The sequence below is a fragment of the Hypomesus nipponensis genome, chromosome 7 (assembly GCF_054491055.1).
Source record: "Hypomesus nipponensis isolate SF chromosome 7, ASM5449105v1, whole genome shotgun sequence".
Classification (NCBI taxonomy): Eukaryota; Metazoa; Chordata; class Actinopteri; order Osmeriformes; family Osmeridae; genus Hypomesus; species Hypomesus nipponensis.
This window is the reverse complement of record NC_140367.1, coordinates 8188176-8330291: the sequence shown is the minus strand read 5'-3', so window position 1 is coordinate 8330291 and position 142116 is coordinate 8188176. Positions and strand designations below refer to the sequence as shown.

The 142116-nt window shown below is 47.7% G+C and overlaps 6 protein-coding genes across 14 annotated transcripts; 1 reads left to right on the top strand and 5 right to left on the bottom strand.

Moving 5' to 3' along the window:
- Positions 1-5326: 5326 nt before the first annotated feature.
- phlda1 (pleckstrin homology-like domain, family A, member 1) lies at positions 5327-7622 on the bottom strand. The gene is made up of 2 exons (XM_084701571.1): positions 6927-7622; positions 5327-6246 (listed from the first exon to the last, which is right to left on the bottom strand). The coding sequence occupies exon 1, from the start codon at positions 7411-7413 to the stop codon at positions 6955-6957; it is 459 nt and encodes a 152-aa protein (XP_084557697.1). The 5' UTR covers positions 7414-7622; the 3' UTR covers positions 5327-6246; positions 6927-6954.
- Positions 7623-8230: 608 nt separating this feature from the next.
- Positions 8231-23266, bottom strand: nap1l1 (nucleosome assembly protein 1-like 1). 4 transcript variants are annotated; one of them, XM_084701314.1, is made up of 16 exons: positions 23126-23144; positions 20544-20583; positions 20254-20292; positions 18568-18656; positions 17040-17142; positions 15293-15434; positions 14435-14527; positions 14015-14143; positions 13577-13648; positions 13316-13455; positions 13038-13183; positions 12918-12937; positions 12543-12665; positions 12083-12115; positions 11922-11972; positions 8231-10203 (listed from the first exon to the last, which is right to left on the bottom strand). In XM_084701314.1, the coding sequence occupies exons 3-16, from the start codon at positions 20268-20270 to the stop codon at positions 10165-10167; spliced, it is 1197 nt and encodes a 398-aa protein (XP_084557440.1). In that variant the 5' UTR covers positions 20271-20292; positions 20544-20583; positions 23126-23144; the 3' UTR covers positions 8231-10164. The 4 variants fall into 4 exon arrangements, with proteins under 4 accessions (XP_084557440.1, XP_084557437.1, XP_084557438.1 ...); XM_084701311.1 differs by lacking the exon at positions 20544-20583 and having other exon boundaries at positions 23126-23264; XM_084701312.1 differs by lacking the exon at positions 20544-20583 and having other exon boundaries at positions 14447-14527; positions 23126-23263.
- A 15656-nt stretch (positions 23267-38922) lies between these two features.
- osbpl8 (oxysterol binding protein-like 8) lies at positions 38923-98530 on the bottom strand. Of its 4 annotated transcripts, none has more exons than XM_084701661.1 (26): positions 98357-98530; positions 98187-98220; positions 90993-91046; positions 84731-84828; positions 70124-70160; positions 68172-68342; positions 54033-54106; positions 51786-51866; positions 51008-51109; positions 50573-50776; positions 49457-49541; positions 49048-49207; positions 48160-48385; positions 46951-47135; positions 46660-46741; positions 46419-46517; positions 46147-46243; positions 45873-45971; positions 45536-45633; positions 45303-45392; positions 44321-44457; positions 43397-43582; positions 42781-42934; positions 41867-41972; positions 41357-41462; positions 38923-41250 (listed from the first exon to the last, which is right to left on the bottom strand). In XM_084701661.1, exons 4-26 carry the CDS (start codon positions 84776-84778, stop codon positions 41118-41120), a joined length of 2760 nt encoding a protein of 919 aa, XP_084557787.1. In that variant the 5' UTR covers positions 84779-84828; positions 90993-91046; positions 98187-98220; positions 98357-98530; the 3' UTR covers positions 38923-41117. The 4 variants fall into 4 exon arrangements, with proteins under 4 accessions (XP_084557787.1, XP_084557789.1, XP_084557788.1 ...); XM_084701663.1 differs by having other exon boundaries at positions 42847-42934; XM_084701662.1 differs by lacking the exon at positions 98187-98220.
- A 635-nt stretch (positions 98531-99165) lies between these two features.
- Positions 99166-117384, top strand: zdhhc17 (zDHHC palmitoyltransferase 17). Of its 2 annotated transcripts, XM_084701216.1 has the most exons (17): positions 99166-99293; positions 105022-105125; positions 105329-105451; positions 106121-106198; positions 107004-107148; positions 107361-107425; positions 107905-108067; positions 108170-108295; positions 109422-109564; positions 110652-110754; positions 111406-111528; positions 112303-112365; positions 112509-112602; positions 113567-113650; positions 113763-113920; positions 114249-114343; positions 114537-117384. In XM_084701216.1, exons 1-17 carry the CDS (start codon positions 99231-99233, stop codon positions 114673-114675), a joined length of 1869 nt encoding a protein of 622 aa, XP_084557342.1. In that variant the 5' UTR covers positions 99166-99230; the 3' UTR covers positions 114676-117384. The 2 variants fall into 2 exon arrangements, with proteins under 2 accessions (XP_084557342.1, XP_084557343.1); XM_084701217.1 differs by lacking the exons at positions 99166-99293; positions 105022-105125 and having other exon boundaries at positions 105332-105451; positions 105633-106198.
- Positions 117385-117538: 154 nt separating this feature from the next.
- On the bottom strand, positions 117539-123076 carry csrp2 (cysteine and glycine-rich protein 2). 2 transcript variants are annotated; one of them, XM_084701218.1, is made up of 6 exons: positions 122928-123076; positions 121439-121560; positions 120173-120341; positions 119299-119428; positions 118688-118781; positions 117539-117749 (listed from the first exon to the last, which is right to left on the bottom strand). In XM_084701218.1, the coding sequence occupies exons 2-6, from the start codon at positions 121548-121550 to the stop codon at positions 117673-117675; spliced, it is 582 nt and encodes a 193-aa protein (XP_084557344.1). In that variant the 5' UTR covers positions 121551-121560; positions 122928-123076; the 3' UTR covers positions 117539-117672. The 2 variants fall into 2 exon arrangements, with proteins under 2 accessions (XP_084557344.1, XP_084557345.1); XM_084701219.1 differs by having other exon boundaries at positions 123035-123068.
- Positions 123077-127055: 3979 nt separating this feature from the next.
- Positions 127056-138100, bottom strand: e2f7 (E2F transcription factor 7). The gene is made up of 13 exons (XM_084702102.1): positions 137874-138100; positions 137239-137331; positions 136732-137049; positions 136233-136398; positions 135614-135859; positions 134196-134354; positions 133919-134056; positions 133379-133552; positions 133199-133283; positions 131702-132026; positions 130295-130484; positions 129480-129823; positions 127056-128645 (listed from the first exon to the last, which is right to left on the bottom strand). Exons 2-13 carry the CDS (start codon positions 137329-137331, stop codon positions 128499-128501), a joined length of 2385 nt encoding a protein of 794 aa, XP_084558228.1. The 5' UTR covers positions 137874-138100; the 3' UTR covers positions 127056-128498.
- Positions 138101-142116: the final 4016 nt, after the last annotated feature.

The following is a 142116-nucleotide window of genomic DNA, read 5'->3' as shown; positions in this document are numbered from 1 at the left end:
TTCTGCCTCTCATTACTTCTCAAATGTCAGCTGCTCAGCAGGAATGAAGCTTTTCTCTCTTGTTTCAGTAGTCCAAATAATCTTTCAGAAGAAACAACCTCAACAACCATTTATATTTTCAATATCTGTTTTGTATAGGACAGCCTTGAATGTATTCCGACACTGACCCAAGGGTGTTCCATGAGTCATTCAACACAGCATATGATATCACAACTTGTATTTTCAAATCCTCATTTACTTGAGCTGAACAGAAATAGGAGCAACCCTCTTCCTGGTGTAACGACTCTGTTATCTGAGGCAAAACAGGAAGTGAGTGGTTGCAGAGACAGATCAGGGCTTAACTCCCAGGTGCAGCTCTCATATCACTGACCTTGGGGCAGTCTGGAGGAGGTGGAGTTTACTTTGGCACTGTGGCTGAGCCAGCCTGGTCCGACTGCTGGAATCTGAGGTCGAACACAAACACCTAGCCTACTCTGTGACTGTGTGTGGGTGTGTGTTCGTGTGTGTGTGTGTGTGTGTGTGTGTGTGAAACAGAATGTTTTTGCGTGTGGAAATGTTTGCATCCCTGTGTGTGTGCAGGTGTGTGTACATGTGTGTTGGTATGTCTGTATGTGACTGTTTGCTTGCTTTTGCACACAAAAGATATAACCAAGGCAGCTCTAGCTGAAGGAGAAAGGACAGTATACCTTTATATAACCTCTATTTTGTCCCTGGGTTTGCTGACTCAGCTTTATCCTAACTGCTGACAACAATGGAAATCTAAGGAGCAAATTAATTTTCTATTTTTCCCTACCGGAGTTTGGTCACTGTACACTCCCATAACATCCTCGTGCTCAAAAAAACACAATGTATATGCAGGACCTGTAGTTCATGTTTTTGTTCTAATATGGTTTCTCTCTTCATGCAAACACCATGACACCATTCTGTACAAAATAAATCTATTGATAACTGCAGTATTGTGCAAGTAATTAAGGACCAAAAAGCATAGTCAATATAGCACTGTGACTTTTATTGACAAGTAAATAATAAAACGATTGTATGAAGGTAATGACTGACATGTGGTCAAATATCCAGTCACAGACTGGTCTCCTGGCAGAGCTCTGTTTGTGTTTCATAGCCTTCAGTTCTATGGAGTTATCAAAGCATCGTTTAGGAAAGGTGACATTTCCTGTCCTAATCCTTGACTGGAGGCAACAGCTGAGCTAATTGACCTGTGTTGTTCTGCTTCTCCTGGGTGGTCTGACCGGGAACAGGTGCAAAAGGGGTTGGGGGCTGGAGGCTGAGTGCTGGGGGGAGGGTTGTGCAGGAGGCTGAGGGCTGGGGGGAGGGTGGTGCAGGAGGCTGAGGGCTGGGGTAGGGTGGTGCAGGAAGGCTGAGGGCTGGGGGAGGGTGGTGCAGGAGGCTGAGGGCTGGGGGAGGGTGGTGCAGGAGGCTGAGGGCTGGGGGAGGGTGGTGCAGGAGGCTGAGGGCTGGGGGGAGGGTGGTGCAGGAGGCTGAGGGCTGGGGGAGGGTGGTGCAGGAGGCTGAGGGCTGGGGGAGGGTGGTGCAGGAGGCTGAGGGCTGGGGGGAGGGTGGTGCAGGAGGCTGAGGGCTGGGGGAGGGTGGTGCAAGAGGCTGAGGGCTGGGGGAGGGTGGTGCAGGAGGCTGAGGGCTGGGGGAGGGTGGTGCAAGAGGCTGAGGGCTGGGGGGAGGGTGGTGCAGGAGGCTGAGGGCTGGGGGAGGGTGGTGCAGGAGGCTGAGGGCTGGGGGGAGGGTGCTGCAGGAGGCTGAGGGCTGGGGGAGGGTGGTGCAGGAGGCTGAGGGCTGGGGGGACTGGAGGTTGAGGTGATGAAGTTAAATTCAACGTACTAAAGTCCTTGGATCAAAAATTCTCTAAGTTTGAAACAGCACAGGAAATCCGAAAGAGTTTTGATGCAAAGAGTTTTATTAGAATCCTAGAGAGCAGGGTGATTCCAAAAAAACGTGAGTGTGATTCTGTAGAACCTGACTGAAGAAATCCTCTTCGAATACTCTCCTTTATATCAAAACCTTATCAGTTCTGTAAGTTTACTATTGGTACAATATTTGTTTTGTCACAATTCATTTTACTTCTTATTGGTCTCTCTCTCTGAGAGATTCAGATTGCAGGTGCATAGAGAATTCATCTATTTTTTGTAGTCCTACTCTGACCTTGGCTCCGGCTTCATTACTGCTGGGTCTTGTAGTTTTTCTTATGATATGAACTTGCTCACATAGATTTATCTCACACCCATCCACAATCATCCAGATTAACACTTTGGGCTTAATTTTCCTTCTATATCTTAGGGGAAATACTAAACAGTCAACAACTTTGGATCAGGCTTTTTTCAATAGTGTAACATAAAAGTATAAAGTATAACATATACAAGTATAAAGTATAAAAGTGATTAAATGGCATTCTTCTTCATATAATCCATACTCATTCTTCATCTTCATAATTACAACAGTATGGTATTATTCCACTTCAGAGGGCTGGGGGGGGTGGAGAGGCTGGAGGGCCTTGTGTCTGGAGTCTGAGGTGCCGGAAGTAGGGAACTTGAAGGTTAGGAGAGCTGAAGGCTAGGAGGTTAAGAGACTAGAGAGCAGGGCCCGGGTGGCTGGGATACTGGAGAGCTAGAAGCTGGGGACTGGAGGGGCTGGGGGCTGGGGCACTAGAGGCTGGGGACTGGAGGGGCTGGGATGTTGGAGAGCTAGAGGCTGGGGACTGGAGGGGCTGGGGGCTGGGATGGGGCACTAGAGGCTGGGGACTGGAGGGGCTGGGATGTTGGAGAGCTAGAGGCTGGGGACTGGAGGGGCTGGGGGCTGGGATGGGGCACTAGAGGCTGGGGACTGGAGGGGCTGGGGGCAGGGATGGGGAGCTAGAGGCTGGGGACTGGAGGGGCTGGGGGGGTCTAGGATGGAGCGCTAGAGGCTGGGGACTGGAGGGGCTGGGGCAGGAGAGCAGGACTGCGAGGCACATACAGTGGCGGTGAAGCAAATTTAGTCAGCTAGAACCCTGAGCTAAAAGAACTCTCTGTTCACCCTCCATTCCTGAAATAACATTCTTTATGAGGTGGGGGAAGGGAAGTGTTGAAGTGTTTTAACAAGTTTTTTTTTACTTTCCCTGCTTACATCCTTTTTAAAATATTGCTTCTAATGTTACAGTACTGTGTTAATTCTGTGTGGATCATGGAAGGATTCATAAAAATCATTATATAATCAGTCATAGAAACATAGGTCACAGACTAGGTGTAAGTATAGTGTACCATGGATGACTGTAACAATTATTTTCATGACCCAAACATAAACACCCTAGCAAGGCCAGTAGCTTTAACAGACAACCTGACAAACGCGATGCCTTTTTTTGAGAGTTCAGACCAATGGTCCAGATGGAATAGTTTTTCCTTGCTGTTGTACATCTCACACACTAAAACACCACAGGTAAAACACAGCACTGTCTCGTTATTTGGCTTTCTTTCTCTCACTTTGTCCCTTTCTCTCTCATTGTCTCTCTGTCTCTGTCTCTCTCATTGTCTCTCTCTGCATCCCCCTGCCCTCTCCTTGCCACCCCCTCTCCCAACAGCTTGCAGGTGGGTTATAACATGATGATGTTGTATCAAGGCTAGACGACCGTGTAATAAACGCAGAGTAACCACTTTATGTTCTGTTTATTCACCCCCCGTGTTCCTTGTTGCACACCTGTCAGAAAAGTTTGTTTTGCTTTCACGCAGCGCAACAATTTTTCTCCTACACCCCATCTGTATCCGACTCTACAGGAACACAAGACGGATAAGAAACAAAGCCCTTGAGCGTTATCTTCCCTTCAGGCTGGGAGAATGCAGCTGATGTTCAGTAGCTGGACCTATTGTACACCTACGCAGTGTTTCAAAGGGAAAAACAACGTGTGTGAGAGCGAGCTGGTTTCCATTCACCAGACGGTCGAGCTGCTTCGCCGTGTCAGCGGGCCATAGGTCATTTTGGGAAGAGCTGACTGTGGGAATGTCATGACAACTTGTCTTCACGTCCCATCATGCTGTCCTTCAAGCACTCCTGCTTCTGCTCTGTTCCCATACAACAGTTACACGTACAATCCGAGCCAAACATTAGACAGGCATTGACCTGTTATGTGTCTATTGTATGTGAACAAATCAGTTGCGGTCCAATGCAAGGCTCCCTGCAGTGTCGTTGGTTTTAATGTACTGTTAACACAACAGTGGCGTGTGACGCATGAGCACACAGCTGTAGCCCCTCCACAATAAAGCCTTATCTCAGAACCCGGTCATGTGAATGCCATTCCAGCCTTAGGAAGTCAATGAATCTGCAGAAGGGGGAGGGGAGAGGAAAGGGGGAGGGGAGAGGGGAGAGGAGGGGGGGGGGGAGAGGAGGGGGGGAGAGGAGAGGGGAGAGGGGGGGGGGGGGAGGAGGGGAGGAGAGGAGGGGGGAGGGGAGAGGGGAGAGGAGGGGGGGGGGAGGAGGGGGGGGAGAGGAGGGGGGAGAGGTGAGGAGAGTATTGAATATTGGTGAGACAAAATGTGTAATGGTCTCTCTTCTGACCCAGGAAGAGGGAATGAGAGAGAGAGGAATACAGTGAGGAGGCAGATGGAAATAGACAGAAAAAGAGAGACAGAGAGGGAAGGAGAATTGTGTAGATGGAGGAGTGCATTGCAGAATCCTAGTTCTTCTCACTGATTGATTGGTCCAGAGCCAGGGCCAATAGGGTCCAAGAGGCCCATCGGCACATACTAGTCTGTCAACATGACTTCATCAATGGTGAGCTCCAGGTGTCAACTCCCTGGTGATGTAGCCTAGCAGGCTAACACAGTTTGGGACAACTGGAAGAGGTCAAAGAAGGGGAGGAGATGGTGGGGGTGGGTGGGGGGGCTGTCAGCCCCCACCAGACCTCTGGCCTGGCACCAAACAGGTCTGAGGGGACAGATAAGTAAGAGATGCTGTTCGAAAATGGCCTCTCTTTTTGACAGGGCACACTCTGACAGGGCCCCCCCCCCCCCCCCCGGATATTTAACTTCATTGAGAAGACCCGGACACACGCGTGTGGCCGTCTGTCAGGTGAACCGGCGTCCCAGGGACTGACAGCAGAGATGTTATTTTTGGCTTCAAGACTTCTACTTTTCTACTTTTAGACCAGGAAACAGGGTGAGAAGTTCACAGGTTGTATTTGTGAGAGGGGTGAGACAGACAGCTTGCAACACAGAACCTGCACACACCCCTGCTAGTTTGATTGATTCCTAAAATGGTTAAATCAGGTTAATCTGCCCACAGGCTGTCAGATCCTGGGATCCACAAATGAAAGAATTCACAAGCGGCGGTGTTCACTTTGAAATGGAATGTATATTTCAGAGGTATGAAAATAGCTCTCACACACACATGAAGATAAAACCCAGACTGAATACAGCAAAACTGTGTTTTAAAAGGCGCACAGCTACTACTTTGTATGCCATGACAACACACGTTCAGAGAATAGATACCTTGAGATGTTTTTGAACAGTTGTCAACAAAACAAAAAAAACACATCCATAGAAAAATGTAAGGAGTGAACACATTCTATCCATCATGTATGATTTAGTTAACTGGTTAATGTGACAATAATACCATGTAACTCACATCAAGAGAAAACTGAAAAAAGGAAGATCATTCTTCATCGCTGGACAAACTGCGGAAGATGATTTTACATCAGAACATATCAAAGGAAAATAAACGTCTACGAAATTAGTCTTTGGTTCAATCAAAGAATGTGAACATGTGCATCATGGCAAGCCTCTTTTTTTTGTACAGCAGTACATGTTACTTACTTTAACATAATTGATAAAACTCAAAACACAAGGCCTCTCCTAAAAATGTAACAAAAGCTACCATCCAAGATGACAAAATACTGATGCTTATACTGAAATTGAGACACATCTCCTAGTGTGAACATTCCCTAATTTCAACTCCAGTAACAACCATACTGAACATTCATCAACAGACATTATTCAGATAAAAAAATATATACATCTAATAAATAAGACGAGTAGACACAACATAGCACATTGGAATACCGTTGGTTTCTCCCATGCTATAGGCCTCTTTTGTCTTTTCAATAAGTCTCTAATGGCAATAAGACTTTGAATGACGGATGCTGGTCTTTGGAACCCAATATTGAATGAGGGGCTTCCTGGGAAGTGGCGCGGCGGGGGAGATGCAGCTGGCTCCGGGGTCTAGATTGATCTTTCAGCTGAATGTCCAATTGACCTGCGGGTACAATATATTTGGGTCAGCGCAGTAGGACACCTTACACAAATGATTGTGCTAACAAAATACGCAATTCACACACAATTAGCAATTAGCATAGGATCATCTTTAAAGAGTAATGAGTTGGGCGAAGAGGTGTGAAGTCAGTAGCTAGTTCCTAACCCTAGGGTATACATGCTTTTGCATTATCACCTGATACCACCAGACTACAGAGAATAGGCTTTAACGTTTTCAGGAAAATCGGGGAATTGCCCCAAAGCCAATTTTCTTATGTTATTTTGAATTTAGGGGTAACTGTGTTATTAAGTAGCCTAAGGTCAATGGACTAAAATAGGCACAAGCCGCACAACATTTGGTGCTTTGTGCGTAAAACGTTGTCATTTAGCCTGCTGCCTACTAGGTGTCGTCTAATTTATTGTGGAATTGTGTAATATGAGCATACTATAATCTAGAACAATGAAACCAATACACGGTTCATAAATGCATCAAAGTCTATCCCTGCAGTCATCCTCGCGCGTAAAATCCATGTTAGGATACGGGGTAACGTGATCTCGTATCCTGAGCCTTGTCAAATATCAAACGAGGCCGAAGAATGTGTATCCAAGCAATTTTCGCGCGGAGGATTTCCACCTCTAAAGAGGCCATGTAATTAAGCCACCAAGACCTCTCATATGTCTTACCTCAAATGTCGAATGTCCAAGGCGCAGGTCACGCAACGTTTGGCGAGCTCCGAACCATTTTCTGTCCGGGTAGCTGAACTACAAGCAGCTGCTGTTTCTGTCTCGTCGACTTCACGGCCAGTATCGCCTGCCTGTTCTTATATTGCACCATTTGCAAAGTTATCTCGGCATTCCAGCCTTCGTCTTGTGGACACCTGAAATCTATCTCCTTGCCCTCCGTCATGACAACTGTGAAGTAGATATATTTTCCTTTCCTTTCGACGCAGTCCACTGTTTTCATGTTGGCAAAGTGCAGCTCCTTGATTTTGCCGGTATCTCCGCCGCCGTGGTGCTGATGATGCGGATGGTCGTGCTGCTTCGGCGGGAGAAGCAGAACCCCATCCTCTGTTAAGACGCAATGCTTTTTCTTCCACAGCTGCAGCAAACCATCGCTCCGCTTCTCCAGAAGACCCTCTTTCAGTATCTTTCCGCCGTTCTCCAACATCATGACTAAACGCTCAAATTCTTCGTAGGAATAGCAAACGTTTCTTCGTCCTCTGCCGGAGAGTTAAACGGCATCGAAATATGAAGTGGTCACTGCATTAAGCGGGGGTTGAGACTGTAACCTAATGCCTATTCTGCACAATGTGCCGTGGTAGCCTAGCCTTTATCCGTCGGCAGCCGATCGCTAGAGTGGCTGATATTCTCGGTGTGGCTGAGGCTCTCTCTTGCATGTGGACCGCCCACCAAGTGACTTCAAGCGGAAAGAGAACTCGTAGGCAGAGACTGCCCCTCCTGCAGTGTGCAATGGCCTATCAATGTCACAGTGGTCAATCTCCAAAGGTGTCCCAGGCCAATTTCAACTCCGACTACAAAATACAGAAAATGTTCAGCAGTAGAATACCAAAGTGAGGCAGGGGATTATTGAAATCCAATCCTCTTTTAAAGATCAACTATGGACATGGTGTGGGCACCAATTTTGGTTTCCCCAAATCCTGTCTGCGGCTTTGGAAGTAGGCCTTTTGATGGCTAGTGACCTTTTTTGAACTTAATTCGTTTGTAGGCCTTTACCCATCTAAAATGTTAGTGTTGCAGGCCATTTGTCAAATGACAAGTCCACACCATTACAGCATGATTAACCTGAGTTAGCATTTGACCTGTGAGTGTCAACACCCAAATGGCCAATACACACAGTATTCTCCCATGAATCAGAAAGCTTCATTAAAACATTTAAGTTTCAGGTTTTACTTGCACAGCTTAATCTGAATAGTTTGAATCATTTGATTTGTGTGAAACCGAACTTGTCACAAATAAAAACACAGCGGCACGTTTAACCAATTTATTCATGAATATACATACACGTACAATTATTGAGTACATTAGTTTTTTGTAGCATAGCATTTTGCTTTGACAACAGCTGCTCAAAAGGATCCCAACAGAATCCAGTCAGGTCCCCACAGCAACAATCACTGATCTCGCCTGTCTGTCCCCACCACTGTGCGTTCCTCTGAAACTCCACTACAGAAGGCAGCAAAAAGGGGATGGGGGCTTCCACCTGGACATACATCTACAACCACACAAATGGCTGCACTTGGCTTAACTTTGGGAACACATTGGGTCCAATTACTAAATTGTCCATCCCCCCCTTACTATGTATTGCTCTATCATGCTTCCATGTGGCCTACTGGGTAAGGGGACAGGCTACAGATTTGGGGGGGGGGGGGGGGGGGGGGGGGATGTGGAGGATGAAGGTGCCAATAGAAGACCTCAGTCTTCCCTCTCCCAGGAAGCCTTACTCCCTTCTTCCCTTCACAGTGATAATCAGGAGCATGCACTCAGGGACCCGTCTGAGACAGCAATGTCACACATAGCTTCTTCAGGACCCCAGAGAGCCAGTCAAAAACCCCAGAGCACAAAACAGACTTGATTTGGTTGACTAAATTGGGTTTGCCCTACATCTTAAATACACCTCATCCAGGATTTACACTGCCCAGAGCTTACACTAGCCCAATGTGATTCCCAAGTTAAGGGTAATGCACTTTAGACTGCTGTGATTAATTGAGGCTATATGTTTGGTATATCACAAGAGCAAATCACACAAGTGCTGCTCACTTCAGAATGTTCTAGAAGGAAAATTCAGCCCAGCTCACAGAGGACACCACTGGTACATGACAAAGTAGTACAAAGTGCTATAGAAAAGACAACAGTCAAGCAACCGTGGGCTTATGAGCCACATGTAGATGTGTGGGAGCCACCTGATGGCGACAGGGGGAACTGCAAGTCCACTTTAAGGATCTGTCGCTAAGGGGAAGTGAGACTGGGCTACATCAAGCCATGTGCTCTTAAAAAAAAAAAAAAAATCCCTTCAAACCGCTGTAAATCTAAAACCTAACATTAGGGAAGTGAAAAATAGAATACACATTAGATAAATTGCAGACTTCATTTCCTGTAACATAGCAGCACCAATACATGCCCTGTTCATTTAACAAATAGGTCCATCAAGTCAAAGAAATGTAGCGCACTACCAGTGCTTAACCAGTCTGCCTACACAGGAATGTTCAGATTGTACGAGGTTAACTCTGGTGGCCTGGGAAGGCCCTGCAAGCAGCCCAGCCTGATCAAGGGGCCTGCCAGCTGAGCACCCACACGACTCAGCTACCTGATGACATCACTTCTATTCCTTCACGACCACAAAAGGAACACAGCATTGCCATGACTGTGCTAAGAGCCCTGCTATACGTCAACCCTCTAAAACGGGTTTCCTCTGAAAACCCAGTGGCCTAAACAAATGGTGGCAAAAAAAAGGTCAAGAGGGAGAGAGGGGGGAGAATTCAAATGAAGAGGAAACAGGTTGGCATTTTGATGTCGTCTGGATACAGTCTCACCACAGCTGTTGTCTAAGAGCAATACAACAAAAGACTTCACAAGAACCCAAACTAGATTAGCAGTGAGACACATGTTCATGCTGTTCAAGGGAAGGTTTTTTTCTTTTTTTTTCCTGCATTCTAACTATCAGTACAGAAGAGGGGAGAAAAAAAAACAGGTCTAGTAAAATACTATGCATATTGAGCCACAGCTCCCATTATTTAATCATGAGTTGTTTTTGTAGGTTTTTTTCCCCCGTAACAAAAATCTTGAAACCCTTTTCTTATTATTTCTACCAAGAAAAATACAAAACATTATAAGGCGGTAAGTATCTATGTTTTATTTGAGAAGCTGTTACAGTGCAGTTGATCCTCAAGGCCTCCAGAGACGGACTTCACTGCTGCTTGCACTCTGCTGGAGGGTTTGCGTCCTTCTGCACAGAACCACAAGGAGACAGGACAATGTTGGACTGCACCTCAGTTACGTTCAACACTGACAAACCCACAACACCATCAATGTTTTTGTTGTACAATTGAAGCAATAGGTTTCATTAATGTCGGTGTTTAACTTCCCCCCAGAAAACCCAAATATAAAAAGTCCATTGCTAGAATTGTTCTCCGACTAAGAGTGACAGTAGTGATGGACGGTTCTAGTCAAATGGTACACAGAGCACAACTAGGAGCAGTCATAACAGCTGCATGTCTCCTTCAGAAGGACAGGACTACGGGCTGTCTGAAGGGAATGCAGGCCTTATGAGCAGCTCTGACGAGTGGGCCGAGGAGGCCAGCTGGCCTCGTGACCTGGGACCTCAAAGCCCTTCTGGCCTCGTGACCTGGGACCTCAAAGCCCTTCTGGCCTCGTGACCTGGGACCTCAAAGCCCTTCTGGCCTCGTGACCTGGCACCTCAAAGCCCTTCTGTGACAAGGGACTTGACTGGTCTGCAGGTCACGATGCCGTCAGGAGGAGGCCCGTCTGAACGCCAGCGAGGTGTCCTCCTAGACCCACAGGTCGAACGACTGAAAGCAAATACATGGTCGCCATGACGCCGGCTACACCCTCCCCTGATGTGTCACAACCAAGAGGGGGAGGAGCGCTGACGGATGGAGCGCTGACGGATGGAGCGCTGACGGATGGAGCGCTGACTCACAGTGACATAAGAACATCCAAACGTCACAAAACTTGATGGCATACACCCAACATTCTTTTCCCAGACAAGAACCAAACTAATAAATATAATAATATAAAAATATTTGGGTGTCGGAAAGAGACTTTTAGCAAGACGGGACGAATTTGGTCTGGTTGGAAAATGGGGGGGAAAGGGGGTTGGACTAACTTCAACATACAGAAATACAGACGCTTAAAGCGGGGCTCTAGGGTTAAAGGAAATTGTAAAAAAAAAAACAACAACAACCCACTATGTTAGTTGTAAGTGCATGAGGGATGAAGAAATGGGAGGGTGAATAGAGATGGATGTAAAGGAGGGGTGGGGGGGGGGTGCAGTAAGCTGACAATTCACAAGCTGTACCTACCAGGATGGGGTTATTTCTACAGATCACTTAAACCTAGTGAGGAGAAACGTATAGAGAGGAGCTGACAGGGTGCCCAGTGATCGCAAATAAGAACATGAATGACTCCTTAAAAAGCTAAGTAGCAGGAATACAGAATTTGAGGCTTGTCAACAGGCTGGCAGACGCAAGAGTACAGCATCCATTTCACCCAAAAGGAAACGTTTGATAAATAAATAGAACAAAACCTGCACCACAAATGCTCTGGAAAATTAGTATTTAGTTGCCTATTTACATGCAGTTTCAACAAAGCAAGATTGAGAGCCAGCATGCTTCCCTAGCTATCACAGGAAGAGTAGAGGACCATTTAGTCTACCGCTACACAGAGGAACTATCACTAGGACTGAATGTGGAGGCCCTGTAGCCTGTCAGAGGATCTGAATCCGTCATTGGACCTGGAATCGCCTGAGAGAAGCCAGTAGGGCAGCCACAACAAAAACAACATGTGGAAAAGCTGGTGTGTGATGGGATGCATTTGGACAGTATGTATTCTGTATGTTGAAATCTTTGAGCTGTGGTCGCACTAGGAGTCAAGAGTTGTGACCGAGCAGCCTTGTCTTAGCGAGACCAGTCAGTCGTTACCCACCTTGGGATCATAGTCTGGGTCGTTCTCTTCATCCGCCTCCTCCTCCCCCTCCTGCAGACAGACAGGCAGACAGGATGTTAGCAGTGTTAGCACCCCAGAATGTTTGAGGATGTTTTGTAGGAGCTGCAGCACCAGTGTGGCAGAGACCCTGGGTTACGTACCTCATCATCAGCCTCCTCTCCTTCCTCATCATACTGGAATATACAGAACACCAGGGTTAGAGACATGTCAAGGGCACACAGACAAGCTACACACACAGAGCTGCTGTCTTCACAGTTGCTAGCTCCTTCTGGCACAAGCTGTACGCTATGGAGGATTATAGGGGCCCAAACTAAATTAATTAATTGGTTAAATACTTTCATAAATAAACAATATAATTGAATGCCTAATTGACATACAAAATGTGTACATTTCGAACAAATGAAAACGTAAATGTATAAATAAATAAATAAATATCACAAGTACATGTAACATTTATGTATTTAGTGTCTCATTTTATTTTATTATTTTAATGTATTCAAGTATTTAGCCATTCAATTATTGAATAATTTGGTTAGTTTTGGCCCCTGTAAACCTCCATTGTACGCTAGGGCACACACACACACGTCACAAACTACCCACATCGTCATCGTCATCCTCGATGGCCTCTCCCGTGAAGTAGAGCACAGCCCGGGGGACGATGCGCTCGCGGATGAAGTGTCCGATCTCAAAGTCTGCAGCCAGCACTGCCTCTGAGTCCTCATCCTGGAGCAGACACACACAATGAGACCATGCCACATTCCTGCACAACCTAAACCCTGTTGATCTACAGGCAAGGGCTCTGCCACTGAGCTCCACCCATCACCCGATCAGCTAGTATTACCTAGTGACTGGGTATAGCTCAGTGGGAGAGTGTTACTGCAGATCAACAGGTTGCAATTTTGAAGTCCTCTATGCTGGCTTGGATCAAGTCATCTGGTAAATAAGACGTATTGTCAAACAGGGGGCTCTACTTACCAGTTCTCCACTTTCTGGAACTGTGGATTGGAAAACATTTAAATGATCAATACGACAAGTTGAAAAGTAGTGTTATTTTGAACTCGCAAAATGCGTCCAACAGATGTTGAGCGTTCTTACCCTCTGGCGGAGTGAAAAAGTTGAAGAAGGAGTCGTTGGGGACGGTCTTGGTGACGGTCCTGACTGTGCCACGCCCCTTGTGTTTCTGCTTCTTCTTGATGGTCTTGAACGTGACGTTCTTGCCCTTCGTCCAGTCAATCGTACAACTGTGGGACAGAGGAGGATTCAAGTTAAGGTTCAGACTGGTAACCGATTGGCTTTGAGGCTCAGGGTATGGGGTTATAAGACAGGTGATTGGTCCCCAAGCTCAGGCTGTGAGGAAGCTGATTGGTCCGTACCCCGTGCAGCCCATGATCTCTGGCCCGTCAAAGGAGAAGGGGTCGCTCTCATCCGGCTCTGACCTCATCTTGTAGGTTTTGGTCAAAATTGTGTTTGTGAAGAACTCGTTGGGCTCAAAGTAGAATTCTAATGAGAAGCTCTGGAGACAGGAGAGCGCAACGAGAAGAGACGGGTTTGAGCATGAATAATATGCGAAGGACAAAATGGTATAAAATACTGTCAACAAATACTTTTCAATCACAGCATGATCTGGAACTCACCATTGGCTGGCCTGGATCTGAGAATTTGACTTTGATGTCTTGTAAATGTTTGAGGATGGGCTCATCATGCTCCTAAAAACAATGTTAGATATTAGTCTTCGACTTCCACCCCCCCCCCCTCCACCCCACCCCACCCCCTAGTGGGACAATGACCCATCACAAGAATTACGCAAGATTGTAGTCGATTGTTATTGTTGCAGTCAAGTTACAACACTCTGTTCCTTGGCACTAATCACCGAAAAACTGAACTGTGATGATCCCTTGATCTACTGTACTGGTTTGGATGATGACGTGAAAGTTACCATGCGTTTCCTGAAGCAGCCACTAGGTGGCAGCATGGCCCCAGTCCCCCAGTGAGAGCAGTAACTACGGCCCTGTTGTGACCTAGTTTCCTCCCCGAGCCTGCATGTGGTTCCCCGCTCGGCGAGCCCTGCCTACCTGCAGCATGTCGCTCAGCAGGTCCACGTTCTTGAAAACCGTTAGCCAGAACTCTGGGATGCCTTTGGGGTCTTCCTTCTCCTCGTCCTTCTTCTCCTCCTCCACCTTGGCCTTCTCCTTCATCTCTTCCTAGGAAAGAGATGGAAGACAGGGAGGGTGGAGGCATCTTTGTCAAAAAAGGGCAGGACACTGTGCCTCATTTTGAAAAATACACTTTTCCCTCTTTTTTTACAGATCTACCAAGAAACATGCATTAAATGGGAAGATACATTCCTACCAGAGGTCAACACTGATAATCAAATTCAACATGCATTTGCAATGACATCAATCAGATGGGCTGAGAGGCATGCCCCCCTGGTCCTGCTGGGTGTGTGTGTGTGCTGGGGTGGGGTGACATAGGAGGCTTAGAGTCACCTGTACCTTCTTACTTACTGTCAGCTCTTCCTCCTCATCAGCCTTCCACTCACACTCCTCGTCTGTGGGCTCGTAGCTGGCCTTCACTATGTCACTCCTCTGCAGAGGACACAGGGGGGAGGGAGGGAGGGGGAGAGAGCCCAGTCAGACATAGCAGTTTTGCACATGGTGTTGTTCACTTAGAGGGTACACCAGTACAAGCACAAGACCTGATGGCTATAACATACAGCTGAACTAGGCAGAGACTAAAGTGGTTGCTTGGGTGACAGCGTTGTGTGCTTGGGCTGTCTCTGTTTAACTTGATGTCTGAGGGGAACAGAACAGGAAGCCAGAACTTGAACCCCCCCACCGAGGCACTGAAGCCAAGAGCTCGAGGGTTATGGGGCAGGAATACACAGCCCATTCAATCCCACCACACCCTCATCCAACACACTAAGTTATCTGTGTAAACCAAGATAAGTGCAATAGGGACTGGGCTGCCAAGCCAGCGCTTTGTGCCCACGAGCCAGCAGTCTGGCAGCACTGTGTGTTGGTCTGACCACCCTCTCCCCCTCACCCCTTCCATACTTCTCCATTATAACCGGATCCCTAGAACAGCGCTTTTATTTCGGTTAAATCTTGAACAAGCCTCAAAGGGCAGACAGTGTGTGTGTGTGTGTGGAGGGGAGCTAAAGGCTGTCAGCCTTGGATAAGAAGCAGCCAACAGAGAAACAAGGCAGTCACACAGGCTGCTCACCACAAAGCAGCACTGCATCCCCTCTCTGAGATAACCATGGTCAGACAGGGCTGCCATTCTACAGGACGACCCAGGGATCACACAGGCACGAGGCCCGCACAGGGAGGGGAGAGAGGGGGGCTTCTTACCTTGTCAAAGAGAGGCTGGTACAGGGCAGCGTATTTCCTCTCCAGCTCGTGGACCTCCTCGTAGAACTTGGCCTCAATGTGGGCACATTTGACCTGGAGGTTCTTCAGGGCGTTGACACGCCTCTTTACGACCTTCGGTAAGCTGGAGTGGACACGGAGAGGACGGGGTTACCAGGACATTCACTGGCACAGCTAACAAAGGTCCTTCAGAGGAAAAGGATCTTGTGAGCATGCAGTCCCATGTGGGCCAGTCATGGCTATGTACAAACTAAACTGGATCTAGAGCAACAAGAAACATGGGAGTTTAGATGAGGCTTCACCTCAAGGCCAAAACTAACAAGAATTAGTTGCAGCCTTCGTCTATTGGTAGATTACATGAAGCTACGGTCCTATGGCATAAGATGTACATTCCTAATGCATGTGACTGGATTGCAACCAGTTATGTACAGAACAGTTCCTCTTTTAGTAGGTAATGTCATTTGGATGCCATTGATAAGTCTCAGACATAGCTATACACCCACACTTAAAAGTCAAGTCTTCCTGAGGCAATTCTCAGGTTATGTGAACACACAAGCATTCAAATGTAAACACTTTGCACATTAAAAGCTGAGAAATACAATTCTTGGATGAGATTAAGAACACTGATCAAGTATAAGCTTCCCATGGTGACTTGAGTTTTACTAAAAGGGGGGTGGGTAACTGGATTCAAGAGAAGGACAGTTCTGGAGCATGATCTCTGTCCTCAGCACTACAGCACTAGACGTGGGTGAAGGCCCTTAGGCATTGCATCCCGGGTAGGGCTGACTGGAGATGAAGAGCAGAACTGAATTATTAAATAATGGGTTATTCCTGCCTCACTGTGGTTGATTGATCAGTCACCTGGCCTTCCTCCAGTAACAGTCAGACACCAAGGGCAACCAACATGTCTGTATTGCTCAGTGGTGGAGCATTTGACTGCAGATCAAGATCTAGGTTGAAGGTTCAAACCCCCCTTTTGAACAGCGCTTCAGAGGAAATGTCTGCTAAATAAACTCATGGTATCCTTGTTGTACACACAGTATAGTTTTTGTAGTTTTTTTTATTATAAATGTGGTTCCTGTTCTAAACCTCTTCTGTGACAACTCCCTCATGATTATATATATATTTTTTTTACCAGCATTAGGACCGAGGCCATGAAGATTAATTTCTGAGGCTGAAAACGTCCCAGCCCTTGTGTTCCAGTGGTAAACTGTTGGACAGTTAATTTGCAGAGGGCTTCTCTGCCTCAGCGACACCCCCAGAGTCTCTCTCTCCTCTGGGCTTCGATAACTCAAGGTGGCCCTGCCAGCACCCACACACACACCCACCCACGCAGCCATGCTGGGGAGACGAGCCAACAACAGCTTTTATGGAGATCTGCCTCGTTTAATGGCTGGGAGCAGAAATGATGTTCTTATTCGAAGGAGACTTTAGAGGTTTAATCATGGGGTGTCCCTGGTCCTTCAGTTAATGCTTTGGTGATGGAGAAGGGTCCATGATCTCATTTCAATTCTCATCCACATTTTAGACGTGTGTTGGATGCAAAAATCTCTCAAAAGCAGCCTTTTGATAGAAACACTGCTCATTGTGTTCCATCACTGCATTTTCAGGTTAAATTTACTGGCCTGACCCAGAAAAATCTATACACTTTTTTAATGAACTAAAAACACGAGGCTCCAGGAAGTGGTAGTGAAGGGGGGCAGGAACAGGAAGCGGACTGCAGCCTCACCTCTCCATGTATCCTGACGGCGAGCCAACCAGGCCGTCAAGCCTCTCCTGCAACGCAGCCAGGATCTGTGGGTTCTGCATCATCTGCACCGTGAGCTGGCGAGCTGAGGACACAAAAACACCCATTTAAGATCCAAAACACCCCCAATCAAGATCCAAAACACCCCCAATCAAGATCCAAAACACCCCCAATCAAGATCCAAAACACCCCCAATCAAGATCCAAAACACCCCCAATCAAGATCCAAAACACCCCCAATCAAGATCCAAAACACCCCCAATCAAGATCCAAAACACCCCCAATCAAGATCCAAAACACCCCCAATCAAGATCCAAAACATCCCCAATCAAGATCCAAAACACCCCCAATCAAGATCCAAAACATCCCCAATCAAGATCCAAAACACCCCCAATCAAGATCCAAAACACCCCCAATCAAGATCCAAAACACAATTTTAAGAAGAAGAAGACAAGACAACCATAGATCCCTAAATTTAGAACACACGACATTCATTTTGGGGGAGATTGGGGGAATTGATAAGACGACTGTACAGAAGTGGGGGGGACAACACCACAGTGTAAACATGTTTACTGAGGTGAAAGGCAATCAAATAGGTGGCAGACAGAACAATCACTGGAGTCCTTCATGTTGCCAGCACCCGTCATGCTCACATATCATAGCAGAAAAACTAAAACCAGACAGGAAGTCCCTTTCAGGTCTTCACTCCTATCGTCAAACAGCATCCACAGCATAAGACCAAGTGGTTAGACCCTTCATTTCAAATAAAAGGGGGCTCTACAAATACATTCAGTTTCAACTGAAACCAACACCCCACACTTGGTCGAGTTTTCCTTTCTGCCCGACAGTCACATCTCACAGCGAGAAAGAACAAACGTCCGCACAATGACTGGGGCGGAGGGAGAGAGAGTGAGGTAGAGCAATGGAGAGAGAGATAGTGAGACAGAGAGAGAGGGAGAGCACTGAAGAAAGGGAGGGGAGCATTGCTGCATAATTTACATAGGGAGCCAGCAGGCATGCCCTGCCTTCATACACCAGTCAGTTGAAGTGTTTATGCCTGCCTGGCCTTGCCACTCGTGACTGACAAAGCAGCTCAGTGCGTCTGACAGGGGGACATGAACACACCAACAGGGCGACCTTTAACCTTTAATGGCTCCTAAACCTGGGGATGCACAGCAGAAACCATGGCGAGCAGAGCAAGGCCTGGACGACAGCTGCCGTTCCTTCGAGTGCGTCACTGTGACAAGACTCGTTGTGGGATACGATAAGCTTGTTTAAAGCCTTGTCTAAGTGTCGTACAGGCTTTACATAACAAATGTCCCCATCGAACAGAGTAGGAAAAGGAGTCGTTAGAAAATCCCAGAATGAATAAACAGGAAAATAAAAATGCATAGCTTCAATCCCAAACCACCCACACAGATCTTGGGTGGTCCACTGGACACTTCTGGTCGCGTCAGGTCATCGCTGACCAGGCAGAACCTGGGGGGTGGCCACGCCCCTGGCGACCTCACCTTTGCTGTTGACGTCTTCTCCGGTCTCCTCCTCCTCCACTTCCTCCACGTCCTCCATGTCTGCCGGGTCCAGCTCAGCTTGATCTTTACTGCAGAGACAGAAAAGGGAGGCTCAGACTAAACAAAGGCCCCGTCCTGGTGCCCTTTTCAAGAGGGAGGATTCACCGTGCAGAACTGACAACCATTTCAACTTTGGCGTGTCCTCCCTCTCTGAATAAGCAGAAAAGCCCTAGCTGGGGGGGGGGGGGGGGGGGGGAAGGACCTTCGTTTTCAGATCCTGGAGTGACGAGGCGACCTCCACGAGCTGCCAAGTCATCATGCAGGGCCAGCCTATGAGCTCCTCCCTCCATCTTCCTGTCAGTCTGGGAACGTGTGGGAGATCAATGGACTAACAGTGGAGGGTGTCGCGGTGACAGACTGTGGGGCCGAGGGGCTGTGTCCCTGTGTGTGACAACACAGGCATCCTGGACCAATGTCAAGGCCCCACTATTAAACTCACAGGAGGTGTCAGCCAGCAGATGACAAGCCCACGGGGGACCTGTGTGTGTGTGTGTGAGCACGGGCAATAAGGCAAGAGATCATACAGCTGTGCACGAGAGTGTGTGCGCGCGCGCGTTAAAACGTGACCCTCTCTTTACCAGTGTGTGGTTAAGAGCCAGAGTGGGAGGGAGGGAGGGAGGGAGGAGTCAGACGGAGCAGGAGAAACCTGACCCCAGGCATGGCATCCCAAGCAGCCAGGGCTAAGTAAACAGTTAGTGTGATGGCAGCTTGGTGGGAGGAAGGGCCAGACCAAGCAGATGGGAGAGCTAGCTGTCCTCCTCACATACACAGCCTGCTACTCTGGTGTCAATAATCATCTCACAGCTAGCTTGAAACAGAGTCTTGTCCTGTTCGTGGGCATTAACCCAAGTCTAATTGCTGGTGGTATTCTGAAATGTCACTGGTAGAAAATCTTAAATTCTGAGTAGAGCTTGTTTAATTCTGCAAGAGACCAGACTGAAAACAGAGGTGACGAGTGTCTCCTTCGGCTCTACTACCAAAGCCTTCCTCTAGAGACTACCTCCACATTGCAGCTGCATAGTGTTGCCTGGAGGCTCCTGGGCAACTGGTGCAGACAGTGCCTTCCCCAAGGGGATTCGACTACATTCACTCAGCATGTAAAACACTCCAAGTACACAAGCCATCTTGTCACATGTTATAGTTGTAGCCAGTGCAGACCACACTGTTCCACGTACGAGCAATTGACATGTCCTAGACCAGTGGTGCCCAACCCTGTTCCTCAGGGCTGTCCTGCATGTTTTAGATGTTTCCCTGCTCCAACACACCTGATTCAAATGAATGGGTCATTATCCAGGTCTGCAGAAACCCGCTTATGACCATTCATTTGAATCAGGTGCGTTGGAACAGGGAAACATCTAAAACAAGCAGGACAGGGGCTGCCTTGAGGACCAGGGCTGGGAACCACTGTCCTTGACAGTGTGGCTAAAACAGGAGGGTCAGCAGTTATGATGAGCAAGCCTAACTACCAATAGAAAGTGTGGGTGGTGTCAGATGATTATATAGGATGACAGGGTAGTGAGCCAAAGCCACAAAAGTAAAAACACCTAACACTTCAGCAAATTGGACACTTGAGCAACAAAGCTCTGTATCGCACAGTAGCAAATCGAGTGCAGAAGATGCACTTACTTGTCAATGTCTGCCATCGTAGCCGAGTCTTGAGTGATGCTGTGGAGAAAGGAGGGAGAATGTTTGAGGGTATGGTTAAACAAGGTGGTTTCATTCAAGGGAAACAGCAAGCAGAAGGAAAGTTTGGGAAAAGTTACCATTTTTAATAGTTAACTTATGCCATTTCAAGATTGCAAAATTGTCAGATGTGTCAGCCGATTTCATCACAGTAGCATAAAAGAAAGCACTTCCAAAGCTCAGAGTATTAACTGAAGTGCGGTTTAAAATCAGATTCTCATCACTCAGCTTACCAACATCAAAATGGCCTCTGGACTGTAATCCTACCCCTGACTGTTGAACATACAGCGCAAGCAGGTTTGGCACCCTGTCAAAACTAGAAATCACTCAAATACAGAGTTCACAGATGGCCATTTTAGCAGAAGATATTAAAACAAAGTTTTTTCTTATGAGCCATCTGTTCATTCATCTCTCAGATCTGCCACCGTCTTCTCAAGCCTATTACAGTTACCACACACGCATACACACTCTCTGATGTGTGCCCTGGGCTACAGCTTTGGCTGCTGGGGGGATGACGTGACTGGGTCACTACACCTGAGGCCCCCACAGGACGACCCAGAGGGGCCCGGGGAGTCTCTTACAGCACTGACCAAGACTCAGGTAGGGACTGGGGCTGGTGGTGGGGATAGGGGTGGACAGTAGCTGGTGGTGTGAGGAGGTCTGTGGCTGGGGATGAAGGCGACTGATGACCACATGGTGAGCGTGACTGATGACCAGACTGGCTTCTCACAGGGCTGAACACAAGCATTCACGAGGCAATCGTCCCAGCCACAACTGTGACCAATGCGTAAAAGCTTATATGGTAGTTCTAGTTATTGAACTTAATCTTTTAATGGTAAGTATTTAAAACAGGCCTTGTGTAGTCCAAGACAAGTGCCAACCTAGGCTAGCTATAGTCTGGTCCTCCAAAGATACAGGTGAGGAAGCCCCACCATCATTTATCTGTTTCTCACATACCTCCTCCTGCTCTCATCCATCACCCAGCTTGCTGGCCACTCCCATGCAGCTGCTATGCATTCACAATGTTGTGAACCTGTGTAGCTCACCTGTGATTTCATCAACGCTAGTAGAAAAGAAACACAACCAAAATGACACCAATTTGTTCCAGAAATACAAGGTGACAAATTGTCTGGGCCAGGTAATCCCAGCTGGAGGCACTTTTGACAAACCAGGAACTTAAAATCCATGTCGCTTTTCTTATTTGGCCAACTACCACCCCTGAACTTCAATCTTCATCCAACCCGAGGAAGAGAGAGGACTTTCCCTACCCAGCAAAGCAGAGGAAGGTGATATGTGCCAGAGGACATTGCATTAAAAAGGTTCAAAAATTTGGGCCTCATTATTGAAGTAAGGGAACACAAAAAAAGGAGGCACCAGTCAAGCAATTTATAATATTGTCAGGTCAAGAAACTGTTACCTGCCGAGTATGCTCTTTGCTATACCAAATTATTCATGCCAGGGCACAAGGCTGTAAAAAGCCCTTCCCAGCACAACGATTCTGAAAAGAACCAACCTAAAAACAATCAACTAAAGCCTGGAACGATATCCTAGCTTCAACTTGGCCAAGACCCCAGGGATAGACATCAGTAGTGCCATGTCCAGTTGTCATTCGTAAAGTTCCTGACATACCTGGAAACTCGAATGTCAAAGCATTTCCACACCAATGCTTTAATGAGCGTTTGAGCCTGACTACTCCATTCATACCCAACATAGCTTGCATAAAGTCGAGGATTGTTCTGCAATGTATGCTTTGATTCAACCACAAAAACGTAGTTTTATGAAACGAATACTTCAAATGTATGGTCCCGCACCACACCAAAACACAAGCCCCAAATGTTGTGTAAGGAAAATAAATTGGCACGTGGAAATGCCTATTGATCGACTCATCTCAGAAACGCGCCCTTTACTAGTCGTCTGGGACCACGTGTTGCATGCACCGCTCATACCAATGGTTGACAAAGAAATGGTGGATGGCTGGCTAGCAGGCTAGCTTCAAGTCAAGCGTGCACGGCCTAGCGAACTCTTAAAGAACTGTCAGAATGTGTATCAGTATCAGGCACGTACTTGGGCTGCCTGATCAGCAGCCATGTGACATAAAACAATGTTCCGGGTGATGTTAACAAGCTAGCTGGTGCTAGTGAGCCATTGGTGTTGTCCTCTCCATTACTCAACCCTAGTGTACATGCTTAATTCGTAGACCATCACTTGCTTGTGTTGAGAGCTACGCACTTGGCCGCTGCGTTGACAGGTATATGACAGGTCATGCCTCAACTGTAAACAGGGAAAAGTCTTTGGTAGAAGTACATTTAGTTGGGAACGACACCAAATAAGCCAGCTATAGCATGTCTTCTTCAGCTCGCGCTGCGATCAGACACCCAAAAACTTGGGGCACCCACATCTCCCTCCCTCCACATGCCCCCCTCCCTGAAGGCTTATCGAGAAATAAGGTCAAGTCTAACAGAAAAGACGATAGCAAACAAAATCATAATGGTTATACACTTCTGGAACCACGACTCAAATGTACATTTATTTAAAGGAACGCTTTATAGCCGGGCTGAACATAGAAGGATTTCATCGTGCATGGAACACATCATGGTGGAAGCCTTGTCTCAATGGCTGCTGCTGTCTGATTTGGCGAGCTAACACGTTAGCTAGCTGGTAAGCTACAGCTCCATTTTACATCACTGTCTACCTAAATAGTTCAACGGATACAACATAAACACATCCATATCGAAAGCTGCCAAAGAGCAAAAATGGGAAACACTGTTGGTGTAGATAAAGTCCGCGGATAGAAATTTTCATGTCATTCGCTTACCTTTCGCTGGCGGCTTGACTAGGTTGTGCTGCGCAGTGAAGCGGTCCCAGACAAAAAGACTCCGCTCTGATGGCGGTAAAAGGGAGAGAGATCCCGCCGCTTGCGCTCATATACATCCAGCGTCATCACGTAAACCGGGTTGTCACCGGGACAACGTTGTACCAATGGGAGGGGCAGGACTTTGGAAATGTTGGAGAACGTGCCTCCTCATTATCCCCATGATGATGGTTTGTTCCAACAATATCAAACACTGTTACCGTTACACAGCAAAAACATGGGTCAATAGTGAACGTTTACATCTTAGACCAGATCAAACTGACGCTGTGCCGAGGATGTCTTCTAGTATATAATTAATACATATACATTACAGTTGCTTGGAGATCTATAGAATCAGTGCTGCATGATTAATGAAACCCTGTATCCCATTTCTGTAATTACAGCTCATAACGACTTATGTGTGATAACAGGCAGACCGTGAGAGGTGTAAACAAACACGCTGGCTCATCTGCCCCTGACTTAGACTCTTGCTGTGGGCAAAAATGGGAGGATGAAAGTATGAATCATTGCCCATATCGACCAGCAGACTTGACTCTTACCCTGTTCCACATGTACGCACCAGATACCAACTCCAGACTGAGCAATCGTTTTGGGCATGTGGCCAAGGTTAGTGTGATACAAACCTTCAAGTGGAAATACGTTTCCCAAGCATGTGTCGGTGAGATGACATCACTTTCCGATGTCAGTCTAAATATATATATATATTTTTTTACTGTTAATAAATCCATTAGGCAGTATGCATATGCATAAATAAAAACAGATAAGATCATTTTGAACTAAGTTATCACATTGCTGCTTAGTCCTAGAGCAGGTGTTTCTAAATAGTTAAGGTTAGTCTAATAGTGAATCAAGCATTTTTATGCTTGTGTTTCGAAAATATAAAATTCAGCATTGTACTAAAACCTTTTTACATTAAATAGTTGTTCTGAATTGCTGCTTGCTCTTGGTGTAGGTGTTTCAACCCACAGAAAGCCACTTCACTGTAACAATGTTATTTGAATGTTGAACGGGCGGTATTGTCAAGTGCGGCTTCTTTCTGTCACAAAGACCACAGCTCATCACAGAGTATTAATAGAACTCACCTCGAGATCCGAATTTGTACTCAGATGTTTATTTTTAATGTTGATCCCACTTGGTGGCATGACTCATTAGAAAACGCTTTGTTTAAAGCCCCTAGCAAGATACACACACCCAACACATGACAAGTGATGATGCAAATCTTTGTTGATATGCTACTGCCAGCCACAATGAGGAAGGAGCTGTTAATATGCTGTGGGAAGCAAGAATCATTAAATGTATTACCGACAACTTATCAATTATTTCTTATGTTTAATGAGTGTAATAGTATCAATGTGTGATGTAGTGTGATGAACTACCTTTGTGTCTGTTCATAGAGACAAGAAAAAGGGTTCTTTTGGTGGGTCTCTGTGTTCCTGCCTGTTATCTGGCAGTCTTTAAACAAGCTAGAAGGAAATTAGGTACAAGCCTGCCATTTAAACAGCAGGACACAACAATGCCTCAAAATGTCATGGTGAGTTTGTGTTTGAGGTTGGTTGAAGTTTCAGCCAGTAATCTCACTTCTTTCATGCATTTGATATCATTTATCATGTTTTTTTTTTCAACATTGCCTGAACTGATTTCCTCCCCTGGCCAACTGTGGACTATAGATACAACATTAGTCAAGTGCCACATTTTGTATTCTCTCCTTCAAAGCCTTAATCATAATGTTTGTAGAGTAAATGACAAAATAGATGTTTTAAACGCTGCAATGTGCGTCTTAACATCTCAGAGCGTGCAGATGAGATCCATGGAGCTTTATTGCTGCAGTGTTCTCAACAAAGGGCTTTGCAGACAAAATAAACAGGAGATGAAAGGGAAGTCATGTGCATCCAGGAACCAATTGTTTTCCAGCAATTAGAAAACAAATTCAGATTCTGTCGACGGAGCAAATGTTGCTCTCACACATATCAATGAGGCAAGTATTCCAAATGTTATCCTAAATGTCACTGCCGTCTAAGCTTAGCTTAGTATTTCATCCAACTCATCCATACAAGCACTGTCCTGAGGTAGCATACATGGATATTAACACCAGCTATCAAGTTTGAAGTGTAAATAGTCTGTCTTTGTTCTCCACTCTGCAACAGTGACCTGGATGCGAGGGTAGGGAAACGCACACCAGCTAGTTGGCTCAGAAGCTTTCAACTTGAAAATTAAAGTTTCACTAAGGCTATGCATTATTAACAAAGGAGGCACACAAGTCTCGAGAGATAAGCCTGAAAGTTTTTTTTGCAACTGATGATGTATTTGCTCGCATAACAGCCCCACACCTGTATTACGGAAAAACACCTGCATAGTTGACCACGTGATTTGCATACTTAAAGTTCACTCATTCTGTAAGGTTTTGTTACTTAACATTGATAGAAAGGCAGTATTCAGCTAAATAGAGTGACCCGTGACATAACCTGTGAACTCGGGTGAGCTTTTGGTGAACTCTTACTCAAGCCCTGACAACGGTCATTGTTGGTCGCCTATGTGGTGTAGGAAACAGTGACCTGCAAAGAAATGAGTGAACGCCTGATTGACCTCCGCGCCTCACCTTGGAGAATGGGGAGCTCTGACAAGGTGGCCCACTTGTGAAGGTGACAAGCTCTCTTTATTTTTGGGTAACAACTCCCCTCTCACTGCCAAGGTTCTAGAATCACCTAAAGTATGCAGTGTTGCTTATGCTTAGGAAAAGGAAAGCAGAATACGTTCTTGAGCCTTGATTATTCCTGATTTAGAGGATGATGGTGATGGCAAGACTGATTAGAGGACATGAGATGGATTAGAGGATGTATTTAGTAGGCTCAAACACACTGTATATTTGAAGAAGAGATATCCCCACTTAATTCCCCCCGAAAATAATTCCTACATCAGTCTACATTTTCTTTATTTCTTATAGTTTATAAAAAATATTAGCTGACATAGGATAGGATTAGGATAATATGTGTAAAAATTAAGATGTACGACCACACTGGATTGAGGTTAGACACAGTTGAGAGGTGCTGGACCAAGAATTCCAATGTACCTGTACAACAATTGAACTTGAAGGCCCTTTCTCCCCATACCCGAAGGTATGTCAGCTCTAATCAGAGGTGACATATGGTGAGCCCCCCCCTCCCCCCCCCCCCGGTACAAAAGAATATTCAGAATATTCCACTAGGAGGGACGTGCTTCTAGACTGGAGAGACAGGCCTTAAGGCCAACTGGCTGCACTTGCACTGTGCGTGGGAAAGAGTAGAAAGGGCCCTGACAGCTATCAGATGGAAAATAGGTGTACAGAGCCTTCACAGACTCGACTTATTACTGACTCACCTTAATGGGGCCCTTAAACATGACAGTAATATGGAAATGAGGTCGGGCATCAGATTATTTGGCTCTGAGGCATCTGAGTCAGAGTCAAGAAATTATTCTAGAAGCGAGATTCAGCTTTTAAAAAGGAAAACTGCTGTCAAACTTTATATAAAAATATAATTTAGGCTCTCAAATGACCTCCCGAGAGAGAAGCAAAGGGTGATGTTATTGCTCATGTTTAATCACCTGCATTAACAGTGCTGACAGACGCTACCCTCATGGCAACAAGGTCCCTTCCCATCCAGATATTAGCCAATAAGAGCTCTTTGGCAGAGCACCAGAAGAGACTGGTTCACTGGTGCAGTTGAGTAAAATGATCATTTTCACTTTTCAGCTGCCATCTGTCTCTTTCGTCAGCCAGAACAAAGCCAAATTGAGACACTCATAAGTTAAACATTCTTTATAATATGTGGAATCATTCGAGAGCAGCTTCAAATGACTGCTGTAGACAAGATTGGCACGACCAAAGCATTTGCAATAGACCTGTAATGTACTGTATATGGAAGGTTGCGCTATCTGTGGTGTTGCGTGAGACAACGCCTGTGCCTTGACAGTACACATGTCCCTGTGAGCCGGGGGTCTTAACAGGAACACACTTACATATACGCATAGATTTGCCTCCAACAAGCCACAATCTGTACCACCAAATAGATCCCTGCCGCTCAACTTCGGGGCCTGCTGTTTCTATACCCACACCACCCTCAGCTGAGGAGACCTTAAACTCATGACTGAACAACTAACAGACGGCGGTAAGAAGAGATGACATATAGACAAGAGAAAAGGCTTAAATATTGATGACAGCCAGAAGCTCCTCTTAACCCTTTGCGGGTGCTCCTGCATCCTACTTTCCCTCAGGTCCCCTCGGCTGAAAGGCGAGTGTGATGACACGTCTCTTTGTCGGGTGAGCGAGCACACAGCAGGAGGAACGGGAGCAAGGAGAGAGGCGAGGGATCTGATTGAGTTTCATCGCCTGCAAACTGCGTTAGCTCTGGAAGGTACACCGTCAATTCAACACACACAGAGAAGAGAGGACGGAAAGAAAGAGTGTTTTGTGCTTTTTATCTCTCTGTTAACACTAGAGCAGGGAAATGACTGTTGTTTTTGTTTTGTTTTTATTTCAGAAAATAATCTGCTTAATATTTCCTTGTGATGTATAATTTATAGTTTGGCACAAGATTATACACAGACCCTTTCTCTCTTTCTTTCCTTTATCAATTGCATGACATTTTCTCCCATAAACGTTAAACCTTATAATTGTATGGACTTAGAGTAATAGAAATTCTTATGACAGTAGAGTTGTTGACAATCTGTGAAGAACATAATCCAGGGCTCACAGAGGATTTGAGGCATGTGTTTTTTTATTTGCTGTGCTTGGCAGAGATATGAAGGAGAAGTGGTCACTTTACAATGTGGCATACAGTATTACAAAATAAAGTATTTTACAACACATTTCCGATCCTTGAACGTCTGTACTTTCTATGTGGACAGTTACTACATAGCTTTGGATAAAAGCAACTACTTGATGAACAAAATGTAAATGCAATTGTATGTCACACGATGTGTATGGGAGACTGCTATCTGTTATGGAATCTAATATGTTACAGTTAACAGACACCAAGACAAGTAATCAGTTTGTTTTTCTAGTCTCCCCATATGGCCCCACTCCTTCTTGAACCTTCTGTGGGAGAGCTGGGTACCGGGGGGAAAGCTGAAAAGAACATCATGGTGGGGAACTGTACGCGTGAGCTCAGAACCTTCTTGGAACCATCACAGCAGACAGCCTTTCATTCAGGTGAGACACAAATAAACACTCATACACAAACACACACACAAAAACACACACAGACATCCATACAAATGTAATGGGACTTGCACGCAGCAGTCATGTAATGTGGGTCTGTCCAGGGGAGAGACCGCTGTACTGGCAGAATGGGTCGTGACATCTGGGTATAATGTGCATGCAAACATGTACTGAAAGAGGAACAAAGCGAGGCTTGAAAGAAGAGAGGAGGAGAGAAAAGAGGAAGAGGGGAGGAGAGGAGAGAAGAGAAGAGGAGGGGAGTCCTGAGTAGAAGAAACTGGCATCGTGGAGCCTGTTCTTCCCTGCTGCGAAAGGCTTGATAAATACTTAACTAGGCTGCAGCACATGACTTAAACCCATTACATAAGCCTATGTGGAAAAGGGTTTGGAAGGCAGACATGGTTATGACATGAGGATCTGGAGGGGACACAGAGGGGAGCAGGTGTGGAGGAATATTGATACACACACAATTACACCATCCCCCAAAACACAGATTGTAATGTTACATCTGGTAACAGAATAGCTCACCAAGATTCCCTCCGCAGCTTATCTGCTTTTGACTGAGAGATCAGAAGACAGATTAAGAGAGAGAGGAAGATAGTGGAAGAAACAGAGACAAAGAAAGATACAAAAAGAGAGACAGACAGAGAGAGACGAGAGACAGACAGAGAGAGACGAGAGACAGACAGAGAGAGAGACAGAGAGACAGAAAAAGGGAGAAAGCGAAGGAGAGAGTGTAATCTTAGTAAGAATAGGACATCCTCGACATTAAAAGTAATCCTCTGCCAGTTTTGACAGCTTTTTAAAATAGAAACGTAACAGCTGCTGATGAAAAAGGTTGCCGTTCTATAGTTCCTTTTGTAGTGACAATTTTGGCATGATGCTTTATGCTGTGAAAAGAAATAGATCTGTTTGTCCACTCCCCGGTGTCAACCCACAAACCAGCTTCAAATCCAATTAAATGAAACCACAAAACAGAAACTTAAAAGAAGAATCTTTTTTATAGATGAAACGTACAACATGTCAAAAAAAAGCAGAGGCAAATCAAGCATGGCGGCCCAGCTGGGTGACAATTTCTGGTAAAGTCCACAGAATGAGATGCATCCATCTGGAACCTTCTGCAGGGTGTGCTCTCTTCTCCTCTCCTCTCATCTCCCTTCCTCTCCCTCTACCCCCCCCCCCCCCCCCAGACACTCAGCCTCATCCGTCCATCACACCTGTGCCAGCTTCCTGTCAGAACACCCCTTGTTCACTCTTTCCAATACTGGATCCAGGCCTGAGCAGTGTCGATGTGTCGCCCATGCATAGGGATCCTCTCCTGGATCCTTATCTTGGGGTATACCCTTTCTGATATGGTGGAACAACCAGAGACACACACACAATCTGCTAAGATGGGATAAGATGCTTAAGAGAAGACCCATGCAGCATAATACAAACGTATTGTAATACGATTGTAAAATGTAAACAGTAAGATTGATTTAGATGAGAAGATAATTAGAGGCTTTAAACATATGTTTGGTTTTAGTGTTTGTAATCAGTAGTAGTACAGAGGAATCCTCCAGGGGATTGAAAGCGAGCTCTGAGGTAGTAGAGATTTGATTAAAACTGTTAAAAACAAACAACAGAATGTCATCTCCTGATAGGAGTGAATTTCATTCATTTTGTTCTGAAATCAAAACAACCAGCAAAACAAACCCAATGGCTTTTCAACAACAGAAACTGGAAATATAGGGGAGAGGGAGCGTGAAAGAAAGATTAGCAGTTCTGAGGGTTTCAGTGGGGCTCCTTTAGGCTGCATGCGATGGTCACAGCCTATTTCCTAAGCCCTTCACAAATGAATTACCCAATAACAACAGAACATCAAGCTCATCCATATGTAGCCACTCTGCACATCAGCACATCAAGATAAAGTCACCAAATACAATTATGAGAGCTCTCTGTATACTCAGTATGGCTTTCATTTACATTCAGAAGCAATAGAAGCCTTTTAAGGACTTTGAAAAGCAAAGCAATCAAGATCATTGAGATGAACACAAACTGGTGTTTCTAAGTGGTAATAAACTCAAATGTCCTTTTAATGAGTCATGTAAGATCATAGATTACACTTCTCTGGTGGTTCTACTCAGGGGACAAGTTAGAAAGGAGAAGGAGGAGAGGTGGAGGAGCAAAAGAGGAGGAGGAGAAGATGGAGGAGGAGGAGGAGGAGAAGATGGAGAAGGAGAAGGGGAAAATAATAAAAGCTGATATGCTAGCTAATCTAAGGGGTTGCTAAGCGAGGTTACCGAAGTATGCCAACCACAGACACAAAGACACACTACTGACCATGCAGGTTGCCAAGTATGTGTTGCTTCAGTATACGTGTGAAATATAACCTTTGTGCAACATCTTGTGCAACTGCATACTGTTTCCCAGTACCTGTTATTGACCTAACATAGTTGCTGATCTTAAAAACCATTTGAAAGGGAAGTTCCCTTCTTTTTTTTTTGAGATGACCAGATGTAAAAGATGCCCCTCTTAAAGGCCACTGTTGTTGAGCTTTCATCAGCGTGTCAGTCTGAGCCGCCAGCCCTCGAAGGCAGAGAAGCATCTAGAGCATTCTGCTTCTGTACTGAGCTCCTCTAGTGAAACACTGCAGCATAGTAAATAGCTGCAGTATAGAGCTACTCTAGTGAAAAGCTCACCCAGGGAAAGGTTCTGATGATAAATGCTTCTTCTGGAGTCACTCCTGCTTCTCACTCAGCCCTGCTGTGCTGGACACTTCCTTCCTCAATCTAAAGCCCCCCCCCGGAGAGAGAGGACTCATGGTGTGGGTGTCTGGTGTACTCAGACCAGCACCAAAACTGCAGTGTAAAGGAGACAAAGGACAAGCCCTTTCGGAGTGAGTGAGATTATGATGAAGGGTCAGAGAAGAGAAGGTCATAGGGACAGCATGGGAGAGAGAGGGTCTAAAAGACAGAGCAAGAGAAAGCTAGGCAGAGAGACAGAGAAAGTCAAAGAGAGAGAAATACATGTAGAGGAAATTTGTGAAACGTGAAAGCTGGGGTTATCACTGCATCACCAGGTGGGTGATGGATTATCTCGTCACATGTTGCCACCCAACCTTTCAGGACCTGAGGGACACACCAGATCGATGGTGGAGGGGGGGAGCAGGCTGGGGGGGAGACTGTCACAGAGTGGGGATGGTCAGGAAATCAATGGCTGGATCAAACCATGCACAGAGTCAGTGAAGTTGAACCTTCAGTGATCTTAGGTCAATTTCAGGTTTGTAAATAGGATTCGAGGAGACTAAGATGTGTTGATGTGTTAAATCTTCAGCTGAAGGTCGATTTAGAATGGCATATTAATTTATTTTATTGTTTGTGCGACACAAAGCTAGAATACAAATATTTCACCCGGGGCAATCACATGGCCTTGTGAATCCATCTTACCCCAGAATGAGAACTCGCAGAGATGTGCTGCAGTGAAACCAATCTGGCATTCTGGATCTATTGATTGTCCTGGACTCTCACACCCGCACCATCTCCCTCACTGTTGTTTGTGTTTGTAGAGATGAGCTAGTACATGATGGAACCTAAGAATGGACACCAGAGTCTATTAACATGATAATAAATGCTTGCACGGTTTTCTATTGGGAAGAAATGCTTGTCTTGCATTGATGAAGATTAGTAGCTTTGCATAATAAACCTTGTTCAAGCACAGTTGCAGACCTGAAATCGACAGTTAGCTGTCCAGTATTCCATTTGTTGCAGTTACTGTAACTGACATAGAGGAGAGGAGTGTGTGAGAGATGGAGAGAGCAGGTGAGGGAGAATGAGTGAGGGAGAGGTGAGGAGAATGAGTGAGGGAGAGGTGAGGAGAATGAGTGAGGGAGAGGTGAGGAGAATGAGTGAGGGAGAGGTGAGGAGAATGAGTGAGGGAGAGGTGAGGAGAATGAGTGAGGGAGAGGTGAAGAGAATGAGTGAGGGAGAGGTGAGGAGAATGAGTGAGGGAGAGGTGAGGAGAATGAGTGAGGGAGAGAGGAAGAGAATGAGTGAGGGAGAGAGGAAGAGAATGAGTGAGGGAGAGGTGAAGAGAATGAGTGAGGGAGAGGTGAGGAGAATGAGTGAGGGAGAGGTGAGGAGAATGAGTGAGGGAGAGGTGAGGAGAATGAGTGAGGGAGAGGTGAGGAGAATGAGTGAGGGAGAGGTGAAGAGAATGAGTGAGGGAGAGAGGAACTGCCGAGAAGAGCTGAAGGCGTATCCACCGGTCTTCCCCAAAGCCATGCTTAAAATAGCAGAACCCAGCTTTTTAATTAAGCTCTGACAAAACGTGCCAGCCTCCAGACGAGGAATTAGTCCCAAAACTGTGTAGACAGAGGAGGATGGATGCAAATGAAAGGACGAGGAAGAGAAATATAAGACAGAGAAAAGTAGAGACAGACAGACAGACAGAGAAACAAGAGAAAGAGATTCACTGATTTGTCAGAGCCAGATGTTGTAGGACCCACAAGGTATAGAGGAAAGAAACAAGAGAGTGATGAAGCCAGAATGGGATATATGAAGAAATGCAGTGACTGTATAGTGATTGTGTAGACGGCCCCTAGCCCCAGCCCCAGCCCCAGCCCCAGCCCCAGCCCCAGCCCCAGCCCCAGCCCCAGCCCCAGCCCCAGCCCCAGCCCCAGCCCCAGCCCCAGCCCCAGCCCCAGCCCCAGCCCCAGCCCCAGCCCCAGCCCCAACACCTCAGACCCTTGGCCTCGTCCCCTGGTCCGGTGCATTGAATGCTCGGTGCATGTGTGTGAGTGGTGAGCAGGACGCGGCAGGGCAGAGAGAATAGGAGGGTAATGCCCTGCTAATCCTGCTCTGAATGAGAGCCTTGCTGCAGCAATTCTTTTATGCGCCGGTGATTCCACAGGGGGATAAATACACTGCTGAGCCAGCTCCCTCCTCCCGCTCCAACCCCCCCCCCCTCCACCCAACCCGTCCACCCCTCCGACACCAGCGCTACCACGCTAGCTGCAAACGTTGCGGATTACCCCTCTGTTTTATGTTGGCTAAGGGCATTCCTCTGTCCCCCTCGCTCCCCTCCATCCGGGGGAGGGAGGGGACACCCCTCCCATCAAATGAGCATTTTTTTCAGGATCAGATAAAAGGCGAAGCCGGTGTGAGGGGGAGAATGGGGGTGCGCTGTCATTTGACCAATAGCATTTTCTAATCAGATAAAGAAAGGGGGTCTGTATGTGTATGCTGTATATATCTGCGTGTGTGTGTGTGTGTGAGAGCGATGCCGCATCCCAATGTGCAGTCCCAGAACACAGCACTGTCTCATGTTCCCTTCTGTTGAAAAGCGAGTGTTCGCTGATGCCCACATCTGGAAGGGCACAGAGCGAGGCACCAGAGCGAGGCACAGAGCGAGGCATCAGAGCGAGGCAGGGCACAGAGCGAGGCACTAGAGCGAGGCATCAGCTGCGGCTGCCTGCAGAGAGCCAGGATGCTGGCGAGGACGGTGTGATGCTGGGAACAAGAGGAGGGAGGAGGAGAGGAAAGGGGAAGGGAAGGAGGGAGGGAGAGAGAGAGAGGATGGGGAGAGAAGAGGAGAGGGGGAGAGAGAAGATGGGGAGAGAGGAGGAGGGGGGAGGGAGAGAGAGAAAAGATGTGGAGGGAGGAGGGGAGAAGAGGGCTATGGAGAAAAAGAGATGAGGAGGAAGAAAGAGAGAAGAGGGGGGGAGGGAGGACTATATTGCATAATAAGCACGGCATCACAAGGTGTTTCCCTTATCCTTCACGTGCTCTACCTTCCTCCTGCTGCCCCCTATTCTTTCATCCTTACCTTCCCCTGTGTTTTCTACACTCCATGTAGTTCAAATGGAATATGGCATTGCAATAAAAAGACCGACAGACTGACAGGCACGCAAAGAGACAGAAAGACAGACAGACAAGCAGGCAAACAGACAGGCAAGCAGATAGACACAGACAGGCAGACAGGCAAACAGGCAAACAGGTAGACAGGCAGACAGACAGACAGATAGACAGGCAGGCAGGCAGGGATGGGTAGCTTAGCAACAGTGACAGGGCTGGCCAGGACGAAGACAATATGCCTAATATGGACATTTGGATGGTGAAGGCGGAAGAGGAGAGCTGATAATGAATCAACATCTACCCACTGATGTGTTGGGACAAAGGGGATGCTGGGACAATGAGAAAGCTTGTTTTATCATGCAAAACCTCCAGTACATGGCACAGACCATTTGGGAACATTAGAATGCACCATCTTTAGCACTGTGGCTACAACAACATTTGAAATATCGATTTGCTTAGTGAGAGTGAAGTGGGCAATGACTAAGAATGAAGAATTAGGTTAGCATTATTGAAATTAAAAGAACAGGTACATCCATTCTATTCTATCCTACTCTTTATGCATGACCCAAGTTCAGCTACACCACTTTTTGAATCCTGATCACACTTTCCAGTGTCTCCCTTTCTCCACCAGGAAGGAGGTCGAGTAAGAGCAGACAATTAAAATGCCTTCTTGTCTTCTTTCATCTTGGGTCTAGGGGAGACGAAGGGAATGGCTGAGGGTGGGAGGCCGGTGTGTGTGTGTGTGTGTGTGTGTGTGTGTGTGTGTGTGTGTGTGTGTGTGTGTGTGTGGGGGGGGGGGGGGAGAGTTCACACGAGCCCAGCTCCTTCTGGATCAAAGACAGAGAGATTGTAACCCACATGATTCTTCACACCTTACATCTTGACCATCATAATGGGATTGGAACTGTCAGCTTTGAGTCTTTTGATATAGTTGTATGCTCATAAGACTCAATACACCAAATACTGAGGCTTGTTTTAAACTTGTAATGAACCAAATAACCGGTGATGAGATGCAGAATCCTCTGAGCCACAATAAAGGTATATGGTAGTATTTGTACTGTGACATCACTTCCTGTGACGTAACTTGGTGGTCACCTTTAAACCCAAACAGGACGTCTTGATGAGCTGATGAGGCACGTCGCATAGCCCTGAGCAGTCTGATGTCAGGTGACTGTTGCCTTGGTGACTAACAGGTTGAAGCTGACAGCTGAGTCACTGTGGGGTTCCATGAGAGGAAGGAAGAAAGGGAGGGTGCTCCAAAGTCTAAGTATTGTAATACCACTCCATTTGTCTTCTCCGCTTCAAAGACAGAACTGCATGGGAGACTGTGTATGTGTGTGTGTGTTTGTGTACGTGTGTGTCTATGTGTGTGGGTGTGTGTGAGCGACAGGTGGCAGGGAAGAGTACTGAGCCTTCCGGAGTGAGGGGCGCTGCCGTCCCAGCATGCACCAGCACACAGAAGGATTAAGTCATAATAAACTCCAGCTGTTCTGTACTCAGCAAAAACACCACGTCATCACCACCACGGACAGACTGGCTGACCCAGCCAGTCAGTTATCCAGCCAGACATCCTACCAGCCAGCCAGCCAGTTATCCAGCTAGACATCCTACCAGCCAGCCAGACAGCTATCCAGCCAGACATCCTACCAGCCAGCAAGCCAGCTACACAGCCAGTCAGTCAGTCAGCCAGCAAGCCAACCATCCAATCATCCAGCCAGCTTACCAGTCTGCCAGTCTTCATCTCAGCCTCTACTCTTTACTCTCACAGTCAGCCTACATAATAACAATCCAAACATTCCCCCAAAGCATTTGTGACTGCATACAGCACAAATGTGAAAATGTTTAAGCGTGATTGTGATTCAATGACAAAGTGTGAACGTAGTGTGATACGTGGTGTTAATCTTCGCGTTCCCATACCAGCGACTAAATCAAACAGGGGCAGCATAAGAAGTGAGCCGCTGTGATTGGAGCATGGTGCAGCTGCTCTGAGTGGCAGCATGGGGCTGCCCTCACATCTCCACATCTGGCCCATCCGGCACGTCCTCCACTGGCCGCCTTCCAGAACAGAGCATCAGCCTGGCAGCCCGGCTTCAATCATGTAAAAGCCAAGATAGACTGTGTCTTTGTTTATGTAAATCATCTATTTACAGTACTATCCAACACCCATTCGTGATCAAAAAGCTCCCGCCCCCAAAAAGATAAAGATAAACGGAGACAAAGGATATTGTGTCTTAGATGGAAAATGATGGCCTTTGCATTTACATGAATGACTGCAGCAGTGTGGTAGGAAGTAAGTAAGTACATTTTATCTATAAAGCACACTAACACAGCAAAGGCTGACCGAGGTGCCGAACAAAAGCACAACAAAAAGAATCACAAAAAAGACACCATAAAATACATAGTAAAAAAAAATTAATACAAACAGTCAATAACAGTAAAATAAGTAACATCACAACGCAAAAGGTAGCGGGAAATGCCAGAGCATATAAGTGTGTTTTAGGTTTGGCAGAGATGTGAACAAGTTCAAATGGCTACACTCCCCACTTCAGACACATTCAGCAGGGCGGGTTGAACTAATAACAGGCCCTGCTGCTTAGAAGGGCCGTGGTAGAAGACACTACACTCTCACCAGAAAGCTGCCTTTGCACAGTCTGGCACAGCCCAGCTTCTCCTAACAGGAGTTGGAGCCAGAATGAATTAACCATCCAGTATACACTTTATGGCCTAATGTTTGTGGACACCATTAAGGAGAAGGCCCTTTTCCTGTTCCAGCATGACCGTGCCCCTGTGCACAAAGCGGGGTTGATAAAGACACGGTTTGACGAGGTCGGCGTGGAGGAATGTAAGAGGCCTGCACAGAGCCCTGACCTCAACCCCATTTAACACCTTTGGGATGGATCAGAACGACATCTGCAAGCATTCCCATCAAACACCAGTGCCTGACATCACAAATGCTCTTAAGGCCAAATGGCCACAGATTCCCACAGACACACCCCAACAGGACAGCCATCCCAGAAGATAGATAGATAAACATAGGATAGGAAACATCACAGTCACCAAAACATCCCCTTCCCTGTCACACCTTGCGACAGAGCAGGGGGGCCAGACCAGCTGGACATCCTGTTGAGTATTATTTGCATGACTTGTTTTATAACGTAATGCCTTGTGGGACAAATTAAAATATTGATCTATTTTTAGTGAATGGAGGGAGGTAATAATGTCACCCAGATGGCAGCATTTCAAATGAAGAGACCTGGGAGGGGCTCCCATCACCCTCAGTGTCATTTGCCTTCATTCTGTCTCTGGGCATGCATCCTATTTACATTTACATTTAGTCATTTAGCAGACGCTCTTATCCAGAGCGACTTACGAGAGAGCGACACTCTTATCCAGAGCGACTTACTTCTATGCTTGGTACCGTAATCCTAAACAGTTTGCTGGCTGTTGTCATCGTTCTTCTATAAACAGTTTGCTGGCTATTGTCATCTTTCTTCTAACCATCTTTTTCTGTGCCTCTGTAGCCTTTGTAACCAACCGATGATGCCGGCGGTCAAACAACCTTCGATAAACGCACCTTAAAGAATGACAGTGGTGCCTGTCGTGTCCAACAAGCTCCAGTAGGTGCGCTGGTCAGCTGTCCAGATACTTTCGGTCATTAAGTGTTGTTGGATCACACGCGCAGTCACATTGCAGCACTGAGATGGGGTTTATCAAGGCTGCGACACCTGTAAGGATTAGTGGAAGACGAGCTAACCCCCGCCCCAGTCACCTCACCCCGCATCGACCGGCTGCTTCAGAGGCATCAGGGCCGGGTTTCAGTCATTCGAATCCGTGGGTGCATTTTCCAACCTGGCCTGCGACGGTCTACGTTGGCCCTGTCACTTTACAGTTTGCACTACTGTTGTTAGATGGCCGCCACACACACACACATCCCTGAGAAAGCTCACAGACGACCAACACTGACTTGGAGGGAGAGTATAAAGTCCTCCGTGTCAATACGAAAGACAAAGGATTGCAAAGCGAGCAGAGGATTTGATATCAGGGGCTTTTGTGTCATATGAGAGGGACTGGATCGTTCTGTTCCGTGTCCTTGACCCGACTCCCTGCCTCCTCCCCCCTATGCGCCCTTGGCCATGGAAAAGGAGCCAGGGGACGAGTTCCAACAGTGTTGGTTTGCCTCCTCTCCTTGCCACCTTTTACAGGCCGAGCTAAAAGGCTAAATCGGTTTCAACATCATGATGACATGAATACACCTCTCTGGTCACGATGGATAGAAGACGAGAGACGGGCAGAACAAAGACAATGTAGTCGGAGGTTACAGACCACGTCCACGATCTGAGGATGGGCTTTTCCTTCACCACACATTAGGGGTCACATGGTCGTCACAGACAGGTGTGTGTGCGCCTCACAGCCTTGATGACTGGCCTCTCAATCCTGGAAGATTATGGTTTCAGGAAGTTAGAATGATGGTTAAATAATACAATGCTGCAACTCTCATATTTAGAGATGCTAGTCAATGCTGGTCTATGGAAAGACTGTATGGCCCAAGAGAGCCCTCTGGTGAAGACAGAGGCATAGTGCAAGTCTGACTGCATGACTGAGGTGAGATGTAAAGATAGTCAGAGGCCAACACAGAGCCAGCCAAATTATACCTGCTGCCGTTCCTATGGTCCTCCAGGAATAATTGAATAATTAGATCCCCCAGACATGACAAGAGGGAATGTAATTTGTTTTATTTGGTGATATGTTACATGTAACAACAAAACTTCCATCAGGAAGTCATTTTATGTCATACAAATAAATACCTGCGGTACAAGAAGAGTGAGAAGGGAGTTTGATATGAAAACCAGGTCAAGGAAAATCTTCCTGTGCAACCGCAATAACAACAGGGAACAGAACTGCTACAGCATAATCACCTGTGTGTATCTGTACTGGAAAAAAAAAAAAAGAGAAAAAAAAAACGAAACAATGAGTTATTCTAGAAGCAAAATTGTGCCACATAGAAAACATAAAATACAATACATTTTCTGTAGATTACAGCAACATGACGACAACAAGCAGATACACGGGTTGTTCCCTTGGTTTTAGTGCCTCGGTGAAGATAGAGTGAGAGAGAGGAAGTGAGAAAGAGAACAGAGAGTGAGAGAAAGAGAAAGAAAGAGAAGGATGGAGGGATGAATCGGAGGGAGAGAGAAAAGAAAGTCTCCTCTCTCTCCTCAGTGGCAGGAGTCAGCTTCCGGAAAACTTGCAGCGACAACGCTCACGGGTGGGGGGGGGGGGGGTGGAAGGGGCCGGGGAGGGGAGCCAATCAGGACACTTCTCTAAGGCGTCATATGGCACGTCCACTCCAAACACTGATTATGCCCCCTCTCCCCCCCTCCCCTTACACACCTACCCCATCCCACCAACCCCGCCCCCCCTCCCCACGCTCAGAAAAGGCACTGTTGTATTTCACGACCACATTCTAACGTCTGTCTTTTGTATTTTCTGCTAAGATGAGAGTGACGAGGCGGTGACGATGATGCGCACGCACGCACGCGCACGCGCTGCCGACATACAGAAGACACACAGGTCAATGGGTGTTTGAGACTGGCTAGCACGCACAGCAGTGGACGTGTGTGGGTGTGTCTCGTGGAATAAGACACAACTGCTAGCAGTGAAACAGTCCCATTGCTATTTACACTGGGCAAGGGCCGCCGTTCTACTCTACACACCGTGTTTGGCTGGCCTAACTTCTGGATGTCTAACTAATATTCTGCATTGTCGACAATGGTGAGAATAGAAACTCTAAAAGTACATGTCCTCCTCACTCCCACCATACTACTAAGTGTGACTAGTTTGTCATAGTAACGTTAAGACAGCATAGGGTAATAGTCAACGGAACGTTCCTCGTACCTTACATGCTAATCGGATATAGTTCATGTCAAGCATCTATGTTTTTACATTGTCCTTGTATGCAAAATATGAGAGGAGTCTTTCCTTTGATTTGAACAGCAAATTAAGAATGAAGAATTCAGGAAATTATTCTCTTAACCTTCTTTCTTTGTTACAGTTTGCCTTCCTTTATTTTTTTTTCCGGTCTTGTTTTGCCGTCCAATTGAGAAATTCAAGCCATTTCAAAATAATTCAGAAAAGTCACATATATTTGGACCACTTCAACGTGTTTTTTCGACCCCCTGCTCCCTTTTTCCAAGTCAAAGCCTACTCACAAAAAGGACACACCAAACAAAAAGGGGAAGAGAAAAACATCTTAATAAAAAAAATGATAATAAAATAAACATGTTTTCTCATGACTTATCATGATTTTGGTGGAAAACACTCCCTGTGTGTGGGGGGCGGTAGGAGAGCGGGGGAGAACAGCCTTGTCAAAGGTGAAACGCAGCTCTGTTCTCTCATTGAAATGGCCTCTGCCGCCCCAGCGCTCACGCCCCAGCTTTTCATACTCCATAGGATGGGAAAAGACCATAGGCCACACTCTCCCCTTTTCAAGCCATGACCACCTCGCCCCAGTCTCCTTTTTGAAAAATATGGATCTGACAGTTGTCCGTGGTAACAGCGAGCGAGTAAAAAATAAATAGACTTTAAAAACAGTGTTCATGTGTCGTGTCTTCCTCAGGAGGGCTTGTGTTCCGGACGTGTGTGGTTGCGGCCCTTCGTTTAGGACGTTCATAAGAGAAGAGAGACTTTTCAGGGGTGAGGGGGGGTCGTGTTTGGGGGGTTTTGGAGGCAGGTCAAGTCCCTGACTCCTTGGTCTGTAGACCCCCTGCAGAGTCCTGGAGAGTCCCTGACTCCTTGGTCTGTAGACCCCCCCTGCAGAGTCCTGGAGTCGGACGAGTGTGTGTGTGTGAGTGTGTGACTCTCTTTCTCCGTCTCTCGCCCTCTCCGAGGGCTATGGCTGCTGCGGCTGCTACTTGAAGAGGAGGTTGATGAAGACCTGAACGAAGATGAGGAAGATGATGATGGCGTAGTCTCTCTGCTGGAGGAAGCCTCCCTCAGACGCTGCCTGGCCCGCCGCTCGGCTACGCAGCACACTGATGCTCCTGAGGGAACACACACACACACGGTTATTTCGTTCATGAACATTCATGTCATACACACCACTTAAGTCATACACACACACGCGCTCGCTTGCTCGCTCCCACCCACCTGTTAATATCCTCCTGCGTTTGTTTTATAGAATCAATGGCACTTTGAAGTTCACTGAGGTCCGTTCCTTTCTTCCTTAAGCGGCTGGTGTGCTTGCTCTTGTGTCCTGAAAGGCAGGAGCAGCACCGAGGTCAGCAGAGGCAGGACGTGTCTACGAACCCACGCTAACACATGCTAACACATGCTAACACATGCTAACACATGCTAACACACGCTAACACAAGCTAACACACGCTAACACATGCTAACACACGCTAACACATGCTATGAGGGGGGAGGTTCTGCCTGCCTTGAGGTTGGTGTACGGCTATATGATGTGAGCTAAGGAAGTGTACTCGTGAAGTGTGTGTTGTGTGTGAGAGTTCGGTTACAATGCTGGAACAATCTTTGGCCAGGGGGCCTCTATGCTGAGAAGTTTGCTAAAATGTAGACTGTGTGTGTCTGTATGTATGTGTGTGTGTGTGTGTATTGCCTCTGCATAGTATGTGTGTGTGTATGTGTGTGACTCACGTTCGCTGCCAGAGGAGTCTTGGCGGTCGGGCTCAGGTGAGGAGCAGCCGCTCTCAGGACTCTTCAGCTTGTCGCTCTGCTTGTGCTTTCTCTTTGGCCCCGTCACCTAGGCAACCAGACACACACACACACACGCATGAAGACGGAGCCAAAGACACCAGACACCAAATCAATGTGACACACACACACACACACACAATCATCACTCCATCTGGTAGGAAAAACTATAATACGGCTTTAACAGAAGTGACTTAATGTGTAGGTTTTAAAATCAGGTATACTAACAAGTAGGATAGCATAGGTTAACAATGAAACACATCAATCTAACTAACAAAGGCTGACAAAAATGTACGCACTCCTGCACTATACAACATGCTAATCACTAATGAGTTTGGTAGTGATCAGCTGTGATGCATGCCAGAGTGATAATTGACCACATTCTGGTGGAACTTTCTAACACACCTTCATAAATGGTCATGTACACACACACACACACACACACACTGACATTGTGCAACTGAATACTGTACAGTTTATAGCATATAGAGCGCAGAGCAACTGAAAGACAAAATAGCCTTTAAATATGAGGGCAACAAAACCAGCAACAAAAACATGACAAAGTGGTCCATGTGACAACGCCGGAGAAACAGACGACATGGGGGGTGCAGTGGGCGGCGCCCACACAGAAGCAGCCAATCACAGGCGATGGCGGTGTGTGTACTGTTTGGTGAATGGTTGGGGCAGAGAGCGCAGGCAGCAAACGGACGGGCAGTGATAAGAACTGAAGAAGCGGCAACGAGGAGAAAACCAAAACCCCCCAAAAAAAAAAAAGAAAAAAAAAAGAAAAGAAAAAAGGTCTTTGGCGAACAGGGCCGTAGGCGTGTGGGTGACGGCGGGTCAGGTGGTCGACCTACCTGGCACTTGCAATTGTCCCTCCGCGGCCCCTGGTTACTGAGACTAATAACACTGGCAGAACGTACCATAGGGGTGCGGTGGCGAACCTTAGTCTGGATCCAGCCGTCTTTCTCAAACTGAATCATATCGTTCAGAGGATCCCACGGGCGGGTGCTGCAAGATGGGGGGGGGGGGGGGGTGGGTGAAAAGAGAGAGGGGAGGAATGGAGAGAAATGGAAAAAGAGAGAGAGAAAAAAAGATGAGGAATCAGGACACCAGTGGGTGATGTTGTGACCACCTCCATCCACTAGAGGTCACCAGGCTCCAGTAGACCAAGCTGAACTGCTGGGCACAGTGCCAGGAAATGTCCACATTCCAAAAGATGAAGTTCAGACACTCAGTTTGACCTGACAACCCCGCCCACCCAACACCCATCATCCACCCACGCCCCGGCCCCAGCCCCAGTCCCAGTCCAGGCCCCAGCCCCAGCCCCAGTCCAGGCCCCAGCCCCAGTCCAGGCCCCAGCCCCAGCCCCGGTCCAGGCCCCAGCCCCAGCCCCGGTCCAGGCCCCAGCCCCGGTCCAGGCCCCAGCCCCAGCATGCGACCCATGTAGGCCTCCAGCAGGGGGCGACTCACTCGGCATAGCGGTAATGCCACTCCCCAGTGACGGAGTCCTGCTCGAACAGAGAGGGGACCCACTCCTCACACTTGGCCTTGCGCTCTCGGGCAGACTTCCTCTGGGCCTCCTCCAGGATGAACTTCTCGTTGGTGGCCTCGGTCTGGTCCTTGTTGTTGATGGCTCGAGTCACATGCTGCCACAGCCTGGCAGAGAGGGGGAGGAGGGGGGGGGGGGCAATCAGCCAACAGACATGACACTAAGGGACACAGTGGATGAACGGTACAAAATAACATGTTAAAGAACAGAAAGAAAGAAAGAAAGAGGTTGTTGTGAAAGAGGAGGTTCATGAGCAGCATGACAGAGGCTGGTAGGTACATGTGTAGAGAGCAGCAGATGGTGAACTCTACATAGATGTTTGGAATCTCTATGCAGACGTGTGGTATCTCTATGGACATGTGTGGTATCTCTGTAGACGTGTGGTATCTCTGTGGACATGTGTGGTATCTCTGTAGACGTGTGGTATCTCTATGGACATGTGTGGTATCTCTGTAGACGTGTGGTATCTCTATGGTATCTCTGTATGGTATCTCTGTAGACGTGTGGTATCTTTATGGTATCTCTGTAGACGTGTGGTATCTCTATGGACATGTGTGGTATCTCTGTATGGTATCTCTGTAGACGTGTGGTATCTTGATGGTATCTCTGTAGACGTGTGGTATCTCTATGGTATCTCTGTATGGTATCTCTGTAGACGTGTGGTATCTCTATGGTATCTCTGTATGGTATCTCTGTAGACGTGTGGTATCTTTATGGTATCTCTGGATGGTATCTCTGTAGACGTGTGGTATCTCTATGGTATCTCTGTATGGTATCTCTGTAGACGTGTGGTATCTCTATGGTATCTCTGTGTGGTATCTCTGTCGAGGTGTGCGGTGTGGTACCTCTCAGACTCGTACTCGCCCTGCTCCTCCGGAGGCACGGTGCAGCGAGTCAGCCGGCTCTGCCTCAGGTCGGGGGTGGGGTTCCAGAAGGTGTCCACCACCCCCGTCTTCTTATCGTTGATGAAGATCTCACTGTCCTGGAAGCACACACCACTGTCGTTAGGCAGAGTACCACACACACACGCAACACACAGCATTCGAATCAGTTTAGACTAAGGCCAAGTGTTCCGTCTTACAAACGCATATCCACTAACTTAACACACTTATTTGTCAAGTCATTGTTCAGGTATCGAACAGGCAGTGCAGAACTGACAGCAAATGAGTGAAAGAGCTGTTTCAGTATCGACCCGTCCATGGATGAGGGCCTACACACACGCGCACACACACGCAGACACACACACACACACACACACACACACACACACACACACACACACACACACACACACACACACACACACACACACACACACACACACACACACACACACACACACACACTGATTGTGATTCTAGTCACAGACCCCCAGAACCAAGCACATCCAGACTGAGAGGTAATTACCCAGAAGACCCTGGGATGGAGTGAGACAGAATAATAATCCAGGAGATTGTTATGTGAGACACATACACACACAGTCTGCAGTGAGGCTTGGCTCGTGCTGGGAGGGAGGGCACAGTGATACAGCCGAACACGGCCAGACCCAAAATGAAACCCCGACACACTGTGTGCCCACAGTCTGATCAGCCTCCAGCAGGCCTGGCTGCGTACGCATCACCTCCTCCACGGAGCACAGCGAGCCTCCTCAGTCATACAGCTCACCGGCCCCACATCTACACAGCCTCCCCAGGCTCACGCTCATCCCCCACAAGCACATGCAACACGACCGACAAGACGCCGCCGCCGGATGCCACGCGTGGGACCAGGCCCGCGAGGGGAGGGCGTGTGCGCGCGGGGCCCTCTCTGCTCCCTCGGCTAACTCACCCAGTGTCCCTCCAGCGTGGCCAGGACCTCCTTCCCCAGCTTGATCTTCCCAGAGATCTGGTTCACACTGTCACTGCTGCCCAGGAACGGCTGGAGGTCGGCCAAACAGGTTGTGGTGAGAGAGGCAGAACCAGCTCATGTAAAGCAGCTCAGTACAGGAAGGACACAGGGCAGGAAAACAACCCCAACAGTAACAGAACAGTCATATTAGGTGACTGTCGGGCTGGCTGTACCTTGAGTTTAAACTCCAGCTGGGCGCTGTAGCCTGTCTTCTCACAGGTGATGGTCACCTGACCTGCCAGCTCCAGGGTCATGGTGCCATACAGGATACCTGAGAGAGGGAGGGAGAGGGAGGGAGGAGGAGAAGGAAATAGAGAAGGCTATCACTGTCTGGACCGTCAGCAGAACAAAGACGATACCATCCCTTCCAGCTCCAAACCACCCGAGGTGGAGATCACATGGAGGAACACTACTCTTACTACGCAGCCGCGTTTGTGTAGCTCCCCCGAGCAGAAGAGCGCAGCAGGACAGCAGGGTGTAGGGGGGGGCGTCGGAGGTGAGAGGGCGTACCTTTACAGTGGGCGTAGGGCATGTTCATCACGTAGTCCTCGCCCCTGTTGAGGAAGGACAGACGAGCCTCTCCGTCCAGTATGGCCGACAGGGAGTTTCCTGCAGACACACAAACACACACACACGAGGAACGATCAGCTGAGCACATCCCAGCACGGCACTCATGAAAGTACAGCGTGTTAACACGACCCTGCGATGCTGTTCTCACTAGGGAGACATGGTCCTGATAAGGTACCATGAGGCTCTGTCCTGTGTGTTGACGTTTGCGGCGTACCGTAGAACTTGGACTTGGCCAGGATGCTGCCGCTCAGACAGAAGCCATCCTTCCTGTTGCTGACGTAGAAGGCCGACACTGGGGGATGATGGGACACCTGGGTGGACACAGGAACAGGAAGTCAGGAGACAGGAAGTCAGGTGACAGGAAGTCAGGTGACAGGAACAGGAAGTCAAGAGACAGGAAGTCAGGAGACAGGAAGTCAGGTGACAGGAACAGGAAGTCAAGAGACATCCACCACTAGGTCCTGCAGAGGGCGCCAGCAGGCTCACCTGTTCAGAGATGTAGAAGGTCTTGCTGTTGGTCTTACTGTGGAGCCACATGCAGCGGAAGGTCTCGCCGATGATGGGGTTGTACGGCTTCTTTAGGCCCTGTGTTTGGGAGAGGAAGTGTTCAGTGTTCCCGTTTACTGAGGGACTGACACCCTCACACACACACACACACACACACACACACTGACAGCCTGACCAAGTGTTCAGAAGGAACAGACATGTTGTGGTGTTTCCGGTTCACCTTTGGCTTTTTGTAGAACCCCGAGATGTACCACTTCACCACCTTCTTCATCCTGTTGTAGGCGTTCTCCTCAACTGCAGACCTGGAGAACCAAGAGAGGTGGAACATGAGGGGGAGAACAGAAGAACTCAACAAACAAAAAAACAGCCAGTGTAAGCAGCCGTGTCTTAGAATTACTCTTCCTTCATTTAATTGATGCGCAAATCCACAACCTGTTCTGTCGTGTGATTGTACTGTCCTGGCAGCCGGCGCTGTACTCAGAGCGTCACCAGACAGGAAGTTGATACGTACTCGGACAGGAAGTCTGCGTGGAAGTAGTAGTCGGAGAGCTTGTCGAGGAAGGAGCGGGGCTCCAGGATGAAGGTGGGCAGCACCACCTTGGACAGGTCCATGCCCGGCCGCACCTGCTTCAGCAGGGTCCAGATCAGAGACTTGTTCTCCTCCGACACCGTCTCCGTCTGGGAGGCCTCGCCAGCCTGGGACACACACACACACACACACACGCAACCTTGAGCCTCAACTACAAAACAAGCATCTCAATTAAGTGCCAAACGTTTCTGAGGGAAGTCTATCTTCTGTCGCCCCATCAGGTGATTATCTCGTTCCACCCTCCTCCGTGTGTCCTGACCTCAGGGAGTGAGGAAGTTAAATAAAGACACGCCAGACTGACACCATCTCACTCCGGCTCCAACACCCTACACCTCCGGAAAGTTCTCTCTGACACTGGGCCCTACCACGGCTATTTCTGGAGCCAGCAGAAAACGGTTCAATATTTCATGCAGATGAGTACGTTATATAAGACCCTTTTTTTGAAACCTCTGACACTTCTTCACGACATGCATCTTAGACGTGTGTTTTCTTGCTGGCTTTCACGCTAGTGTGTTCACCCAGCGAGAGGATGTTCAGCTTCCCAGTAGCATCTTCACTGCAGTGAGAATCCTGTCAAGGGTGAGCTAAGCAGTATGTGTGTGTGTGTGTGTGTTTGTGTGGAAACAGACAAGTGTTGTTTTGAAGCCGGGATGGGTGGGGGCTGGGAGGGGAGGTAGGCTCTGTCTTTGTGGATGTTGGGGGGCGGTGCTGCCTGAGGAGCGTGTGTGTGTGTGTGTGTGTGTGGAGGAGCTATGTTGTGGGGATGAAAGAGGGGCTGTCAAGAGGCTTCATTCTAATGGATGCTGCACATGGACTTGGTGAGTCACGAATATACCTCACACACGCGCATTCACGCGCAGGCACACAAACACCTCTAACCCCGACATTTAGATTCAAGCTGATCCGATGCCCTTTCCTTTCCGACTCGATTAAAACAAAGGTTCGCCTGGTATTTATACCGAGTGAGTTCGACCCATTCTCGTCGATTATTCTACTCGTCACACGAGCCAATCAGAGCATGTCTCTTCACGCCTCGCCCCAAAGCTCCTCCTTCGAGCACAAAAGCAGCCAATAACAATCGCCGATACATGCAGCCTTAGTGCTGTGAGCCAATCAGGGCGTGCCTCTCACCTCTCCCAGCTCCTCGTGAGACTGCTCCAGGTAGGGGGTCTCCCGCAGGGCCTCGTTGGGGTCCAGGTCGATGTACGAGTCGTCCTGGCGCTCCGACGTGTCGCTGTCGCTTTCCTCGCTCTTCTCCAGGCCCTCCGGGTCCGACTCCTCGTGGTCCGGCTCGTTCTCCCGGTCGGACTTGTCCGAGTACAGGTCCGGGTCTTTGAACTGGTCGCTGTCGTTGAACCTGGGGAGGGAGGAGGGGCTCGGTGTTTACAGCCTAGCACTCGCACCAGAACCACATCACTGGGTAGTACACTACAGTGTATGGTACTTGTCTTTTCACTTGTCTTGGGAGTCACTTGCGTATAATTTGTGTATCACTTTTTTGATACACGGCTGTAATGACTAACTATTTGAGGGGAAAGTACCTGTCAACCCATTGATCAATTCTAATGATCCACATACCCATACTACCCATCTAGCTACGTCTACAGCCCAGTAACGCAGCATGACCTCCAAACAGTACAGGACAACATGCAGGCATTGATCATCTCTGCAGTTTCCCCAGCCAGTCCATAACAGGGGATCTCCTGGGTCGTCTCCTCAGAACAGAGTGGTAGGAGCAGCCGGAGAGTTCCCGGACCCCAGAGCATCGCTCCTCCACAACTCTGTCAACAAGTTCAAAGCCTCGAGAAGAAAGCTTCCTCTGACTCCATGAGGAGAGAGAACGCCCACACTGGACCAGTTACACTCTGCTACTCTGTATTCTCCTCACACAGGCTGAGGAGAGGAAGGGGGGGGGGGGTGGATAGATGATGGGGTTGGTGGTGGGGGTGGGGGGGGCAGACTCCATGGGGGGGTGGGTTGGGGTGCCATTGACGGAGAGAGCAGGGGGGCCGGACTCACTGGAAGCCCTGCATGTTGTGGGCTCTCAGCAGGCTGTAGAAGTTGATGTGGGAGTGTTCCCCAGAGCTGGCCAGCTCCTCCTTGCCCTCCCGGATCATGGTCCGCTTCAGCAGGCTGGAGCACTTCAGAGCCAGCTCCAGAGCATCCATCCAGCACCGCCCTGGAACACAGAACACCACCTTAGACTCTCACTGATGGGGATCATGTGACTGAGGTACGCTGGACACACCCACACACACACACACACACGCACACACAGGGACAAGTGAGACACACAGTGACATTCACACAGACACACAAACAAGGACACACAAGGACAAGCAGAAACAGAGGTGTCTGCACCAGGGGAAACGTATCAAGACATGTTAAATGAGAACCCAGGGGAAGCTGCTAGAACGTTGTCTCTTACCATCAGACTCAGAGGCAGCTCGGAAGATGAGGTGGCTGCTGGGTAATGGCTGGGTGATGGAGCCCACCGCTTCCCCTTTGGGACCCTGGTTACACACACACACACGTCAGAGCACTCTCACTGATATGCAATATAGCGATAAGACAGTACACCGCAAGGCCTGTACCTGAGGTAAAGGAGTGTGTTAGCAAAGGTCAACACAGAGAGACAAAAAGAGTTGGATTAAGAGGGAGCTGCCAAACACAAACTTAAAGGAACAATTACAACCAAGGTTTATGAGATGAGATGATCTTTACTCGTCCTCCATCAACACATTGCCAATAATCTGATTCTGTTCCTGTGTTGTTCCTCCCAGCTGTGAAGAGGCCCTGAGAACCCTGTAAGACCCCTGGTTGTAAAATGACAACGTCATTTTTAGCTCTCGAATTGCTCATTTCTTTTTTTTGTTGAAAGACCACATTTATCCAATGGCATTGCAAGACAAGACAATAGGACCCATTGGCTATGTAAATGTGGTCGTTCAACAATCTTTCGCAAACGTGTGTTTTGGAGAGCTAAAAGTGACAACTGGGTCTTACAGGGTTAGAGGAGAGGCGAGAGCACAGGACACGAGCTGTGAAGAGGCCCTTTGAGGAGATGGCTACAGCACAGGACACGAGCTGTGAAGAGGCCCTTTGAGGAGATGGCTACAGCACAGGACACAAGCTCATCTGAACATGGATGAGCTATCACCAGACACGAGACCCAGGCCACACTGTGCACGGGACCCGTGGAAGAGATGTCCAGACAGGGAGGCTTACAAAAGACGACCACAATCAGTCCCTTAACTGCTCCACCTCTCTGCCTCAGATAATCACTCCTCCTTATTGAAAATCTAGTATTCAATTAAACCCAGTGGTTCTCCACCCTGGTCCTCAGGGACCCCCTGTCCTGCATGTTTTAGATGTTTCCCTGCTCCAACACACCTGATTGACTAAGACAGGTCAGGGTACCCTGAGGACCAGGGTGGAGAACCACTGCATGAACCCATCACTTGCCCCCCCCTCTTCATAGCTTCCCTCCCCGGTATACAACACGGGCAGGGAGGCCCGGCGTGGCGGCCTTGCCGTGCCGTACCTTGACAGCCCAGATGGACTGCTCCAGGGGGTGGAAGAGCTTGAAGCAGAAGCCGTCCTTCTTGGAGGGCCTCTCGATGAGCTCGCAGGCGTTCAGCAGCACGGTGCCCACCCACTGGCCGTTCTTGTGGGTCTTGTAGATGAGGAGCACGCCCGGCTTGAGCACGCACCACAGCTTGGTCCAGCTCTTCAGCGTGCCCCGGATCTGCATTTAGAAATGCATACACACATACGTCATACAAACGACATACCCACACACCCACAAGGAAGTAGCTGGTTTTATGTTATTCATCGTCCAATCCCCTCACTGGAAGCGTCTGCAGACTAGCGAGGTGTGTTCTGAGTACAGGGGAACTTCCCTGTTTGGATCTCCATGCTTCAGATCGAAACTGGCCATCCTGGAACCCTAGCACCGAGCAGTTCTTGCTAAACTGACCTTGAGCCAATCGGACATGACGATGACGGAGGGGTCAGTGATGGTGCTGAGCAGCTCCTTGGTGGCTCTCTTCTTCTCCTCCCTGTAGTTCTTCTTCTGCACCTGTAGGCAGCACACAGCTAGGACGTTAGCTACTGTACAGTACCACTCACAACCCTCCATCTTACTAAGAACCAAGACCAAGGTGGACAACCCATTTCCTTGACCTCACCAGACATCTTCCAGAACGTCAATGCCCGCTGAACACCATCATTTAAAAGACAACTTTAATATTGAACTTGTATTTGGAACTTTTGTTTACGCCGCAGGGCAGTTAACTCTAAGTCAGAGACCACATCTGAATGGAGAGGTGTTGAAAATGGCGTATCTCCCCAGCGGGGTGTGAGACAGAGCCCAATCAGTATTCAGACCGGGCCAGACAGCATTCCACACGGCTGCCTTTAAACCATGGGCCAGAACACTAATTATATTTGCTGTTCATTTCAGTCGCCACCTCTGTGTGTTGCGGACAGCCATTTAGCAGTCGTGAATTTCTGGTTGATACATTGGAATGGTTATATTGATCGGGAGAAAACCCTCTTGGTTTAATGGCGAGGCATGATTTCCTTGGGCGGTCGTCACAGCTGCTATTGTGAACTTTACAAATTGCCTTTGGAAATCCAATTGAAGTTTGAGAAACGGGTTGATTTGGTGTATCGTGTTGTCCAGCTTCAAGACCTCGTGTTTGAAAACCAAACAGAAGTTTGAAAGCAGATGAATGTGTGTGTGCGGTCAGTACCTTGAGAGATTCCTTCTTGGTGAGCTTGCTCCCGGAGGCTGACACGTCCTTGTCAGAGCCATTGTACAGCTTGGTCTCCGACTGGGAGGACAGAGGAGAGAGACCTTCAGCATAACAAGACCACCTGATAACCAGGTACAGGACTCGGGCTAGACTGCTGGGAAACAGTAGAGGGGAAGGATCCAGAACGTACACCCACCAGTCCTTTGTTTTACAAACGGCAAGAAAACTTGAACCTAAGTTTCATATAGGCATGTACAGCGTACGTGCTCTTTGAGAGTGAGATGATGATCATCCCTCGGAGACACAGTCCCTGGAGAGGCCTAGGCTGTTAGGCTCATCATTGTCTGTGCTCCACATCCAAGCCCTTCCATTAGGACTTGTTCTAACCCATACCTCCTCTAGTCGGCTCCAGGGCTGAAGGCTCTCTCTCAGAGAGGCACTGCAGACAGGAGCGTGAGCCCCAGGATGGAGGGCAGGTTAGGGGCTGGATCTCCCCTGGGGGAGGGACCCAAACTCCAGAAGGACAGGCTGGTATATCCAGCAGCTAATGTAGAGACAACAACCTCCACCCCTGTCTCCCTGTCCTTCACTGTGTGTGTGTATAGTGTGTGTGTGTATTGTGTGTGTTTGTGTGTGTGTGTGTGTGGGGGGGGGGGGGTTCAGTGACATTGCACTTCCTGTTTGAGATTGGTGCATTGATTTGGGAGGAGTGAAAGGAGGGCTGCGTGCCCATTGACAGTGGCAGTTGTTCAATGCCGTCAACTGCTTGTGGTGAAGACAGTTAGGACTTCCCATTACCGAAATGTAAGCAGGGATGTTATTGAAAAGCTCTTTGAGATGTCACTCAAAAGTTTGGAATGAAATTGTTTAAAGAAGACGTGATTCTTTTCCCTCTTTTTTCTTTTCGAGGACAGTTTGACTATAGGGATTTAAAACGCATGCCGTTTGTCTAAATTTGTGTGACTCAAGTCTCTTTTAAGTAGGGACCTTTGAAATGTGGTCGTTGTCGTCATCTTCCGCTCATCCAGACTGATTAAACGAGGAATCCATACCCCCACCCTCCCACTGACTCCACATGGTGTCAGGGGGGTGATGAAGGGAGGAAGGAAGGTTAGAGAGAGAGCGAGAGAGAGGATGGCTCTGAGTGCAAACTCTTAATGAGGATGCAATCAAAAGTCCAGTCTTGAGCATGACTCAGGAAGACCGCTCACACGGACATGAGCGACGGCAGGCTAGCTACGATTAAAAAGCCAGAGGGCGTCTTCCATGCACCGCAGGTTGCTGCCGTAGTGAGACTTTAAGGGGTTCGCTACTAGGGCTGTCAACGAACATTCTAAATTCGAATACATATTCGAATAGTGGTAAAAAAAAACACATTTCGAATGTGAAAATTAATATTCAAATGTAAAAAAATAAAATAAAAACACAACCGCAGCGACAGCGCGTCTGTCTGCTTTGCGGGTGGGAGCACGCCTGAGCGTCAACTGACAGTTGACTTGTGTGGAAGATGGCAGAAAGTGCAGAACCCAGCTTGACCGCAGCAGAGAAAGTGATTGTAACCCCGAAAAATCTAAAGAGTGATGTCTGGAAATATTTCGGATTTTGGTCAGTTGATGGTAAACTTGTTGAATCTACAGCTAAAGCAGTGTGTTAACTATGTAAGCTAGCGTTATCTTACCATTGTTTACCACAGCACAGCTCGCTCGGAGGCCTACCAACAGTATTCAAGTAGTTATGTTTCGTTGTATTAATTTGTCCTGTTATTGACGTACCTAATGCGCAACCAGAAATTTGAATATATTCGAATATATGTGGGTTTTTTAAGGGAATATTTGAACGTCATTTTTGAGCAATTTTGACAGCCCTACGCAGCTTGTGTTTCTCTGAGAAAACAAATCTGTTCAATATGGATGCGTCTCCACGGACACATTCTGTTGAGACATGAACGCCACATTTGCGGTAATTCCCCCTGTGGTCTCATCAGAACCAGCTCCCACATGCGCTCGCATGAAAACACATACTTGCTTACAAGTGCATGGTGCCTGCTCCTTCCTCATCAGTGACTGGGGTGAACCGTTAATGGGAGGCGATTACTAACACAGGGGAAGGGGTGATGTTTATTTCAAACGTATTGATTGGTTTCTACTTCAGGGAGCACAGTGGAGTGCACTCTGTAGGGGAGACTAGGTCGAGGAAAAGGATGAGGGGAGAAGTGGAAGCTTCCGGAGTGTTTGAAGACAGTACCTTGCTCTTCGATATAGAGTGGGACGAATCTTCTTTCAGCGGCAAGGGCAGGTCTTCTTTCCCCCTGTCGAAACCTGCAACAAGCACACAGAAGGATCGGCACGGGGTCTGCAACAAACACACACACGGAGCGTATGCCAACCCCCCCCCCCCCAAAGAGTGATCAGACCTTCTAGAAGTATGCTTCACCCCGATGCATGTGCTGGAGAGAGGAATGTCCAACAAGAGTGTGAACACATGGAAGACGATCCCTGTGGGCTCTTTGAACCCACCCAGCGAGTAGACACAGCTCTGAATATTTCATGGCTGTTCACAAGCCATATTTAATGAGCTCTAATGAGCGATTAAAAGTGCAGAGGGTTCATCGGCTCTCTGCGAAGGAACAAGTCACACAGCTTAACAAGATGAACTGAAGTTTGAACAGTACATACTGTTGGTTTTCAAAGACGTCCCGTCACACTGTTTGTCTGTCACATTCAGACCTGCTTTCACCCCCAGCACAACTCATCCGTCACTGGCTCATTTCCACACCAATCACACTTCCACACAAAGTCTCATTAGCATCCAAGCAAAACGTGCATCGGTATTCTTCAGCCAAATGAGGTTGGTTCTGTACTTTGGACCATGACTTATCTGTCCTGTCTGTTAGTGAGCCCAGTGTCGAGCGTGGTGGCGAGGCAGTGTGGTGAACGCTAAATGACACATAGGGGATGGGTTGAGATGGGTTGAGATGGACAACGGCACAGATAATTTGAACCGTGGTTGAAACCAGTTGGCGCCTGATGTGAAGAGACACTGAAACTTCAGTCTGACGCAGAAGGAAAGCCGAATACCAGAGGAAAGAAAAACTATGAAGACAAGCGTGGTTGATTACTTAAAAATAAAAACTCACTGATTTCACAAACAGCAGCGGCCTGAGAAAACATTTCCAGAGATAGTTTCACCAGGCCATTTCTTTGATACACTACCGTGCCATAATTATTCAGAGACAGCTTCAAGGTAACACTGCTGAAATAACACTTACACAGAATAAATCAATATAAACTCCAGGCTGGATATTAACACATTCTGACAGCTATAAACAGGGATTTAACGCAGAGTCCCCCTGGTGCTAGACAGAGCCAGATAACTGGTTTATGAAGCACTCAGGAGTGCTTGCTAAGTCAAAATATGTCCATTAGCGGGTGCTTTGGCTCTTAGAAACCAGACTCCCCCAGTTCATCAGTCACACTGACAAGGATGGAAGGGCTCGCTATGGAGAAATGTATTGGCGGCTGAGAGCCTTCAAAAGCCAGGGTTAGCCAAATAAATCAGTCAGGTCCTAAATTACTCTACATTCAATCATTCAGACCGTAACGTTTACCATCAAACACTGCTATAAAACAAACATGATTCATCTATATCCATCCAGAATCCACTGGGTGTCTGATTCCAAATGTTCTGAATCGGACATTAATACTGCATGATGTAATAGAAAAAAAGGATTATTCATAGTCATCCTATTACTCGATGGAAAAACATGACTTGTCAGGACATGGTTGGAATAACTAGTCTAATGCATCATCTGCAACCCTTCCAATGGCATCTTTCAAGACTGAGACACGCACCAGACTGGAACTCAACATACGTCCTCATCAGTATCAATAGAGAGAGATGGAAGGGAGATGAAAGGGCTGGGCATGTATTAAAACCCAGGGTGCTGAGGGCAGCTTGTGCATAAAGAGGAGATGTGATGCAGTGAGCGAGTGACAGACAGGGAGAGCCAGGAGGGAGGGTGACGCTCGGCCCAGGTGAGAGGCACTGTCCTGTCAGTCCACTGTCTGTGTTGAAATCAAACTGCCCTCAAATAGGTTCAGATAAAGGACTTGTCGTCTCATCGTGTTCATCACAACACAGACCTAAAAAATAGACAGACCGCTCCCGTATTTTTGGGGGAGAATCTGCACAGTCGGAACCAAATCAGCGCCGATATAGTTGTATTATTCATGAGAAGTTGCTTCACCGTGGCGGCCAGGAGAGGTCTTGTTCCTGGCTCTGAGTCGCTGGAGGCAGAATGTGGCTTTCAGCCCAGAGCAGGTCTGGACCAACACACGCAGATGGTCTGGTCCATGCTCCCCCCCCCCCCCTCCCCCCCCCCGTCTCCAAAATGTCACGGCAGCCCTGCTGACACACGCCCAGCAGAGCTCCGTGAGGTCAGAAGCCAGCCTGGAGAGGGATTCATGATAGAAACATCCAGAGCCTGTCATCTCCCCCTCCGTCGTGACAATGCCATAGGTGGCTCTGTGACTTCCTTTCCCTCCCGAGGGGAGCGCAAAAAGGAATTCAGCCGGCAGGTCGGGGTTGTCAGTTGGATGTTTTTGAAAAGGTTAATGAGGACTCATGTGCTGATTGGCTGACTGACTCAGTGACTCCAGGCAGAACTCAAAACCCAGGGAGCTGTTGCTCACAGACAGGTCGAAAGATAGGATAAGAAAGAGAACTGGAGAGAAAGATAATAAACGGACTAGGGGAAAGATGAGGAGGAGATGAGAGAAGAGGAGGGAGAGAAGAGGAGGAGGAGGGGAGAGAAGAGGAGGAGGAAAGAGAGAAGAGGAGGAAAGAGAGAAGAGGAGGAGGGAAAAAATCTGAAATTAGTTAAACCTCCTAAATGAGGCTGTCAGGGACAACCGTCTTGGCTAGGCGTCGTGTCAGAATCATGACTTGTGAAAACAGGAAATGCTGACAGAAAAGGCTGCTTCTTAAGCTCCAACAAGAGAGCTCTCTGACTCTCTGGCTGCCATCCACCAAGACACACCGCACCGGGCTGGAGTTAAATGAATGAAACGATATCGAGTTGCGGACCAGGGTGTGTGTGTCTGGGAGTGTGTGTGTGTGTGTGTGTGTGTGTGAGCATGCACATGTCCTCTGTGAAAGAGCCAGGCATGACTGCAGCAACAGTCAATCAGTCTGCACCGCCCCAGCTATGCGACAAAACACCAGGGAACGGGGGGCGGAAGAGAGTGAGAGAATGATGGACAGACAAGTGAAGGAAGAGAGCAAGGACTGTGCCCGCCGTGTGGATGATTCCCAGTTGAACATTGTCAGATGAGTTCTGAGGATGTGTCCTTTCTCCAGCTCTCATTGGGTCCTCTTCATCTGCCATCGTCACGGCTCTGTTCTCCAGGATTAAGAAGAAACACTGCGAGGAGATCAACCCTTTTCTGAACCGGGTATATGGACAGTCAACTCAATTAGAATCCGTTTTTTTCTAGGTATCTCTTTAAATGTATCCTTACCCCACACATCTACAAACATGAGAGTATTTTTCCCCCTCTGTCAAACTTAATATTATCATTTGATATTAATTGAAAGCTGAATTACTTGACTATAAAAACACCAAGCAAGCTGAAGAAAAAACTGTTTCCATGGAGAATTGAGTCCAAGTCGTCTTTTCCTTGTGAACTCTAGAACGACCATCTCAGAGAACGATGACACGGCCAAGCATTTCGGCGAGAATAGAGAATGCCATGGCAACCACTGGCATGACAATGACAAAATGGGGGTCATTGTCAGCAACGCTCACTCGACTGAAACATGAGTGTGCGCACGTGTTTGTGTGAGTGTGTGAGAGGGAGGCTGGAAGCAGAGTGCAGATACCCTGCGTCGATGATGGTAGGAGCTGAACAAGAGCAGGTGCTTTTCCAGTTACTGAGGTACAGCCTCTCTCTCTCTTATTCGTACCATCTGTTCCCATCCTATCCATTACCCATCCTTCAACTCCACCCCATCCTTCTGTCTCAACATCAGAGTCAGTGCTAAGAGGCTTGAATGCTTGCTCGAGTCTCATACACTCATATCTTCCGCTGTGTCGTAGTAGCATGGTCAATTTGGAACAATGCACTCTACTTTTCTCAACTTCAAAAGGCTCCTGCTGTGAGTGATAAAGCCCCACAATCAAACATATTTTGATTATTGAACTGCCGTGTAATCACATGCTGCCATGGTAACAGTGACCCTGACGCCACACCACGTCCATCCAGCAGTTGAAGATCCTTCCCCCTCAGTTGAAATCGGCCTCTATTCATCCAAGAGCCCCTAACCACCCACCACCCCCCCCGTCTGACAGCCAGACAGGATCCAAGCGTCCACAATCAAACCACAACAAAGGAGTCTGGGCAAACTAGACCTGTTGAACCTGATCCTCTTTCCGCTCCGACCCCCGGTGTGGCCGCCGGAGGAAGACAACGCTTAATCTTTCAGGGGGGGGGGGTCGCGTTCCAGTCAAGCGGATGTGTGGGAGGTCCCGGGCATTAAGGACGCTGATAAGAGCCATGCCGTGGTCCGGAACATGCAGGGCTATTTAAAGAAAGGTGCCCATGTTAAGCTGCCAAGTCACTGTCCCTTCAAGAGTGAGCACCCGGTAACCTTGAGAGATGTGTGGGGAGGTGTGTGTGTGTGTGTGTGTGTGTAAGGGGGCAGAGCAGAGGTCCAACCTTGATGTGTCAAAGTAAATGGCAATATTAATTAACGGTGTTTCCTCTGTGCCGTGGTGGCCCGCCAGCTAAATTGCACGTGACTGTTGATTTGATAGCGATTGCTGAACGCCCTTGCTCACGTTTGTATTTTAGGTGCATTTATTATGCTGAAGTAGTTACACTGCATTAACATAATGTAATTAATAGTGGGTTTATTGTTATTATTTGCTACAGAATGCTTAGCCTATATGTCAAGATCAATTGAAGCAGACAGTGTACACGTGCTTTAGAGTGGCCTACCTTAATTGATAGGCTAGCCTACTGACATACTTTATGAGCGGAAGGGGTTTCTTTAAGTAGCCTAACCTTATTGCTTTAGGGGAAATAGGAACGAAAATATGTGCAATATTGCATTATCTATTAGACAGTAGACTTTTACATTATCCTGCTCCGAAATATAGTGAATTTCGTTTCCTAGGAGGGAAACACTGAATTAATAGCGCAGTCCATGTTACAACAGGCGACAAAACAGCAAGCTGTGTCATGAGGGAGGCAGGACCGACCCATTAGCCTTGGTAAACAGGAAGGATGCTACAGAATACATACATTGTGGGATCCTGCTTGTCATTTCCTGACAGTAGTGTCATCCTTTTAAAAAAACCTTTTATTAGTATTTTTCTGAGTGAAAAGTGTGACATGAAAAACTTCAGACCTGACTGGCACACACCCATGCAGAGTGCGAACACTGTCACAACATCTCCCTCAGAGCTCGAGAAAATGACAGGAAGAAGTTCCTCTGTAAGAAAGGAAGTGAGACAGAGAGAGAAAGAGAGACTGACAGAGAGAGAGAGTGACAGACCGTGTGAAAGCTAGAGAACGGAGGGAGGCTGCCAGTCACAGAGCATGGGGATTTAGAGAGTGAAAGAAAGAAGGACAGGTTCAAAGCTGGAGGGAGAGAGGGAGGGAGGGAGGGCGGCCACCATCGGCAGTCCTTCTAACAGCTGTCAGCTCTTGGCCGAGAGCGTTCTGAGCTGACTCAAATCAAGATGAATGGAGACGAGGCCTGGGAGCTGACAGCTAGGAGAACCTGATGGTGCTCACTCTCTCTCTCTCTCTCTCTCTCTCTCTCTCTCTCTCTCTCTCTGTCTCTCTCTCTCTCTCTCTCTCTCTCTCTCTCTCTCTCTCTCTCGCTCTCTCTCTCGCTCTCTCTCTGTCACTCTCTCTCACTCTCTCTCTGTCGCTCTCTCTCTGTCACTCTCTCTCTGTCACTCTCTCTCTGTCGCTCTCTCTCTGTCACTCTCTCTCTGTCACACTCTCTCTGTCACACTCTCTCTGTCACTCTCTCTCTGTCACTCTCTCTGTCGCTCTCTCTCTGTCGCTCTCTGTCGCTCTCTGTCGCTCTCTCTCTCGCTCGCTCTCTCTCACTCTCTGTCACTCTCTGTCACTCTCTGTCACTCTCTGTCACTCTCTCTCTTTCTCTCTCATTCTCTTCCTCAGCTTGAAACCGGCTCAAAGCAGCCACAATTACACAGATGGTACGCAATCTGAAAGCTTGGAAACACAAGAACACAGCAATAATAACTACAACAGCTCCAGAAGATATGTCCGCCGACACCGTTACCGACACTCCACAGAAACACTTCTACGAGAGAACTACAAAGTTTGTTCCCATAAAACCCCCCACAGAACACTATCCAGGGTCGGGATTCTACTGTTCCAGGGGAGATAGCGAATGGTGCACGACTAGCTACAGTGCTGCGGTTCTAGTCAGCTACCAGGTCCTATGCAGAGGTACTAGCACCACACCAGGCTTCTGTCCCGACGTGGTGGGGTAGGGGAGGAGGGGAGGGCGCTAGAGGGGGGGGGGGGGCAGCACACACCAACCTGGCAGGGAGATGGGCGACAGGTCGTTATAGCCTCCGAAGGAGGCGTTGCGGATCAGCTTGCGTCCGTCGGGGTGGGGGGGGCGCACGGACGAGGTCCCGCCGCACGTGGAGAAGCGCCGGCGGCAGAGCACTCCCTCCTCCTTCATCATGGGGCTGCCGGGGGCCAGGAGGCCCGCGGAGGGGCGCCGGGACGGGGTGGCGGGGGCGGCGGGGGCGGAGGGCGTGAGCCACGAAATGCTCCGGTCTGCTGTCCGCGGCCGCGAGTCAGCCGGCGAGTCAATTGACCAGACAGACAGACGAGTCAGTCAGACAGCCGGCCACACTCGCACACCCCCAACACACACACACCCACACAGCACAGCAGGACGGCAGCTCAGTCTTTAGGCACTGGAGCAACGAGGCACGCTTCGGTTCCCTTGTCTGTCCTCAATCCTCGCTCCCTCTCTCTCTCTCTCTCTCTCTCTCTCTCTCTCTCTCTCTCTCTCTCTCTCTCTCTGTCGCGCTCTGTCTCGTCTGTGGGCTGGGATGAAAGTGCGAGGGAGCAGGCAGCACTACACTGACGCATCAGGGAAGCCCCGCCCCCTCGTCCTGTACAGGGTGGAGGAGTGTCATCGTATCTTCCTCCTGCACAGCCTCTCCACCGCTCTCCTCCTGCACAGCCTTTCAGAACAAACTACTCCCTACTCTTAGATTTTCTTTTGGTACTAATAATGGTAGTGTTTAAAACATATATAGAGATATATGACTGACATCCTTTATTCACCGCTCCTATTTCTTTCTCCTGCAGTCTCACTCTCTCTGTGAATATTCACTGGTTCCGTATTTTCCCTTTTGTGTCTCGTTTTTTCTATATCTGTTGATACTCCTCCATCTTAATGTACCCCTCCCTCAGTGCTGCTCTTGTAAACGCACAGAAGCACAGATACTCTTTGGGTTTCATCCCCCTTCTCAGTCTACCAACACAGCATCACAAATCAAACACACCCTTATAGCAATACACACACACTATCTATCGTCTCTGCCTATGAGGATAGAATGAAGCCCCTCTTGGATGAAACAGTAAGACCAAGCCAAGATATGACCAACCACACACACCGATTCAGTCGGCAGAAAGGATTGCTTTTAAGTACCATGGGAGGACACTCACACTGTCACAGATTTTTACGTGACCGTTCACAAAAACAAACAACCTTCTACGAGAAAAGAAGCACAAGAGGACAAACTGACAAACCGGAAACATATTTTCCAATTAAGAAACCAACAGCATCCTAAACTCTCAGTTGTGACCTCTGAGGCAAATTGTAAAGTAATATTAAGGCCCAGGGATATCCAGTCACAAGACAAGAGCAGATCAATGCGGATGCTCCCTCGGGATGATGTGGTCTAACACCGCAATCCAAAGGAGGACCAATCAGACGGGTCGGAAGCAGAAAAGGAGATCGGAGGAGATTGGGCTTCTTTTAAGTACAGACACCATCCTGTGAGAGCACTTTGGGTCCACGCAAGGAAAGCATGTGACAAGAAGATGCTCGTGTTTTCTCAAACCGACTACTCGAGTCAATCTGGTGAAAGTGAGTCTCACAGGACACACAGGTGGTTATCTCTGCGGAAAGGAGACAGCCTGACGTCCTTATCAGTGAAACCTCATCTCCTTGTTGCCGAGTCCTTCAGCGTCCCCGGATCCCTTTCAGCTGACCTGCCCCGCGTAAGAGCGAGTGTCTGGACTTGGCCGGCCACCCTCGCCACATTTACACTGGTCTGTTCCGTCAACAAAGCCACCCGACTGGCATCCGCCCAAGCACGGTGTGCTATCACCTGTCAGGGACATGGCGCGGGTCCATCCGTGCCTGTGTGCGCAGGCACAACACGTAACCCTCTAGACAGCAATTACTTGGTGGTTTGATGTCATGGCGTTGCTCGGCAACATTTTAAAAACGCCTTACAGTGCAAACAGATAAATCTATGCCAATGGCTGCCAGAATCGAATGAACTAATTAGCACAGGTAATTATAGTTGGATGTTCTGGCGCATGATTAATTCAAATCCCGGGCCTAATTAACTTGCTACCTCAGCAAAAGAAAGTTCAGATGGGTCATGTCTGATTGAACGGCCTTCGACCACAGAACACAAATTCAACTCAAGAGAAGAACATAAAAAAAACTGTCAAGAATTGAGCTAAAGTCACACGTTTGATTATTTTGTTCATCTCATTGCCCATGAGGTTAACTCAGTTTTCTAGCCAAACATGTAAGAGAAGCCAGGAAAGGTCAAGAGACAGCTTGCAATGTACTCTCATTTGAGGACAGTGTTTGTTAAGACTAATTAAAGAACCCAAGCCAGGGGTGTTTGCATTCAAACATTGTGTAACCACACTACAGAGTCAACAAACTACCTACAGTAAAGAACAGCCAGACAACGCATAGCGCTAGCATCTCTTGGACAATGTCATACAAACATGACCTATCGCTCTATGGTAAGAGCGGGAATACTCCCCAGCGTTCTGTGTGAATGTATTCACAGTGGGAAGCAGCTGAAACATGAGCAGGGTCCATTGTGTCTACACAGATGCTATCCTACCACCTGAGGAACACTACCCCGAATGGCTGCTCCAGTGCTATGGAGATACACATGGGCTGGACACCAGTAGCTGGGTTAGTAGCATACTGGAATACAAGTCCACTTTATTCTCTCCCCAAGGCAGGAGATTTCACTGATCCTGGCATGTTGCAGCCAATTGTGTCATTGAGGAACGTTTCCTGTTCAAGCAGGCCCGACGCTAGCGGGACAGAACGATGCCACAGCAGGCTAATTTGGCTAAATATTAGAGAGGACGAACACACCACCCTTTTTGCTTTATCAACTCTAAACCATGTTGACACAAAGCAAACTATTAAAGTTATAAAATGCATCTGGTGCATTGCTGCTAGCCACGGTCAAATTGCAAATGAATGTAACAAGATCAGGTCCAGGTAGCTTGAGAACACCTAGACAAGGGAAAAGCTGAGTTTCCATCTTGTTGAAGTACACAACTTTGCTCACAACCACAGTAATCCCTTGTGGATAATCTGTGAGGTCAAATAGGGTTCGCTATGGGTTTCTGAGTAGATGGTTTGACCACTGAGCATGCAATGAACCTCAGATGACCAATGTAAACCTATTGTACCCAGTGGGCAACAATCCGTTAACCCCCAAGGTCGAGTCTGCAGGTCATGCATGTTCAGCTCTACTCTCTGAACATTTACCCACCAGACTAGGCTACACTTTTAAGAAATTGGTATTGTCCATTTTATAATTTTAGAGGTAATAATGATGGTCTATTAGACAAACCATCTCAACTTTAAGAGCAAAGTCAACAAAGCAAATGCCAGTTTGTCAGCATGTGTGTTGATGTTATAGATAGCTGAGATTCAGTCAGGGAAAAGGTAGACTATGTGGCCCGGTTGAGAGGATGGATTCACCCATGTGATCTCTCTGCTCCAGTGCCCGTCGCTCATATCAGGTGTTGGAACCATGCTGCTAAAACAGCCAGTCACATGACTGCTCTCCTCCACTAAGCATCAATGGCTGCTCTCTATACCAGTAACCTGACACAGGAGTGTTGCTCATTCCTGGAGGGCCTGGCTGGTTTCTGCTTCTCAGCCGGTGAACTGTTGGACTGTTGAAGTAAGACAGCTACGACGAGTAACGTCTATCTTGTGCCGTCCATTTTTACTGATCGAATAACACCAAAATGTTGGATGTCATACACTTAACCCTAAAGACTGATATGATAAATCTACAGTCAGTCAGACACAGTCCAAACTCACGTACTGTCTCTGCAGCTCTCTTTATCTTACTGTTACTGATCCAAACCCCAGAAACCTTCCCTACACTAGCGGTGCGGTGCTAACAGGCTTCTTAGCTTCAATCACCTTTACACTACAAGCTCACAGGCGCCCCACAGGACTATAGATAGAAAATGTCAATATCTGGACCCTGTACCAGCCAAAACGATGTGGGAGAGAGCATGTCAAGCTAGCCCGCGAACGGTATCTGGATGTGCTGGACATCTTATCTCAAATGGCCTGAGACCCTGTAAGCCAGGGATTAGCCTTGGGACAAAGAGGCTTTCTGCAGAGGCATGTACAGGGACCTTCCTAAGGGTGTCCTATACTTTGGTTGAATGCAGTGTGGGGGGGGGGGGGGGGGGGTTACCGTGAAGTTAGCGCCAAGATTTGGGTTGGTATAGCTAAACTTAAGCAGTGGTTGTCTGGTCTTTGCTTTGCTTTCATTCTATCCTCATAATGACACAATGGTTTAGCTACACACACACATATACACATATACACACACACACACACACACACACACGTACACATACTTCCTAAAGTATGCTAAAGCACAGCACAGTGTGTGGGGGATTCTCAACTTGATTTCATCCGACAAACAAGCTATAAACGTATACATATAGTGCTGATGTTGATTTTTTTTACTGCTAAATAATGGATATTCTCATTAGCACGAGCGCTAAAGGCCAATACAGATTGCATTCACAACCCCTACAGTACCTTCCTTGAAGTTAGCCAGGATGAGACAGTTTGCGACAACCCACAAAACAGAAGCTTTATCGGTGAACCGGCAAATCTATACATCCATGTTACGTCTGTGTGTGTGTCCGGCGGCAGCGCAGGTCTAGCGGACGGACATCAGAGCGCAGGCCGAGGCCCGAGGCCCCCAGATCCTCCATCATGTCCTCCTTGTTTTTCACCCACCAGTAACCAACTGAGCCTCTCCCCCCCTTCCCCCACAGCCTCTCCAGCTCCCGCTCCCTGCCCTCCCATTGGTGGACGGCCAGGAAGGAAGTAAGAGCGCGGGGCTGTGATTGGTGAAGGAAGGATGGACCGTCCATGTCGTTAACCCTGGCTGACAGGGCCTAATCCCCGGGGCTGAGCCTAAATCCATGCTAGCCCCACCTGCTCTCTCTCTCTCTCTCTCTCTCTCTCTCTCTCTCTCTCTCTCTCTCTCTCTCTCTCTCTCTCTCTCTCTCTCTCTCTCTCTCTCTCCCTCTCTCTTCCCCTCTCTCTTCCCCTCTCTCTTCCCCCTCTCTCTCTCTCTCTCTCTTCCCCTCTCTCTCTCTCTCTCTCTCTCTCTCTCTCTCTCTCTCCTCCCTTGTTCTTCCACCGTTGGCTTCTACCTGCACGGTGTCTGTACAAGGTGTTTAAAGCCAGCGTGTGGATGATGGGCGTGGCAGAGTCTGGGGTCAGCAGGGTCAGGTAGAGCCCCCTCAGCAGGCCTGCCCCCCTGCTGCTGCAGAACGCTGCCTAACGCTACAGGAGACTGACATGACTCAACACAACCAGCTTCATCTATAACAATAAACCATATATAACACAGCACAGACATGAATCAGGATGGAAGGTGAGCTACGCTACCACATGACTGTATGTATGCCTTGCAATCACACGGAAAAAAAATGTTGTCTTCACAATAGACACCAGGCTTCCAGTCCATTCATGACAACCAACGTTAAATTGCAGTGTCACAACATCATCTTTCCCTCACTGTCCTTTCTGCAGGAAACAAGGAGGGCTACTCAGGGTTACCATGGAGACCCAACTCAAGGCTGCAGAGAGTGCAAGCGAGCTGAATAACTGGATTCTAGTGTCATGTTTCTTAATGCTTTCAATGAAACTGTGAGCTGGAGGGTGGGTGGGTGGAGGGTGACAGGTAGGTGGACATTGAAGAACCACTCAAAAGCTGTAGGGAGAGTGGAGAAGAGAGGGTGATGAGGGAGGGAGAGCTGAGGGAGGGAGGGGTGAGGAGGGAGGGAGGATGTTGTTGGAAGGAAGATCAACAAAAGCCTTGACAACAGCCTTGAGTAGAACCCTCCACAGTATGAAGCACTCCTTGTGCTTTTCAGAATAGAGATACACAATGCAGGGAGATGTGTTTTGCTGTTATGAGAAATCTGGCACTGACATTGACCTAGAAACATCCAAATGTCTCCTGTTCAGAATGTGATCCTAACAACAGCCGTGCTGTTTGGAGCCTGACGTTTACAGATCACCATTAAAGTGCTCATCAAGGCTTTTACTTTCACTGTGAAACTAAAGATTCTTCTCTATATTGGAGCCATAAGGATGCCAAAAATGAAAAACATTTCTTTCCTTTATATTTTTGCTCCATCTAGTGGCAATTATTTGGCTTTTTTTGGAAATCGCAAATAAACCTTTATTAATATTATTATCACTGACAATTAACCAACTTTAAATGTATATATACTCACACATGTATTATGTTTTATGGATTTTGTTTATGTTATTATTAAAATGACTGAACACCAACTGAGCTTTTACAATGTGCCACATAACCAACATAACCATGGACCAAAGGCAGACGAGCCTACTGACCTCAAGAGGGCGCTGTGAGACAAGCAGCAAAGCAGAGCTCCGGAATAAACCTGTTCTCTCAGAGAGCACTGATGCTGCTCCACATAGGACTGACAACAGGTCAGCTTTCTCTTTACAATGTAAGGACTTAAAGGATGGTCTGCAGGGAGGAGCCCAGGTGAGGGTTGACCAACCCTACTCCTGGATATCTACCCTCCAATTGGTCCATACATTGGTTTGCTGGGTAAGGGTTGAAATAAAAACCTACTGGAGGTTAGCTCTCCAGGAGTAGAGGTGGAGTGTATACCTCCAGGGAACAGCTCTCCAGGAGCAGGGCTGGAGTGTAAACCTACAGGAAGGGAACTCTCTGCCCAGGTTTATCAGAGTATTAGACTCAAGCTGATCTAGGAGGAGGTGTGTGAGGGGAGCTGATCTAGGAGGAGGTGTGTGAGGGGAGCAGATCTGGGAGGAGGTGTGTGAGGGGAGCAGATCTAGGAGGAGGTGTGTGAGGGGAGCTGATCTAGGAGGAGGTGTGTGAGGGGAGCTGATCTAGGAGGAGGTGTGTGAGGGGAGCAGATCTGGGAGGAGGTGTGTGAGGGGAGCTGATCTAGGAGGAGGTGTGTGAAGGGAGCAGATCTAGGAGGAGGTGTGTGAGGGGAGCTGATCTAGGAAGAGGTGTGTGAGGGTAGCTGATCTGGGAGGAGGTGTGTGAAGGGAGCTGATCTGGGAGGAGGTGTGTGAGGGGAGCAGATCTGGGAGGAGGTGTGTGAGGGGAGCTGATCTAGGAGGAGGTGTGTGAGGGGAGCTGATCTAGGAGGAGGTGTGTGAGGGGAGCTGATCTGGGAGGAGGTGTGTGAGGGGAGCAGATCTAGGAGGAGGTGTGTGAGGGGAGCTGATCTAGGAGGAAGTGTGAGGGGAGCTGATCTAGGAGGAGGTGTGTGAGGGGAGCTGATCTGGGAGGAGGTGTGTGAGGGGAGCTGATCTGGGAGGAGGTGTGTGAAGGGAGCTGATCTGGGAGGAGGTGTGTGAGGGGAGCAGATCTGGGAGGAGGTGTGTGAGGGGAGCTGATCTAGGAGGAGGTGTGTGAGGGGAGCTGATCTAGGAGGAGGTGTGTGAGGGGAGCTGATCTGGGAGGAGGTGTGTGAGGGGAGCAGATCTAGGAGGAGGTGTGTGAGGGGAGCTGATCTAGGAGGAAGTGTGAGGGGAGCTGATCTAGGAGGAGGTGTGTGAGGGGAGCTGATCTGGGAGGAGGTGTGTGAGGGGAGCTGATCTGGGAGGAGGTGTGTGAGGGGAGCTGATCTAGGAGGAGGTGTGTGAGGGGAGCTGATCTAGGAGGAGGTGTGTGAGGGGAGCTGATCTAGGAGGAGGAGTGTGAGGGGAGCTGATCTAGGAGGAGGTGTGTGAGGGGAGCAGATCTGGGAGTGGTCTTACCGTGGCTGTAGCTGACCCCGGGGCTGAGGGATGAGGGGCTGGCGAGAAGCTCTCTGCTGGGGGTCTGCAGCCCCGCCTCTTTCTCCTTCTCCTTCTCTCGCTCTTTCCCCTGGCGCTGGCTCATCCTCCCTGGGGTCAAAAGGACAGCTTCATCACCGGGGACTACGGCAGCTGGAGAGAACAAAGAGAGACGGAAAAAACACGGAGCGACAGAGACAGAGAGAGCGAGAGATAAAGACAGAGAGACAGAGAGAAAGAGAGATGAAGACACAGGGAGACAGGCAAAGGAGGGGTGTGATTAGTTCATCTTTTACAGCTTCTGAACAGAAGTGGTCCTTTGAAAGAACATAGAGGCCCTCTAGTGGTAAACACCTGCAGTGCAAGGTTTAATACATGGTGTATATCCTTTCAGTCACACAAACACTACTGCTCAAGGTTGAGGACACCACGTCCCTACAGACAACCCTTTTTAAATGCTGACCCACATTAATCCAGACACACTTGAGAGTAAATATCATAATCCAGAATATAATTCAGACAAGACAGCGTCCAATCTAGAGGGACACAGAGAAGCCAGAGAGTTTGTGTTCAGCGTGTGCGTGTGTGCTTGAGAAAAAAAAAAGAAAAAAAAAGAAAAGAAAAAAACAGTTTTCTAAAAAGAGATTGTTATCGTACATGTCATGTTCTTCAGCTACTTCAGAAGACATCATATGGTGGGCTAAAACAAGCGTCCCCAGACTGCTGTCGACTCTGTGTGAGACTGTGTTAGGGGCCAGAGAGAAAACTCATAGCTGGTACCACAATGTCATTGTGTCTGCTAAAAATACACACCGTTACTTGGGCTGGCTGACATACTGTTTGAACCGTGCAGTCTGGGCCCTACTTACGACGCGGTACGAGAGCTTCTGCAAAGTGGCTCAAATGCACATAAAACTAATGTAACCTGGGACACAACCAAATGCCAAGCAGACTTGTATTCCCCAAATGGAGGGAGGAGACAATGGCCAAATGAATGAGGAGGAAGAGTGGAAACACAACAGAGAGGAGAGAGGAAGTCATTATCAGCCCTCGCTCTGCTGACTTCTATCAAACACCCGTCCTGAAGAGCAGCCCTGAAACAGACAGACAGACACAGAGAAACAGACAGAGATACAGACAGACAGACACAGAGAAACAGACAGAGATACAGACAGACAGACACAGACACACAGACACTCCCCACTGCTGTCATGGTGTTCAGGACGTGACAGATATCTGATGACTCAGTTCAAGAAGTCATTCCAGTCGTATATCCCACTGACTGAAGGTCGGTGTGGTGAGCCAGTGACTCAGCCCGGGCCTTGCATGTGACCGCTCAGGGGAGGGCGGAGTCCTGCTTACCCGGGGAGTGGCGGAGGCCTGGATGGAGACTCGTGGGATATGGTCATGCTTGTCCAATCACGTCTGACTGAGACGAGGCGCTGCCAATCAGCAGGCCTTTAGTCAGCCAGCAGAGCATGCACAACACCCAATACAAAGACTGTCATACAATGCAGTCCATAGATCCCCCTGCCAGAGATCCTATGACGCCTCTAGGTTGAGTCTAGTCTTGTGTGCTCATTTGTAGCGAGGTGAGTCTTCCTGGTTGCGACCTCGAGGAGGGCCTGAGAGATTGCTCTTAACAGAGTCCGAGATGTTCCAGTCCCACGAGACTCCCTAAGGTCACCTTTAAAGGTCGACCAGGGCACCCAGAGACACGTATACAGGAGAACAATATGGGGGGGACGATCAGATCAATAAGCAGCATTAAGACAAATGCTACCAATGTAAACACAAACTGGTCTCATCTGTCATACCAAAGCCGTTCTGTACTATTTCTCGCCTCTTTACCCCAAATGCCCACCCCTGCACCATCCATCTTTCATTCTGCCATCCTCCTCCTCCCCCACCTCTGTGAAAGGTCGCTAGCTTACCTGATGTGCTGGGTTGTTCTCTGATCTCGGCATGAGGCTGGTAGGGGAAGCAGGATGGGATGGAGAGAGCAGGGAGGGAGAGAGGTAGAGACGGAGGGGGAAACAGAGGAGAGAGACGGAGGAGGTAAACGGGTGAGAGAGATGGAGCAAAAGAAAAGAGAACATTGAAAGAATAGGCAGAGCCAGACGGAGAACGAGAGAAAGGAGAACAATGGGGGGAGGAGAGGGTAATAGAGAAAGATATGAGAGTTTCACAGAGAAGGAAAGAGAGAGAGAGACACAGAGAGAGAGAGAGACACACAGAGAGAGAGACAGAGAGAGAGAGAGAGAGACACAGAGAGAGAGACACAGAGAGAGCGAGCAGGGAAGAGGTGGATGTGTGGGGGTCCAGGCAGGTGGCAGGTCGGTGTGATGTTGGTCACATGTCGAGGTGAGCGGCAGGGAGGGCGGTGATGGACACGGCGGTGGAAGCCACAGAGGGTGACAAAAAAAGAAAGAGGGAGACAAAAGACAAAAAAAAGAAAACACGGACGTTAGCTTACTCGGAAAGAAATGAAAGGCAGGACACCACAACAACAACACAACAACAACAACAACCACACTGCCAGCAGGGTTGATGGCACGGCCAGCCAATGGGAGGACGAGCATGACTACTGCTGCGATATGACCACAAAAAAAGGGCGGGAACTCACACACTCATGCACCCGGTGTCTACAAAGGTAACCACACGGCGACAGGGTGGTGTGGATTACCAGAGATTACTGTTGTTGTTCTGAATGCGGACCATCCTTCCCTAGACAGCACACAGCACTGGGCCGGCGGGTGGATAAACCCATCTGACGACCCCACAGTCCACATCAGACAGGCTTCCCAACCACGCTGATAAACAAACAAGAGCTCCCATTGGTTAAGGCCCGGGAGCTAGACCTCCACAGTGCCGCATGATAGGTTGAGAGCTCAGACTACAGAGACAGTTCAAAAGCTTATGACAACAAGGAAAACTGATTAGAACGGGGTCGCTGGAGGTCAGCATTTGATTAATAAACCTTTGGAGACCGCCTAGATTGGCTTTTTAATTCAATCGAAGCTGACTGAAGCCATTGTCTCCCAGTATCTGCAACTCAGTGGCTTCACTCGATCACATCATTACACCGTCTCGTGACAAACCATTTCTCTACAGAAGGGATGGAAAGATTTGTGAAGGACTCACAGCACAAGGGAAGCCTTTGAGCCTCAATGGATCACAGGTTTGATAAACGGATAAGTTGATGATATTCAACGACAACTTGTAAAATGCTAACACCGTTCTCAAAGCAGCTCTGTGTAATCCGTCAGCAACAGGAAGAACACAATGTACACCCCAACAGGACGACGCGTGTCTGTCTCCTAAAAGGCAAAAGGAGCATCCCCTTTTGCCTCGTAATGTAAGGGGTTCATGAGGTCAGCAGCATCAGGGGTCAAAGGCGAAATGACCACCGCGGGGTCAGGGAACACCACGAGCGCAGCCCAGGCAGGACTCGGAGAAACAAAAACAACGCTTCAGAGAAGACCCCTGAGGCCATCCAGCCTGAACCGAGGACAGAGAGCCAGTGTCCTCCTCAGAGAGCTCTGACTCTGTCCACCAGCCTGCCTGGTCTCACCCCGACACCAGGCTCTGCCCACACCCGTTCGCATCCCCCAGGCGGTGACTGCACTCGTTTAAGGAATCAATCGAGTCCATTTGTTTATTGTATGTCCGCCGAATACTGTCGCTGTACTGTCGTTTACTGTATCGCTTCGAGTTACGCCTGCCCCGTTGAGGAAGCGTGTCAAATCGAGCTTTGCATTGGGAATAACTCTCTCGCCTGTTACTGTGCGTGCGACAATAACCTTGAAGATGCACGTTTGATCGGTGCGGAGGAGGAGCAGGAGGAGGAGCAGGAGGAGCAGGCATACTAATGGCCCCCGCTCCGCTCCTCTCCTCTCCTGGCTGGCATCAGCAGGGGCATGGCCAGACGTTCGAAAGGCCCCTCCCCCAGAGGTGCTCTCTCCAAACAGGCAGCAGCTCTCATCCCTAATCATGCGGAGGGGAGAGGATGAGTGGGTGGGTGCGTGTGCGTGCATTGTACAATCACACGAGTGTGTGTGCAGGTTTGTTTAGGCGTGTGGGTGTGTTTGGGATCACGTTGTAACTGGATGAGGATAGGTGAACATGGCGACACAGCAGAGATCAGTTTCCGCCCTCATGGGGACTCTTCCGTCAAGGACTTTCTACCATTCACTCAATAGAAGCACCCTGATAAAGCCTGCTGTGTGGGCGACAGCGGTGGACTGAGGTTACTAGGTTACCACACAGCTAGCGGAATGACAGCAACAGACTTCATCCGTCATCGCGTTCCTCCAGTTGGCTAAATAAATACGGACTTTGCTTCCGCCGTTTCGATTTGAACCAGTCGGCCTTCTGTGTTTTGATCCCACGGCCCCTTCTCACCCCCCCCCCCCCCGAGCGACTCCAAGTCCGGATCGTTCTGCGTCTTTCCTGACGGCGGAATTTCGACTTGTTTTGCCTCGACGTGTCACACATACAGAAACGTGGAAACGGAAAGGTCAGGCTTTATATCTTGTGTTGACGGAGGCAGCTTAGATTGATCTGCCTGTTCCAGACCATATCTGGATGCTGGCGGTGGTAGCAGGCAGGCCCACGCGCACGGTCTGCCCAGGGTCACCCAGCCACATCTGCAGGGGCCTGCGTGGACTAGGGTCTGACATCATCAGGTCACATGACCCAGATTCAGACAGACACCAAAACAACACAGCAGTAAAGTAAACGGATGATGTCACCAGTGTGTGCGTTGCAGAGAGACTGCGCTGACGTGACAGCCACAAACGAAGGTCACCTGCTGGACTTACCGGGTTTGCAGCTAGTAGATCCACAAACCGTGAGGTCATTCAAGGTGTCCAGTTGCACGATGAACAAACTGTGTAACATTACCCATTCAATATGAACCAATAAGCCCACTAGTCCCATGTCAACTCACCTAGTTTATGCGAGCGTGAAACATGATAATATTACACTAGAAAGACTCACCTTAACTTCCTGAATCCCACATACCTCCCTCCCTGTGTTATTGCAGGGCTCTGTCTTAATGGCGGCACGTATTACCCATAACTCTGTGCGCGGGGTTACCGTGAGCAACAAGTTAAACAGAATCCTTTGACCGCCATTGCTCTAAGTTTTTACAATTCATATTTCAGCTAAACGGTACTTGTAAATCAGCATCTGAATAAAAATTTATCGAGAAGTGGGCAGTGTAATTGCTGAAAATGTACTTATTTTATTGATGACACTCCTAATTTGTAAATTTGCTCCGACTTTTCGATAACGTACAGTAGCTAGCATCGCAGTGCAGTGCAGACACTAGCTAGTTGCTGCGTTTTATCATAATCCTATCAAATGAGTGAAATACAAACACAAATGTTATGAGCTATTGAGCCTATATCTAACAGAAGTTTAAATACAGCTTAACTTGACTTAGTGTGACAATAAACTCAATGCAATTGACTGCTGTCTGACAAAGCTCGCTAGTGCGAGCACATAGGTACACGCAGCGCGATGACGTACATCCTGTCTTAATAGGCTGTTCGAAAACAACGGTTTTTAAGATACATTACCCCGAAGAGAGCTGTCTAAGTTTTCGAACAGAGCCCAAGTCTAGTTTGAGTTTAAGAGCATTTCCCCTCTGATAGAAGAGAGAGGAGAAGACATGAAAGGTGTATTTTTAGACATGGTGCCATTTCTCTGTCTGGCTTTTTGGGCTTTCATCTGAAGCGTGCCTGTTGCTCTCAGTAGCCCGAGTTTGGACCTGGGGGAGGTCGGGGGTGGGGAGGGTCAGACTGGGGGCCAGACAAGTGTCATATTGTCTTTGTCCCCAGCTGCAACATAACAGGCTTGGAAGGCAGAGAGGTGACAGACTGGGGGATGCAGGTAAGTCTCCACGAACTAACCCACTCTTCTGCCAAGATTGGATACAGTACTTACTGAAATGCATCAAATCACTACAGTACATTTTGACTATGTGTACCGTGGCATTTTCCAGGGCACAGCAAACTGTGTTTTAAGGGCCTCATCTTAAATTGCTGCCACACCACATACAGCAAGGGCTATGGCCTCTTTCCTCCGAAACAAACAAAAAGCTCTTACAAGAGACAGAATGCCATGCCATATTACATAACGTTTCAACATAACTCGCAGCGCAATGTTGACCCAATTTCTATCGGTGGTGTGTGGAGGCGGGGCATTGGCTGTGAGCCTTGATCAGTGTCTTACTAAGCAGCGATGGGGACCTTCGGTTCACCCTAGCACCCGAGACTGGAAAACACACCTCGGAACGACCAGTTAGTCTCGCTAGCGTCTACCAGTGTCAGAGGAAGGAGAAGTTCGAGACAGAGAGAGAGAGAGAATTACTAAGAAATGGAGAGAGCAGCCAATCTCTGGAGAAAGAGTGTAATGGGCCGTTGAGAAGCTCTGAATGAGAAGACAGGCAGGGTGAATAAAGGAGCAGACTGGAGCCATCAGCACCTCTCTGGCCTCCACAGAGAGAGTGATTACGTGTGGTTACTCTGCAACCTCCAAGGACCTGAGCTCCAGATAATGACTGTGAGGCCTCTGGGAAGGGGGGGGGGGGTGTGAGAGAAAGAGAGGGGGAGAGAAGTAAGGTGAGGGGAGGTGTGAGAGACAGGGAGTGAAAGGAGAGAGAGAGAGAGAGAGAGAGAGAGAGAGAGAGAGAGAGGACGTAAAAGGGAGACAGAGCTCCAAAATCCCGCGGTGCCCTCAGCAAGGTGAAGAGTAAAGAGCACAGTCCTTGAGGCTCTTCAGAAACAATGAGTCACACGACACCTTCGCATATACATTGAAAAGCGAGCAGTATCAAATAGTCATGTTCTCATATCCAAACTACCGGCAAAGACTCGTATAGTCTTGTTTCTCATGCCACTGCACAACATGTCGAGCGAGGCAAGATAGATGGTGTTCTGCGCTCCCTCTATGGGAGTGACTAAGCAGTAATGAACTTCCTCCAGACGGCCCAGCACAGGTGCCAGCGTGGGCCATCAGATTTGATCCGAGCGCCACTCGGGGGAATGAACTGCATCTCACACGGACAGGAGGGACTCCTGCAGGGTTGTTTTGATAGCGACATCTCCGACGGAACCACGTTAACCTGGATGCTAAACGCCAGCGGTGTGAGCAGCTCATTACTGTGGAGATATGTGTCAGTGTCTGACCTTGTCCTCGACATAAACAGTGCGGGGGGGGGGGGTCACACGGGCACTGTGTGTGTGTGTGTGTGTGTGTGTCATTCTGTGTTGGTGAGCCTGTATTTGTAGAGTGAAAGTCTGTTTGTTTGTTTGTATGTGTTTTAAGGGATGGAGCTAGGCTAGCTGCCGGGTGAGAGAGTGTATTTCTCCCAGCTCCTCCACCACCCTCTCCAGCTGGCTCCCGCCTCCACAGCCCTTACTGAGGCGAGGACAGGGGCTTATCCATCCCCAGACTGCCTTGCAGTTGACCGCTTCCTACCAACATCCTGGAGAGAGCTTTGTGGAGAGAGCTTCATGGAGAGAGCTTCGTGGAGAGATCTTCGTGGAGAGAGCTTCGTGGAGAGAGCTTCGTGGAGAGAGCTTCGTGGATAGAGCTTCGTGGAGAGAGCTTCGTGGAGAGAGCTTCGTGGAGAGAGCTTTGTGGAGAGAGCTTCGTGGAGAGACCTTCGTGGAGAGAGCTTCGTGGAGAGAGCTTCGTGGAGAGAGCTTAATGGAGAGAGCTTCGTGGAGAGAGCTTCATGGAGAGAGCTTCGTGGAGAGAGCTTCGTGGAGAGAGCTTCGTGGAGAGAGCTTCGTGGAGAGAGCTTCATGGAGAGAGCTTCATGGAGAGAGCTTCCTGTAGCTTTGCAAACAGCTCAGGCATGATGGAATGCTGCCTGGCCGAGCTTGAGTGCACAAGCCTGGTCTGAGAGTTGTCACACTGCTCTACATCAACTGGGACATGCTTCAAAACACTCCATTACTCTGTTCATAGTGTGTTCTTGCTTCTCAACGTGGTAATTCATTCCAAGCCTTACCATGTGCATAATGTATTATTAACGTTAAAATACACATTGCTAATTAAACACAGGACTTTGGGTTAGGGTTAACTAACCTAAATAAAGGATATTAAAGAGTTTTTACGATTTATAACGGGAGTATAAATATTCTGTAATATTTGTATTTTATATTGTAAATTAAGGCAACTCTATTCTTTTATTTTAATTCAATTCCACTTAATATTGCTAGTTTATGTACCCTTAGTATAGTTAGACCACATATCTAAATGTAAAATTCCTATATGTTTATTGTATGCACCTTCCTGCCAAAGCAAATTCTTTGTCTGTGCAAACTTTCATGGCGAATAAATCCCTTTCCGATTCTGATCCTGAGTATAACAGAAGTTCAGATTATTCGATTTGCTTAAGCCCCGCTTCCTAATTAGTGTAAAACCCGGCAGCCCATCTAAGCTATTCTAGACATGCCTAATGGAACGTTTAGTGCTGCAGTGAGGCACTAAAGAGACAAGGCAAACAAAGTGCAGGACAGCGAGCGGCGGCTGACAGTGCGACGCCACAAAAGGCCCCTCCCCTCGGCGCGTTCAGGTGGTTTCCAGCGCTCGCCTGCTCTCGCCCCGCTGACAGGACACTCAAGAAGCTTCTCTGTCAGACATGAGAGGAATGGATGCACGCAGGTCAGCACAAGTCAACACTACGGTCAGTTAACCAGGGCAGGGAGGGTATTCCTGCCTGGTCAGCATGACTGCGCTGAACATTTACACTAACAGGTTCCGAAGAGTAAACTGATGAAGTAGAAGGGGTGGGCAAAGAGAGAGAGAGAGAGGGGAGAAGGGGGGGGGAAGGGGGGGAAGCGGGAGAATGAGTGACTGAGTGAGTGAGAGCTAGAGGGAGACTGAGTGAGTGAGAGCTAGAGGGAGACTGAGTGAGGGAGAAAAAAATTGCATGGGTATGAAAGAATGAGAAAGAGAGATACTGAAAAATGGAGAGGGAGAAGGACTTAGTGAGAGAAGGAGAGAGGACGTCCAGGGCATTAGTCAGGGATGAGTTTTTCTCCGTGGCTGAGCTGAGATGTCCTACTGGAGGAGAGGCGAGCGAGCAGACCGCCTCACAGGAGAAGTCGTGGAGGTCTAGGTTGCCCGGAGAGCGCGTTGGCGCGTGCGTTAATTTACAGCTCTTGCAGACACACGACAGGCCTCGTAAATATAACCTCTCCACACACTGGAAGAAAGACCCCTGTAGAGCCAACACGCTAGCCAAGAGACTGCTTACAGCATAGCCTGGGCTAAGCCAGCCCCCACACACACACACACACACACACACACACACACACTGCTGTGTAGGCCTACACACAGGATGTGTAGGTAGTGTGTGAGAGACAAAAGGAGAGAGCGAGAAAGACAGAGCTAAAGATAGAAAAGTGCTAAGTGGGCCATGAGAGGGGACAGATCCTGTGGCAGTGTGCCTCCAGGTGTTGGTTGGGTGACGTGGGTCTGTCCCTGGGCAGGTGGTCAATCTAACACGTCAAGGCCCGGGAAGGAGCTACCCTGCTGGGCGATCTGGAGCAGAGCACCAGGTGTGGGAACTACCTCAGCACCCCTCCTGGGAAGAGGAGAGAGGAGAGCGACAGGGTCAACACAGGAAGCACACGAAACAGATAACTGTGAAGGCCAGAGGAACTGTGTCCCACGCAGAGCTGGGTTGGCAAACACAAGACTCCCCCACCCCCCCACTCCCCCACCCCCCCACTCCCCCCTGGCCTTCACAGCTCTCTCTCCTCGCAGCCCTTGGACAGGGGGTGGCGGGATACGGAGGCTCTCGGGTTCAGCTCAGCTTGGGGGCTCGATGTCCGGGGAGAAGGCAGGTGACAGCCACTGGCGCTCTGGGAGGGAGAGGGTAACGGGAGAGTCCGTCTCTGGGCGAGGAGGAGGAGGACAGCAGGGCCTGTCTGGGCGAGGAGGAGGAGGACAGCAGGGCCTGTCTGGGCGAGGAGGAGGAGGACAGCAGGGCCTGTCTGGGTGAGGGAGAAGAGGATGGGGAACAGGAGAAGCCTGTCTGGGGGGGAGGGGGGGTGAGGATGATCGAAGAGGCAGCGGCCATGACACAGAGACTGGCCAGGTCACATCATGACTGCAATTTATCCTACCGAGTTTCCAAAGCCAAGCCAGACCTTAGTCTTTTGTGAAGAGCAGTACTACACCTTGAGAATGAGAACTTGATCGGCCGTCCGTTTTGTCAAGGATCGGTGTTCTGAGGAACTTCCTTGAAAGCGGATTCTTTCTTTTTTCCTCCTTCAAAGAGAGTTGAGTTCTGGTCTGGAGAGCTGGTTTCACATGTCTAGTAAGTGGTCTCCTTTCTTATCCTTCCAACGAGGATACTCTCGTAATTCAATCCGAGTCCATTTGGGGCATCAGACCAGGGGCTTGCAGACACGTGAGAGTTCAGAACCAGCTCCAACATCACACACTCCAGAGATGACCAGGTCTCCAAATCAACATCATGCTCCACAACCTGATTTGTCTTGATGCTAACAATCTGATTGGGTGCAGCTATTCCCAGTAGCTCATTGGTTCAGCCACAGCCCAAAGTTATAGCACACAGCTGAACACCCATTCATGGGATCCCACTGCCAAACGGCATTCTGGGATACCAATGTAACAAGGATTCCGTTGACACACTGAAATTTGTACCGAGGACAGCTAGCCCTCACGGGTCTGCTTTACGAGTAACCATCACCATCACATGGGTTTCCATCAGAGCTAAACAGAAGAACGACCAGAGATCTAAACTGCAGAAAGACTGACCGCCAGGTTCTTCAGTTTGACGCGGACGCAGAGGCCACCTCAGGATCTCTGCCCAGCTGCAGTGACTGGTAAACAAGCCACAGGTAATCCTAGTCTCAGAAATGATCCATGCCTTGGCAACCATTCCCCATTTAGACAGACATGCTCGGACCACAGCTGCCTTGCCTATCTCGGTGCAAGGCCATAGGGCTTACGGAGTTTCTCAGTGGTAGCCCCAGATGTTGCGCACGGACAGAGACGCTTTATCCAGACAGTCAGTCAACAAAAACAGCCACAGTGGAACGGCAAATATTCCTGAGTGAATAAAGACTAACTCCTTGCAAACAGCTTTAGTTGCGTACCCGTGTACTGCGCTGACACAAATGACACCATTTTGGTCCTGACAGAAGCACAAAGAGCGACAGCTCTGAAAGACAAGAACCATAAACGGAACAATGTGGAAATCCAGACGGGCTGAGCTCGTGCGAGCGTGTGCCAGGCTGCAGCCGCCCTCCACCCCTCTCCTCCTCACCATGGTGAAGTCTGCCCAGACGGAGACCGAGGCTCACCGTGTGTGTGTCAGCTGGCCGTGACGCCCTGCTTGCTGCTGCTGCTGCTGCTGCTGCCGGGGACGGGACTGAGCCGCCAGACCAGCGATGGAGCCCAGCTCACACACGCACACACGCACACACACAGGGCCTGTGAAGGAGGGAGCAGGAGAGTGGACGATAGGAGAGCGTGCCGGAGAGCACGAGTCCCTCCCTCTTTCACATGCTGTCCCCCCCCTCCCTCCCCCCCTCCCCTCCCCTCTCCCTCCCTCCTTCCCTCCCCAGCCCTCTCTCTTTCATAAACCAACAGTCCCCCTCCTCCTTCTCTCCCTATCCTCCTCTATATTTAATTCATTTTTCTTTCATTTGCCCTCCTCTTGTATCAGTGTGACATGTAAGCTCCCTCTGCCTTTGTCAATAGGTCTTTTACTTTCACAGGAGGTCCTAATCTCTCTGATCCTCGCTCCGTCTTCACGTTTCGCCGATGTCAGTGGTTTTTACGCGTGCGTGCACACGCATACCATTCAATAACGGAACAGCCCTCGCCCTCTCCCCTCTATCTCCCTAAACCTTGATGTTAGTCATTCTGGTCCTTCTACATACATCAACCGGCCATCTCATTTCCCCAGCCAGCGTGTAGCAAACAAACAAGCTGGCCCACAATAAAGAGGAGACAGAGACACACACATGCACGCACGCACACATCAGCCCAACCATGCAGGCATCTTATTATGGTCTGGCAGGGTACTCAGCCTTGGCGTGTCATTAATGGAGTTTTTGCTCTTGTTCTTTCTCCATTAACCTACTTAACCGTTCACCCTGGCTCACAACAGTCTCTCCTCTGGGCCTGACAGCCTGGCCTATTGCCTGACAGACTGGGACATTGACTGTGAGGTTGTGAAGGCCATACCTCAATGGTTTTCAGAAAGTAATAATAGTTCTGGAGTCGCACAGATGCTTGATGTCAAGTGAAAGACTAGCAGAAGTTTTCTAGTAATTTTGACGATCATTATCACCGTGTGCCAGAGAGTCAGATGGCTGAGTGGTTAGGGAATCGGGCTAGTAATCAGACGGTTGCAGGTTTGATTCCTGTCCGTGTTAAATGACGTTGTGTCCTTGGGCACTTCACCCTACTTGCCTCAGGGGGAATGTCCCTGTACTTATTGTAAGTGGCTCTGGATAAGAGCGTCTGCTAAATGTGATTGTGAAATGTGTGAAAGCAGAAATGGGGAAAAACCTTAAACCGAGGTTCCAACTAGGTCAAGGGAGATTCATGTGGGTTGCTCTATCTGTGTGTCTGAGAAAGGGGGCGGGTGGTAAGGTATGGGCCTGGAGTCAGTGTTTCGGTAACAGCCTCTTAGAAGGTAGATAAGTGAAACAAGCACTATGGCACCATGACTACCACCTGTTAAAATAAACACATCAAATGAACATGTTTTGATATCTGGATGCAGGCGAGATTACAGCACCTGCAAATCCCTATCTGCTTTTCATAATGCATGGTTGACTAAACACCCTTCTGACTGGTCTGGCAAAACGCAGGCTAGTCAATCAGTAACATTGCAATGATGTTTGCACAGTTGGGTCGACTTGTTGTCTGGAATCTGGCTATTGTTCAAGGTTTCAAGTCTTGGTTTGTTGTTAGCAAACAACTCCTCGGCCAACAGTGAAATGCCTGAGAAATAATTTTAAGATAACACATGGTTTGATGAGTTTAAGACTGAACTTCACATCTGAGAGTATTCTCTCTTCTATCTGACAACGCGACATTTAAAAGTTATTCAACCACCAAGGAAGTGGGGATCTCTTTATTTGTAGGCTAGCGACATTCTGCTGAAGAAAAAACAACTATTCATGAAACAGACTAATGGCTATGTTCTCTTTCACCAACCTGACAAAGACACAATTGTGGTGGTCCGGTTGAAATCAAGGCGCTAGACAGAGGCTATGATTGTCGATGTTCAGGCCCACAGGGCTAAAGGGAGAGCATCATTTGCATCCTGACAAAATAAAGGTCTGTTTCTCACACCCCTCCGAGGACAAGGAGACGAGCGGGCCAGCTAACAAGGAGCTTCTTCCAGTCTCCTCGACTCAAGACAAACAAATCAACAAACCACCGTCCTGCGTTCATCACACTAAGTGATCCAAGCTCATTTGCAATATAATTCCGGCCCCACTTTAATTAGAGGAGTGAATTAAGGGCCATTGAACACTTCCGCGGAGAGGAGCTCAAAGCTATAACCATGTTTTCTAAAGTCAGAAGTGCACAAAAAAGCAACAATGTCCCTTTAGTTTCAAAGTGACATAAAAACCCTGGCCTGGCCAAGCTCACAACCCTGAGATGATTGTAAAACCACTCACCAGGAAATGAAAGACTTTACAACTTAAAACAGAGTTCAAAACCTCTCGTGAACCAGGTTCATCAAAGATGAGGCTCCACGTTTCACTGTCCTTCTCATCGGTCTCCGGAGTTTCTAATGTCACCTGAGGTGACGTCCCTTTAGACGACCCCCCCAGCCATGCTCTAGTCCACAGTGACAGACAAGTCTGCTGAAAGGACACATCATCGTCATCATCACTCATATGGTGTCACTGACTCTGGGGTGGCCACGGTAACAGGATACGATGCCGGGAGCCTGAGAGTGAACGGCCACGCTCTTTAACCTCCTGGCCAAACACAAACACGTTACGCAACACCACGTGCGTGGAGCCACGTACGTACACACAGTCTGGATAATTCAATTCAATACACAACACACGAATACCAAAGGAAGTTCAAATCCTCTCAAGACATCCACACAGAACACAGAACACGCACACTGAACCGCCCGCCGGCCCACACACACACACACACACACACCCCAGCCCCCTTCAGACAGCCAACATCCATCAGTGTTCAGTGTCAATATCCAGATACGCTACTGAACCATGGACTCCTACCTCTCCTAATGGGCTAAAAATATACTGTCAGGAGAAGAACACTACAGACAACCTAGCATGTTAGGCAATTAGGCATATGTCACGCCTGCACTATTACAAATAGGTAGGCCTATCCACAGGAAATGAGGAGTGACTCATGTGGATGTATGATCTGAAAATTAGGTTCAGAAAATGATTGAGTGATTCTTCAATTTTCAGCTGCGATGGTGTTGAAAAACATCTTCCGGCATTGTGTGAATTTGCCGTTCCCATCGCCGTGTCACAATCAGCCCGCTGTCAGAAGTGTCGGGTTCGAGCACAGGAAGAGACAAAGCGAGGATGTTTACTTCCTGTGGTGGAGAAGTTACGAGGGCGTGGCGTTGACAGACCTCAGCTAACTTTAGCCCTGTGCCAGCTCACGGCTGTGACACTCTGCGGATACCCGTTGTGTTTCGCATGTACATATCCTATGGCCTACCTGTTCATTTGACGGACAAAAGTCACACAAAATAGCAGAATAGCCACACAGAATAGTCACACACAGGAGATTGAAGCTGCCCAAAAAAATGATCTAAGGACATATACTGTAGGAAGTGTTTAACCCATCTAGTATCTCTCTCAGACCAACACCAAGTATGTGAGAACATTCCGCATTTATTTCTTGCGGTTGAGGGATTGAGGCCAGTTGTGTATTACAGGGCCCTGAAAAAAAGAAAAAGAAAGAAGGATAGATGGGATTTAAGACGGGGGGTTTTCATCTTACTGCCACAGTCAAACTCGACAGACGGCAGGGGGAAATACAGCGAAAAGTCTCCCCGATCCTGCTCAAAGCCCGCTTTTTCTGCTACGATTTTTCCGATGATTCAGAGGACTGGGGCTGGTGTTGTGGTGATGGTGTTGTGAGTTAATGCTCCATAGAGGATGGAAATCTCCCTCAAGCCGTGCGTGGGGACACGGGTAATATTTTTTGTCGATTCCTATTTTGAAAGCAATCTGCTGCCTTACAGGCAATCAATTTAGGTGTTATTGCGCAGTAAATAACAAGAGATATGGACCGCTGTCAAGCCTAACTAGTCACGTAAACGAGGACTATTCACAGAGAAACTTTTGAAAAAAATAAAAACAAATGAGAACAATCCCATTTTCAATCCTATGAAAAAGTCTGTAATGAAAAAAAATAAATAAAAAAAAGACGTCAAGTGTTGGACTGTGCAGTGTGGAGTCTGTCCTGTGGGCAGGAAGCCTTCGGGCCTGCTGGGCTGGTCCTTATTGTGAGCATAGTGAGGAGAGCAGACTGGCTGCAGTATCTTGGAGGCCTTCCCAGGCACCATAATCTGTGTTATAGTCCTGGGTGCCATGACCCCTCAATGGATCTTTCACTGTGAACAGAATGAAACCACATCCACACAATATGTCCTCTTTGGGTCTTCGACCAGTTTGGCCGACTTGGGAATTCAACATGTTGCCTTAAAAGTTCTTCGCAAATACATTTTTCGACATCATCACTGCGAAGCAATAGTAACCGGACACAGGAAAGGCAGCCGCCACAGTGTGTGTGCCTGTGTGTGTCAACGTGCTTATGTGTGTTTCCTGTGGTGACGTTCACAGATAAAAGCGAGCAGAGAAAAGGCTCGGTGACCTTTCCCTGTGTGCTGGTGCTGGCCTACGCCGTCCTGTGATGCTGCGTGACTCAGGCCTCATGAGGCGGCCTCAGCCCCTCCAGAGCCTCCCTCACCGTCTAGCCCAGCCTGACAGAACACTAATCCCCAGGTTCAGTTGTACCTGTCCAGCCCCTGTCCAGCCCCTGTCCAGCCCCTGTCCAGCCCCTGTCCAGCCCCTGTCCAGGCCCTGTCCAGCCCCTGTCCAGCCCCTGTCCAGCCCCTGTCCAGGCCCTGTCCAGCCCCTGTCCAGCCCCTGTCCAGACCCTGTCCAGCCCCTGTCCAGACCCTGTCCAGACCCTGTCCAGCCCCTGTCCAGCACTTGGCAGCTGAGCAGGCCAACTCTGATCATTAGCAGGAAGCACTGGACATGGCCCCTAGTCGATGCTAATAGGGACATTACATATCTGCCTCCTTCGACTTAATGCCACTGAGATGGTAATGGGACACGGTCACCAATTAGGGTGACATTTTGGCAGGGATTTTGAAAGTGAGAGAGTTGATGTGGTGGTGATTTGTCTGGGTTTTCTAATGAGTCTATGAAACACGGAGACTGAGAATGTGTAGTCTGTCTGTGAACTTTCTCCTGTGTGGTGAAACTGTTCCTCCAGGTCTTGGTTCTACTTACCAGAGTTTTCTCAGGTTCCCCCTGGGACTCGGAACAAGACGACTCCATGGTTCCCCAGAGTCTGGCCTGATGTTAGTGGAGCTCAGAAGCTTGCATGTCTGTCAGGAGAGAGAGAGAGGCAAGAAACGTAACGCACACAGGTACACATCAACATATTCATCTACTGAACAAACACCTACGAATGACTCACAGACAGTATGCCAGGAACATGATACAGCTCAACATTCTGCTCGCTCAGACACACACACACACACGTGCAGACACACACCACTAAAGAATGAGGGAACAGGAATATGCGCCAAAAGGTCCGTTGGACACTAACGCCCCTTCCTTCAGGAGTTAGAGTCAACACAGTAGGTACAGTAGGATACTGTACCATCTCTCTTCACTCCCCTCATCCCTAAACACTCTCCAAAGCTGGGCTGGACTTGGAGAGACACGCCACCGGCTGTGGCGCACGTTTCCCATCAGTAAACCTCCATTTGTCTCCCCTCATCTACCCTAAATGGGTCTGCCTTCAGCAGCCTGTTGGAAAATCTCCAAATACTAGAGCCATAAACATCCGGTGTCTCTCTCCCTCACTTCTCTCTCGCTCCATCTCCACCTCCTGCGGGGAGGGATGATTGTGCCAGAGAGAGAGAAGATAGGGGAGAGGAAGAAAGGGTGAGCGAGAGAGCGTGAGAGAGATGGGGGGGGGGGGGAAGACTAAGCGAGATAGAGAAAGAACAGGACAGAGAGCGTAGAGAGGGAGGGAGCGAGCTCTTGTCCTCCTCAGATCCTCACAGCAGTCAGGTTCTCCCTGCTAGGCCATAAGCTGGGGCCTCCTCCGTCAGCGCCCGATAAACACAGCAGCTGACATCAGAGTGCCCCGCAGCAGCTCTCCAAACCCTTCAGGGCCCAATCGATCCTGGACGTCTGAAACGCGCCTCTCTGCTTCCCGTTTGGCAAACGTCACCTGAACACTGCTCTCCCACTGGTGCAGGAGGAGGGGCGTGAGAGGAGTCTGGGCTCCTGTGGAGACCTGCTGCCTAACAGAGGTGGTGTCAGGTACTATTTACCGGGGCTGAGAGGAGGATAGGTTGGGTTGCGTGTGTCTTCCCAGAAAGGGAGAAAGAGAGAGAACACTGACAAATTCCTCCGTCCTCCCCAATGACTTTTGTGGCAGTTCCAAAACGGTCCCTTTCCCCTCGTGATGTGAGAAACTGCCACAGAGCAGAGACATCGACTAAACGGGCCACGAGAGACAGGAATGCAGGAACACCACGCTGTTTTCTGTGTTCCAGGGTGAAGGCCACAATCCCATGCTGCTGGTTAGTGTTGCAGTGTTACCCCAGAGCCAGCGTGAACTGACACTGGCAGAGATAAAACCTACTCCTGAAACATGGTGAGATTAAATAGTAGTGAGAAAAGATGACAGATTAAAAGGTATGAGGTTTCAGCACAGCATTATCACCTTCACACCTTCTGGTTACACACTCGGGCGGGCGGGCACGCGCGCAAACACTTACACCAGCTCCGAGAAAGTAGACAGATTTCTGCAATAATTCTGCCTGAGCATTATACACAGAAACAGAGAGGAAGAAAGATGGAGGGAGAGAGGGAAGAGGATGATAAGTATGCTGCTGACCTTGCCTTATTAGACATAGGGCTAACTAGACTGTAAATGAATATATTCAGACACAGGGCTTGTTGTTTTTCTAAGAAGTCATTTAATGTCCGCTTTGAGTCAAACCGGTTTTGTTTCACACTAAGCACACAATGTACTGTTCTGAACAATTTGTACGACGATGCTGCTGCTATGATAAAACTCTATGTACAGCAGCTTTGTCCTATTGTTGAAGTTATATGCAGCTGAACAACAGAGAAGTCATGGGTTTAGACTTTAGACAGTAACTTGTTCAGGTGGACAATGACAGTTCCCAAATCTCTGGACATTTACAAATGCTTCTCTTCCTGTATGCTGATTGGTGGTGTGTGAGGACAGCTTCTCCCTCGGAGGTCAAAGGTGCCCAAGCAACATATTATACTGAAAGTAGGTTTGTTTACGAGGTACAAGTACAAACATACAATGAGTTTTAGTTGTACATTTTAAGTATACTTCCAATTGTGTGTAAAAGATTAATATAAGGATAATGTCATAAGCTCTCATTTAATACATTTAAATTAGATTTAAGTAGCATATCCTTTTTTTCCGATTGGGTTATCAATGTATGTCCAGCTAGCAATTGCTCAGAGACTATTGGACAGTTGACAAAAGGTCTTTTCAATCAGGAGATTAAATATGAGCAGGTCAGAATGATAATGCTACAGCACTACAGAAATGGGAGGAGTTGAGTGAAGCCATTTTAAGAAAGGCTGACAGCTAAAGGATTTCTTATACAGAATGAAAAGTAGGTGTCAAATTGGAACAAATGAAAAGCTAGACTCCATGCTGGCTTTACTGAAAGTCATTTTTGCTGAGGCACAATGGAGGGCTTGAAAGAGTAGCAGGTGAACATTTAACACTGATACAGGTGTTCACACACTGACAACCTGTACACACACACACACACACAACTCTTTTCTCCACAGTCTGTTGTTGTGCTGACAGGCCAGGCCCAGCCTCGACACATGACAATTAACCTGCAACAGATGCATCATACACTTCCTCAAAACAACCAGCTCGCTGCTGCTATTAACGCTAAGCAAAATGACTCAGCATTTCAGCTGGACCCTGTTGAAGGGTGGGCCCACAAGAACATTTTGTCCTGTTGTGGTGGTGCCATGAGGGCGGGTCAAGGACAACGAGCATAGACACTAAGGAGGCATGTTGTTCCAGAGTAATAAACTTAAAAATGAACTATTTGAATAAAACTGCTCCAAAAATTAGTCGATTCGGATGAATGCTCTCCTCCATTTCTTTCCCACGCTCGCCCCCTCCCTCCCTCTCTCTCAGTCCAGCAGCGTCTCAGGCATGTGTACGTCTCAGAGCATTGAGAGTTCCTAGAAGCACTGCGGCAGGTTTGAGGCATGACCCCCCCTCCTGTAGCTCTCTCTCCACCCGTCCAGGCTGGGCATCGCAGCATCACTGTCGTTACACGTTCTCCAGTCTTAGCGTCATCATTCTCTCTCATTCCAGTCGTTCAGAAACGGTGCGCGCGTGTGTGGACCGTTAGTGATCGTGTCCCACCTGATGGCAAAAACATGAACCGCTATCCTCACTCGACTGCTACCCTGCCTCTAAAGAGGTTGGCACGGGCTGGCCTCTCCCTCTCCACGTCCATCTCTTTCTTCCCCTCTCCCTCCCTCTGCCGTCCCCCAGCTTCCTGCCAGCTAATACCTATTCATCAGTGCCAGAGACACAGGGAAGGGACAGGGAATCCCAAAATAGTGGCTTGGCAGCGTTGCAGCAGGAGAGCCAGAGGCAGTCATGGGGATTACTGTCCAGGTTGAGTGCAGGCTCCCCTGAACGTGTGGCCCTGGGCCGTGACCTGATCCTGACAGCAGGTTTGTGACGACGCTCAGAGGAGGGTTGATGCCAGGCCAGGACAGAGACCGTTACATGCATCAAAGGAACTTCTGCCTGTTGAATTTGAATTTCATTCAAGATTGTGCCCTTGACCTTAATTCATTCTACACCCCAGGCTGTTATGTATTCTGGTTCAATAATTAATAGCCATGGCAGAGGTCACATCTGCGTGTTTATATGACGTGATTACACAGGGACGGGAGAACAGCCTTTTCTGGCATGCTACTTGGCCCTTATCCGGTCATAATAACGATAAAGGCTGAATTACCATAATACAACCTTCACTGTCTTCCGTCTATGAAGGGCAGACAGACGTCAATCCTGTCATTAGCGTTCAGTGTTTTTTTCTGTAGAATTGACATGCTGCAGACAGGAAGCCGGACGCAGGTGTCCTCTTCAGGCACTGGGTCTACTACACAGTCATTACTAGTGTCCTCTCCTCAACCTTCCCTTTAAGCTAAGCCTGCTCTACAGACATGGAGGGGACATGGCAGACTGACTAACAGACAGACAGACAGGCCTTGGGCGCCACTTTTCACAGAACCAAGGAGCCAGGACCAGGCGGGGTGATCCTCGAGATGTCAGACAGGCCGGACCCTTGGGACTGGGTTGCCATGTAACCTTGTGGCTAGGGAGGAGAAACACCCTGCACTAGGAGGAGTGAAAATCAATGGTTGAGACTGTTCCTAAATGCTATGCTACAGGGGAATGTCATCAGTGCGTCCCAGTTTATTGATGTGCCTAGGAGGAGGAGGGGGGGGGGGGGTCATCAAACAGAATTCCCTCATCTAGGCCAGAGTGTACGGGAATATTAATCATCTGTGTAAACCTAGGATGGAGGAAGAGTAGGTTGAGACCGGGGGGAATTCAAACATCTTTTTCAGGTGTCGGTTCACATTGTCTTGAATGGAGCTTGCAAGTCCAAACCCTGATGCAGAGAGCACAGTTCTCTCACAGCTCACAGGACGTCACATAACCTAGATGGCTCAAAGACGGGGAAAGAAGGGTGTTGCAAAACATGTGAAAGGACATTATCAGAGATGCTCTGATATGAGGACTTAAGCCAAGGCATTTCCTACTTTGCACCCACACCTGATCAGACCTAATGCAGAGCTGCTGTTAGTTTTTTTTCGGTCCATTTTCAACTAATTAATAGCCTTAGAGTTTCCCCACGCAGCCTCCAGAACATCATACAATATAGCTTTGTCTGAGACCATTTCATCTAGCTGTCATTCAATGGAAGACAAGGAGCTGATATCCCGGACTCTGCTGCCGCCCACCTCTCTTCATCACATTCTCCTCCTCACAGGGGGCTTCTGGGACGGAATACTGATAAGGGCTGCTCTGGCTTGCCTGGTGTCAAGGTGACTGTGCTGACCCCGACGCTTCTCATCCAATCCCTGGCAACGGCAGCCCCCCCTATCACTGACAGCTGGAAAGAGCTGGTGCAGTACACTTGACTGGTTAGAGAGCCCAGCTAGCTGGAGAGAGCCTTTCCAGCAAGCTATGGAGCTAGCTCTGTTAGCTAGATAAAGCTATCCCTGCTATATAATCAAAGCTAGCCCCGCTAGCTACAAAAAGCTAGCCCTGCTTTATGATTAAAGCTAGCCCTGCTAGCTAAATAAAGCTAGCCCAGCTGGCTAGATAAAGCTAGCCTGGTGAACTACACTAGCATAGGTAGGCTAGATAAAGTAAACCTGGCTGACTACAAACTAACCCAGCTAGCTTAAGAGTTATATTCCAGTTAGCTTGAAATAGACATCACAGCAAGCAATAACAGACAGGGCTATTCCAGTTGGCTGGCCCAGCTAACTACAGCTAAGATAAATGGACACAAAAGAGAGCTTCTAGACAGTTCCGCCATGACACAGAATGCTCCAGCTACACTTCAAGCAGGAGCTGGTCAAAAAGCACACTACAGAGAGAGCAGCGCAGACAGACAATACGCCGCGGCTGGACAATGCATGACAGTACATGTGATGCAGCATGTGGCGGCTCCTTTCACAGGAAACGCTGAAAAGGATGAGAAGGTGAAAGCCTATTTGCATATTCAGGACGTGTGCGCTTCCAAGTCCTCAGATGTAATACTCACTAATGTTTTACCATTCCAGATCCAGGCTGAGACATGAGAGGACCGGAGGGGACACGAGGAGATACAACAGGACAGGGGAGGACTGGAGGAGACAGGAGGAGATAGGAGAGGACAGGGGAGGACTGGAGGAGACAGGAGGAGATAGGAGAGGACAGGGGAGGACTGGAGGAGACAGGAGGAGATAGGAGAGGACAGTGGAGGGCTGGAGGAAACAGGAGGAGATAGGAGAGGACAGGGGAGGACTGGAGGAGACAGGAGAGGACTGGAGGAGAAAGGAGAGGACAGGGGGAGGAAGGAGGACAGGAGGGGAAAGGCATTCTACAGCTTGATGCAAGACACTCACTGAGAGGTTGTCTGGCAGTGACAGGCATGAGTGCTCTCTCATCATGATGAGACATTGCATCTGATAGCTTATGTTGTGTCCGTGTAAGCACATTAGCATGCTAACATAACCTAGCCCTCCTAAACTGTACTGCCACAGAGCTGGAATGCAGTACGATATGACACTCACACACACACACACAATGTAGGCTATGCCGTAAGCGTTCATGCCGAGCCCTGATGAGCACATACCGTCACACATCACACACAACAGCTATACACACACACCAATTTACCAGTCAGTGGTAACACAGACAGGCAGTGACAAATATAGGACCTACCTCACGAGGACCGCGCAGCAAAAAGCAGTCTCTCACGGCAACACCACCGCCAGCCTGATGGAGAGAGAGAGCGGGGGGGGAGAGAGTGAGAGAGAGAGCGAGAGAGAGATGACATCACAATGTTACTCCCCTCCCCTTATAATATGAGCCCACCAGAGGGCTGCTTATGTACAGTGTTCAGACAGACAATAATGTATGTGTGTGTGTGTGCAAGAGAGAGAGGTTTTATGAGTGAATGGGGCAGCTTTAATCTGTTCCGTGCCAGTAGGTTTGATGAGGCGTATCCTTTGGGTTGCCTCTTAAACAAATTCCTTGATCCTGGCTGGATGAAGATTATAAGTCAGCTGGCCAATTAGCACATCCATCCGGCGGCCACTATGGCCCCATTGGGTGTGCTGCTGTTATGGCGGAAAAGGGGGGAGGGGGGGGGGGGTACCCTGTATGTAGGACTAAATACTATCAGATTAATAGCTGACTTTTCTGGAGAGTTCTCTGCATGGAAATACAAGACATTCACCAAACAGCTTCCATGTCCCAGTTTCCATGCTTACTAGGCCGTAGCCCCAGGCACTATGGATGATGTAAACGCTGTGGCTGGAACTTCAGGAGAGCACAGAGGGGGGAAAAGAGGAGAGACAGGATGTTGTTGCTTCTTTCTGCTGATCGTAAGACCAAGACTTCCTCCTGCGGTCTGTTCGCTTGGCTAGCTGCCTCTGTGATTTGATGAATATTATCTGAGTGTGTGTGTGTGTGTGTGTGTGTATATTTGGATGTGCGTACGGTTGTGTGTGAGTGTGTGTGGTGGGATTCCGTGCGCGTGTCTGCTTAGGTGTGCGTGTGTGTGTTTGTGTGCGTGTGTGTGCAGCTGTCTAAAGGCCAGGCTGATGAAGGCATCCAGCAGTGAGAGGGTAGCTCTGCGGAGGTGCACACAGGTCCCAGCTGGGACCGCGTGTCACAGGAGATGGAGAAGGACAACCGTGGCACAACACTCTCCTGGGATACGGCAGAGAAAGCACTGACCGGGCAACCTCAGGTCGTCTATTCTCCCCCATGACACACACAGCAGTACAAACTGGGGCAACTTTGACAGCGTAACATCTGAGGGAATCCGCCCGCTTCATCAAAAATACCAAAGCCCCGACAGGTAGCAGTCAACAGCAGTGGAACCAAATTACGTAACTCGCAAATGGCCAAGATGAGGAAAAAACTGTCATCTCTGAAGCCATCCAGTCTAAATATAGTTCCGGTTGAGAGAGAAGTGGAGATGGCAAGACGTCCCCCCCCCCCTCCTTTCCTTCAATTCCACCCTCCACTGACTGGCCTAATTGTGTTACACACTCCCCCTGAGCACAGGGTCTCCAGTGGTCTGGGCTTACACTGAGCCAGGTGACAGCTGCAGATAGGCACAGACCAGGGGCAAGGGGCTGGGGGCAAGGCGCTGGGGGCAAGGGGCCGGGGGCCAAGGGCCAGAGACCAGTGAAGGACATCCATAGGAATAGCCTGACACCAGGCTGGACATCTGGACTGGGGAGCCACAGTTGTAGTTTTTTTAACAGGTGTGTAAAATTGTCATTGTTGTGATGAAACTCAGCCTTGAAACAGGAGTTGGTGTGGGTAATTGTTCCTTTGGCAAGGTTTATAAATGCCAAAGACATCAGGATACTCCTGCTCTGTTCTCTACCACACAGGCTGTTGGCATCCATATTTTTTATCCTGCAAATCAATGAGCTATGATCCAAAGACTTGATAAGGATAATAACATGAGTCTCGGACCCTTCACTAATTTCATCACCACAGTTTAACACCTACAGCACTGAATGATGTAAGCCCTCAGTTCTTCAGTACCGGTGAATGTCTTTTTCCTTCCACTAAAACTAGAGCATCAGGCCAACTATTAAGATATAACCTTGAAGAAAGGACGATTTTAAAATCCCTTTCAAATCATGCCAAACAGTTAGATAACAGTCAACCAGTTGCTGTCTTCCCACAGAATCGACAAAGGCATCACTTGTTTATACACTGCCTATGAATGCGCTCAAGTTTTGCCTGAAGAAAACAGTGGCCTACAAACGCTCATCACTATCAGTTGGACACTAATGAGTAACATTTACTCTTATCTTTTTTTTTTCTCTTTATTGGACATTTTAATGTGAGTCATGAAGCTACTGTTAATGTGCCCTTGGGGAATGCAAAACGAGTTCTTCTGTATCAAACGAAAAGTGAACGGAAACACCAAATTGGTTAGGCTAAATGTCACTTTGCAGGCCTAACTGGCATAACACACAAACCCAGCATTCACTTTATTGATAGCCTTACTTGTCTATTCTGTCTACAATTTCCTAACCTTCACCTGACCAAATTCATTACAAATTTCAGTTCCATTATCTGTAAAATACTAAACTGGAAAGGGTTGTGGAATTGTGGAATGTACATGACAAGCTAAAAACTAAGAAATGTGAAACAGATGTAACAGCCCAGTAGCAAAGCAGTGCATGATCATTTCAATAACCATAAACAAAAATAAGCATCAAATAGGCCAGTCTAAATGTATACTTCCTCCCCACAATCAGTTGGGTTTCGTCATGGAAAGCCTGCCTCGGTTGTGATGGAAGAGTCAACAGAAAAACAGAATGGAACTGGTCTGACCTTGTTAATCTGTGTGGTTGAGCCCAGGCCAGGTAAAAGGAAGGAGTCCTTCACTCACACAATGCTTTGACACTTGATCCCTTTAAGACTAGCTGCTGTGGTAATACATCGCACTGTACAGGCTTCATGTGGCTGTGTGTTTTTCATTGTTATTTCGATAAATACATTTGCTTCAAGTGTTTTGTATTCTTTCCCCAATCTTAATTTAACAGCAAGCTTGGCTTTCATTGATAAAATACCTTAAAGTATTCATTGAATAGGCCTAATTTGAGTTAGTCAAATCCTCTTTGTCTCGCCTTCTCTTTCTCCCTGCAGTCCAGTAAGCCATTCTACAATACTGGGTGTGCCGTCTGAGGTACACCCTTGTGTTCACACCCTGTTTTGAGCTATATTTATCTTCACATTGACATTTATGGCTGTGAATGTGAATTCCCACAGTAATGCTTCTGGCTGGACAGGGAACCCTGCCAGACAGATTGCTGGGAGTGACGTCCATGCAGCAAGACATGACGAGGCAAGGTCCTGTTGGCCTGCCTTGGACAGTCCTGTGAAGCCATACACACCATCCTCCACTAACTGCACTGAAACATCACTTACACATTAGGGTAATGTGTTTCTAACCATGATATTGAAAACCAATGGCCAGACATCTCTGCAAGTTGATTGAATATTTTACATTGGTGTACTGACTGTTATAGTAACTTGTGTAGTCGAATTAATCTATGTAGTAAAATAACAGAAAAACTCTTGTTCATTATTGTCTCAAGCTCATTCTTGCCTGGGGAACCCTTGTCAGACTATGCTGGCTCAGCTGTCCTGGTTGGGTTTTTCCATCTGAGCAAATGTATTATTCATAGCTAATATGGAGTCTCTGTCCTACTAATCACTTAATTCGAAATGCATTAGCAAGCAAGTACTGCTTGATTTTGAGTGGTGTGGCTATGAATGAAACTATTGTGGCCACTGGATCCATTGTAGACTAAAACATTCCCATTGGGAAAATACCCTACGAGAACCAACATGTATGAATAATCGCATTGGATTGAATCAGGAGGCGTGTGCTAAATGGTCACGTCTCTACAATCTCCACAACCAGAAGAGGCATTCAGCTGTAAGACACAAAAGTATGAAAATGGCTGAGTAACAATAGACTCTTGAATGTCAAAACGTGTACAGCAGCTAGTCCCTGTGAGCTCACAGACACCAGCAGGTAACAAGAGATGCCGAGAGGGGAAACTAAATATAAAATAGCGTGGCTTTCATTTCCTGAAATCTCTAGAGAGAGTTCTCTAGAGAGAGATTTCTACATCTCAAGAGTCTCCTAAAACCCACCCAGCTCAAATCAAACCAGACAGGAACCCTTTCACCATCGATGATACTCTAGATGTATTACTTGATCCCCCATTCTACAAATTCGGTCCTTACTGACATTTAGCTCAAGGTCAAGGTCTTCCTTGAGTGTTTATCACTCCCTGAGGCTATAGGATCATGACAGGAACACTGGGATGCACTGCGTGGCCCTTGAGGAGTAAGGATGGGAACATTAACACATTTCACAATTCGAATATTCATTATTGACTATTTTACAGTTGAATAGACCTATAAGTGGCCTTCTCTTCTGAGGAGTTTGGGTGTGCACACCTAACTAGATTGCTCCATATTGAGAGCTGTGCTCTGGAGGCGTGACGAGGGGCTGCTCTGAGGATAATTGGCCTGGTCCTTCCGTCTTAAGGCGAGGAGAACCTCTATCCCCCCATATTGAATCATTTTCTGAACCCATTGTGCACCTGGTTGTATCTAGAAATACATTTTGAAAAGGTGGCCCTTCCAAGAGTCAGGTGTTAATTAAAGTTAAGTCCTTTGGCTTTGTTTAAGCAAATTGGAATCCCTTTGAAAGGGACTTCACTTTTGTGAAGTGACTTATCTTTAACAGTCCTACTGTGAGAAAAGATACAATTCTTCTTCTTCTTCATGTGCCACTTTTTGAGTTCCAGTTCCATTTTAGACTGTAAAATGGAACTCCTGGCACCATAACTCCTAGCACCATCATTGCACAGCACAAAGGAAAAAGAACGCGGAAACTGTAAACCTCAATCTAACTTTAAGTATATCTTTTTTTTCCTAATTGGTGGACTAGACAAAAGCAAGATATTGAAACATCCCAGTGAGTCAGTTCCGATGACCAGTATCACAGCAGGGTGATTGGGGGGGATCCCCCTCCCACCTTTTCACCTGTCAATCAAAGCCTGAGCGCTCTGTTACAAGCGCCGGGTTTCAACCCCGGCAGGAAACAATATGAACAAAGTGCCCGGGGAGCTGCAGGTTTTAATTTACGCTGCATTTAGTGTCTTATGTAACACCATTATAATTAATTTAAGATAATTAAAAACACTGAGGGTAAGATTGAAAGTGGAGTAAAATGGTGTTATTGAATATGGAGTCAATCTGTAGTATTTTTATGAGAATAATATTCCATATTACTGTTCAAATAGGAAATTGTTGCTGGCACATAGGGGAAATGGTTAAATAGTTAGTTAAGGAACTATTATGTATGGATAGCTTTAAACACAGTAAGTTGACCCAATCTTATTTAATCGCTGTGAAGATCATGAGTAAGGAGTTATGATCTGTGACATGACACAAATCTAAATCTGGCTTTTAAATAAGCATTATGAGTGTCCCTTATCCTAAATGCTTTGTTGACATAGTTCAAATAGCTTAATTAGTGATCAAGGCGAATAAGTAGGCTAACTAAAGGATTTTGATATAGCCTAACTTGCATCCATTACATTATTGTTTTTGAATGAAATGCCAATACTACTTCCTTGTAAATGAGCTAGTTGTTTGTTGACGGCATGATCACATCCATCTGTAGCTTGGAGCAAGCCCCATGCTGCCTGGCATTAAGAATTGATTTCATTAACCTGGCTGACACTCTCATATTGTCAGAGTGAAGGTAATTGCACTCCCTAATGTGATTGTGCTGTCTGGAGATCTGCTCTGTGTCCAAATGTGTCCACAGAAAAAAAAAAACGATGCATTAAAATGACCAGACACTACATAATTATTTTTAACACACAACATGGAGGGTCATCTCGAGCTATGAGCCAGCCATACACAGCCAGCCAAGTGTACTGGAAAAAGGTAGGTGCCAGGACATAGAGATCCCGTACATTGGTATATCACCTACTTTTATTCAAATGAAAAATGGTGCCATATCACCGGACAACAGTTCAACCCCCACAGGTTGTCGCTTGGAAAGGAATGGAAACTACATTTGACAGGCAAATGACAAGACCTGAGCATAACACACAGAGGGCATCTTGGGCATTGCTGAAACATTGCCTCACTGGGGAAAGGCTAGTATCACACGTAATTGAGATGCAAATCAACGGAATGCAAACATGGAAATATGCAGTCCTCACAAAACAGGAATGGCCAAGTTGAACAGGCAGGAGTAGGAAACTAATTAACTTAGCGCTTTAGGAGAAATTATAGGTCTGCGTTGACTGGATAACATGCTCCTCCATCATTCACATAAGCTACAGTAAAGTACTGCATATGTGAGACGGGTCAAATACTGATGAATTCAATACTGATGAATCAACTATTTACTATAAATTACAACAGATAATGTGAAAAATGTTTGATCAGAATCATTTCAACTTATAGTCTACTGTGCCAGTAACCTATTGAAAGAACTGTTTGTCTGCATCAGTGAGAACCACAAGTGTACACAAGCATAATGCCCATTATGAAGAGGCAGGCATGCCATATCACAGTATAGCCCAACTGTGTCTTGTGGTAGTGTTATGTTGCAGGGCCCTACCCTCTTATTAGGAGAAAGCTGTAACTTGGTACCAAGGCCAAGGCTGCTGTCACATGATAGCCTCGGACATGTAATAGCCTACTTGTACAGAATCAATGTGTTAACTAAAGCCATACAAGCATTTCTCAATGGTGTTCATGTAAATACACTGACATGAACCTGATTCGATTTATAGAGAATGTAAACAAAATTGAAAATGGTTATAATAAGAATGGCCAATTAGCATGCCAATAAACAATCAATTACTAATGATATTCTTCAAGGGCAGGACGTTTAATTGAATAACTTTCCCTGAAATGGGTTTGCCTTTCACATCGTTTTGCCTCAATTACAATTGGGATTTGATTACGTTTCAATATGGTGCTAGATGCTATGACACAGATGTAGGATGTCTCCGCTGACAATGTAAATCTGAATGCAACAGACCTGCATGAATACGACAAGCTTGTTACATAAGCTGGTCGGATGTTTCAGTGATGTCAGTATGCTAGCTAGGTTGAAGGGTGTCAGTTTAAGATTAGTGCAGCTAGTAGTTTGGCAGTCTGACATTGAATCTGTCATTCGACAACCAAATCTAGTCTCATTCAGTGACACCGAATAATGTAGTAGCTAGCTATTTAAACATGAAATGTGGCTTCGTTACCACACCACCACCCATTTGGTATATTGGTATTGGACAGCTTTTGTGCATAAACGTTAAACACATGCAATACACATACCTTCAGATTAATTGAATTGTCTGTATTCCACCGACTGTAAAAACAGAGAAGCAGCAATACGGTTAGTTAGCTAGCTGGCTAACTTGCTCAATCGTCACAGCATCAGACTGACAGGGTTTGTGTTAGTAGCCACTACATCCGCAAGGTTCAACAGTACTGTAGCAGCTCACCTGAAGTTCGTTTTTATCCCCCAAGAATATAGCCAAATAGGTTGATAGAGTGTGTTCCTCAGAATATAGCTGTCTTTTCTCAAGCGCTTTAAACTAGATTAGTTGTTACTGATGAACTAGCTAGTCCCTCACTAGCACTCCTCCTTTCGTGTCTTCCTGCGCATCTTCTCTCGATTATCGACTGTAACGCCTGTGGAAGTCGCTTGTTCAGCGTTCGATTTTTGTAACGGAACACTGAAAATGTATTTGGCTTATTCGGCTGAGGCTTAATGCGTTATTGAAACTTAATGAAATAATTCAAATAGTATATCAACTACTTTCATTAATAAGACGTGTGATATATTATAACATATTATAATTATAAAATAAATACGATTGTTGGTCGCAGATTAGATTCGGACGGGTTAAGTGTGACATCTAGTGACAAAAACAAAGTAATACAGCTCATTCATCTTTTGAATGACTTTCCAGTTGTAAAGGCTTATACAATGTATTCTTGTGCATACAATGATGTTGGAGATTGATTTCTTGACAAATAATTTATTCTCTAATATGCTATCTCACTTATTTGTAATCAAGCCCAAGAGTGGTCTCGAAAAGTCGTCAACGGTATCATTTATATACATTTCTGAACAATAAACGAATACATGCAAGATGAGGATACAGTAAACTGAGTTCATAACCCTAACCCTTTCTCACAGTATACATAACAGCTCTGCACATCAAAATGATGTGATACAATGACGTAATGCAACAGTACAGTAGCATAAAAATCTCACGACAAGCTTCGGGCATCCTTTTGACAGAGCAACCCCTCCTCTTGTTTGTTTCCACAGAGCATTACCCATAATGCTTGGTGAGATTGACCACCAAGATGGCTGACGTTATGGATGAATATGAGAAAGAAGCTGGCTGTGTCCCTATTCTCCATCCAGAGGTAGGATGCTCGACCTCCATATTAGTGCATGGGGTAATGTGCAATGATGCAAATTGTGCTAGTTGAAGTTATCGCAGATTATAAATCCGTCGTGTATTTGGACAACCACGATCCTCGGGAAGGCGGGTGGCAGGCTCCAAATGTAGCTTGCAATTATTAGCCCCTGCTGCGTAAAAGAGCTTGCTAGCAGCTGCTTACGTTAGCCAGCTAGCTAACTAGCTAAATTCTTAGATTAGGGGTTTTGACGTCGGTTGCAAACTACCAAACCAATAGTGCCTTAAAATTCGCATAATTCTTTGTTATTTAACAGTGCAATTTTAAAATGACGTACTCGTGCTTACTAATATACGCTTAGTTGATGCGCGTGCAGCTGCTGAATGGCAGGTAGCATGCTGCTGTTTTAGTAGCTAGCTGTCAAGCTGGCCTTGGTCGATTAGTTGAGATCGGGACAATCTTTTTAACAGTGTGATAGCTCATGGTATTGATATTGCAATGCAATATGCACACTTTGCGTTTACCAATCTAGGTTCAGTTCGTTTGATTAATTCGTAATTTAAATAATAAGCAACATGACGCACTGTAAACACACAATCTACCATCATGGCTTGGATTGTTCCCAGTCCAAGGCCAGTGTTGGCTTGTCTGAGACTTCCCATGCCCCAGCCCCCGAAAATATATCTGGAAAATTATAGACTATTTGCCAAATGTGGGATAAGTATTTAGCTTACTCAAACAACGTTTTTGTGCAATATTGTTGGGTCATTGCCTGGAGTTATTACCTAGCTACCAACCAGGAGATTCAAAGGGCCCTATTATTAACTTCCGTAGCTACATTGTATTTATGATGTATGTTTTCAAGGCTACTTGTAATGTGCGCAGCCGAACGCACCCAGTTAAAGTAGTCATTCCCTTCTAGTCTCTGCAATATTGTCTGTTTCTTACGTTATGTTGAATACCCTCTTAGGCAAGATACCTTTCAGAGGAACTACCCATTGTAAATTGTTAATGGTTTACCTCCGTCTGTTACCCATTTTATTTAGCCAACTAGTGCGAGGACATGATATGCTGCTTGAACTCCTCAGTACACATGAGGGTCTGCAGTTTCCTACAGAAAGACGTTTAGTCCTTGTGACTATCTGAGACCATCGTCTAGAGACATCAGATAGTGCTGTTGAGACTAATAAATCACCTCACACATAATCTCCTTGACTGAGTGAATTGCTGCAATCTCAGTGCCATATTGTCATTGGCAGCTGGAAGTAATTCACCTTGATTCATACTGATGGGGTAGCCTATAACTCATCGTTTTAAATCAACAACATGCAGGATTTTACCTCCATTTCAATAAGCTACGCATGTGAATTATTGTCTAATATTGGCAATTTAGGCCTGCTCACTCTTCTCATTGGCATTAAATAATCAATAATCATTCTGTCTGTTTGAGGTAGACTTCATGATGTGACTCCATGAAAGTTTACTGGTCCCTCAACATCCACAGAGCACCATCTTGTCCACCATCTTGTCCTTGTTCTCTTGGCACATGGCAGCCTAGAATTGCTGGTTTTGAGTGATTAATTTTTCTCTACAAAACATTACATAGTTATCATGGGTAATTGGAGAGAGCAGTCAGCACTGTTAGATGTTGTGAGACACAGCCAGGTTTGACTAGACGGTTGTGACAGTGGGAGCTGGGGCCAGATCCCCAGGGCATAACTGTCTAACCTATGTCAATGAGGTGTTACTAAAACACAGAGGGTGAACTTGGTCTAATCCCTGGGTGGTTTTGTGCAAAGGACAGTAACAGTAGAAGAGTCCCCATTGTCCCATTGTTATTCCTGAGATGGAGCTTAGATGTGAGCCGGTGGTTGAAATGCTCCTCTGTTCATGCTGGTCTTTAGTTTCAAGGCTTGTCAGGTGGCTGGCGAGTCACAGGGATGTGCGGAATTGTAGACGACAGACAACGCTCACCAACTGCATTTCTGAAGTGTTGACTACTCCCTCCCTGCCCTTGTCAACTGGTACAGCTGATGGTGTTCATTCATATTTTAGATGGATGAATGGAATCCGTTAACCAATGGTAAATGGTCAGATTTATCTTTGTTTTCATTGAAGGTAGTCTACGATTTGCTGTTAAAGGGAAAATGTAGGGTGTGTGCTCTGTCCCAAGGGAGCTCCCTGTATGGGGAGCAGACACCTATGGAAGTCGGAGTGATATGCCAGTTTATGTTATTTGCCTTGTTCGTCTCTCCGAAAGCCCCATTGAACACATAACTTTATGAAAATTCCATCCTTCCTTTGGGAACTTCTCTGGTCGTTTGTTGATTTGTCAAAGGGAAGAGAAAAAAAAGCACTAGGCTCCTGACCTGATTTGGAAATGCAAATGTTTTTTTTTTTTTTTGCATAACTGCAAATGCTTGCTACAAAGCTGAGGAGCGAACATGAAGGCAGCAAACAGAAGCTGAGCTCTGTGTGGAGGGCCTGTGTTTCTTATTCTTTATTCACTAGCGAGGCAGATTCTCCAAACACTTTCTCATTAACTCAAATTTGAGCTTGAATATTGGATTAGTTTCACAGAATGGCCCTCATTTGAGATGGTATGTTAGATTGGTACAGACCTATCCTGCTGCAGAATCTTTATTGGCTTTGAATAGGCCAGCCAGCCAGCCAGCCAGCCAGTCATAGCACAGTGTAGGGAAAGCGTAGTTGGCATACTGAAAGGACTTGATAAGGGAGTCACATTCAACCTGAATGTAATAAGGAGCATTAAGTAAAGGTGGCCAGAACCAGACTAGCCTATTATGGAGGCGGCATGCCTGTCTGTCTGCCTACAGTGTGTCATCCTGTGTCTGTGCTGTGAAGTGGGGATGAACAGACAAATAAATATGTTTTGTATCACACAAAACATTGCATTTTGGACCTCTGCGAGTTCACAGTATAATTACCCCACCAAGTGTTATTATTCTCATTTATAAGACAACCAGTAAAATATGATTGTTTTTCTAAGGGTGGGCCACATGACATCATTCCCTGGGGAGAGTGTGCCATATGTCCTATTGACAACCTGGATCCCTAGCTCTCCCCTAACAGAGGATCTCCCCTTCAGGGCCCTGAGAGGAAGCGGATGTCGTACAAGCCTCCCCCTCTCCTCCCTTGCCCTCTCTGTCCAGGTTTGAGTGGATTACAAAATAGCAGACACTCAATTAGAAGGACCCAAAAATGCGTACTCTGACTGCAATTATCGTCTCCTCTGTGGCCTGCAGTCACAATTACCAACCACAGCGTCGTGATAGAGGCAGTAAAAGGGCTCTTTGCTTCTTTGACCTTGGGGCCAATTGGTATCTCAAGAGGTCAGGGAATAAGTCATTATAATAAATGGGATTCAGAGTTTATAAACTTCTTCTATGCCCTTAGGTCAGAGGGTTGTCCTTTCACTGTTAAAACACCTGGGAATGTCTCTTGCTGCTTTTTATGCTGTATGTAAATATAGCTAAAGTAACTGGCCTTGAATGCCATTTAAAATGCTGTCTGGGTAAAAAGGGAATTTCCAGGAGTAAAACATAATTATGAGCCCACTAATGACCTGGATCATGCCCACCATCAGGGAGTCAGGCGTTGTCTCGTGGAAATAAGCCATCCATACATGGCTGTGGCAAAAACCTTGATTTCACTGTTTGTCTGTATGCCTCAGCCATATCAACCTCTGTGGAAGATCTCCACAGCATGATCGACACGTATCCCACACACTCGCCTATTGCGATGCAGGTGAAAATAAAATATGCGAACGAGTATCAAATCCAAGTTTTGCCGCAAATCACGATCCATTCTACCTTGGCGGACACAATAACCCTCAGTCCCATTTCCCCACACATGATATGGTTCTCCAGTAGGCTGCAGATACAACCACGTCCCCTCGTCCTCAGACCCAAACGAGGTCTTGTCTGTGTAGTCAACATTGCGCTGCCCTCCAGGCCTGAGCAGAGCTCCCCAGGTGTGCAGCCCTGCTGTAACGGGCTGTCATGATGTAAGCAGTGCTGGCTCAGCATTTCACTCTGCTCTGTAGGAGGGGGGGGGGAGGCTGGGGAGATGCTGCAAGGCAGGATGGGACTTTAACTGTTCAGTTTACAGTTAAACAGCCAACTGTATAACCTTGAGCATCCCCCCCTAGACCCACTCTGTCTCTGCAGCTCTGTCTTCAAATCCCACTGTCTCTCCTTTTTTCTGTGAGGCTGTCTTTCATGGATCTGTCGCATATATTTTTTAGCTGCGACTCGCAGCTCCAGCTCGGTGGGTCCACAGACATGGCCCGCACGTTACTTGGTCGCTGCTCGTCTGTCATGTTCTTCTGTTTGCTCATTTACAATGGAGACAAAATAGACAAAACCTCATCTGGCCGAGTTTTGACCATATCCCCTTTCTATTTTTGTAAATATCCTCAATCGTTTAGATCATCTGATCACAAGCTAAGATATTCCTGTTTGTGGAACTTCCTGAAGGGATATTTGAACCTGTTTTTCTAAATTTTTCAGACATTGTTACCTACCACCAACTGTAGCAATGGTTGCTTTCTGTTGAAATGGTTGCTTTCTGTTGAAATGGTTGCTTTCTGTTTAAATGGTTGCTAAGTTTAAGTGGTATTTTGAACAAACAGCTCAACAACAAGCCTCTGTATTTACCCTGGGTGAGTGACTAACCACAGCTGAAGACACGACCCGGCTCCTAGCTTGTAGAATCAGCCCTGCAGACCAAGGCCCAGAGTTGTGACTGGAAGTTTGCCAGCCCTGTTCTCCCCCTCCCCCGGCCCTCTCCTTCTCCAGCCTTCTCTATCTCTCTCTCTCTATCTCTCTCTCTATCTCTCTCTGCCAAGCTCCCTTTCAATCTCCCACCCTCCCTTTCCACCCTTCATCCCTTTTTCCCTTATCCATTTCCCTCCATCTCATTCTTCCTCTCCTCTCCTTTCCCCTCCTCCCCCCCTTCCTCCCCTCCTCCTCTGTCCATCCCGCTTTAGGCCCCAGTGACATCATCGTAGCAGTATAGCCTCTAGATTATCTCTCATATTACATGGAATCCACATTTTGTAATAATCTCCATATTAACCATATCCTAAATCCATTTGCTCTGTTTCAATATTATTAATCTGCAACTGCAACCCACCCTGGTACGAAAATCCACAAAGCATTATATGATTGTATTGAATGACATGATTGGCGTGCTTATGTAAGGCTTGGCATTGGGCTTGGTTTGATCATCTGTAGCTTGCTGGCATTGCAAACAAATCTCCCAGACTTCTCTCGGAAAGCATTTGTGTGTTGCCGCGCGTCAGTAGCCCTCCTCAGTGATCTAGACCAGACACAATGTGGGGAAGCAGGCTAGGTGTTGCTAGTGAATATTACTCAACGTTAAAGCCATCCCGCAATAGCTACCTCCCTCTCCTCTCCTATGACATCATACACCTATGAGGCCTGTGAAAGTCAGATGGCTGAGCGGTTAGGGAATCGGGCTAGTAATCAGAAGGTTGCTGGTTCGATTCCCGGCAATGCAAAATGATGTTGTGTCCTTCGGCAACGCACTTCACCCTACTTGCCTCGGGGGGAATGTCCCTGTACTTACTGTAAGTCGCTCTGGATAAGAGCGTCTGCTAAATGACTACTTTCTGAATGTGAAAGGCCAGTGGGACCAGTGGGTAGAGTTTCTAAACCCCCCTTTACACTCCTCTGTCTCCCCTTCCCAGGAAATCAAGCCCCAGAGTCACTACAACCATGGCTACACTGAGACCGTGGCCCGCAAAAGCCACGTGGATGACTACAGCACCTGGGACATCGTCAAAGCCACACAGTGAGTACTCTAACACTCGCCTGAGGACGAGGACCCCCCCCCCCTCATCTAGTCTGTCTGCATAGTGATGCCAGCAATGCCAGGGGTTTGATTTCCTGTGGGATTTAGCATTAGCCTTGCCATGTCAAGACCAGATATATCAGCCTGCTCCACTTGGAGTGTGTGGGGTTGTGGTTTTGAGCCGTGCTGTGTTCCCTGTGCAGGTACGGCATCTTTGAGCGCTGCAGGGAGCTGGTGGAGGCGGGCTACGACGTGCGGCAGCCCGACAAAGAGAACGTCACCCTCCTGCACTGGGCAGCCATCAACAATAGAATAGACCTCGTCAAGTGAGTGCTTTTTTTCGCTCTCTCCCTCTCTCTCCGACTCGTTCGTTTTCACGCGATAACACATCCCTCACGCTGCCTCTTTTCCCTCACACACCAACACGCTCTGCTCAGCCAAGGACAGAGTGTGCCCTTGACCTCCCCGCACTGTTGTACAGTCACATGAATGATTGATGTGTTCCAGTCGAGTTGTGAGGGGATGCTGCTGCTTCTCCAGTTGGACTGGGACATGCTGACCCCCTGGTAGACCAGGGCTCCAGCCAGCTCTCTGGAGATGAACCAGAACTCTGCGCTGGCCTGTCCTTCTGGGCCCATTGAGAGATTGCATCTTCATTTCACTCCAGACCCAACCAGCAAGGGTGGAAATTACCCCCATGCTCCCTCCTGATAGTGGGAGGGAGGGAGAGAGGGATATAGTGAGAGTGGGATGGGGAGGTTCCTAATTAACTGGTATGGTAACGCATATTATACTTGTCCAGTCCTGTCCCAAAAGAAAGATGCACTTTAATCTGTTCTTTAATCTCTCCATATTGTGTGGTGTGGACAGCCACCAATCTTCTCTTTAACAATCAGTAGCATGGCTAGGGAGGGTGTGTGCATGTGTGTACTGGTTGGTGTGTGTGTGTGCACATGTGGATATGTGGTCTTCTCTGATTGCGTGTCTCTCCTCAGGTACTACATATCGAAGGGGGCGATAGTGGACCAGCTAGGAGGGGATCTGAACTCCACACCACTGCACTGGGCCACCAGGTCAGGCTCACACACACACGCACACCAGATCGACAATGTGTTGAAAAGGCGCTGTCAATCAAAGCTACATCCAGTGGCGGGGGGGGGGGCTCTATTGTTTATAGAGCTGGTCTAGAGATCTGGAGACAGCCAGGTAAACTGTCGAGGGAGAGTGTGTGGTGGGGGGGGGGGTGTTATTTAATACTTGTCATCCAGCTTGAGCCGAGCCCAGGTTTTCAGCTTTCCACGAAATGTTCCTCAAGAGATTTTCATTTTTTATTGAGAGTGGGAGGGGAAAAAACAACAACATTAGGCAACCTTCTCTCTCCCACGTTGGTGGTTCCAGGGACCAGGGTAGAGGGAGAGAGAGCTCTGCTGCATTATTGATGTTTCTGACAGGAGGGCATCCACACCTGCTCGGTTACAGTCCCCTGGACTCGCCTCCATCAGATCCCCCCCCCCCAGCTTGTGACCTTTCAGACTGGAGGGGGAGAGGGATCTAAAGAGGGATGCAGCACGTTGGGTTGTGGTTTATGTGGTCGATGGTCAGAATGTTCCCCGTGTCTCCTGAGGGAGGCGGTAATCAAATAGCAGCTTAACGGTGCAGGAAGAGATGTGTCACTGCCATGTGTAATCCATCTGTTGCCTCTGTCAAACAGATCAGGTCTTTTTGGGGAGGCTTCAAGCCCACCACTCACTGACACTCTGAAAGAACCTTTTAATGAAATGATATACGTTGATTTAGCGATGTAATGGGCGTGAAGGTCAATCGTATTTGTAAACGGTATGAATAGTGTCATTCACACATCGTCGTGTGTGTGTCCAGGCAGGGCCACCTGTCCATGGTGGTGCAGCTGTTGAAGTATGGCTCCGACCCCTCGCTGATCGACGGCGAGGGCTGCAGCTGCGTCCACCTGGCCGCCCAGTTCGGACACACCTCCATCGTGGCGTACCTCATCGCCAAGGGCCAGGTACGCAGCGCCCTCCCCCCCCTCCCCCCGCGCAGGCCAGGCCCTCCTTTCACCACCAGGGGGTGGTGTGGCGTGGTTTTCACAGCTGCCGTCCTCGTTGGGAACCCTGCCAAGTTCTTCCCTCCTGCTTCCAGTAACACTCTTAATTCTCTCTCTCCGTCTTGCTCTTCCTCTCCCTCTCTTCCTCTGTCTCTCTCTTCTATCTCTGGCAGGATGTGGACATGATGGATCAGAACGGCATGACTCCTTTGATGTGGGCTGCTTACAGGACACACAGGTGTGTGTGTGTATAAACCTATATGTTCCACCCCTACAAGGTGACAGGACCCAGAGGCTTCTGTGTCAACGTCCCTTTGAACTGAGCTCTCTGGCTTAGCAGCCAAGTACAGATCTGCTTTCTGAGAGGACGGTTAAATAAGGCCTCCCACACAGTGTTGTACTGCAGAATCAGGATGCTGTCACACAAGCAGCTAGTAGATTCTGCTGACTGGGGCTGCTCCCGCAACCTTCTAACGGCTACATCAGGACTGTCAGCAGGGGAACTGTCTGAGCAGTCTGTGGCCAGTAATGTTCTCCCTCATCCGTTCAGCTTTGGACCATGTTATAGTGTATAATAAACCCTAGTGGGTAATATTGTACAGGGGAGAGGTGTACAGTACAGGGTTGGATAGAAGCAGGCTGATGTTGACTCATACTTATTGCTGCACAGAAACATGTATACCTACCTCTATTACACCCCCCCCCCCCCCTCCCCAGTGTGGACCCCACCAGGCTCCTCCTGACCTTCAATGTGTCGGTCAACTTGGGGGACAAGTACCACAAGAACACGGCCCTGCACTGGGCCGTGCTGGCTGGAAACACCACCGTCATCAGCCTGCTGCTGGACGCCAACTCCAACGTGGACGCCCAGAACATCAAGGTGTGTGTGTGTGTGTCTCGGTGGTTTGGTCCAGCCCGGCCCCAGCCGTGTGTGTGTGTGTGTGTGTGTGTGTGCTGATGTGTCCTGTGGTGTCGTTGCCAGGGAGAGACGCCACTGGACCTGGCCAAGCAGAGGAAGAACGTCTGGATGATCAACCACCTGCAGGAGGCCCGGCAGGCCAAGGGCTATGACAGCCCCTCCTACCTGAAGAGACTCAAGATGGACAAGGTAACGCACACACACACACAGACCTCACACACACTCTCACTGTTCACTTTCTCTCTCACACACACACGTGGTCCTCTCTCTCACACACACACACACACACACACACGCTGTCCTCACTCACTCTCACACACACACACACACACACACACACACAAATAAAGACCCTTATAAAAAGAAGCCGCAGTTTTGTAAGGTATGAGTGTTGTAACACACAAGGTTTTATAGCAACTCTCAAGGTTATACTACTTGGAAGTCGTGGAACTTTTCAACATGCCTTGAAAAACCAGACGCATTCACTTTCATGGTCCATCCGAGACCTCGGTCTTGGAGATCTCTCCCATTTATCCAGACTCTGTAAAAGTCACAAAAGATCACACTTTGGTGCAGGGTAAGGGTAAATAAGGAAACGCACACACAATTATCCAGGGAACAGTGTCTATCCTTGTCTGAGTCTGAAGGGCTCTCTCCCAGTGGAGCCTGGGACTCAAACACCTTGAGAGGAAATTGCTGCTTTCTTGTTGACGAGAAACGAGCTAACCCCCAATCTAGCTGCCCTGGGCCTGGGAGTGATGCGTGAGAGGTGGTGTTTACGGCTGGGCCCAACCCTGCTCCATGTCACGTCACTGTCCGGAGCCCTGTGTGTTAAAACGCTGATCCGCTTGGCCCTCTGTCCCCCAAGACGACCTGCGACCCTGCAACTAGCTGCGTCCAGGCCTGAACACCGCTGTCAGCACACAGCCACACTGCACCTGCTCTCAGCTTCTGTTTGTTGTTTGTTGTCGTTGGCCTGCGTCTCACCATGTCGTCTTTTTATTCAACCGCTGGACAAATCTTAGGTGATCAAGGTACATCCCTGTAGATATGGTAGATGCATCCAAAGTAGATCCTGCTCAGTTGAAGCACTGCTCAGTACGTTACCGTTGTAGGATATAGATATAGTTCAGGAAAGCAGTATTCTCATGATTATTATTGTTATTTTTGATTATGCTTCGTAGTAGCTCATTTAAACTCTTGTCAGTGCAAATTTCAACCTATTTTTGGATCCCCTCTCATTTTTTGTGTGTTTTTGGCATGGTATGTATGTTTTTGGCATGGGGTGTGTGTGTTTGGCGTGGTGTGTGTGCAGGAGTTCAGACAGAAGGTGATGCTGGCGACCCCCTTCCTGGTCATCTGGCTGGTGGGCTTCATCGCTGACCTGGATATCGAGTCCTGGCTCGCCAAGAGCCTCATGTACGCTGGACTGTGGGTCACTGTGCAGTTCCTCTCCAAGTACGTGTTCTGGATACACACGCACGCTCACACACGTACCGCCTATATACACTTCCTCGTACACGTACAGATACACAACCATAGACACACACACACACACACACACTCAGTACCCCCTACTGTCAGTCCATTAGCTCCACCATCTGCTCCTGCAGTAGCTGGTGGTGTACTGGCAGCTTGTATCCGCTATATGCACACTGGCATTCACACACATGCTTAGCATTCTTTCCCTGTGGAAATGTATAGTTGATAGTCGTCGTTGTTTAATTTGATTGTAGACATGTCAGCAAGCTACGGTTTAGTTTGTTTTCCTTTGTCCGGGTGACTTGATCTCAAAGGATTGCAACAGTTGTGTTTTTGTTGTGTGTCCTCTTCAATGTAGACCTGACCCCTGCAGTGTAGACCTGACCCCTGCAGTGTAGACCTGACCCCTGCAGTGTAGACCTGACCCCTGCAGTGTAGACCTGACCCCTTCAATGTAGACCTGACCCCTGCAGTGTAGACCTGACCCCTGCAGTGTAGACCTGACCCCTTCAATGTAGACCTGACCCCTGCAGTGTAGACCTGACCCCTGCAGTGTAGACCTGACCCCTTCAATGTAGACCTGACCCCTGCAGTGTAGACCTGACCCCTTCAATGTAGACCTGACCCCTGCAGTGTAGACCTGACCCCTGCAGTGTAGACCTGACCCCTGCAGTGTAGACCTGACCCCTGCAGTGTAGACCTGACCCCTGCAGTGTAGACCTGACCCCTGCAGTGTAGACCTGACCCCTTCAATGTAGACCTGACCCCTGCAGTGTAGACCTGACCCCTTCAATGTAGACCTGACCCCTGCAGTGTAGACCTGACCCCTGCAGTGTAGACCTGACCCCTGCAGTGTAGACCTGACCCCTGCAGTGTAGACCTGACCCCTGCAGTGTAGACCTGACCCCTGCAGTGTAGACCTGACCCCTGCAGTGTCACAGAAATAGATATGAGTGAAATACACATCTATGACAGCAGAATCTCCCGCCTTTCTCCCCCCTTTCACTCTCCCCCCTCTCTTAACCCATTTCCATTCTCTCCCTCCCTCCCCCTCCTCATGCAGGTCGTTCTTCGACCACTCCATGCACAGTGCTCTTCCTCTGGGGATCTACCTGGCCACCAAGTTCTGGATGTACATCACCTGGTTCTACTGGTTCTGGAATGATATCCTTTACACCTCCTGGGAGCCGTTTGTCCATCCACCCATCAGAGTGGAGCTGCCCTGGCCGTGGAAACGGCATTGTGTGTGCGCGTGTCCGCCCTCGCGTTTGCATGCATGTGTACGTCCGATTCTTCCTAACTGTTGTGGGCCGTGTCTTTGGGTTTTGACTTCAGACCTTTGAGACTCCGGTGTGTTTTCATGGTGGCCATGTTTCCCCAAAGCTCGCAAGTCATTTTTAGTTTTTCATGGGGAGATTGATCCGCAGATGAAGGGGGAGTGCTGACATTCCCACCTCCACGCCGGTTATTTCATGTGAGAGTCTCTTGAGAGGCTGGAGGGGAGGGGGGGCAGTGCAGTCTCATTGTCCTCCTCAATCCTGAAGTGGAAATGAAAGCGTGTTGTGGGTGGAGTTGGTTCTTTTCAAAGGAGCCTATATTTACAGCAGGATCGTGGGAGAGAGTTTCTTGTGGAAGTAGTTACAAGTGGACCATTTCCACCACAACTCCCATTCTGGTCTGAAACGGTCTGGAAGAGAGCTACGGCTAACTTTGAACCCAACTGAACTCGAAGCTACACTCAGAACGTTTTGCTGTTTTGTGAGGCCACACATTTTCCCCCAGACCGATCCTACATCTTCCTTGACCTCTTGGTACATCTCCCATTCGCCACTGTGCACCTCCCCTTCCTGCTCAACAGCGTGGCTCTGTTCTACAACTTCGGAAAGTCCTGGAAGTCCGACCCCGGCATCATCAAAGCCTCAGAGGAGCAGAAGAAGAAGGTAAACACGCCCCTTCCTGCTGCTCCGCCCCCAATCATCCCACCTGCCTCCTGAGGGGGCGGGGCCAGGTGAGAGGCATGAAGGGGGTTGACCACACAGCCAGTGCAGGAAGCGCCGTCAACACTCAAATTGTCCCGCACCACTTTTGTTTCTACACTTTGATCCAAGCGGATCAGATCCGCTCCTTCTCTGAGTAGCTCATCATGTCATATAATGTAGCTATTCATTTTCAGCCAAACATGGTTCCATAACCAGTCACGACCAAGCATTTCACTGTGTTGTCTGCGCTGTGGAACCATTGGCCCTCAGCCAGCCCCCCCCCCCCCCCCCCTCCCTCCCTCCCCTGGTGTCTGAGTGTCCCTCATTAGCACACACTGATGGAACAGATCAGGACCTCCACTGCTCACAGCCCCAGCTTCCCCATGATGTGATTGATGACAGGGTTAAATCTAGCCCAGCAGGGCCCAGCCCTGTACTGGAGGTAGGACAGCTCTGAAGCCTCCAGGACCTTCACACATCAAGGTCTCTGTGCCCTGCTCTGGGGACGGGGGAATTCCTCTTCACCTCGAGTCCTCTCAAGGCTCCTCGACATATGGAGCTCTGGCTGTAGAGTACCTACATTTCCCATGATGCGACCTGGAACTGATCAGGTTCCATTCAAAGTTATCTTCGCCGCGACGGTAGCAATCATCAACCCACAAATCTCATGAAGTGTCATTAATTCTAGTTTGGAAATTGTCATTGTTACTAATTCTTTCTCTCCCTCTCTTCCAGACTATAGTTGAATTGGCAGAAACAGGCAGCCTGGATCTTAGCATATTCTGCAGCACTTGTTTGGTAAAGACAAACATCTTTCAAAAGAAGTTTACTTTGAAAGTCTCAAATGTGGTTGAGCTTTGTAGTAGTTAAATGGACTAACTGAACGTCACTTTCATGTTGTCTTTTGCCCCCCCCCCCCCCCCACACACACACACACACAGATACGGAAGCCTATAAGGTCCAAACACTGTGCCGTGTGCAACCGCTGCATCGCCAAGTTTGACCACCACTGCCCTTGGGTGGGCAACTGTGTCGGTAAAGTAACAGCGAGCACACTACCCACCCTACAAACAGGATTAGATTAACAGCGCGCACACTACCCACCCTATAAACAGGATTAAAGTAGAACAACACGTTCCCTTGGCTGCGGCTCATTTTCTGCTCGCAAAATTGGAACATTTCTTTTTTTATTCGCCTCGAGTCCCCCCCCCCCCATAAGAAGCAGCGCATGGTGTTGTTGAAAGGGGCCCTCCATGTGAGTTAATGAGCTGTTGTGGCTGGTGGGTAGAAAGACCTACAAAGGGGAGTTGCAGAGCTGGCTCGCTTGTCTCTCCTGGTGTGAGTGCTGGCCTGCTCTGTCAGATGGGCGGCAGCACCTGCAGGTGACTGCTGGGCCCTCTGATGGCTCCGCCTCCAAACAGACATCTGGAGGGAGGCTGGCATCCAGACCTGTAGCCTGTGTCCTGGGGGGGAGATGGGGGGTGGAGGAGAATGTAGGCTAATGGGGAGACTGGATCATTTGGGGAAGGAAGAGGGGGAGACTGAGGAGTGAAGTGTCCTATGGTCCTATGACCTGTGTGCAGGCTCTTCTAAACCAGATGGAACAGGATGGGCCAGATGTTGAAAGACAATGGCACAGACCTGACTGCCTTACTCCCCAGGCGAGCTCTGTCCTGTTTAGCCAGGTGTGAGGGGAACGGAGGAACACAGAGGGTCAGGATATGTTGGGGGGGGGGCGGGACGATGTCAGTGAAACCACTCATCTCCAGCTCCTCATTAGCAAGCTAACACAACACGTGCTCTCTCTCCTAGTTCTGAAGCTTGGACCGAGTTTACAGGACACAGCTGCACTTTATCCCAGTCACTGTGTGTATAGCTCAGTGGTAGAGCACAAAAAGTGCAGTCACAGGTTCAAATCCCCTCCGCGGCGTCACCTTGAATACAAGCATCTGCTAAATGAACACGTTATTGGTGAATGACTTTCTTTTCCCGTGTGCAGGAAGTGGAAACCACCGCTACTTCATGGGCTACCTGTTCTTCCTGCTCTGCATGATCTGCTGGATGATGTACGGCTGCACCTGCTGTGAGTGGAACCCCCCCCCCCCTGTCAACCGTCCTTGTTATGTGAACACATCCCCCCCACCACCAGTTCCACCACCTGTCGTCTTGACCTCATCCTGACCTCTGCCCTCCAGACTGGAGGATCCACTGTGCCACCAGCTACGCCAAGGACGGCCTGTGGTTCTACCTGAGCCAGATTGCCTCCTGCTCCCCCTGGATGTTCTGGATGTTCATCAACAGTGTCTTCCACTTCATGTGGGTCGCTGTGCTCATCATGTGCCAGCTGTACCAGGTGAGAGGGAGTGAGGGAGAGACGGAGAGAGAGACAGACTTTCTGTTTTCATGTCACTGTTGTTTATTCATAAGTCATTGCAAACTGTTTTCTTTTGATTAAATGTCAATACTGACCTTGGCATGATTCCAGCCTGAAAATTCTGTTTCTAAACAGAGAGTGGTTTGCCAGATTTATTTGTCTTGGACTACAGACTACGTCCTGTCCTTTATGGCATTGCTAAGTGACATTGCTAAGTGACATTGCTAAGTGACATTGCTAAGTGACATTGCTAAGTGACATTGCTAAGTGACATTGTGTGCGTGTGTGCGTGCGTGCTCCTCTCCAGATTGCTGGTCTGGGAATCACCACCAACGAAAGGATGAACGCCAGGAGATACAAGCACTTTAAAGTAACAGCCACGTCCATCGAGAGCCCCTTCAAGTGAGTACACCTGGCTGGTAATATACCTGGGTCGTTTACATGGGTAGCAAACACGATGAGTCTTCCTGGTCTGTTTGTTGGTTCAGCCCCCATGTGACATTCAGTAACAGCCACTATGAATGAAGGTCCATCTGAATTCCTAACTTGTACCGTGTCTTTTCTCCACATTCTCTCCTTTTCCCTGATGCTCCAGTCATGGGTGCATACGGAACCTCATAGACTTCTTTGAGATCCGGTGCTGCGGTCTGCTTCGGCCTATGGCGATAGACTGGACCACACAGTACACAATAGAGTACGACCAGACCGCCGGGTCGGGGTACCAGCTGGTGTAAAGCAGGGAGGAGGAAGAGGAGGAGGAGGGAGAAGTACTGGGGGAGCAGTCGTGTTCTTGGAGGAAGAGGAAGAAAGCCCCCCCCCCCCCTCCCCCAACCAGAGTTCATATCGGGGCTGTTTTCCGGGAGCGCTTGCCTTCGGACCATCTCTCCCTCCCTCACTGATCTGACTGAATCTCAGCCTGGACTAGCATGCTGTTAGGGGGCAACACGTCACCGATCCCACCTCCCCCCACCACCACCACCACTGGCCCACTACCCACTGCTGTTACCCTAGATGAAGCCTCACCACTCCATCTCCTGGACCCCGGGGCCGTGTCCTCTGCAGTGCTCCCCCTCGTCTCCTCTCCCTCTGAACAGTGCACCACTGCCTGACGCACGGGGGGACAGGAAGAGGGAGGAGAACCACTTTTACATAAAAAGGGATCTTTATTTGTACTTTTTTTTTTTTTTTTTTTTTTCAGCCATGCTGGAGTCATGACTGCAACACGTGCAGTATGTTAACGGCAGTGTTTTCTTTTTTTCTTCAGTGTTCTCTTATGCGGTTCTCCTTTTATTTGATACGTGAAAAGTTTTTTTTCTCCTATTTTGTGTTTCCTTCGACTTTTCCATTCTTTAGTTCCCCAACTCTGCTGTCCCTTTTCAAAACGGTGGTTGCCAGGGAGATGAAGGAAAGGCTTGTGTATGGAAGTTAGGTCGAAAGCTGGATTTTTTTCGGCGAGGGTTTCAACGTTTTGGTTAAGCACCTTCATTCAAGCCTTTGTTTCAGGTTACTCCAGGATAGCCTTAGAATTGCCAACATTGATAAACACCTAGCACAGACTCAGTGTGTCATAAGATGGCACCTGTTGTTGAGTGGGTTCTTGGCTGATTGGTCATATTCAAGGTTTAAGAAAAGGCGCAACTAGGAGCGATATCCTATAAATAATGTGATGCAGCATATTTATTTTTAAGCTATTTATAGATGAACTTATGTCCTGGCGTTTATTTCCCAGTTAATGCTGTTTATGTTGTGTGTTTTATATCAAGAGAACAGTAGGTAAGAATTCAAGGTGGTTTGACATGGTGCCCAATGAATAATACTCAGTCACACATGCATACAAATATATTTATTAATATAAGAGTAGTAATAAGATAATAATACTAGTTTTAGAAAGATCCATTTGAAGCAGAGAAACAAAAGGCCCTTTCATCTGTGACTTTGATAGAATGTTTTTTTTATAAGTTTACAAGAAAGGTTCATTCCACATGCTCTCTTTTGACTTCTGAAGTCGAGATGTTTAGTTTATTCCCCCTACCACACACACACACACACACACACACACACACACACACTTGTTGTGCGTCTGCCTATTACAATGCACTGATCACCATTTATTGGTTTCTGCTCTCGCTGTTACTGAAGACAAAGATTATCCCACACCGCTTCCCAACAAACTCTTCCATGTTTACAGAGATGAGGGTCCTGTCTGATGTGATATTGCCCCTCCCCCCCAGACCCTCCTCCTCGGCGTTGTCATCTCTTTGCTTTTGAGATTCATCCTCCAGTGGACTCAGCAGCGACAGGACAGACTGAAATGTAAAGAATGTGCATCTGTACATAAATGATCTAGACTTTACTTTTGTTTTTCTTCTTTTTTTTTTTTTTTTTTCGTGAGTGACTTTGTTTTGTTGCGTTTTTGTTTTTTTGGGGTCAGTGTTAGTTGAAGCAGCTCCCGAAGAAAATAAAAAAACACTTTGATTTCATCCAACCAAAAGGAAAGAAGATAAACCGAATATAATCCAAGTGTATGACTTTAGCTTTTAGTGATGTCCGACACTGCTGTCTATAGGCATTTTAATCCCTTGCAATTAAAAACTCCAGTGCATGTGTGATGCTTGGACAATGGGCTGTCGCCATAACAATGATCACCTGTCGCCATCCCAGAGGCCCAGAGAGCCATGTGTCTGTATATAGTGAATGTTCAGTATTTGCAAGTACTTTCTGCGTTCTGTTATTATAATTTTTTTTATCCAGTGTGTGTGTATCTTTTAGTGCAAGTCTTTCTTGGTCTGCAGGTGTGCCAGGTCTGAAGGATTTGGTCAACTGCTGAAGTGTAATATATTTGAATGTTCCATGCTGGTGAATCATAGTCAAACGAGGGGTTTTTCTAAGTCATATTGCTGGGGTTGTTATACCACTGGATGTACAAATTGTAAAGGCACCAGAGAACTAAGGACAAACACAGATCTTGTTTATCTTAAAGATGAATCATTAGGTGTTGTCTCATCAGGCAATATAGTTTAGAGTGGTTTAACAGGCCTCCTAGCTCGTGGGAGTACATCAGCATCATCTGCTGGAAGCTCCGTATTTAACTTCCCACTCACCCTCTGCTGACAGTCTAGAAGGTGCACGGATAACCAGTCATCAGGACCGAGCCCACAAATCTACTCATGTCGTCCCAGGTTAACATGCCACGTTTCAGAAAACGTCTCACGTTAAAAACCTGCCTAACGAGCCGTGTTTTGGAGGCACGTCTACCCTGGTTCTGTCCGCTCCAGTCTGGTTTTGTCCCCTGCTGTCCCGCCATATTGAAAGCACATGACCATCTCCAGTGCCTCTCCACCTCCTTCAGGACGTCACCGTAACTCCGCTTCAGATGTAAACATATTGGGCATGGATCAATTTTAATGGCTTTAATAAAAAAATACAGTCAAATGTGAAAATAATCGTTTGTAGCCTCGTGTTTGAAATTCGGTTGAATAATTTGGCTATGTTCATAATTTGTATTTAATTGTCTTCAGGTTGTCACCATATTGAGACATACTGAAATACATTTGAAATATCTATTGTATAATTGGCAAAGATGTCTGTGAAAAATGGTTCCGTAAATGTTCTGTTTATTGGTGCCCACATCCCATGCAAAAAAAACAAAGGCATGAATACTCAGATTTTCACATTAGACTGAATGGCACAAAGGCATGGTAGGCGTAGTTCCTCTTGAGAAGTAGTCATCATCATTGGGCGTGGACCAAGGCTCCTGCCCCTTGGCCATAACCAAATCCTTTGGGTCCAAAGTTCTTGGCATAGCATGCTGGAGAAGCACAGAAAAAATAAGTATAAACAAACACAATGTTCAGCCGACAGTTCAATATGTCTGTTTAATCAGCATGCTTCTCTGTTTAAAGTCAGACCTTTGTCTGCAGGATAAAGTGTTTATCGTCTTGGAAGAGTAGTAAACAGGCTTGTTAGATGATTGGCCCTTCGTGAGGTGAGCGAACTAAGAACTAACTACGAGCTCTGACTGGCACGCTGTGCTTGGTGAGGTGTTTGGATAAATATATGTGCTGCCATGTTTTACTCATCAGTCCAAGGTTCCATGATAAAACCATTGTTTTACGTATAAGCAGAGGGTACAACATGTATCCACCAATGAGTGCACAGCGGAGCAGGGGTAGTGTTGGCATATATGGTGAAGGAATATAAAGAATCCGCATTAATGTTCAAATCAAGTCCAACCTTTGGACATACAGATCCATCTACCCAGCTTCAGCCTCAGAATGTGTCTGTAGCTTTAAATCTCTTGTTTTGCTGAAACATTCCAACACCATCATGTGGGTGATATCTTTTGTTTAGGCAGTTTTCGGGGCAACATTACAACATGGACAAAGTACATTCAAGTTGACAGAACGTTAACAAAAAACAACCTAAAGGGACATGGGCAAAACAGGATGAGGCTTGTTATTCAGGTCCACTCTCTTTGATTCTAAACAGGCTTGACCAGTCTGGTGTCATCCGACACTGATAAACGCTCATCAGCCCCTCCATTGTAATAGTGCACTGGTGTGGTGTCGAATTTAGTTTTGAAGAGATGTATTACATAACAGTTGGTACATCCAATACCGTCACTGTTGATATGATCACGTCATGATCATTTGTGTGTTTGGCTAAAACAATGGCATGTTTGTACAGTACTTCCCCCAGTGCTAGTGTCCAGGATTAGGGGAGATGTTGGGAGTTTTGAAGTGTCACCTTTGCAATAGATCTCGCCGTCTTTCTCTGTCTGAGTGGTGGACTCCAGGCTCTTTCCACACTTGGCACAGCGGAAACAGTTTTTGTGCCACGGCTGCAGAAGACAGGGAAGGGGAAAGAGATGACCGACTGACTGAACAATGGGAAAAAGAGTTTCTATACATTCTTAAACAGTATCATACTTATGTGATAAAATGACACATGAATTCTGGAGCCATAGAGCTGGGTATGCTGAATATACCTTGCACGTCTATGTCTGCAGGAGAGGGACAGACTATAGGCTGCTTTAGAGCCAAAGAACCTCTGCCTGTATTAGTGTGTGTGTGTGTGTGTTTTACTGCTTCTGCTTACAGTCCCAAAGTACGTTTTATAGCCAGCTGCTTAAAAAACATCACTCAAATCCAGACTTCATGGAAAACCTTTGGCAAGAATAATGGAGTTTCTTTCATTAATATGAAAAGGGAATACGTCCAACTCTCCTCAGTACTGTATGATACAGACCCCGGCTTCAATTGTTGTGGGGTTACTGTTCTGGATCCTGCTGAACTTTAACCCCCAGTCCTTGCTCCTTTCCTCTGTTCCAGCTCTCAGACGCTGGGACACTGACTCACCTTGCCTGCCCCTACGACCTTCTCCGCTGCATAAACAGAATCCCCACATCGCGCACACTTCTCTGAGCCGCCAAACTTCTGGGCGAATTTCGAGGGGTTGGGGTTGGTGGTGGGTCTGTGGGTCTGGGTCCTGAATAAACGCACGACAACAATAGCAAACAAATGACACAGCTGTAATAAGACCGTTTTGAAGCTCCACACTGGACAGAGGCCCAAGCCCTCACCTCTCTCTCCCCACTTAGTTGACACAGAGGTGGGAAAGCTACAAACGCTGGGGCCCAGGGGTTGGAGCCCTGGAGCGGAGCCTAACCAAGGGGAATGGGATCTGAATGGGTGTCTTTGTGTCCCGGGGGACAGCAGGGGAGAGATGAGGGTCAGCAGGGCTGCCCAGGAGCTATGGGTTACATAATGGAGCCTTTCATAACAACAATCACCTGACACAAGGCTATGCACTCTGCGAATGGGTGAACAGCCTTTTGTGTGTGTAGTCTGGGAGTTCTGATTATGTGAGTGTGTGTGTGTGTGTGTGTACGGGCTAGTCATCATGGGGATGAAGTTACTGGTCACTTTAACTCTGAAACAACAGGAAGCTTGTCACTGTACAGTATGAGTACCTAATCAGGGTCCATTCCCAGGCCTCTTAGCCCTTCGTTAAGGGTGTAATGTAATATGATGGGTTTGATCCTTCAGTCTACAAAGTGTAGTCTATTAATCCATCAGACTTCCATTTAGGAGATGCAAAGTGAATCAAGAAGCATGATTTTCAAACAACGGTCTGAAGTGGACTCGAATACATCCTCCAATATACCCCTGCGGCCATCCCAGAAACCCCATAGACTACCACCCAGCCAGAGCACACAGTGACAAGACGTACTCCTCTGGTTTGATCCCCAGCCTCTCTCCTCGGTCCATGTTGAGCGTTCCGGCGCCCTGGCCGTAGCCGTAGCCTTTGGGCCCATACTTCTTCCCGTAGCAGGACTTGCAGTAGATCTCCGTGTCGTGGATGGCCAGCGTGGTGCTGTCCAGTCCCTTCCTGCACACCACTGCGGGGAAAAAAAAACCCAAGAGGACAGCGATCAGTGAACCACAATGGCCTTGTCTCCGCGAGGAACAGACGCTGCATTGTGGGTTCGTGGACACTGCGGCCTCCCTGGCGTGGTCACTAACTCCTCAATTGTGAACTTAAGTCTCCAAATAGGATATGTTGCTCCTCATTCCAGGAAGAGTTGACACTCATTTGAGACCATGTAAGGAAACAGTGCCTGTTTGTCTAGAGTTCTGGGACATTTCTTTTCAGATTAATGTTGTTAAATCCAATCAGATACCAGGTGAAATGTTCAATTGTTGGGCTGACTCCAAAGCAAGTGACCTACAGTGACTCACAGACTCATCTGCCCGCGCTGAGCCCCATGACAAGACGTGGGCTCAAATCTACAGGATCTATAACCTAGCAAAAGTGATTAAACACACCTAGAAATGATTTGGTTCTCATGTGGAAAATAAAAAAAGGAACAAAAGGCAGACAGGGACAGAAACAGACACACACACTTTCTCCGCTCATTAGCTTTTCTCTGTCGTCTCTACGAACAAAGCAGCGTTTGTAGGGACCCCAGAAAAAGAACCCGGTTTTTGTATGAGCCTCATTGTTTGACCATTGGAAAGCAACGAAAACTAATTCAAAGCATGTGCATGGTGTGAGCTCCAGTCAAGGTCTTTTGATGAAAACATCTTTACTGACATTTTAATGAAGTTCATGAGCAGGGCTTACACACAACTAACTCATGGCAGACAGAACTGTGAACAGTGGCCACTGGAATGAGATAAGCAAAGACATCAGTGCAAGTATTCATGTGCTATGGTTGGCATGATGCCTGTGATAAGTTTTATGATCGTGAAGTGAACAGGGTTTGACCTATCAGTAGGTTGACAGCTGAGTATGACGTCTATTTTGACCTGACTCTCCCACGCGTCCATTTTGAGATGGGCACTCACATCATCTTCTCTTTTTCGAAAGACGAGAACATTCTAGAACCTGCAGTGAAAGTTTTGGATATCCCGGCACAGAAGATCTTTGAGGAAGACGTCTGTAGGAATGAACATGCCAATGAAATGAGCCCAACAAACACAAGGTTTTACTCACTGCATAGGAAGCAGCATTTGTGGAAGCTCTTGCCATCACACTGCACCTCCTCAGCGTGATACACCGTGCCCTGGCAAGCGCCACACTTGTTTCCACCTCCCCAGTTGGGCATAGTTGTTGTGCTGCAAAACGAAACACATTTAACACTTGAAACATGTGTGTTTAGTAAGTTAGGACAAAAGCAGGGTCTCCACTGGTGGTGGAAGTGGAGGGCTCAGTCCTTCCTGTCTGTCTGAGTCAACGCAGCAGTGATGCACCTTCCTGAACCTATGAGATACAGTCAAAAAACAAACAATGCACACTGTGCAGCAGGAAGCACATACAGACCAAAACAAGCCCTGGGGTTTAAATCGGACCACAACAATGGAGGACAGGAATGTATGATGCACTTCACAGTGGTTTTATAATGTCACAGAACAATGTATTGTTTTAAAGCCTATGGGATTTGAATTCCGATGGTCTTCAAACAATGCGTGAGCATAAATACTGATGTGGTCACACTGGAGACTAAACTTGAAGGCTGATAACATTAGTGCGATCATTGGTTATGGAGTCTGTCATTTGTTTGCCGTTGACAGTCTACTTCAAAAATGTTCTAGGAGACACATAAAACGTTTAATTAAAAAGCAAGTCTCTCATCTGTATTCCAAGAAAAGCACAGACAAGACATGATGTCACCCGCATCACCCGCGGAAGAAAAACGCGGTGTTTTTCATTTTCAATAGATAACTAGACCACGAGTTTAGAGCAAGTTATTAATCAAGTGAGACGATGGTAACTAATAGCGAGTTATGACAGACTGTGTGGAAATGACAAGCCCCAACATGAGAGATGATCAGTGGTTAGCGTTCAGGGGCCTCATCGGTCTGCATTCCGAGAACTGTGCCCAGTTCCCATAACCCCATGTAGATGACTGACACACAACAATGTTTTACTACCAAGGTTAATGAAGTTGCAATTATTGGAGTTATGGTTATAAGATCATGTTTAATATTATATGGGATTTGTAGGCTACAGCAAATGCTGAGCTGAAATGTTGTCTTAAGTGTTGTTGAATAGGCTATGTAACACGTTTTGCACCTGTTAAAATAAAAGCATTTTGATCAGCAGAACCAGGATAGGTTATTCATTCTAAAAAGCCTGTGCAGGTGTGACTACGTCACCAGTTTAGCTCAAGTAACGCAGGTGGGTCGTTTTCTCTCAAATCGGCTCTAGATTCACCATGCTGGTATAAGCCCAAATTTGACTTTTGAGTTACAAAACGTTGAATTTTAATGTCATAAAGGAAAATGATCTCACCACCGTATTTCCTTCGATGGTGTGAATTGAAATGACATAAAATTACAACAATACATTTAGAGAAATAGCGACTACTATAAACATGAATCTAGGCTATCCATATGTCTCTTAGACAAAATGTAATGGGGCTACATCTAACAGTTTCGCGCAACAATATTTTGCTCAAGTAAACACAAATCTGAAACTATACCTTTACAAATCCGTTTGAGTATCACCGCAATTAATTCCTTGTACACGCCACACTGTTAGTTCAAATTATGATATCCGTATGTTCACTTGAGTTCTCCGTATACTTACTCACTCAGCAATAGCCGGACTCCGTATAGCAAGTCATATTTGAGCTGCTTCGGTAGGAGGGAGTGTTTTTTTTTGTCAGAGGTGGAGTTCTGTAATTACAAGGGCCTTCCTTTTTACGTTTCTGCGTTGTTTGTAATCAGTGTCTTTTGAAATGTCAACCATTCTACAACACCCTATCCTACTATTAACAGAAACGTGGTTCTACGCGGACCATACAGGTGTCTATAATTTACCCTCTTTAACTCTTTCATTTCTTGACTTTCAAAAGTTCAATAATTGATGAAATTAGTGTGTTAACAATATTTAAACTGGGTTGTTTGGACAGTTGGCTGATGCCATCTCTCTATAGGTTTTATAAGTCCCATGCCTAATCCACATTGAGATTTCAAAACACACTCTTAAGGTCCAATTTCAAACCTGCGCAGCCCTTCTGATCTTGTTCAGTTACATGTGACTGAACAACAGACTGACATGCACTGGCCAGGGGAAAACTCTAGATAAGGATGTGACAGATCCTTAGACAGTATCTTAGATAGCAGGCTTAACATTACACATTCCTGGGCACCACTTTGAAATGTAAACCATACTTTTGCAGATGCCCCCCCCCCCCCCACCCCCCTTCCTCTAAACAGAGAACTTAAACTGTCTGTGTAATAAGGCCGCAATAACTTTCTGCCTCATTTTTACTTGTTAGTTGAATGGAAGTGACTGATATACTCAAGACCCTTCAATAATCATTCAACTCAATTATAAAGTAAGCAAAGCATGTCTCAGCCTTGGTTTCAGGTCTTTAGTGAATTTTCTGCATCAGGTCTGTGAATGGGTCATGATTCATTTATTTAAACATAAAATGTAATGCCTCGAATAACTTTAGTCAGGGATGGGACATTCATCACGTCGTTCTGCTCAGTGATGATAAATGTATTATACACGCGCACACAGTTCTCTGATCTCTTTCTGTCATCCCCATATGTTAGGCATATCAGCAGGAGGTGGTACAGCGTAATACATGTGGACAATCTGTGAGTCGCTTTGGATACAGACATCTGCTAAATGACTTGAATGTAAATGTATTTTGTTAGTGGGTGAAAGCTTCCCTGTAGTCAGCCTCTGCTCTGGATGATGCCTGAGTCTGGGTTCAGCCATGAGGGGAAAGGCATGGTCTGCACTGTCAAATAAAGGACAATTTACACAGTGTCATGTTCTGATAGGTCAGACCTGGGACAGAGGAAGACGTTAAGGAGACTGTTTGGGTGTTTAGTCATATACAGTTGAAATATTGGCCTCTTTGTCTGGCTCATGGTGTCACACCACAGTGTTAGAGAGGACAGTGAAGATTGTGTAAGAAGTGAAGCGTGCCTCGTCAACAAAACGCGGCTGTTTCTCTGGTCCTGTGAGGATGGAAACAGTTGGACAAGTGAGTTTTCTCAGCTGGAAGGCAAAAGGCAGAGACTTTGGACTGTGAGAGGATGGAACAAAATGCCGGCTTGTAAGGATGTGTGTCAACAGGTTTCAGTGCGCTGTCTGGATACTGTTATGGAGATTAGATTTGAAAAGCTGCCTGTCAAGGTTTGCTCAGTCAAATTGCAACCGTGTGGTTGTTTGATAAATGGATTACACATTTCAAATACTGTATCTGACAGGTATAATATCATTAGAGATAAGCATAGTTTACTTTAAAGGACTTCTCTCTCTCTTTCTTTTCTCTCTCTCACGTTTTCTTTCCAGAACTCCAAACTGAGCCAAACGTCAAGGTCAGCATTTGCAACATGATACAGTTACAGATACACCCCCAAACGGGGAGATTTCCGCACACACGGTTGTCATGGCGAAGCACAAGCCAGAACTTGGCTGGTGGTGACCCACAGTGTAACGCATGGCAACACACAGGGAGTGTAGCGACGTGGTTGAGCTGGACTCTTTAATGGAGGGTGGAACCCAGATAAACAGCTTTGAGGGGGTGGTGGCTTGATGGATGGCGGATTACAGACTTCAGTCTAAACAGAAAGCAGTGATTGTGTTCCATTTAGTACACTGCATGCTACAGCTAATTTATAACTTGTGTTTACTTTATACACATTTTATGTCTGTAGATAGCTTATGAACTTGGAATGATTTTGACACCTCCCAGCGTGGCAACTGCCGATGTGTGTACTGTTTCGAAATGCTCACATTTTTCATGAATTAGAGGCTATATCACACAGCTCACATGTGTGTCTTAGCATTGTGCAAGGCTATAAACAGTGTTTTACTGGATACATGGGTTCAAGAGGGTCTGGAGTTCAAATGTCATAGTAATTGGTCAGTGCTTAATAACAATTCATTGGTCTCACTTCTAACATACTGGACCTGCACAGTCAAATCTGGGCTCAGGGTCTCTCAGCTGACCTACTTAACTATGTCTGTATTTAGATAGTATGCGAGCAGGCCTTGGGCTGTGACACAGAACACAAACATGAAGCATTTTCATAAGATAATATCTGCACATTTAAGATCACCAGAGAGATGAAGTTACATTGGCACAAACCAAAACTCCACTCTTGACGGGTTGGCATTGTTCCTGTGGCCCACAGCCAGGAGGTTGGAGATAGAATTCTCATAGTCAGAAATGTCATTCAAAAGAATTTTTGGAAAAGGAGGAGGAGGAAAAAACATAAGTAACATGGATGAAAAACAGATGGGTCAGGTAACATGGCCTCTTCTCTCTTGTATGGTCAAAAAGCCCTGAAACTGTAAACCCGAGATTGAGACCCCAAAACCACACGATCCACACTATAGTGAACAATCAACTGAAATGCTGTATATTCATCACAACTATGTTGTTGTCTATGCGGCTCCTAAAAATGTTTCCTCTCCACAACTCATAGAAAGATCCTCCAGTCCTCCAAGAAAACAATGTTGTAGTTGGCTTATGTTGAACACTTCCTTCCAACACTAAATAAAGCCTTGGCTCAGTCTCCCTTGTCTTGTGTGGATTTAGTCCTGATAGTTGCATGTTTCCTTCAGAAAATAGATACCGACATCAATCTGTATTTCAGCTCCAAAGTATTTGCTTGATGCAACAAGTTTCAGTTCAATCATCTGGGTCAAATCCCTGAGGTCTAGCCACGAATGATTTTGTTTTCAAGAAATGTAGCCTTCTAGGAAAACAAACCTCTCACCGTGTCTCACCTCCGTAATCACTCTGGGATCCACGCACAACAATGAAACCTGTTCTCCTTGTCCAAGTATTGAGATTTGTTTTCATAAAACAAAAAAACTCTGCACATTTTCCAACCACATACCTACTCCCCTCACAATCCAAGGGATTGTTTTTCCATCTTAGAAGTTTACTTTCAGGGATAACTTAAGTCATCTAACACTGTGTAAAAATCTGCCCCACATTTATCCTGACCTAAACACATTTATTCTTGTGGTTGTTTTTCACAAAACCGAGTACTTCATTAATAGCCTTGGGCCTTCAGGAAACAGCCGTAGGCCATGTTCACTGTAAAGATTTACAGCACACGTATATGACTAATGTCTGTATTTGAAGCGTGTCCCAACAGTAAATATACATAATATTGGTATTCATAAAGTATGCAGAGGTCCATTGAGTACTGTTTCTCATTTACTGGGGCCTGGAAGTTGGAAGCCATACATTAGATTTCTGGAGAACGGAACTGCTGTGTTTGAATTTGAGAAACTGTTAAAAAGTCATCCATTGTTGTGATTGTGCCAATGCTGGAGGGCAGGGGCATATTTTAATTAACAGGCTGTCTTTGGCTGTAATGAGCCTCAGATTGATGGTCCAACCATGTCAATTTGTCCATCTGCAGTTTACGATGTCATTAACGCAAATTACCAAACAACATTGTATTGGCAGCAACTCATGCCCGTTTATTACATAGGATATAAAAGACCTGGTGGACAGAGGCCCTGACAAGAAGTGCTTATGTAGCCTGCCTACTGTCATTTGATCTGCTTGGATTGTGAGCAAGAAGTGTTCTGATGTCCAATTCCAGAATAACATGCTGCCCTCTTGTGGTCAAAACAATGTCAGTGCACGTGGCATTAATCTTCAGGATGATAAATACATTTGCGAACACACTCAAACAAAATAAAATCAATGTAGATTTTTTTTTTATTACAAAAGTTTCAAATGCATACAGAACATGTTTTTTGGCCCCATAACATCCACAGTACTGCAGCTAGTTAGCCCAGTTAATCACAGTTCAAGTATTGTATTATCAGAAAAGTTTTTTGTTGTTGTTGAGAAGCATACATTTAACTATTGTAACTAGCATTGTAATTATTATTTAAAAAGACAGAAAGCAGCATTAAATTAACATCCTGCATTTCAATGGAAGTAATGATTATGACAAATACTTGAATACAATATACAAAAGTAATGGTAAAAAAAAGCTTGTACATGAACTACACCTCCACGTTTCAGGTGGATGATCTGCAGCAGTTTATGGAGCTCAACCCTCCTCAATGTGCATGTATTGTTTCATGCATTTACAGTACTGATCGTTCCCTTGGACAGTCACAGCGAATGGGACACACGAGTCCTTCAAGTATGGAGGAACTTCGTAAAGTCATTTTTCACATTTTCACTCTGCCCTTGTTTTCATAAGCTCATGCACACCGAGAGAGAAAGACATGTCAACATTTGGTCTTTGTCACATTCGTCGATTTTCAAACCTGCATATTGCTCTTTAAGTGAACCTGTTTAACAGCCAGCCAGCGCTACTATAGAAGAGCACAGGCGAGTTTGGTCATTTAATTCAGATTTAATAATGGCTAAATTATAACCATCTATAAAATGTGACGAGAGGGACATTCATCTCCCCATGACCTATAATCAACTGTTACGTTTACTCACAGATACATTTTGGATTCCCGAAGGGGGTCAGATAAAGAGCTTTTGAATTGCTCTAGAATCAGATGTACATTCTTTAAATACTTAGTGCTAAAAAATAAGTCACTTTGTAATGAGTTGCATTACAGCCGTGATACATATATATTAACTAATTTATAAATAACGTTGGGATATCATACGTTTCGTGGAATTAGGTAGCTCAATTATGTGTACGGGGGTGTGGGAGGTAAAGCTGAAACTCAAACAAAATCTAGTTCGACTCAGAGAAGCCTCCCACCACAGGAGGGCGCCATAACACAGTCTCTCTGAGTCCTCAGACAGCATTCATACAGTCTAATAGTTAGGCACTTTAAACAGGTACCGTACAGACCAGCATTCACACACCAGAACTAACAAAGCACCAGTGGTTTTCGAAACCCAAACAATAGTATTAGAAGTGTTTCTTCCTCGTTGGTGCATACTCCAGTTCCCACGGCTCTCTTAGCAGCACTGTTAGAAGGAGGCATGCTCAGTTAGGACCTCGCCATGTGGTCATGGTTCAAAATGACCCTGAAGCTCAGAGGCAGGTGGCTCCTCCCTTTGCAGACACCTCCCAGGGGTCTAATTGGCCGGTTGGTGACCGATGTCCAGCCTCCTCTGAGCGGATGCTCTTCGGCGGCCACCGGGGGCCAAGACTACATTTCCCAGAGTTCCCGGCGTCTGGAAGAAGGATCCTCTGGCGACAGCCTCCTTGGGAGTCTGAGGGGTCTGGAGGGGGAGAGGGGAGAGGTTTGACCACAGAGCTAGAGCAGCACATCTGCTCTATATTCTCCCCTACAACAATAATCACCACTGACAGGCAGGTATCAGTTAGACAGTATTTAACCCCCCTCCCCCCCCCCCCGCCATCCCACAATCCCCTGTCCCAAATACCAGGCTTACGAAATACCACACATTCTCCAGCGCAGGATCAGTTTCATCTACACAAGGACTAAACTTTGGATGCAAAAACCAGAAAGCCCTCATGAGAAGACGCAGACTGTGTGTGGACCTAGGCTTAGGGTCCTAGACCAACTGGGCCGATGTTTGAAGAGCTGGGAGGAGATGTGAGGAAGAGAGAAGGGGGGCTCGTGGACAACTGTGATCTGTGCCTCACGACGATATACACCCAGCCATGAATAAGCCCCCCCCTCCTCCCGCCCCAGGTCTAGGGAGAGTGAGAGGTATTCTCAGAGGCGTGGCGACGTCATACGAGCTATGTTGGGATGAAACACCAGGGCCGGTAATTGCCTTTTAATGATCTCAAGATAAATGAAGCCCTACAGAGCAGGGAAATGGCTACGTTTTCATTTCTGGGTTGTTAATGGGACCGGGGGAAAAGGCGTGAGAACACAATCGCTGAGCCGGCATGAGGATATGCTGCTGGGATGATGAACGCTTTTGGTTATCATCAGTTTTACTTGTGGCATTTTGAGGCTGTCCAAAACCCAAAAGATGATCAGCCACAATGCTGACTTTAATCAGTCCAGCCCATTTACCGACTGAATCCTAATTGGACGAGGAGCGTGTTTGTGTGAATGTGCACGCGTGCGTGTGTCTTACCAGTGGTTCGGTCAGGGGCATGCCAACAGCCTTCCTGCTCTCCAGGGGAGAGTGAGGATGTCCTGCTGCCGGCCCCTGCCCCCTCCTCTGCTCTGGGCTGGCAGGAGAGGGCGCCGACCCTCCACACTCTGGAGCTCCCGGCACAGTGTAGTGCCCAGCACCCACCATGAAGTGGGCCGGGGAGACCACGGCTGGCACACTGAAGCTGGGGCCGGCGTGGCTGTCAGGGGCGGGGTACTGTGGGAGGGTGGAGGGCACCAGGAGGTAGGCCATGGTGGGCACGCTGCCAGGGGGCAGGGCCAGGCTGCTCGGGGTCTGGCCAGGGGACAACAGGAAGTTGAGACCTGGAGGACGACAGAGCAGTAGGATTAACCAGACAGCTGTACAACGATGTCCGGTTAGGCTCACACTTCTATCATCCATATTACATATGGCCTTACTAGTATACAATACTGTTATCCATGCCATACTAGTATATACTACTGTACTATTAACCTTTGAGGGTTAACAGCTACTCTGGTAGTCTACATAGAGTTGTGCATTCTGTAATATTGTATACTAGTATTGATGATAGGAGTGTATTCTAGTGTGTCTATACTATTCTATTCTATTCTATACTATACTATACTATACTATACTATACTATACTATACTATACTATACTATACTATACTATATTATACTGTATGTGTTCTGAGTCCTGCCAGGTAAACTGAACATTTGTATTTTTCTTGCATCCACAGCGATGTGCAGTGTCTGAACCTGCGCTGTCCTGATCAAATGCTGTCCCCCTGGGTGGATCCAGCAGGACGTACCTGCAGAGTGGGGGACGTAGAGGTAGTGTGAGGGCTGGCCCAGCTGGCTGGGGCTGTGTTGGCCCACCTCCCCGTCTCTGGGTGCCCAGGAGGAGGACGTGTCTCTGGGCTCAGCGGGCTGTCTGGGTGGGGGTCTGGGGCTGGTCAGTGGTGAGCCTCCAGCCTCCTGGCTCCACCTCCCCTCTCTCCTCTGTGAAACAGGGTTCAAAACACAGGGTAGCCCGCCGTAAGGAAAGACAGTATGGAAAGAAGAAGGCAGCACGGATGCAGGGAGTTAAATCAAATAAACACTCTTCCCAGCCGCCAGTTCCAGCCTTGCTCTCCCACAGGACTGAGGCTTTGGTGTGGAATTGCCTTGCAGCAGTCTGATCCAAAGTCATTTCTAAACACAGCCTCCTCAGTTCAAGGTCGAATCCTCCCATCTTGGTTTCTACCCTAACTTCACTTTATTTGAAAGTATTCTGAACTTTATAACCAACTTGACCTTCAAAAGTACTCCATCTCATTTTCAATAAATGTTTGAGAGGGATGGTTTTGGCTTTTGGAATTAAACATATCCTATACATCATCAAAATTAATATTGCCATCTAGTTTAATTACAACTGAAATTTCTTCTACTTAAGCATGCAGCCCTTCATAATTTAATTTAATGGTCTGCTTTCGGGAACCATTAACAGGATTTACCCAAACGTCGAGACAAAATTAAACTGAAGGATAGATGGCTCCCGTGGTAAATTCTATCATAACACTACCCTTTGGTACAAAAACAACATTTCCTATAAATCAATAAATCTCGGTTTCATAATCGGGTCCATACCATCACTCCAGTCTTGCGGAACTGCAACTGAACATATTTATCACGAAACATAAATGGATCCGTCGCCCGAGTTACGACTTTCACCTTCACATGTACTGAACTGCTAAAAATCATGGATGAAAATGAAACACACACACACACACAGACTATTCCTCAGAAGTTGTAGCTCAGTGCAGCCCAAGTTCCTTCATAGGATCAAAGGACAAACACATTTTGATCCCTTTCCCCTCAATCTAATTTGGAGCGGATGTTTGCTGGTGCAAAGTCAGCTGTGTTCCTGGCAGAGGACACGTGTCCAGCACGAGCGAGTCACCGCCGGGGACCAACAGCCACGCTGGGAAGCATCGCTCTGAAGGAGCCTGTGACCCACGCCGCACACAAAGCCCCGGTCACCGTGGCAACCACGCCCCAGCGCAGGGAGCAGCGACAGACGGCGGGCAGCGTCGCTCCACCACGTCCCGATGACAGCTCGTGTTGTGGTCCGGTCACCATGGCTGCCTCACACAGCCGGCGGCACCTGGCCCGGCTCACACGCTGACACACACACAGCTCAGGAGCCAGAACGCCTGGGCCCCTTTATGCAAACTCACCTCCTCAGCCCGGCTCGACTCCACCTTGTCTTTCTTGGCCGACCTCTCCCCCTCCCCTTCCCCCCTCGGCCTCTTCCCCAGGAGGCTCTCCGGTGACCTCTGACCCTCGGGGATCCTGGGGCGGGGGTCCTGCGGGGCGGGGCCCCCGTACAGCATGACCACGGAGGGCTGGGAGAGGCTGGTCAGGTAGGCCAGGCGGTGGTGCGGAGGGAGGGAGGCGGCGGGGGGCAGTGGGCCGAAGGGGCCCTCCGGGTGGAGGGATACGGCCAGGGGGGGGGAGTGGAGCAGCGGGCTGGGGGTCCTCAGTCCCGGGGTGGTCTGGGGGCTGAGAGAGAGGGGACAGAGAGACATCAGGGATCTTACTCTTTATCTCTCTCTTGCAAGAAGAGGATGTTCACATCATATTCTATCTACACAGTGTATGTTCATCAAGACCAGACTTGTGTCGTAAAATATTCCCTCCCTGCAATTTGGAAGCGGCCTCCCTCTCTCCTCTCCCCCTACCCTCCCTCCCTCTCTCCTCTCCCCCTACCCTCTCTCCCACTCTCCTCTCCCTTTACCCTCTCTCCTCTCCCCCTACCCTCTCTCCCACTCTCCTCTCCCTTTACCCTCTCCCCTCTCCCTTTACCCTCTCTCCTCTCCCCCTACCCTCTCTTCCACTCCCCTCTCCCTTTACCCTCTCCCCTCTCCCTTTACCCTCTCTCCTCTCCCCCTACCATCTCTCCCTCCTTCCACCCCCTCCCCTCTTCTCAAACCCCTCAGCACATTTGGCCTTCAGGCTCCTGTGGCTTGGCCACCAGAGTGGCCTGCTCCCGCAGACACTGCAGAACCCAGCCGTCTATTGTAGCAACACCATAAACCATCAGCCTCGGAAAATCCTCTCTTCAGCTCACACAGAACGCCTCGCCTAAAGCATGGCACCGGAGCCAACACACACAACTCTGAGGAGAACATGTAAAGTTAGATACTGAGAAATGAGCCTCTCTGGGTTCAACGACTGTGGAAGTTGGTCAAGTGATTTGTCAATTTGTGTGGGTTTCAGAGAGCCTCAGGGAGCCTATTAAAAGCCTTGTCTGGAGCCTGGGGGGCTGGACCTCTGTACGCATCACTTCCTGGTTCTAATGTTCTGCTGTGTTGACTCAAAGACGAGCACGATTAAGAGTCGAGATCCTATAGAATATCAGGCTCATTTGATGGAACAGGTTGGCTATGGCTTTTAGTTTCTAATGTTTCAGAAATATATGGAAAACATCCCTGACTACCAATGTTGTACCCTCGAAGTGTGCTTGCAGTTCCTAGAAATACACACGACTATCAGTATTGGTACCGCTCTTATCAGTATTTTGTATGTATTTTTGATAACGCCGCCTCTGTAAAAAGATATATTTCCTCCCAGGCACCTACAATGTGCTGAACAAAGAATACTCTATTGTACTCTCCTTCATTTTGTCCAGACGGGACTTCTGACTGTCAGTGTGTGCGAGAGAGCTCACTCACTCCGCGGTGTTTCCAAACTGCAGGCGGCACACGGCGCCGCTGCTCGCCGTCTTTCTGGAATAATCCACAGGCTGGGACAGGAGGCCTGGCAGGGTGGGAGGGCGACACGCGGGTGAGGACAGACAGTCTGACACACTGAACCTGACTGAGCCGGGAGGGAGCAGACGGCATGTGGCGTACCTGCAGTGTCCCCGCGCGGGCTGCTGGGGGCCGAGTTGACGCGGCGCCGGGCGGACGAGGAGGCAGACGCCGCGTTGAAGGAGGCGTGCCGCGTCATCCTGGGCGGCGCCGTCGGACGTGTGTCTGCGTGGCGGGACGCCGGCAGGGAAACGCCCGCCACGGCCTCAGAGTCACCTGGGGGGGGGGAGGGGATCAGAGGCTGTAAACATGGGAGGGGAGATGTGCTCATGCTCTGCATACACAGCTTAGTGGAGCATCTCAACAGAGCTGATGCCTGCAGTGTACAGTAGGGAGAGATAGATACAGCTGAGTGGTTAGAGCATTTGACGGCACATCGAGACGTCCCAAGCGGGGGCTTTATCGCTTTGGATAAAAGTGTCAGCTAAACTAAACAGCTAAATTGCCTATGTCATGCAAAGGAATTTGAACCCGGGGACCCTTGGCCTGCGATTCAAATGCTCTGACCACTGAGCTGTTGCCCTCCCTGCCATACACCCAGCTGATGGTGGTCTGGGCTAGGGGGGCGAGCGATGATCTCACCATCGCTGGTCTGGAAGTGGGTGGGTCCGATCCACTTGAAGGCCGGTTTCCTTCCTCTCTCCTCCCTCACGTGCACCTTCTTTATCAGGTCCAGGCTGGTCAGCACGTTGGCAATGTCGTACAAGCGCCGCACCTTGGCTGAAGGACACACAGTTGCTCCAGTCACACATCTTCAAGTCGCAAGGTCATATGAATGTTAGTTATTGGCAATGAAACACTGGATTTTCTTGGGTTCCACCAACAGTGCAAACACAGTCCACTGAGAGAATTCTCTTACTCTTGTACTTGCTGTGGCTGGCTGTGTCCTGGCTCTCCTCGATCAGGATCTTGGCCGCCACGTCCAGGGTGACGGTCTGCGTGCTGGACACCAGGAAGAGCATGACGAACTTCTGACTCATGATGCGAAGGGATTTGTCCTTCCTCTTGCTGGCGGTAGCTACACACACACACACACAGACACACACAACTCATGTTACAATTCCATTTAACGTTGTTTTAATCTCGGTCGTATATATAACTTTAGGCCAGGTATTTGGTTTTCGCTTTTTCCCCCATGTTTTCAAGAGTAGGCTCTAGCCCCCAGTCCTTGTGTTCCGGGTTGTTCCAGGACATACAGGTGTGGTTGGTCAAACAGGCTCTCCCGCAGAGGCCAGATCCCATCCTGATTGGGAAACCTCTCCCAGAGTCAGGGTGCAGAGGGACGGTTAGCCCCAGGAGCTGGGAAACCACCCATGGCTCTGACAGGAAGGGAGGGGGCAGACCTAGCTAGCGCTTAGCTGGGGCTAATCCAGTAAGACCCTGTGTCACAGGGATGGGTAGAGCTCAGAGGTTAGAGTATCAGACTGCAGATCCAGGATGAAAGGGTCTGCTAAATGAATACATGGCTATTACAGCAACTATTAAAGGGAAGAGTAGCTCTGGACTCAAGCTAACTACTGGCAAACTGCTACCTCAGGCCCAGCCACAGTCTATAAAGGCTTCGTAATGTAATCACTTCCCCAGAAGAGGCTCTTGGCTCAGTCTGGTGTGAGGCTGACCCATTCTCCCCTGACAGAAACAAAAACGATTGTCAATTACACTTAACCGCGCCGTTCATCGACGCGGGGCAAGGCGCAGGGGAGTCTAGTTTTAGCCGCCATCGTTTTAATTACTCCACGCAGCGAGGCCGGCAGGAGCTAGTGGCCCAGGCCATTAGAACCCAGTGTTCATTCAACAACTTGTAGCCAAGGAGCGCTTTGCGTCAGCCTTTAAGCCCAAGTAAATGAGAGCATTCCTTGTAGCCATAGCGATGCCAGAAAACGGACCTCTCTCCCTCCCTCCCGGTCGTTATTTTTTCTCAATTACTGAGGTTATTTGCGCTGAGGTGTGGCTATCGACATTGGGCCCCCCATTCGTCAACGTACAGATCTATAACAGGTCTCCTAACTTGGTGAAAGGGAGATGGGGGGGGGGCACATATTAACTAGCGCACATATTAAGTAACTATCTGCAAACAAACACTGATGTTCAACTGTTAATAACGACACTGGAACTAAGTGATGTATTAGTCAGGAATACACACACACACGTCATCTAGAGTGGGATCAACATCAATCCCACCCCCAAAGACTTCGAGGCGCGACGTACGCAAACATTCTCATGGACCAAACATAGCCTCTTCCAGTCACATCCCCTTCCTCCTGCCTCCCCTCTCACCGTAGCCACAGTCGGTGTTGCCCCCGTCCTCGGGGGCCAGTGTGGGGGCGCTGGTCTCCCTGCCCTCCCTGGGGTGTTCCATGTGGAGGTGGTATCTCTGCTTGCGGCCCAGCGCCTGCAGCTCTGCCAGGGTGGAGGCCAGGCGCTGGCGGCCGTTCCACACGTACCAGTTCTTGGCCATGCGGCCCACGATCAGCAGCGACTCCAACACGTTCACGATGTCGTAGATGCGCCTGCGCTCCACGCCTGTTGAAACAAGGGACAGGCCGGGGCGACGCTAGGTGAGGTCACATTCACCTTCAGTTGCTGCTGGCCCCGGGGAGGGGGTTATTCGAACCGGCAACCTCTTAATATTCAGGCAACCGCTCTACTACTGAGCTATATCCATCCTCAGAGAAATTTTATATCAAGAAAAGATAGCAGCCATAAGAACCATCTCTACAAATTCAGATACCAATAAAACCTAACACAGCTCATTACCTATTATAGCACCTACACTAGGCGTTTGTCATTTATATTGTTGTTTCCCCCCTCTGCAGTTCCTCCAGTTAAAGAAGTGACGGTGGGGAAAGTGAGAGTCACAAAGCCAGGAGAAGCTGCCCCTGCCCTGCCCTCTTACCCAGGCTGGTGGCCACCTCGTCCAGGGAGATGTTGATTTCCTCGGAGGACGCTGGGTAGTCGGGGTAGAGGGCCAGGAACTTCTGGCACAACAGTCCCAGGCTCTTCTGCTTGCGACTGGGCTTCCTGTCTCCGTCCTCCTCCACCTCGTCCTCCGCCACATCAAACTGAACACACGGGGACGAGCCCGGACAAGCGTGGTGAGACAACGACACACAACTACTGAACGAGAGAGCAATTCACAACGCTCATCCCAGTGCATCTCATAGATTTGAGGTATTATTCGATTTCAGAAGCAGGGGCACAAGATTGTCTAAACCCCGTAATATTGTATATTTCATATAACCGTCCATATTATATGGCATGCAAGGATAGATAACCATTCATAACATCTGTTTTGTAGCTATACATAAGATCAGCTCTCTCCAAAACCATACTAAGCTCTCCCTCAAGGGGTGAACTCTGTCAGTATTAGGGTCCAGTGATGAGTCTGTAGCTACCTGACATGGCTCCTCAGCTTCCCCCTCCATCTCCTCCGCCTGTGCCTCGGCCATTTTGTCCCTCTCATTCTCTATGGGCCTGAATAGCGTCTTCTTCATCTCCCGGTCCCGGATGTCCGGGCTAGCGGCGCTGATTAGCATCTTGAGGTTAGCCGTGGGTGTCCAGGGCTCTGGGGCGGGGTGGGCCCGCTCAGGGTGCTTTATGGGCGTGATGTGGACCAGGTCTGGGATAGGAGCCCTCCTGCCGTAAAGCAACATGGCTGCCGCAGGCTCACTCTTCAGGGGAGTGTTTCGTCTCCTTTCCAGACGTATGTTCTCCTAAGAATAGATAGGAACCAAATTTACAAATTATTTAGGGTTAAATGTGGATTGAGGTAGGACTTACAAACGTGGTGTTAACTCTAGAAAGCATTAATGAACTTTATAGACAGTTTTTAGTTATTATCAGACTATGTCAGTGTATTCTGTTAGTAATTGATGTATATACAGTATATACTATGTATTTACCTTGTGCTCATGTTCACCTCCTGTTCCATCCAGGTCGACTTTAATATGCTTTGGACTTATGAGGTCTTTCAAACTTAGACATTCAACTTCCATCTGCAAAAAAAGTCACAGAAGCTATAACTATCGCATGAATACTGCACTCTCTATTATCCTACAAGCATGACATAATGTAATTGCATTTTGTTTAATAGCTAGCCAGATCATTTACAAAGTCATAAGGTCAGTTAGTGGACTGACGATTTTGGCGCAAATAACTTTTGCCCACCTAGCAAGTTGGTTAGCGTGCTAGCCATTTTACACACAGGCCAGCTAATCTGGCAATACTGTGTCTCTGTGATATTGCAAGTTGTCTACACTACGGAAAAAATGCTGTGATTAGCCACAAACCTAGAGGTATCTTTACTTGAAACATCTTAACTTGTCATATACCTAGCGCTGTATGAGGATACAATTTCTACCTAAATTCATGTCTGGTCAAATTCAGAGCCTTTGAAAACTGTATATGGCCAGCAGCAACTCAGTTTACCTGTTGTCTTGAAATTATTTCACCAGCTAATTTGTTACTCAGTACTGCAATGACTATTGCAGATCTAAAGCTCAAAAACCTAAGAACATTTTAATATGTGATTACTCACCCTCACTGAGTTCGATGGTAATCCACAAATGTATTTCCAACCTTAGAGCCTCTATTGTCGTTTCGTGCAGTTATTTCGTTAAATCAACATAGCTAGCCAACTAGCTAATTTCCCTCTCTAAATTAAGCGGGCAGTCCTCAAATATTCCTGTGTAACAGACACTCCAATCCTGCCGCTAGTGCTGGAATTGCATACTGATCAGGAACACTGGGACTGCATGCAAGATCACCCGCTAAAGCTTGTTTTCTGGCGCTCTCGGGGACCACACTGACTCCAGCCAATCAGCATCTACGCATTTTGCTGCGTTATTATTTCATCCAATCGTCACGGGGAAACAGACACGCCCACAGAGTCGTGTTGGCGGGGCTCTCGGCGCGGTCGGTCTCCTGCCTGCCTCTGTTTAAGAGCTGGGTAAAAGCTGTCAACTGTCCGGGAAATGTTAGAACGCCGTAATGAGCACCTTAGAAAGCCACCTCATCAATGTCGCTAATCACATAGGCTTTGTTGGCGTTGTGAGCAGGAGTCAAGACCCTCTGTGGTTCCATCTAATTAGCTTGTGTGGCTGTAACAGATGGAACAAGAGGAGTGGCGCTTAGACTACCTGTTACACCCCGCGAAAACTTGAAATGCAAAGCGAATCCCGCCCTAGACTTTCACCCTGGTCTCGGAGAGCTGGCCACTACCGAATAACAATGCCGCCAAATATTGAACAGATTAACATGCAAACTGTTTCGAATTACCTTATATCAATAGTGTTGAAAAAACTGATGGCAAGGGCGACAGTGGCAGTCCTTGTAAAAACCAATATACTTTCAAATTATAGTGTTAACAGGTTTCTCCAAACCAGTCCCAAAGTCAGTAAATTAAACTCCATTCCATAAAGTATTATATAATAGTATGACCTCTCATATCTGAACTGCTATTCTCCATATTTGCTGATTGGTTATTTCCATTCAAATCAGAAACAGATTAACACACAAGGATTTGGGTTCCAGTCATATGCTATCTCAAGCAATACAGACAAAATATAGACAATGAACATATTAATGACAAACAATTATATACAACATACAGATTATGTAGAAGACATAGTAGCCTATATACATACTGTAAAGTGCAAGTGTATGTTATATTACAAACGTTTGTGTGTGTGTGTGACAGTTCATTGACTGTGAGAAAAAGATTCCTTAACCCCAATACTAAATTCATTGTGCAGCAGTAATGAGATGCGAACATCAGTTTGCATACTGATGAGGCTCTGATCCAATAGGGACGGCCTGACCGAACATCTCTGCAGTACCAGATATCCTCTCCATGTCACTATCAATTAGAGTCTACAATGGTGGAGACATCAATAATGTTGTCGTGGTATTGTTTCTGAGCACAGCACCAGAAGCTTGTTTGTGTGGTTTAGTCAGTAGTTTGTGTGTGCATATGTATTCCCAACATCAAGACAACTTAGTGCAGGTGGGTGTTGCGTCCTGACGATAACTCAAACAAGAATAACATGAACGTAGTTTAACTGAAAGGAGGGCACCAGTGTCCCCTTTTGTGACCTTCAGGTCACACTGTGTGGTTTTTGGGTTTCCTTAGCAACACAGACGGTGCAACCATCCATGAGGGCCTCAATGGAGCCTGAGCTGCTGTCAGAGACAGGATGTGAAACACAAATACTTTTCCTCAAGGGGCGGGCTATAAACACATTGGCCAACTGTTATTGGTTAAGGGAATTACTTCCTCTATCTTCAACCTTTGAATAGTAGCCAAGATGCTCTATATCCAGTCTAGCTTACTGTACTTCAGTTTGAGACTGAGACAGATATGTGATTAGGCACTGTGTCGCATTTACATTCTGCACACAAATGTTGGCTGATATGGCTTATCTCATGAACTTCATGTAGTAGGTCATCTTCTTCTCAAATCACTCTTTGGCTGTCATTCATAAATGTTTACATTCATTAGAGCAACTCAGCGAAGCATCCTGGCATGGGGAGGGAAGACTGACTCAATACCCATTAGAGCAATTCACGATAAACAATCTCGTATTGAACCCCTCTCTCCACATAAACTTAGTCAGCCAACTTTGCTAAAAGCCCAGTGGCCTTACTAGGTCAGTTCTAATTGAAAGAGACAACATTTCATGAGTCTCAGCATTAAAGTGACGTTAGAAGTAAGTTGAGTCACTGTACACTCTATTCAGCATCCTGATATGAGTTCAAAGTAGGTCTGCTGAGAAATAATAACATCAAATCATTTCTAATCCTCCTAATTTTTGGGCTACACATTTCAAGTGCCATAAATCACCTGCAAATGTCAACTAGAAAAAAAGTGTTAAAGCCTTGTCTTGGAAACAAACAAGATCATCTGTTTCTATGAGGCAGACCTTGGGTTTATCCAGCGGGAGTTGGCCAGCTAAGTCTTTGTCTTGAGCATGGCCCCTGAATCACTCAGTCAGAGTGAACTGGCGGGCTGTCTATTGTCTCGAGAGTTGAGGGAGAACCAGCTTAAACACACCCAGCTTGACAGGACCTTGTTGTTCCCAGGGACAGGTTGAGACCTGCCTCTGTGGCCCTCTGCAGACACCACACAGGTTGACAGGGACTCAGCTGGGGGCTTTGTTTGGGTCTAACCTGAACAGCGGATTGGTTTTTTACATTGTTCACGGGTCAAGCCATAGGGTGGCAACAGGGTGTGGAGGCATGTAGAGGCTAGGTTATGTAGGTTATAGGTCAGTACAGTTATGTAGCAGTGAGGGGGAAATGACCTCAAACTGGCCAAGTGCAGAGTTCCTCACAGACCCCATGGAGACCAGAAGATCAGCTCCTATCAGTAGATGTGAGGCAGGTGGTTAGGTGTTGTCCTCAACAACGAATGACACAGCATGTACAGTGTGTTGAATAGAGAGTAGCTGGGAGGTCAAACTGCCGATTAGTGAGTGTGCATCTTATGGACTCGTGGGAGCACGGGAAAGGACCTGTTTTTCCCGCCGCAAAATCTGTGAATCCACCTGGATGAGCTATCCAGATCCAGACTGTTCACGAGTCATTTCAATTTGTTCAATTTCCAACCTAACAGGAATAACCATCTGGGAACTCAATCTTTAATAGAAACCTGTGTATGTAGGCATCCTCCTTGGCAGCTCTGTCAGCGTTGTTTGGACACTAAAAGCAACCCTCAGGTGTAGATGTGGCCAGTCTCTAGACAGACAGATGGTGCGCAGACTGCAGTCACAGAGTAAAGGAGGGAGGGGCGGGCAGAAGAGGGGGGGAGTCTTTAATCACAGTCCGTGACGCTGGGATCATTTCCCAGTTTATATTAGCATGCTTACATAAGACACCTGGCTCCCTCATCCCCCATGCGTCATATCAGAGCTTGCCGCTTACAGGCTCCCACCACAAATAATCCCGACGATTTAATCGTTGAAGAGAGAGGGAAGATGCAAGGTGTATTTCGCCGTGCTTGCTATTCATAGTTTAGGGAGGCGTTCTTTGTTTGAGGGCAGCTGTTTTGGGACATGGAGTCGTCAGGTGAGGGAGTGTCCTTGGGGCGTTTACGATGCCTTTGATCAGTGTTTCAGAAGACCTATTCCCAGTGCTCGGATCCTCCACTGATAAACGGCACGCTTAATTGTTTGACTGCCTGCCCCTCTCTCTTTCTCTTTCTCTCACCACCTCAACTCTCTCACTCACTCACCATCACTTTCCTTAACGCTCTTTGACCTGATGAAAGATCAATAACTCCAAGGGAGTTTAATGGTGTTTTGATATCCCCCTCATCTAGATTACATCACCAGGAACATCTATCTCTTCCATACCTCTCTCTTTCTATCGCTCAGTCTCACTTCCTCTCTCTCTCTCTTGGTAGCTCTGTCTCACTCTTTCTCTCTCTCTCTCTCTTTCTTGCTCTACCCCTCCTTCTGTTTCTTTCAGAACAAACAGACAATAAATTATGGATATGTAATGGGCAGCTCTGTCTAATTTGGCTTGCGGCTTTAAAAGATAGATAAAGTGAGTGTCTGGTTCTAGCAGTACACCCCCCCCCCCCACCCCCCAATTGCATTTATGATCAAACTGTATTGATCGGGCCTTTGCAGCATGTACTTCCTCTACCGGCTAATTTGATGAAATCTCCCAAATGAGTTCTATCCAACCAGCCTTAACCCTTGGAATAGGGCAATAGGCCATCAACATCTTTGTGAATGGGAGTTTTCAGTCTGAACAAACATTGACTTATGTTTGGTCCG

Coding starts and splice junctions, on each gene's coding strand:
- phlda1 (XM_084701571.1), bottom strand. CDS start 7,413: ATGATGTTGGAGAACGGCGGAAAGATACTGAAAGAGGGTCTTCTGGAG.
- e2f7 (XM_084702102.1), bottom strand. CDS start 137,331: ATGGAAGTTGAATGTCTAAGTTTGAAAGACCTCATAAGTCCAAAGCAT. Junction 134,057..134,195: donor CAGCCACAGCAAGTACAAGA/GTAAGAGAATTC, acceptor TGTGTCCTTCAG/CCAAGGTGCGGCGCTTGTAC. Junction 130,485..131,701: donor AGTCGAGCCGGGCTGAGGAG/GTGAGTTTGCAT, acceptor CCTGTTTCACAG/AGGAGAGAGGGGAGGTGGAG.
- osbpl8 (XM_084701661.1), bottom strand. CDS start 84,778: ATGGAGTCGTCTTGTTCCGAGTCCCAGGGGGAACCTGAGAAAACTCTG. Junction 46,518..46,659: donor GGTTCTACAAAAAGCCAAAG/GTGAACCGGAAA, acceptor TCCCAAACACAG/GGCCTAAAGAAGCCGTACAA. Junction 45,634..45,872: donor GCCCTACGCCCACTGTAAAG/GTACGCCCTCTC, acceptor TCCCTCTCTCAG/GTATCCTGTATGGCACCATG.
- nap1l1 (XM_084701311.1), bottom strand. CDS start 23,241: ATGTATATGAGCGCAAGCGGCGGGATCTCTCTCCCTTTTACCGCCATC. Junction 14,144..14,434: donor AGCTGACAGTAAGTAAGAAG/GTACAGGTGACT, acceptor TCTCTTTCCTAG/GAAGAGATGAAGGAGAAGGC. Junction 13,184..13,315: donor GAGATCATGGGCTGCACGGG/GTACGGACCAAT, acceptor TCTGTCCCACAG/TTGTACGATTGACTGGACGA.
- zdhhc17 (XM_084701216.1), top strand. CDS start 99,231: ATGGCTGACGTTATGGATGAATATGAGAAAGAAGCTGGCTGTGTCCCT. Junction 105,452..106,120: donor AATAGAATAGACCTCGTCAA/GTGAGTGCTTTT, acceptor GTCTCTCCTCAG/GTACTACATATCGAAGGGGG. Junction 111,529..112,302: donor CAGAGGAGCAGAAGAAGAAG/GTAAACACGCCC, acceptor CCTCTCTTCCAG/ACTATAGTTGAATTGGCAGA.
- csrp2 (XM_084701218.1), bottom strand. CDS start 121,550: ATGCCCAACTGGGGAGGTGGAAACAAGTGTGGCGCTTGCCAGGGCACG. Junction 118,782..119,298: donor AGGTCGTAGGGGCAGGCAAG/GTGAGTCAGTGT, acceptor TGTCTTCTGCAG/CCGTGGCACAAAAACTGTTT. Junction 117,750..118,687: donor CGGCGAGATCTATTGCAAAG/GTGACACTTCAA, acceptor GTGCTTCTCCAG/CATGCTATGCCAAGAACTTT.